This window comes from Oreochromis aureus, linkage group 1, assembly GCF_013358895.1.
Source record: "Oreochromis aureus strain Israel breed Guangdong linkage group 1, ZZ_aureus, whole genome shotgun sequence".
Taxonomy (NCBI): Eukaryota; Metazoa; Chordata; class Actinopteri; order Cichliformes; family Cichlidae; genus Oreochromis; species Oreochromis aureus.
Window position 1 is genome coordinate 4,414,353 of NC_052942.1, and position 122,048 is coordinate 4,536,400.

The following is a 122,048-nucleotide window of genomic DNA, read 5'->3' on the forward strand; positions in this document are numbered from 1 at the left end:
GAGAATGACAGGGAGGCTTCAGTAACGACAGAATAAATCGTAATATTTTCTCTGAATGTGGCACGATTCCGTTTGTACGGCAACTCTACGAACTAACCATTATGAATAAAATAAAGTCCAACGTCAGTAACTTAGCGCGCACACAGCTGTATATAAACTCCCGTCGTGCTAGCTAGCACGCAGTACGAGTTATTGTAAGTGATTGAAAAAGTCAGCACAACGAACATAAACTACACCTAAACTCGGTTTATATCTGATAAATCCGATGAATAGTAATATGTGTGCCTCTTGGCATAGGCACACATAATTAGCACAGTGAAGATGGAGGATGAACATTAACTTTTTTCCACTCGATAAAAGTTAACGTGAGGGTTCCTGATGGTTAGAGACAAATGCAATCGCATGGCAGGATGCTGTAAACAGACCAAACTTCAGTCAGGAGAACAACTGAGATAATCCATCCACAATACGAGGTTAGTCACTAATATACTGCTGCTTGGGCTGGGCTTTAGTTACATCGTAAAAACTGAACTTTATAATGAATACCACCTGGAAGCCTGGTTCATACCTCCTCACTTAAAGACCGGATTACAGCATCGTGCGCATTTTTGTTTTTGATTCAAGCACATATATTGCTTGAGGTTGGTAATTTTTTTTTCGTTTGCTATTTTATTTTAGTTTGTGTAATATTAATTACTGATGTTTGTATGTTTCGTTTATGATGAGTAACCATTACGAAGAAGAAATAAGAAACAGAAGGGACCAATTTCCAATAATATTTTTACATAAATGTTTATTTTCAGTTAGAGATGGACCGATCCGATATTACGTATCGGTATCGGTCCGATACTGACGTAAATTACTGGATCGGATATCGGTGAGAAATTAAAAATGTAATCCGATACATTAAATATAAAAAAAAAACACCTCACAAAACTTGCGACATGGCATAACTCGGCTCATAACCGTAGCACGTCGGAGCAGTGTGCATCACCTGATAGAGCGGCTGTGTGTATTTGTAGCCTCGCTACCAAACCAGCATTTCATCTCCGAGGAAGTTATCCCAGAGAGAAGTAAAGCAAGTGTGTAAGTTCATCTCTGAATGTTTGTAAAGCGTTCCCATGTTAAGCTTAACAACCGATATATGGAGCGACTGCCTCTCGCTCTCTCTCTCCCTCACCTTCCTGCTGCTACTTCAATCGTGAAACTGCTTAATGATCAGCTGATCGCGAGTCCCTCTCTCTTCTTTGTTTTTGGCCCACTTTGCACCAGAAAGAGGAAACCAGCGGCTGAACAACAGCAGCACCTTTAACCTTGATAAGCTGTTGTTAGAATTTATTTAATATTACTTTTACACCAGGATCCTTTTCTCACGTAGCTGACGGCTGGTAACTGTGCAGGGGCGGATCTAGCAAAGTGCAGTCAGGGGGCGATAGGGCATGAACAGGGAAAAGGGGCACAAAGACATACTTTTCTTTCTTATTCTCATTTAAAATGTCTAGCTTTTAATAAATAATTATCTGAATCTTACACCCAAAGTTTTAATCTGATGTAAAATGTATAGAAGTCCATTACTGTATATAGTAACTGTTAAGTCTAATATACCCTAGTAAGCTATAGTACTTTTTCCTTTGGGAAGATACCATCTGTGCAGTCTGCAATTCTGTTGAAGAAAGATGTTGAATCTATTTAATTATTCTTGAAAAATAATTTAATTCTGTGCATTTTTTTCACCCTGCATCAAATTAAAGTTGATTACATCGATTAAGCATCATGAGGTGGAGGGTGGGGGTGGTTCCCTATTTTTTTTTTTGCTGGGAGTTTGCAACCCTATTAGTTAGGTTGCTTAATATTTCTGCTAAGTACTCTTTAAAATACCAGAATAGGGAGGATGGAGTAGGTTTAAGTTTATTAGATTGATCAGTGTTGCTGAACTATAAAATATTTTGGGTGCAGTGTATTTTTTACATACAGGTATAACAGAATAGCTTTAGTGTTGGTGTTTATTTAAACTTGAGTATGAACTTATACAAAATGCAGCAAGATATTAAAAAAACAGTTTTATTGATTAAAAAACGCACTATATCGGATTCATATCGGTATCGGCAGATATCCAAATTTATGATATCGGTATCGGTATCGGACATAAAAAAGTGGTATCGTGCCATCTCTATTTTCAGTACATTTAAGCTTAATGATCTAAGTTTATGCTTATTGATTTGTAGGCCAAAGGTTAAAGTGCATTACGCACTAAATAGTGATGTTTACTTACCTGTAAGTGAAAGGAAAGAACGGAAACTGTCTTGAGATGTTGGTTTAAAACTAACAGAGGATATGCAATATTGTTCTTTTTGTTTCTTTTGTATATATGTAAATATTTCTAAATCATTCACAATGAAGCTGCTGAAGGAGAAGCATCGTGTCTGAGTGGCTATTTATTTATTCCCTTTCCAGGATGTAACATACCTTGTACCCATGTCATCATGCAGTCCAAGAGGCTTAAGACTAAAAAGTAAGACTAAAAAGTTATAAGTTACTGTATAAGTTACAATTGATTTCCATTTGCCTCTAGTCTAAAACACTTTAGCTGAAATTGAATCTTCCTTTCCTTAATCATCTTTTTTTCCCTTTCATCTGCTTCCTTTAGGGGTCACTACAGTGGATCATTGGCCTCCATCTCACCCTATGCCTAGCATTCTCCTCTGACTCACCAGCCCCTTGTATGTCTTCCTTCACAACATCCATGAACCTCCTCTGTGGTCTTCCTCTTTTTCTCCTGCTTGTCAGTTCTACATTCAGAATCTGTTGTCCAGTATATCCACTTTCCCTCCTCTGCATATGTTCAGAACATTTCAACTGTTTCTCTCTAACTTTGTCTCCAAACTGCTCATATCCGTCTGATATACTTTGTTTGTCCATCCTTGTCACTCCCAATAAAAATCGCAACATGAGGAACTCTGCCAATTCCAACTCCGCCTCTTGTCTTTTCATCAGTACGATCATGTCCAAACCACACAGTATAGCAGTGGCACCCTGTTGGTCATCAGCACTGGTGTGGTTCATTCTTGAATGTTTGATTTGGCAGAGATTTTACATCAGACGCCTCTCCTGACGCAACCCTTCCTTGTGGGTTTTTAGCTGAAATGCAATCAGTTTTTTTAATCATTACTTCAAAAGATTTCACATTGTCATTACTACCAGTCCCTATAAAGTGAGCATTTGGGCCACCTTGCAGTTATCAGGAGTAGGTCCATTTGTCTAGTTACTTCAGTACTTTCTGCTTGTAGCAAAGTATCACTGATGTGATACTCCAAGCAGAATACACTTTGGGCAAACTTTCTGTTTTTTGATTGAATCTTTATTTTGAACATGTTAAAAAAGTACAACAACATAGAATTCAAAGAGACAAATAAACAAAGCAAAACAAAAGGAAAACGAGCAACCACAACTACAAATAACTTTCATGTTCAAAAAGGAGCAGGAAGAAGCATAAGCTTATTTAATCCCACCCCTTTTCCACTATGTAGTAATGAATAGACTACAGAAATACCTCCTTGCAATTACATTATATGTTATGTGTATTTTTTTAATTTATTTATTAATTTATTATATATATATATATATATATATATATATATATATATATATATATATATATATATATATACATACATACATATATATATATGTTTCTATCTATCCATACCTACGTATATACACACATATACACATTTTCAATAACCCCAGTAACACCTCAAAGGATACACAACCTACAGATATATATACCCATACCAACATACCGTGCACCCCACACACATGAAAATATTGGACAAGAACACCCTATCAACTCTCTACCTCCTCCCTGTACCCTGTAAAACCATATCCTTAAACCGCTTTTTAAACTGCACCATGCTCGGACATTGCTTTATATCTTCACTTAGTCTGTTCCACAGCTTCACTCCACACACAGAGATGCAAAAACTTTTTAATGTTGTGCGGATACAAGGATGTTTTAAAATTAATTCCCCCCTCAAATTGTATCCCCGATCCCTTTTAGAAAACAGTTTTAGAATATTGTCAGGAAGCAGGTTATTTATTGCTTTATACATAATTTGTGCAGTGAGAAAATGAACCAGATCTGTGAATTTTAGAATTTTTGATTTTAAGAATAGTGGATTTGTATGATCTCTGTAACCAGTTTTATGGATTATCCTTATGGCCCTTTTTTGTAATATAAAGATTGATGATAGCGAACATTAAATGTGCTATATAAATAAATTGGATTTGTATTTGATTTCACTTTACTTCTCATGACTGTGTGTTTTCATTGGGGGAAGACCTACCGGCTTCCACAGAAGAATGGAAAGAAGGCATGGAATATTACAAAAATAAGATCTGCTCAGGACCATCTGGCGCTATTTATAAAGTGTCACCTTCTGCGGACACTCCGAAGAACAAGAAAAAAACCTTGGCTTTGGCTGAGGCTCCTTTGTCCCTAAAGAAATGAACTCAGTTCTGGACCAGCTTCCAGAGATCTCCCTGGTGGCAAGTTGAAGGACTTATCCAAGTGTATTCCACCAGTTGATCCAGGTTGCACTGGAGCAAGTACCACCAGAAGCAGTTAATCTGATTATGTTGCTTAATGATTTACTAAAGATAAGGTTCACTATAGTTAACTTTACCACCAGGGTGAACAATATTTGCGACTCTGTTTGTGTTTGTGGCTGCTATGAACCACCTGTTCCAGGCAGGATGAGCACTGTGAGGGCCAAAAACAGAGGACAGGATAAGACCCCTGCAGACCCTTTAGGGATTATAATTACTTCATCAGTCCAGGGAACACAGTGGATCCTAAGCTTGATGGAAAAGATAGTCACCTGGGCACAGACGCATTTCAAACAAAGGAAAGTCAAGAAACGTGATGATACTGAAAGGAAAGGAAGAGTAAATTCAATTCAGTTCAATTAAAAATTATTTATACAGTGTCAAATCACAACAGTTGCCTCAAGGTGCTTTATGCTGTAAAGTGAAAAGCCTACAATAATACAAAGAACACCGATAAAAACCCCAACAATCATACGACCCCCTATGAGCAAGCGCTTTGGTGACGGTGAACGGTTGGGGTGAGGGGAGGAAGACAGGACAAAAGACACGCTGTGGAAGACAGCCAGAGAAAAATAATCATAATAAATAATGATTAAAGGCAGAGAGGCGTATAGACACAGTGAGTGAGAAAGGCTACTAAATAAGAAATACTCAATGCATCATAGGAAGCCCCCAACAGCCTAGACCTATTGCATCTTAACTAAAAGAGGATTCAGGGTAACTTGATCCAGCCCTAACTATATGGTTAAGCGGAAAGGAAACTTTCAAGCCTAATCTTAAAAGTAAAGAGGCTGTCTGTCTCCCGAATCCAAATTAGAAGCTGGTTTCACAGAAGAGGAGCCTGTCAGTACTCTTCCTGCATCATTTTGGATTAACTGAAGGCTTCTCCGGGAGTTTTTAGGACATCTTGATAATAATGAATTACAGTAGTCCAGCCTAGAAGTGATAACTAACTAGTTTTTCAGCTTCACTCTGAGTCAGAACGTTTCTAATTTTACAGATATTGCACAAATAGTAGTCCTTCGTATTTTTTTAATATGTGCCCTGAAGAACATATTCTGGTCAAAAATGACTGGAGGCCAAGGTAATGTCATAAGCATCTGGTTAGATACAATATTTCTAAGATTTTCAGAGCCGATCCAAATTAAGAAGCAGAAAGTTAGAGGTCATCCAGGTCTTTATGTCTTTAAGAAATAAAGTTTAACTAATTGGTGTGTGTTATCTGGCTTCATGGAAAGATAAGTCCCGCTTACCAATACCATCTGATGTAGAGAAATTCAAAGCCACCAAGGCAAGCTCTGTAAGTATGTTGCAATTGTCTGAGGATGAAAGTCGGAAGGGTCTTGAGTGTAGGTAGTAATTTTGTGTATGTGTGAGGGTGAGCAGAAGGGAGGTGTGAATGGTTGTCTTTCTAATCTGCAGTAGAAGGTGTTAAGGTCATCAACCAGTCAGGGATTCTTCTCAGTGTGGGGTGAATGGACTCCCGTAGCTGGTGAAATGCTGCAGGGCTCCAAACTAAAGCAGGGTTGTGTTGGCTAAGAAGCTGTTTTTTTAGTTTCTCGTTACAGCTCCTCTTAGCTACCCTGATCTCATTGCTCAGCTTGTTTCTGGCCTACTTGTACAGCAGCAGGGCCTGGTCCCTGCTGCTGTAGCCCTCCTCCTTGGACTGGCACAGCTTCCTCAGAGTGAACCATGGTATGTTATTATTATATGTGCAAAAACTCTTAGTCTGCGCGCACAGGTCCTCACAAAAACCCATGTATAACCTCACTGTGTCAGTGAGTTTATTTAGGTCAGTGCGTGCAGCTTCAAAAATACTCCAGTCTGTGCAGTTGAAGCAGGCTTGTAATTTCTCCTTTGATTCATCCACTTCATTACAGTTTTAATGTCAGGCTTAAAACCTTTTCATTTTTTCTGTTCTGCCTGTGATCAGAGAGTCCAAGAGCTGCACAAGGAACAGCATGATAAGCATCCTTTAAAGCAACGTAACAGTGGTATCTTAGCATCCTTGGTGGGATGTGCTGGCTGTATTTTGGAAGTTCGTGGGTGAGGTTTCCTCTGTTAAAATCCCCTAGAATAATAATAAGGTAGTCTGTGTGTTCTTTTCCTCCATGTCTGCAGTGTTGGGGAGTAACGGAATACATGTACCGCCGTTACGTATTCAGAATACAAAATATGAGTAACTGTATTCCGTTACAGTTACCGTTTAAAAAGGTGGTATTCAGAATACAGTTACTTTGTTGAAATAAATGGAATACACGGCGGTACTTCCCTGTTTCATATTGTCGCGGGTCAGGACTGTTTGGGTTTGTTTGACAGCTACGTTCTGTTGTTCCAGGCGGCAGCATTACGGTTGCCATGGTTACAGGGTGACGCGCTCTCTCTCTGCGTGTTTCCTGGGTGAGAGAGCGCTTTTTTGTTGTTGTTGTTGTTGTTGTTGTGCTAAGCTAAAAGGCAGAATGCTACAGGCATGGCCCTAAAGAATGTAGCCTGATGGGCAGTGTAGTCCGTGCTGCAGGGAGAATGGACTACCATACCCGTTATGTGTCTGTGAGCGAGGGAGGGAGAGAAAGGAAGTCCGAGCTGTCACGGAGCAAAAACGGGAGCTGGAAGCATGTAAATATAATAATAACCACTGCAGCCAAGAAGAGTGCCTGACGAGCCCATTTGTAAGTACGCTATTAAGACTCAACTGTACACTGTGTTCGTGTTTTCCTCCGGAAAAAATAAGTTCCGTTGGAGCAGCCTTTCAACGCCTCTCTGTCTCCCGCAAGCAAAGTTGACCCAGACAACAAAGTAAAGCTAGTTTCGGCTACCAGCCCGACATGAACCCGACGTATTAGCCAGAGGTCCCTTTACTACGTTTCGGAGCCGCGGACCTTCAGTAACAGTAATAAATCACAGCAATAGGACATTTACGTAGTTGTAAACAGCATGATAATATATTAAGTATTCCAAAGTATTCAGAATACGTTACTCTCATTGAGTAACGTAACGGAATACGTTACAGAATACATTTTGGGGCATGTATTCAGTATTCTGTAGTGGAATACATTTTAAAAGTAACCTTCCCAACACTGCATGTCTGTTACCTGGTAATGAAGATGGGGAGATTCTCTAGTGGAGTTTATGTATTATTGTAGGCTCTACCTTACAATATAAAGCGCCTTGAGGTGACTGTTGTTGTGAGTTGGTGCTGTATAAATAAAACTGAATTGAACTGAATCATTCATGTGTGGATTACAGTGTACTGACAAATGATGCTAGAGGCTGCAACCCTGCTAACATTTTCTTTGACACCATCCTTGAAAATCCAACAGCAGATCCTTTTTTGGGCCCTTTAATTGATTAATGTGCTTGACCTCATCTCTCACTAATGTTAAAACTGCGGCTAATAATATACATTATTCTGCTGGTCTGGTTACTACTCCAAATATGTTTTTAGGTTACCAAGAAATTAGCAATATAAAATGTGATCTCTAAAAACATCAGTGACTGTCAGGATTACAGAAAAATACTACATTTCATATTTGTCATCACATCACCAGCAATTTTGGGGCATGTGAAAAAAAATATCACTTTGGTTACAACAATTTTAATATTACCATGCCAGCCCTAAAAAATGTAACACTGTGCAGACATAAATCATTATTCTGCTTAGATAAATAGATTTGTGATTTTATGCAAGATTGATGACATATGTGCGAGCCATTTTTTATGTTTTAGTATTTTTAATGGCAGCATGCTTGTTTTGACTGTAATTTGATTGGGACCTTACACCAAATACAAATAAAAGAAAACTTCTTTGATGAAAGCAAAATTGAATTGTCACCTATGAAATGGTGCTCACACAGTTTTATTTATATGTGGTAGGGTGTGTTTTGTGGCTCAGCTGCACGGGAGGGGTGGAGTAGTGGGTTCAGGGGTGGTGTCAGAGGAGGCTGACTTACACAGCTGATCTCCATTGTCTAATCATGCCTTCCCTATGTGAGCAAGTTACTGGGACTTGACAAGAGGACTGTGTGGTGTGGACTGAGCAAGTGGCATAGAGCATGAGCTCGCAAAGGGAGCTCAAGAGCTGTGCACAAAAAGTTGTGAGTTGGGACTTGTCTTCTTGTCATGTGTGGATGGACCCGTGATGGGCACAGCCGCTATGCATCGGGAGCAGGTGGCAGCACATCAGTGACAGCTCAGTACCCCATTAGATCCTGGATGAAACACTCGCTCATCCTATCTTTAATCAAAAGTTACGCTAGTTGTGATGTTTGATCAAACTCAGAAGAGAGGGGTAACAGACAACCATTTGTGGAATTTCCTTCCCAGCTTTTAGTGCTTGAAATTCTTCTGGGTAAGTCTTAGACTGAGCACAAGAGATTAGTTCATTTTCTACTTTGGTTAGTGAAATGTCAGCGCTGTTTGGGTCCAGTTCAGTTGTCTACAAATGGCTCATACTTGCAAGACTCAAAGTGAAGCCAGGTTAGCACAAAAGCTTTTTTTAGTTCTGTCAACCTTGTGCCTACTCCACGTGGTGCTCCATTAGGGCCATGCTGAACCATTTTTTTTTAAGGTTTGATAAAGAATGGATTGTTTGACCCAATAAGAGTGTGTGGCTAGACTTCTGAGAAGAAATTCATCGGGAGACAATGCAAATGAGGCTAATGTTGCTTCAGTCCACAGGAAAACTTTTTTTCTTTTCTTTTTTTTTTTTTTTCTTCTCTTATATAGCGCCAAATCACAACAAAAGTCGCCTCAAGGCGCTTTATATTGTACAATAGAGCGCACAATAATAAATACAGAGAAAAACCCAACAATCATATGACCCCCTATGAGCAAGCACTTTGGCGACAGTGGGAAGGAAAAACTCCCTTTTAACTGGAAGAAACCTCTGGCAGAACCAGGCTCAGGGAGGGGCGGCCATCTGCTGCGACCTGCACAACAAACATAATCATTTTCAGAGGTGAATGCATTTTCAGCTGAAGGAAGGAAAAACAGTACGTTCAGATCCATCCGTGCTTTGTGTTTACATCTTTGTGCGGATTTCTTTTACCTGCTCTTCCTGAGGTTCTGCAGTATTGGGCAAAATACATTTATATTTAGATTCAGGATTTAATCGATATCACATCATTCAAACTAAAATCGGTTATGAATTGGGGAAATCCATTTTTCAAACCTACCACTATAGAAAAGTAAAGCAGTTGCTCTCATTTGGATTTTGCTATGAGTTGAAGTTCCACGCGTCCCTCTTTTCTGTTTTGAAACCAAGACTTCACTTTCAACTGAGCCATCCTATCGCCTTACTGCTCTAGCCCTCGGCATCAGCTAGGACCGCGTGCACCTGGACCAATTATGGTTACTGGAAGATGGAGCCTCATCCAGGTCTGTGAGTAGCCAGTTTCCTCTTCTTGTGCAGCAACTAGTGTTGGGGCAGCGGGAGTTTCGTACCTGCTCTAGAGTTGTGGCAGACAGTGGCTGTGTCCGAATTCAGGGGAAGGATGCTCATAAGGACACTAACTACCTACGTCACAAGGTAGTGGCCTTAGACGGACGGGTAGTCAGGAAGTGAGCGGCTTGGACAGCCCCCTTTTTTTCTCCATAGACACTTTATTGAACAAACAATGAGTATCCAACATAACAGATGGGCTGTGGACAGCCTCCTAGCCTTCAACTCCGCCCTTACTTGCGTGTTTTTCCCGATCGCTAGCACCACAGCACGAAAACTTTAAAATGGACCCAGAAATGTCGCTCCCTTGTTTGGACAATTTTATTTCTCGAGGAGCTAGAAAAACCTTATCGTCGCCGCCCGCACGTTTTGTACCTTAGGCTCATCAGAGACAATCATATCCAGGTAAAATAATTTCCTTTAATCTACACACATTTAGGAATTACTTAGCTAATTACACGGATAATTGAAATATTGCCGGTTGCAGCCAAAAAAGTGTTCGCCTGCCAAAACTGATTTCCAATGTTTCCGAGTGTAATATGTGTAATGTATATTGGTAAATAGACTTCGATGAACATGGTTTACTAAGGGGTTTTATATATACAATAATTACCTGTTGTTCAATTATCTTTATAACTCTGGTTATAATGTAGGTACAATTGATATATTTGTTGCGCTGTCTGCTGTCCTCTTGGCCAGATTACTCTTAAAAAATAAATTTCTAATGTCAATAAGATTTTTTTTTTTAACTGGATGAATAAAGGATATATAAGAGTCACTGCCAAAAACTGATTGCAGCTTCTACCTTGTTACAGGAATGTTGCTGGTGGCTCAGAGTGACGTGATATCACTAATGAGGGACACATTTGACATGTTTCACGTATTATAGACTAACAAGTTATTCATAGCAGGTTAAATACGAGCAATCAGTTTAGGGCAAAAACCGGAAATCAGTTTTTGGCAGACGATCATTTTTTGCCACAACATCGGTCATTCTCACACATGTACTGTATCATATAAAAAATATAAACTAAATATCTTTGAAACGTATAGAATCTAATCTTTTGTTTGTTTGTTTTTTTACATAGCACTTTATCAAACTGTTGTCTGCTATAGAGTTACAAGTATTATACTAATAATATAGCATCCACCATCTCCTGCTTGCATATCTCTGTAAACATCTTAGTGGTGTGGCAGCCGTTGATTGAGCCAGCCCTGCAAACCCTGTGGATGGACGATGCAGTGGACAGTGGGAGGAAGCATCCTGAAGCTCTCTTTGCAGACCACCTGTGTGATTCTCCACTCGCCCACCAGAAAAGACAAACCGCAGGTCTCAGTTGCAGCACCCCATCAATTTCTGATCGTGCTCGGGCAGCTTCAGCAACACTGCCAGAGACTTCCTGTAATCTATTACAGTTGTTCAAGAAACGGTCCACGAACAGGTCACTCAGGTTAATCTTGTGTGAACAACTGAAAATATTGTTTTTCCATCTTTACATACTGTGTATTTGAAATATTCTTGTTTAATTGTTATTGTTATTTACTTTATTGCTATCAAATAAATATCCAAGTAATATTGTTCAAAGTTAGCGTCATGTTCATACGTGTTACAAATGCCTGTAAATCAAATTGAGTTCAGTGACAATTACTGTTTGTTTGAATCAATTTATTAATAACATAAAACCTTTAAACTAATGCAACACATATAACAATGTAACAAATATATTCAAATAAATAAATTTCTCAATACATAACTCATTTGGGAACTAATCTTTCTAGAAGTGAAAACAGTCTGTCCGTCCTCTCCCTGCTCTCCTCTCCTCAGCCTCTCTTTGCTGCCTCATGTCCTCTCTGATGAGGTCTAGCAGCTCATCATCCCTGTCTCTTTTCCTCTTTCTCCCTGTCATAGGTGGCTGAGCTGCTTCGTCATCACTGTCGTTTTGGTCACCCACTGCTGTGCTTGGCCCTGGAGTGTCCTCAGGGAGAGAGGAAATTAGGACAGGAGGCTTAATGGAAGGCATCTGTCCTATCACCTCATCCATGAGGGCAAACCAGGCCCAAGTAGCAGCAGTGGGCTTCCCACTGACCTCCTCTCCTGAGCCTGGATACTTGCAATCCTAAAGGCAGAGGAAATCAAAAATGACAGCAGGCAAATAAAACACCACAACAACTCTTAGTAATTGCACATTTATTAACTTGTGTTCTTGAGAATTATCTTCTTGATAACACACATACATACTTTGTATTCTTTAAAGTTATCTCATGTCTTCTGGCCTGCAAGGGGGTGACTTTCCCCTGCAGGCCCATCCTCTCCAGAATTGTCCTGATCACACACAACAAATAAGAGAAGAAAGGAAACCATGGCAACTATGTTAATCCCTAAGCCCAAAGGTTTTCACAGCAGAACACCAGAGGAACACCGCCTGGACATCACAGGTTCTGTACAGCAGCGGTCCGTGAGTCGTTTGGTACCGGGCCACGAGAGTTAAGGCTCGGTGTGAAATTTATGGTTTTCAGGGTTTTATGTTAACTCGGTTTCCCTGAGTCTTTTCCCTTGTTGTAGTTGTGTGTCTTATTTTGAAAGAAATATTTACACGTTACCATAGCGACCAGAGAGCATTAAGTGGCAGAGAGGAGGATGTTACTGTCAATATTGGCGCATTTTCAGGAGGACACTGCTAATAAAGTTACACAATTACACAGTACATTCACGTTTATTATTATATTTACAAAATACCACAGTTTTTGTCTTGGTCGGATCATTTTATGTGGTTGTATTTATCCGCGATACCTTAAAGGCTCCGTGTCTGACATAAACCGGTCTGTGGCGCAAAAAAGGTTGGGGACCGCTGCTGTACAGCATGAGGGTTAATAGGACCGTACTCATATGAATATGATGTGTACATTGATTTATTCTTGTACATCCACGCCGTAGCGGCCCAATTCTTCACCCCAGTGAAGAGGCGATCGTTTTCTCCTCGTTTTAATCAATTAAGCCGTTTGGTCTTTGTTCCCCACAACATATCACCAATTCGAAAAAATCAAAATTAGCTGTATGTAAGCGGCAATACATGAAAAATCGCGGGACCCCCGATACAAGCTGGTTTATGGTTATTTTAAAGAAAAGAAACATGTCTATGCAGATGCCCAAAGCTTAACAACACAACCGCTATAACAATTTAACTTTTGTACAACCAGATTTTCATATACTTACATTTGAAAGTGTTTTCCTCTCCTGCTTTGACCACCATCGTTATCAGAAACAAATCTCCTCTATGACCCGCAATGAATCCTGGGATATAGTAGGCCATGAAGGATACATCAGACCATCCTTAGAATTCAGGGCAAAGTAGGACGCATTTGTCGCCACATTTTGAGAACTCTTTGAATTCGGACACCCTTCGTCGCGTCGCCGTGACGTCATTGCCTCCAAATATGGCATCGAAGCATCCTTCCTCTGAATTCGGACACAGCTAAGCCTCAAATTCGCAGAAAAGTAGGAGCATTTGTCGCCACATTTTGAGTGCACTTTGAATTCGGACAGTCCTCGTCGTGTAGCTGTGACGTCATTACATCCAAATATGACATTTTAAGCATCCTTCCCCTGAATTCGGACACAGCCACTGTCTGTGAATGTAGTATTGCCCAGTTTTGTTGTTGTCTACCGTGTCTACAGTTTTTTCGGAGTTACTACCGGAGCGGACCTGGAGATTTTCTTTGCTTCTGTACACTCCTTCCCTTTGCTTAGGAATATAATTATGGTCCAGACTAATCTGCATTTCCGAGGCTAACTGTAAATTGTCCCATTTAGGATGTGGTAACAAAACCCTAGCCCTACCTCTACTCCAGTTGCCCATAACTGAATGGTCTTCAGCAACCTGACTCCAAGACTACAGAGCGACTAGAAATACAGAGAGAGATCTACAAAGGGCGATCAAATGTTTAATCTCGTTTTTTGCAGGAATCTTTCAGTTTTAAAGTATATGAAAATCTGTACAGATTTTGTATGATAAAATTATTCAGATATGGGTTAGAAGCGAAGTGACTTCTGAATAATGAAAGACTGAATCTCTAACGAAAGCCACATAACCAATAAGAATTTATTGTCACAAGCACAATTTGTTACACAAAAATTATGGGTCACATTTACACATTTTATACAGATCTAGAACTCAATGTACAATTAACCTACTAACTAAATACCAATAGTTAAATATGCACTCACATTGGACACGATATCATTAAAACCTACACAAAAATGTACTGTGTGAAAGTAACACGAGTCGACATAAAAATCACATTATTTACAACAACATAAAAAACCAAAAAACCCATCAATTTGAGATCTTTAGCAAAAGGATGTTTGAAGGTTCTCCCATCTGTCTGAGACATTATACAATCTGGCATGTAAAAGCTCCCCCACTACAAAGTTTTAGTCAGTCTCTTAATTGTTGAAAAGATTATAAAGTAATAAATTCAAGTAGCGAGAGCTGAAGAACACCGAATACACTAGTTTATACTGCGCTTTGCTAGGACGGTATGGCGGTTTTTCCCTTTTTAAAGCAGGCTGGTGTGATTAGCAGTTAGCTTCATGAAGTGCACTTCAAGCCTTAGCAACTTTCTGCAATGAGATTTTTGTAAAAAATTTTGTTCCATGTATACAGAGGATCCTTCTATGGGCGCATCAAGTTTTCTTTCTAGAGATTACGACATCACTACATATAGGTAATACAATAAGGTTGATGGAGAGAGCGGTTGCAGCATCAACTGGAGGTGAGCGTCTCATCTCCTGCTGCTGTTTGGCAGAGTCGGTAATGATGTGCAAGAGGCCATTTCAGACAGATGGAGGTGGACATCGTCAACCCTTTATGTAACCTATGATTCTGCCATTTGTCCGGCACTGAAAACATTTTCTGTCATGTTAGGTAGTGATACATGGAAGCTATAACAAAACTGAGACAAACAGACCCAGTTAAAGTTACCGCTACGCTGGTGTAGAAACTCTGTCACCATTATACACTGTATAAAAGATGACTACAGGCTGCGGATCTTAAACGCAGAGGCAGAGCAAAGATGCCAGACACTTGCATTTTTTCCCTAATAATCAACAGTCGGAGTGACCACCCTGATGACAAAACAAAGTAAGAATGTGTAGACGTCTAGGGGAAAATGGCTTTCATTTCCCTTGATCTGTCAATTCAGCATAAACACTTCCCCTGTGAGATTCTGGTCTCAGTTAATAATCTCAAGTTATATCAAGCACAACAAGATGCTGATTTTGTAAATTATGGTCCTCACAAGAGTGAAAAAGGGAAGAAAAAATGTGTCCTGGCCAAATAACTTGTGGCTGACAAGTCAACGGGTATGCAGTGTACTCAAAATCAGATTGATGCTTTGCTTATTACTTACGGTTAGAAAAAAGGGAAATGAGAAGAGTGCTTGGACTTTGCTAACCGAGTGTTATCGCAGTCCACTTTTTAGTCTTCCACATGGATGCAGCTAAAGCTTGTGTCAGTAATGACCATTTACACACAAGTCTGTAAGATAGGAAGTATAAAATCTAATATAATAGCAATCACTTCTGACAGGTATACCTGTAATCTGGTTTTGCTAATGCTAACTGCAGAAAGCAGTTTTAGACACTTTTTGAGAGCCAACAAAAAGCAGAGTATTGTTCTTTACGCCTGACAACGAGGCGCCTCTCTGCAGAGATGAGGTATGTGTATGTTCACTGGTACATACTGCAGACCCTGGAGCCTCACCAGCAATGCACTGTACGTTTGTATGTGTGCAAATGACGATGTCCACCCAGACATTCATCGTGACTAACATGGCTGTGTTGGTGATTTAGCTATACAGAAAAACGAGACAGAACATGAGATAAATGCATACATCAGTCCAGTTCTGAGCAGGAGCAAGATGGAGAAAGGCGGATATTACTCAGAGAAGGGTGGGAACATCCCAAGATCAGCAAAGTCCTCGATGTTATAGTTGGCTGTTCCCTGGGTGGGATCTCCAGCCATGGGTAACATGTCCTGCAGAGAGACAGAGGTTAGAGGTGTACAGAGGACACAGCTCTTATCAGACATATTACATATCTGTGTACAATGGTCAGCAGCCAGCAGCTGGAAGGACTGGAGCTGGAAGGCTGACCAACTAAACAGAGTCCAGCAGCAGGACAGTCTCCCTCAGTATTACCTGGAAGACTTCTGTCTGGCTAGGGTTGGGGTGTGTGTGCTGTTCCCCAGTCTGCTGGGAATGATGCTGATTCTGCCACTGGGACCAGACCTCACTGGGGCGACCCTGGAACTGGGCTCCACTTTGACTGCTTTCACCGGACACATCTGAAAACACATTTATTTTTTCGTGAAAACATTTCTGACAGATCCTTTCACGCACAAAGTATTTAATAATGGTAAAGCAGGTACTGACTTATTACAATATTTAATAAACAACTTAAATCCAAGAAGAACTTCTTTGACATCATTTGATCGGGATTTGAAAAAAACGTAAATGACCGTAACTGTAAATGAACCACGGCAGACCTGACGACATTTTTATGCTTTTCAGCATCTTTATTGTTCCGATTGCAGCTTTCCAGCTGCCAGTCAAACACATCACCAACAACAACAAATGACAGGACCCAGTACAGCCTTTTTATGCTGGTGAGGCGTGATTGCGGATGCCGCTCAGGTGCGTCCACCTGCCCTGCAGTGGCAGACCGCGCCCTGTCACACCTAGCAAAGCAGTTTGTGGATGGTTAGCAATGTTGTTATCCTCTATATTAAATAAGTACATACAATATACTTAAACAGATATATAAAAAACCCCAAATAAATCACGTGAATGATCTCAGCTGGCTGTTCGGTTAAAACATCATTGTTTGTTCAAATCCCTTGCTCAGTATAATATAAATATATTTAAAAAACCAAAACCCAACAAACCTAAGCAGGTTAGGTTTGTCTTTTTTGGCCACATGCTAAGAACTCAAAGATGCAATCTTTTCAGATAAAGCCTCATTTTAGTTTTAGTTTTTTCGAAGCACACATTCTTTGTTTAAAGATTTTTCATTTGGCAGATCTAAAAGTTCTATAAAAAAGCCTGACTCAAACACTGTCCCCTAATGGTACGCTGCTGGATGTTGAGAAATGCTGCCATTGCGAGGAGTATTATTGAAACTCGCCAACTATGCTGTTGTGATTTCAACAGAAAAATAAAATAAATGAAATACAATTCTACAAGAAAGCAAAGAGATTTCCAACATGTAGTTAGATTTCGTGTTTTAATCTAAAAACAACACAGTCATCTCAGTCAACAGGACCACACTCTGTTTTAAGCCCTTCCACCACAACCTTATTCTACATGGAGTCTCAGTGCTTGCTTCCCCCCACTACAGGATGAGCAATGCATTTATTTGTATTTTTCTGTATTCTTCTCCATAAGACACAGCTAATGTATTTGTTCAGTTTTTTACTATTCCCCTAGAGCACCATGTTAACAATGTTATAGAAAAAAGACCAACGTAACAATTTTAGATAAATCTTTCAATTCAATTTTATTTATATAAAGTACTCAATTACAACGACAGCTGCCTCAAGGCGCACAAAGCTCCCATTACACCCTAAACAGATGGATTTGACACTAACACTGCTAACTACTGTTGGGTAGTATTAATCAGGGAAGCATGTGTTGCGGTTGCCTCATAGGAAGAAGGTCCTAAGTTCGACTTCACCACCTGGTGGGGACTTTCTGTGTGGAGTTAGGATGTTCTCCCTGTGTTAGTGTGGGTTCTCCGGGTACTCGGGCTTCCTCCCACAGTTCAAAGACATGCAGTTAGTGGGATAGCTTAACTAACCCTGATAAGGATAAACGGAAGAGACTGGATGACTGGATGGTTTAATCATACTGTGACATTAACGGCAGTGGAATTAGAAGGAATGATTGTATTATAGTGGATTTTGAAGAAACATTTGATGTGCAACCTCCAAAAGTTGAATCTGTTCATCTGGACGTAGCGTTTACGTCAAAATACGCTGCGCCAAAAACTGGTCCACCCCAAGGATCGGGTCCCCCGACACAAACAGAGTAACATAGTGTACGCTGTTAAGTGCAGGAGGATTGCCAGGATTTATACATCGGGGAAACCAAACAACCTCTAGCAAAGCGGATGGCACAACACAGAAGAGCAACCTCATCAGGCCAGGACTCCGCAGTTTATTTACACCTACAGGCCAGTGGACACTCTTTCAACGATGAGGATGTACACATCCTGGACAGGGAAGAACGCTGGTTTGAGCGCGGAGTCAAGGAGGCCATTTACGTGAAAAGGGAAAGACCATCTCTGAATCGAGGAGGGGGCCTAAGGGTACATCTTTCGCCATCTTACAACGCTGTGATTGCAGCCATTCCCCAACTCTCTGTGAATGGGACTCATGGCCATTGATCAGTGGTCTTTGATCAGTGGGTTTTGGTCAGTGATTGTTGATCAATGGTCATGGGAATTTGCATAATTATGATTAAGGAACTGACCTCACAGCCCATTGTTCCTTCAGTGGGCTGGTTTCAGTCATTATGCAAATGTACTGTTTATAAGGTTTGGGGAAACCTGCAGTCAGCTGAGACTGAAGAAGTCACTTGGATGAGTGACGAAACGTTTCTCCCACAAAACGCTACATCCAGATGAACAGATTCAACTTTTGGAGATTTACCTTCCTGGATGATTGAGAATGCATCAAGACATTTGATGTGCAACTGAAATCAGGCATTTTCCAGAGAAGCGTGTTGCATCTACCAAAGATGGAAAATTGAGTCGGAGCTAAAAAAGGTAAATTGAATTGTATTCAGTATCTGATGTCAACTCTGAGTAACCTGATGGACAATAACTCTGGTCGAGTATTACCCAACTGCTGTATTTTATGATACATGTGTTAAAAATGTATTTTATTTAAACTTTGTTTACGGCATATTAAACTGATATGGGGATGCTGCATTCAGGTAGAGTATTTTAGTGCACTCTGTGCCTGCATGTGGTGGGGACATTGCAGGACTTGCCTCTGCCCCTTTGGGAGTGTTTAGACCCATTGATAAGGGTCAGACAAAGATAAGTTTAAAACACCAGTTAAACAAACCCATAACAGGATGGATGTGGATACATTAACTGGAGCGCACACAGCAACAGTTTATCATAAATGTCTAACATATATACATCTATAATATATGCAAGACTGACACCGTCACTGACTTCATAACTCAACAGGTGCATGAGGTTAAGACAGTAAACCTTTTCCACTAGTACCTACTTGGAAGGACTCACCACGACTCTACTCTGATCGACTGGTTTTTCATTACAATCCGGTACAACCTAACTGCGTTGTTGTCGTAATGGCAACGCATATGAATGTCCTGCGACATGAATGCTACAAAATCGGTGAAGAGGCAAGAATATACCTGCTGCTCGGTCTGTGGCTTTTCTTCAGACTCGGGGGAACATGGCGTTGTTTTTTGGAGCCATTTTCCTCATGGTCAGGTTTCAAAAACGGTAGTTTAAATTTTAGTGAACAAGACGCCCTCATGACTCATCGAGTGATGCTACTGACCAGGCAATTGGTGGCATGCAGTCTGACGACGTCACATTTTAGTACCTACTCGGATCGCTTGAAACCTTGAGCGAGGTACCTGATACTATGACCTAATGGAAAACCCTGAAGACCATGGCGATCTGAGTGGGTACTAATGGAAAAGGGGCTTAAACATGGATGGTGCATATCTGAGTCTAAAAGGAAAAGGGAGCAACGGGAATGAGTTAATTTGGCAATAGAGAGCACAAAAGATAATCTAATGTCGGTCCATTAAAAGACCATCAAGTGGGAGTTTTGAGCTTGGCATACTTGAGTCTGATGATTTGTACAATAGACATTATGAGTCAGAGCAGCTGGATGTCTGTAACTGGACTGTAACCCTTGTGTTTTCCATGACCCTGTTAGCCAGCTATTAATGTTGTGTGAGATGACCAATCAAATGAAATACTCTGACTGATGTTACAATTGGTTAATAAGGTAAAAGTCAACCTCTGACGACTTTCGGTCCTTGATGTCTAATCTAGAACCTGTCATTTGATGCCATCTTGTAGCTCACAGTTTGGGAAAGTTACTTTTACTGTCCAAACTCTGCCTCTGTGTACACAATTTAAATTGAGCAGTCCTGTTTGGCAGTGGATAAGAAGTTAACATAAGTATAACATTCAGTAACTTTACATGAGTTCTGGTCAAACAGTTACCTACTTATTGTATTCCAGCTGGATAGCTTTTTACATTTTTTTTTTTTAAGAAACTACAATTCAATTCAGAATAAATCTACTAGGCTCTACTTATGAACGCTGTGAACATGATAAGTGTCAAATATGCCCAAGAGTGCCTTTGTCAGTGGAGACTTGAAGCCAAACAGTCATGTTGTAACTGATAGGCCAACCCATTAGTCAAACTGCCTACCTTATGATTTAGACTAGTGTCAGTAAGTCAGTCAGCAACTAATAAGAGTCACTCAGTAAAAATAGTGAAAAAGTGTGCTAACATGACAAAGGAAGAACTGCAGGGCTGCACCAAGGCCTAGTAGGAGATAAAAATGGCTTTATTTAAATTTTAGTATAGTTAAAGAACATTGAGTTGGAACTGGATAAATAATTACAACGGATCCTGTTTAAAATTCTAGAGAAAAGACACAGAAACATGATCCCTGAAATGTTTATAGTTGTAATGTATAATGCCAAAGATTACACTTCCCATCAGCAGCCATCTCACAACATGAAACAATTTTTATTAAAAAAAACAACAACAAAAAAAAAAAACCCCAGTTTATTTCACCTAATCTTCGAAATTCTGTCCCTTAAAGTAGAGTTAAGATTGAAAAACACCAACACGCGCACACAAAGAGAAACATGTCATAACAATGTTTGTTTGTTCAGGACATTTCTATGAAATATTACTAGTACTGCTTGTAAAACGTACTATATGATTATTTTGTTTTGTGCTTCTGTGAAAGTTGGGATGCGATCTTTTTTCAAGGGTATGTGATTCTTGGCTTCCTTTAGGCACAGAGTATGGTTGGAGGATGGATGTTTGGATGTTTTTCATTGTAAAACTGTAAAAATTTGGTAACCACCAAAATGCGATACAATTTAAAGAATTTTATTATTTTAAACTAGACATGAGAATCTATTATCATCCCAGATGACTCAACACAATTATTACCACCTCTGAAGGACCAGCACAACAGCCATGGTGAGAGTAACAGAGCCAAAACCAACAAGCAGCAGGCCCGTGTCATGGTGGCAGACCCACAGAGACCAGCAGTAAACAAGTGCTACTAATGATTGTTTCACAGCTTTACTTATTGAACTTTGGTTTCTTCTCAAAAGATCTTTTGACAAAAGGATCAGTTCTGGTCATCTAAGCTCCAATAAACAGTGTAAATTTGGGCTTAGACAGAAAGGTGAATTAAAGAAAGGCGGTGTGCTTAAACAACTAGAATAAAAGGGAAGATCTTACCTGTTTAAAAGAAATACAAAATAGTAATTTACTGAAAAACTGGTTGATGCATTGGCATATCAAATGTTGTATACTTTAAAGATGCCAGTATATTGCAGACTGCTGTCAGCTGAGTTCTGTTTTCTTAGTCCTCCCAATTTAAAAGCATAATCCTAGCTCTGCTTGCACCTGCTCAATTATAAGTTTAGGAAAATGCATCAATTTGTTGGAAAACATAATTACACATTAATGTGTTTTCAAAGCCTGTCCGCATGTGTCAGGCTTTAATGCAGCTACAATAATAATATTAACAGTTCCACACATTCTTATTAAACACCGCAAACACCACAAAACATCTCAGCATGGAAACAGCTCCGGAAACCAGAACTTCATTGAAACCTTCAGCAAAAAATGATTTCATAGCACTCACAAACAGATGCAGCTCTGCTGTGTTATTCTTCTCACTTTTAAAGTGGCTTGTAAAAATACTGACTGATGTCTATGAATGGTGGTTGGAAAACCATTCATAGACATCAGTCTACTCCTGTTCTGTCTGCTCTGCTTTCCCATCCATGTAATTACTTCGAAACCACGACAGGAAACTGAATCTTAATTGAACTGAATATGGAAACTATAAGCCATGACAACCATTGTTTTTCCTTTAAGTTGGTAATGGTTATCCATTATATATAATATACAGATCTTTTGTAGAATGCATACAACATGATAAGCATTACTTGCAATTGACATGGTAAATGGTAAACAGACTGATTCTTATATTGCGCTTTTCTACTCTCCCGGAGCACTCAAAGTGCTCTATATTCACACCTGTTCACACAAACTTTCTTCTAAGCTTTTAGTGCTTTCTAGCTAACATTCATGTATATTCATACTCCCATGGATGCATCAGATGCAACTTAGTGTTAGTATCTTGCCCAAGGATACTTGGCATGCAGATTGGGGGAGCCGGGGATCGAACAGTAGATGATCTGCTCTACCTCGAGAGCTACAGCTAGATCATGCCAAGCTGAAACTAAAACTACTTGTGGTGTAACTGCATGTAGCCTATAGTGTTTTACACACATACAGTGGTGTGAAACTGTGTTTGCCTCCTTTCTGACTGTATACATGCTGAAAATGGCACCAAGATCTGGATTATTATGTTTGGTTCATTATGGAAATGGTTGTAAAGATTTATGCTTTCTTTTGAAACCTTGAAAGCAACTTTAATGATAGTACTTTCATCTCTATGTGCAAATGTTCCACAAAAAAGGACACAAAGTGGACAACTCCACAAACACACTCACGGTCCAGGACATTGGTGCCAACATCACTTCACACGTCCTATTGGGAGTGGCAAACTATTGGAAACTACATGTGGGATATATCTTTAGCACTGAATAATGGAATAAAAGTCTTTCCTGTGATTACCTCAAACTCTGCCACTCTTAGTACAAATACAGTTATGACACACCTCCCAGAATCTGCTGGCATGTTAGTCTGTGAACACACTTTAATAAGGTTCAGTCACAACAAGCACAAACAAGACTCCTGAGTTTATAACATAAGATCCTGTATCAGAGAAGCTGTCTGACTTTATCATTTGTAAGTATATTAGCTGTCATGAAGAAGCATTACAACCTCTGTAACACACTTTCTTTCTTTAGCAGCTTCCACTATGCAGAGAAGGTTTTTTTCCTTGAAGATGCATATTATTTTCTTTGCTACATAAATCATTATAACTGTTACCTTCAAGTATTTCCACTCCACAGAAATTACACAACTGAACTGTACAGTCAATTCTCTTTTGCATTCTGTTTTTCTAATGCTTTCAATGCTGAAATTAACGTTTTCAGACAACATAATTTTAATAGGAAGAAAAACCTTTTGACCCAGTCTGGGATTAAGTGAAGATTCATACTGTTAGTTAAATACTCAGTGAAATAGTCACTGATCATCACTTAATAACAAGTCAATAATTTGAAGAAAGTAACAATGAACTTTTATGTTGTCTTTTGATAGATGGTGGACTGTGGACAGTAAACTTGCTTGTGTGTAGGGAGGATGAAAATCATGTAACAGTGGCCCGTACCTTTATTTGTACCACATCAAAGGACGTGAACATGCCAGGAAAGACCAAGTTATCTATGCAAACAGAACAAAATGAGAATAAAAGGTAAACAGACGTGCTTACCAAAAGCTGTGCTGCGGTTTGTCAGTCCTGAGTAGGCATTGCCGCTGGGGGAGGAAGTGGCCGGGGAGGACAGCGGACTGTAGGAGGCTGGATCAGTCTGGTAGCTGTGGCCAGAACCAATACCAAAAGGACTGGACTGGGCTTTACTGGACTTTAGAACAAAGACAGTGGTTAAAAACAACCTATTCTAACAGTAATAATAATATTTGCACATCAGGTCATCTTACATATCAAACCAGCATTTTAAGCTCATAGCTCTTTTGCACATAAATCTATTTAACACTTAAATTTTTTTTTTCTCCACTTATTAATGCTATTTGTATTTTATCTATTTGTACATATTAACCGGCATCTGTGTGTGGACAGCAGAGAAAGAATTTCACTGGACAGAGACATGCTTTTTCTTTGCACACATGACAACAAACGCTTTGAATCTTGAAACAAAGCAAACCAGGGTTGTCGGCTTTCTAAAGGGTCAGCTGAATACCGACCCTTTAGAAAGAAAAGAAATTTACTTATTTATCACCAAAGTACTGCATATTCTGATATTTGGGTTTGGTTTAGCTATAACAACTAATTTGGGCACTAATTTCCAGACTGTGCCATATAGCACGTTAGCGTGACGGATAGTGTGTTTTTCCTGCACGACTTTATCAGTCGCTCAGTTGTTGCGGGGGAATTTTTGAACACTCTCCTTTACAGTCTGTCTTCAATTATTTGAAGTTTGGTCCAAAGGTCCAAACACAGCATTTTAATTGGGTTGAGGTCTGAAATTTGAAATTTGAAAGTTTTTTTGGGTCCAGCCACTCTGTTATAAATTGGCTGGTCTGCAGATGTCATTTTCATGCTGCATGACTTCAAGCTTTAGGCTCTCAGACACACTGCCTCACATTTGACTCTGGAAATGTGCTCGACTCAATGACTGCAAGGTGCTACTGTACTTGACCTGCACCTGTCATGACGTCCAATTATGTTGAGGTCATTAGTATACAGGAACTGATTGTTACACTTGCTGCTGATCAGTTAATAATCTGCCTTTGATTAGCAGCACCTGGCAACTATTTATCCTCTTAATTCCGAAGGAAGTAGTGAGAGGGACGTGTTTTTTTTTTTGTTGTTTTTTTTTTATACACACTGCTTCTCCATTTTGCTTTGTGATCATTTTCCTTGAATAGTGCAAAATGGCTCCGCAGCGCCCCCTACAAAATTTCAAAACATCAGCCCCTGCTCTGTGTTTTATGTATGAGTCTGAAACCTGGTAAGCTTACAGAAGATATCAAGATGTACAAAAAAGTCTCATGGAGCAATATCCCAAATCCAACAGGAAGTCAGCCATTTTAAAATTAACGTGTAATTTTGGCGACATTTTCCCATCTTTTCAGGCACCGGAATTGACGAACTCCTCCAAGGGATTTCATTAGATTGGACCGATCTGCAGTGCGTGGCGTCTAAAGACCTTTGTGATGTTAAATTGCGAAGCTTTTTACATTCAGGGAAACGGGGTGGTCATGGTGGGACTTAGAGTTTGAATCACTCGCCAAAAAGCAGTAATCTGCTGTCACTCAAGAACACAATGTCCAATCTCTCCCAAAGGTCGCAGGTGTGATGAGACTCGAGCTGGGAAATGTTTGTTATGCCATTTGACAGTAATGGTTAGAGCGCCACCTGGCGGGATGACTATAATCATGATTGAATGAGATGAAATATTAGCTGGTGGTTAAATGCATGAATTCCATCAATGTGACATCAGATCGGATGTGCTGGTTGTAGGTGTTGGGCATGGCTCGATGCGCCGGGGGTGCGAGGGCCCTCATAACGCTGCTTGCAGCTTTAATTTAATGTTGTAACTGCCCAGCGACAGGAGATGGCAAATAGCTGGTAGTTAAATTTAGAACAAGGGGTCTTTTCACTTATTAGATAATAATTTTGATTGTTTCATTCAACAGTGTTTATCTCTTGTATCATCTGGCTCTGTTTTCTGAGACGCATTTAGAGATGACTGAACAAAGAATTCAATCCAGTGGAATGACCTGACAAGTATGGCAGTGCATCTGGAAGACGGATGAGCCTATTAAGAAACATATGCTGCGTGCAAGTCACTTAGCAAGAATGTGAAACAGAGACACACAAAATGGCAACAAGTCCATCTGTTAACAAGCACCAGAGATTGGAGTCTGGGGTACAGGAGCAGCACAGGCAATCAGGGAAACCATGGAAACAGCTGACTTTATTTTAGGTATTTATTTAACTTGAGAAATAAAGAGTGTGTGTGTGTGTGTGTGTGTGTGTGTGTGTGTGTGTGCGCGCGCGTGCCTTCCATTCTACTGTTACAAACTCCAGGAACCACAAGTATCCATCAGTATAAGAGAGCAGTGTGCTCTATTAGGACAATACGGTACTATGAGGTCTTTAAAGTGAGGACATTCTGCCTGGTTTCTTAGAGGGAGTTCTTAAACTGAGAACGTTGTCTAGTTTAAGGGTTAGTATTTAGTTGTGAGTGTGTGTGTGCATGTCCAAGTGTGTGTTACCTGTCCAGAGAAGGGGGGTCGGTTCCCTGACCACGCTACCTGGCCTGGATTAAGCTGTCTGGAGATCTGAGCTAGATTTTGATTGGCTGAACCTGATGGCTGGATGTCATTCACACCAGGGACATGGATCACAGAAGAACTGCTTACACACACACACACACACACACACACAAATGAAACAAAAAACAGGTAAGTTATACTCCACCTTTCTATGAAGGAACACAGTGAAATTAGAACCAGATGATGTTACCAGTGTTTCCAGTCCAAGCAACATCATGTACCATGAACATGTACCTGAAAGTTTTGCCTGAATGTCCCTGCTGAAAGGGAGAACTCTGGGAGTAGAGCTGCTGTCCTCCAGCTGTAGAGGAGGGAACCATCATCTTCTTATCTCCCGCTTCGCACACACACCATGGACCGAGAACAAAAACAATAGATGATTACACTATGAAGTCATAATAATGGGTTTGCTAAGTATGATGAACCCTCTGCTCACACCTAACCTGTGTTCTGCACTTGCAAACTGTCTGCATGTCATTGCCATGGGGCCCTACATGTATTCAGTTAGTGATGCAGGGGAAAAATAAACAAACACTGTGTCTCAATTTCATGGGTGTGTCCGTCTCCCATTAACAATAGCTTGAGTTTGTCACGCTGAGAGGCCAGTAGCTTTTTCTAGTTGTCTGTGCAGGTGATTTATCACTGTAACAAATAAGCTGTGTCCTACTGACCAGCAACAGAAATGTGGTCCAGTTTGTCTTGTTAAACAGCAGGTGCGTGTGCGTGGATATTAACATCTTTGTGGGGACCTAAAACTTGGAAGTTTACTATCTTTGTGGGGACCAAAATCCCGGTCCCCATGAGTTTGAAGGCATTTTTGAGCCTCAAAATGTGGTTTTAGTGTCAGGGTTACAATTAGGTTAAGGTTAGTTTTAGGGTAAGGGTCAGGGTTAGGCATTCATTTTGGATGGTTAGGGTTAGGATAAGCAGCTAGGGAAAGCATTATGTCAATGAAATGTCCCCACAAGGATATAAATACGTGTGTGTGTGTGTGTGTGTGTGTGTGTGTCATACAGCCGGAGATGCTGGTGTACATCTCAGCAAAACGTGGATCTCTCTCCTGGGAGAACAGGCCTTCTGTCTTGTCGATGTTTTTCCCAGCCTCATGAACTCCACTGCCAACGCTGGCCACAGGTACCTAAGGGTACATTTTCAAGCTTCAGGCATGATTTAACACATATCTCAGGCTGGATGCTGATTGGTTAACATGAAAAAATATATTAAAAAAAACAAAAACAGCAACCTAGACAAAATGAGGACAAGCTGCCAAGTCTTCTCTTATCAAACACTGCAAACATTTTAGAAAAAAAAGAACAACGTCAGCAACCATCTCAGTTTCCCTCATTCCTTTCAATGTGTCGAGCCCCTCAAAATGAAATGCAGTCATGTTTGTCACCTCACAAACAATGGAAACAGGAAGCCACAAATGTCCATGTCACCAGCAGCGAGGCACCTGGTACATGCCCATTAAAGATTATGTAAATCCTCTCATAAAAACCCCCAAAACAGGCAAAAACATCAAAATGTTTCAATAACTGGGTCTAATTACATCAGTTCGAATTCCAAATTCCAAAGAAGAGGGTTACCTGGGAAAGATCATAGGCAGTCAGTCCATCTCTCTGTTGAACCTCTAGCTCTGCCTGCTGCTGTTGTAGCTGCCTGCAAAGCACCACACAAGCACTATAGACACATGTTGTACTTGAATAAATGTAAAGTAATTATTTTACATCAATTCTTAATTTAATATAATAAGTATTGAATGAAAAATAGAAATATTCATATAGAGTATAAAGTACAGGCACAGCCAAAGACTTCATATCAGTATTTTTAAGTTTTTCTGATTTTACGTCGTTGACAAACATATTTCTCCTGAAGACTGAGATCCCTCGACTCAGCATCTTACTCTGTAGAAGAAGACCTACAACATACAGGCGAGTCCACAGGCTGCCAGCAAAATGTTCAGTCAGGCAATGTGTGTGTCAACGCACAGCAGTGCAATTTACTCATAAGTACATTTTGCTGAAGAACATTGTGACTGAGTGATACATGGCAATTTCTTCGTGGCAGAATTCGTTAAATAATGATAGATGGATGCTTCCATTATTCTCTGCTTTATGAAAGGAAAAGAGATAATCCATCCCAAAAATCAGACTTTATGAAAACAATAATCACAATTGACAAGTGACTGGCATGTGTAAAGAAAGTAGGATTATAAAAAGTGCTCTCTAGAGACGTTTATGTTTATCATCATTCAGTTTGCATTAGTTATATCCTCAGGTTAAGGGTTGCTGCACTGCAGCATTATTTGATTTCACTTCAGTCATAGAAAGCCTTAATAAACGCAGGAGTTACACTGGATCATCTCTACAGCAGAAAGAGGAAATATGAGCTGACAAGATGAGTAATAATCATTTCTTTTCACTCGATATGTCAAAAACAGTTTTTTTAAATGATTGTTAATATGTGCAAATAGACATTATTCATTTTCAAAAGAAAATTAGCATGTTTAGAAACGCAATGTTAAAAATCCCTTGTTCTGTTACTCTATAATTAACACCCGTCTCGTTAGTTGTCAGAGACATTATGTCAGAAGGACATTGGTTTTGAGTAACATTGGCTGGTTGAGCATTTATTACATTTATGATAAGACAACATGCTGTCATGAGCTTGATTAATCTTATTTTACCTGTCAGCTCTACACCGAAAAGACAAACTAGTCTGAATATAACTAACAGCAACATGCACTCACTGACCCAGCCTGAGCTTAAATTAGACCAGTGCAAATAAATTAGATGAACAACACCGATCCATTGGTGCCGTTTTTATCTTCAAAAAAGAGAAGGAAGGGGAGTGTCTGGCAACACTGTTAATTCCATTCCTCCAAATTCCTGCACTGACGTAGACTGCCTGCAGAGTCAGCAGTGAAAAAACTAGCTAATAATTACCTAATGAGTCCACTATTTACTAATCTTAACAAAGGACTAGTACAGCAGAACCATACATAGGAGGGCAAAAAACAGACTGCTTGTTACAGTGAAGTGACCCTTAATTTTTTGAAGGAGCCAGACTTTCTTGCAATGTTTATAGTGATGTTGAGCAATAGTTCTCCAGGCTATCTGAATTTCTTTCAAGATTTTTCTTCGGGCAATGGCAGCTTTTTTTCACTCATGTTCAGATCGGACTAACTTTTGCGTATTTATTTCCCCTTTTGTGAATTCAAATTAAGGAATGAATGACAACTTAGAATTTAAAAGTGGTTCTTTGCTAACTTTAGGCTTTGTAACATTTAGCCTGTTGCAAAAACACATCATTTCTTCCCATTTCTTTAGTTGAACATCAAGAAGGTGATTCCCAAAGAGCTACTAGCCAAAAACGTGTCACGTGTCAGCTAGCTATGCAGTGCGTCCTCCGAGAAATTTGAGTAACCTGTTCCAATGTGGGACAACAGAAAAAGTGGCAGGCCTAAAACAGTATGTGAATGTCATGTCCTTAAAGAACAGGAAAATCAAATCCAGCAACAGGACCTTAGAGATGCATGTGGCCTTTCAGCTGATCCATCTACTGTTCACTGAATCATAAATTGTGTCAATGGAAAGGTGACTGTCAAGAAGCCATTCTTGACACTAGAGCCATCAGGAGGGGTCATTTTGACCCCATCTTGCAACAAGATGAGGTCAAAGTTGTATTAGCACCTTTAAAAACCCTCAAGGTTACATTAATAGTAATATCATTTCTTGAAAAAGTTCATTTGTTTAATCTGATTTGACATTGCTATTATATAGCCAGCAACCCGCCCAGTTCTCCACACATTCCTCACACACTCCCTCATTCTGACTCACTCTGATCAGTCTCAAAATTCCACCCGTGATCCATTAGCCCCTGCAGTAATTATTCATGTTTTATCTAACTACATATATTTATTTAGCAATCACATCTAGCTAGTTTTGGCTCCTTTTACACATATTTTGTGTCAAAATATGTGTAAACAATAATTGTTTTCAGGTAACCTGGGATGCTAGTTGTCTTACATTCATTTCTATGGGATCAAAAACGTCCTCTGCGGTTCCACGCATACATGGTCATAATCTTTTTTTCTTTATGCCACCCGTCAGGGAATTAAAATGACCCCTGTAGTGGGTCGTAAACATGGGCGGGGCTCCACAATGGTGCTAGGCATCTTGTCACAATTGATGAATGCAGAAAACTACCACCAGATTTTGATCTACCACGCAACGTCATCAGGCTTAGTGATGGCAGGACCCTGACATGAAGGCCACAGGCCGAAACACACGGGTCAAGTAATAAAGCTCTTCTTTTGCTACCAGTGTTGCTGGAACTTCAAACTCTTTATAGTTCTCCTTTTATCCCCCCACTGTAGCCATTTTGATTGATGGTCTTAATACATTTAAATTATTAGATAAATAGTGGAATACAGAAAGAACCTACTTCACATTAGTGTTGGTGCAGATGATGTACTCTATCTCGTCAGAGTATGGGTTCTGAAAGGTGAAACTGCTGGTTCGGATCAGCATCCACTCCCTGTTTTTCATCCGGAAACGATACATCACTGACAGGACCTGACCCTTCAATTTCACCACCTACAGAAGCAAGACAATCACAAATTAATACAGCATTGACCGTGTTTTATCAGGCAAGTTGGTGACAAGTGTGGCAGAAAATAAAAATAATATGACAACAGCTTCATTTGTGTTTCATCTTAGAACAATTCACTTTAAATTTGCAGTTGAGGGAGTGTGTGGAGTGAGGGAGTGTGAAACATTCAATTAGCCTTCCTGTTATCAAGCATGTAATTATACCATTTTAGCATGCCAGTCTTCACCAGGCCAAGAACAAAAGGGGGAACCTATTTATTCCATTTAAGTGCTGCAAGTTGTCAAGAAAATCAGTTTGATCTGGCAGGAGAATGTTAAAATGTATCATTTGCAGCTGTTTTAAAATGTCATTTAATAATACTGTTTTGAGTTGAGCTGTCATAGTGTAGTCACAGTAGTGCTTTCAGTATGTTCCCAAGTTTTCGTCCTCTGAGGAAATCACTCTGCCTATAGTCTGAATAATGAAAGCTCTCCAATTCTTCTCAATGTGAAATGCATCCAAGTTAACTTTGGGATGGAGGAAGGCCAGAGTAGCACAGGATTTGTTTCCACCCCCAACAGACATTGGGAGGAAAGAGGAGACGAAAACATTTTCATCTTGTAAAATCCAGCCATGAAAAACTCAGTGATATGTTGTTGCTAACTGGGGTGTCTCTATCAAAACAAATGCACCACATCACAAAGTGAAATAAATTACATAACCAAAAACAAATGTACCACATGGCTTTATCAAATGAATGAAATCAATCAATAAACCAGATACTCAAAATCAAATAAAGAAGTTAACAGATATCCCTCCCGCACCGTCCCGTCCCTCCTGCCTTTTTTATTAAGATAAGATGACCTTTATTAGTCCCACACGTGGGAAAATTGGTAAACATTCTCTCCTTCGAGCCGGATTCGAACCAGCGACCTAAGGATGCCTGAGAAACCACTACAGTCCTCCGCTCTACCAACTGAGCTATCAAAGGGAGCACATAGGGCACATAGAGAATTAAACTTTACTTCATGATGTACTTTTGTTTACACTGTGTGATCCAGTATCTCTTTGTCACAAAGCTGATTTTTAAACTTTGGTATGTAAACGCAGAAATAAAGTGGAGTGGTGTCTGCGGTAGAAAATATGGAAAAAGATTTTCTTTGATCTTTGGAGGTGATCGTTATTGATCTTGGAGTCCTCACCCAATAACTTTGAGCAAAAGGCACTTCTACCCCGTACTTCGATCATTTATTGAAGTACGTACATACGTACATCATAAGTACATATACTTATGATTTACCCTTTTATGTTTGCATGGTTTCATACATGAAAGTCACATTATGCAAACTGACAATTCTGTCTGATAACTTTAAGATAATTTGACCACAAAAACACCTGCCCAAATGCACAGTGTCTGAGGAGATACAGTGCAGCTGGTGACTGAGATAACAACACTGTCTGTGTGAGAAGGGAGGGAACAATTAAATTTATCCATTTTGTTCTGCTTATTCGGGGCCGGTTTGTAGGCGCAGGGCCTAAGCAGAGAAGGCCAGACCTCCCTCTCCGTAGCCATCTCTTCTAGCTTGTCTGGGGGAACACCAAGGGGTTAACAGGCCAGCCAAGAGATATAGTCTGTCCTGCATGTCCTGGGTCTCATTTTTGCTGTTTGGCTGGACCACTCCAGTGCGAGCTGGAGGCCAGCACCTGATGAAACCAACAGAACCATATCAACTGCAAAAAACAGAGGTGAGACTGAGACCAACCAAGTGGAAGCCTTTCGCCACTTGGCTATGCCTAGAAATGCTGTCCGTAAAAATTATGAACAGAATTGGTGACAAATGGCAGCTTGGCGGAGTCCAACACCCAGTGGGAATGAGTCCGACTTATTGCTGGGAATGCGGACCAAGCTCTTGCAGAGGTTGCATAAGGGTTGATATACGGCTCATAGCAACGGGCCAGACATACTCCCGAAGCACCTCCCACAGAATACTTTGAGGGACACTGTAAAATGTCTTCTCCAAGTCCACAACATGGAGACTGGTTGGGGGACACTCCCATACAACCTCAAGTACCGAGGAGCTGTTCCAGTGTTAAGCGATTTGGACAAAAAGTGCATTGTCCCTCCCGCATCTGAGGTTTGACTAACAGACAGACTCTACTTCCCAGCACCCAGCCATATACTTTCTCGGAGAGGCTGAGGAGTGTGGTCCCCCTCTAGTTGGAGCACACCCTCCGGTCCCTGTTCTTAAAGATAGGAACCATCACCCTGTTCTGCCAATCCAACGGTACCGCCCCAGATCTCCACAGGACATTGCAGAGGCGTGTCAACCAAGACAGCCCTACAACATGCAGTGCTTTTGGGAACTCAGGGTGAACCTCATCCACTCCATGGGCCCTGCCACCAAGGAGTTGTTTAACTGCCTCAGTGACCTCACCCCTAGTGATGGACAAGTCATCCCCCTCGTCCCCAGATTCTGCTTCCTCTATGGAAGACATGTCAGTGGGATTAAGGAGGTCCACTGCCTGACAATATCCTCAGTTGAGATGTGAAGTCTCCCAATAGGATGGCATAGTCCCCAGGTGGGGGACCCTCAAGCACCCCAATCCGGGACTGCAAGAAGACCGGGTACTCTGAACTGTCATTCAGCACATAAGCACAGGCAGCAGTCAAGGCCCATTCCCCAACCTGAAGGTGCAGGTAAGAAACCCTATTGTCCACCAGGATAAATGCAAACATAAACATACAGGCAGGAAGCCGAGCAGATACCGAGACATGGACCCCAGCCCGCTGCCTCTCATCAAGGGCAACTCCAGACTTGGACAGATTCCAGCCGCTCTCCAGGAGACTCTATCCAGAACCGGGTTCCAGAGTCCAAGCTGTGTGTTGAGGTGAGCCAGACCTTATCTAGCCAGTACCTCTCAACCTAACCAACTAGCTCAGGCTCTTTCCCACTACAGAGGTGACAATTTATGTCCTAATCACTTGTCTCGGTAGCTGGGGATCAGTTCGCCAGGGTCTCCACCATTGCCAAGCACATGGCACACACTGCACAGACTCCTACAGCGCCTCCAGCTAAGGCCTGGCTCCAGGGCAGGGCAGCAGAATTGTTCCCTTGAGTTTTCCACTCATAGTGGTCTTCTGAATCACTCTTTGTCTTGTCCCTCAGCAAGGACCAATTTGCCATGGGAGACCCTGCCAGGGGACAAAAGCCCCCCCCCAACAACATAGCCACTGGTACACGCAATTCTTAGAGGGGCAATTAAGTTTATCACAAAAGATTTTGTACAAGCAGTACAAACTCATAATATAATCATAGTTTGGAAGTTTGCTGAAAATGAAGGATCTTAACCCTGTTGGAGGTATTGTTAGTGGTTTTTCTTAGTATCCAAATCCATGCGTCCAAGCACGTGGAATGTTTCCTCTGCATCCATCCACAAATGCGCGCCATAGTAGAGATCGGTAGTTGGAAAACTTACAGTTTGATGTTTTCTGAATTTATGTGAACTATGCACCAATGGGTTAGGCCTAGAACTCTGTTAGGGGCAAAGGTTTTATTCACCAAGTCAAGTTATGATATTCCACTAGGGTATGTAACCTTTCAGAAAATTAAAGTTAAGCCCCTACATCAGGGGTCACCAACACGGTGCCCGCGAGCACCAGGTCGCCCACAAGGACCACATGAGTCGCCCGCGGGCCTGTTCTAAAAATAGCTCACCATAACAACTTACCAGTAAGCTGCATCAATTTTTATTTTTTCTTGCTATTTTTTTTAATCACAATTGCATTGGTGTTAATTTGTTAGAGATAATATATATATATATATATATATATATATATATATAAAAAATGTTTATTATTAAATATTAGATCAGCGCTAGCTGGTCTCCACGGAAACAGTTGCCATGAAGACCAGCAAAGGCAAAGGTGAGGAGATGAGGAAAACATGGCGGAAAAAAGGAAGAAAACATATAATTTTCACAGTGAGTGGGAGGAAGAGTTCTTTTTTACCACTGTGAAAGATTCATGCGTGTGTCTCATTTGCGGGGCAACTGTGGCAACGGCAAAGCGGCACAACGTGGAGAGACATTTCTGAACGTGTTACACAAGCTATCATGCTAACTACCCAAAGGGCAGCACACTGCGAGCGGAAAAGGCCCGCGAGTTAAAGGCAGGCTTGAGCAAACAGCAGTCTTTTTTCACGAGACCGGTGAAAAACTCCCAAAAAGCAACCGAAGCCTCATTTAGAGCTACACATTTCATGATTAAGAAAAAGAAGGCATTTTTAGACGGGGAGGTTTTCAAAGAAGCAATGATGTTAATTGCAAAAACTGTGCTTAAAGACGAGAAATATGGAAACGATGTAATCTCTACTCTCTCCGATGTCCAGCTGGGGGCAACTACAATTGTTAGAAGAGTGTCGGCTATGTCCGGGAACTTGGCCGATCAGTTGGATCAGGATCTGGCAAAGTGCAGTTGGTTTAGCATCCAGTGTGACGAGTCCGTGGACAGCAGCAGTACAGCACAACTGATGGTCTTTATCCGGATGGTATTTGATGGTTTCTCCACAAAAGAAGAACTTCTGACACTAATGCCGCTAAAGACAACTATGAAGGGAGTTGACATCTATAACGCGGTGAAGGAGTTTTTCGCGAAGAAAAAGGTACCGTTGGAAAAGCTGGTATCAGTGACTACCGACGGGGCTCCTGCTATGATCGGCCGACATACGGGATTCATCGCTCACTGTAAAGGTGACACAGAGTTCCCAAACTTCATGCATTACCACTGCATTATTCACCAGCAGGCGTTATGCGCAAAGGTGATCGGCTTCGAGCACGTCATGACTCCTGTCATGAAGATCATAAACAGCATCCGCTCCAGAGCTAAACAGCACAGAACATTCAATGTGCTATTGGAGGAGCTGTCAGCTGAATATGGTGACCTGCTACTACATACGGAAATCCGATGGCTCAGCAGGGGACGGATTTTGCTTTGTTTTTTGTCACTTTTGGGTGAAATCAAGGAGTTCATGCAATCCAAAGGGGAAGACACATCTCTGCTGGAGGACACTGAGTGGACACTTGACCTTGCATTTTTAACAGACATTACTGGGAAACTGAACCATTTGAACTGTGAGCTGCTGGCAAAGGTAAGACTGTTGCTGACATGATAAGTGCTTTAAATGGATTTAAAGCCCAGATGAGCATTTTCTCTGTGCATTTACAGAGAAAAAAGGTGCTGCACTTTCCCTCTGTGCAGATGGTGCTGAAAGACAATGCTTCTGCATCTGAGACTTTTGACAAAGTTGCAGAAAAGTACACTCAAGTCATAAACCGACTTGGTCAAGAGTTTGAGAACAGGTTTTGTGACCTTGATCAGCTTGAGCCATGTGTATCATTTGTTTCCAATCCCTTCATGAATGTGGACACAACATGCATTGCTGAGCAACTAAGTTCAATGTTCAGCTTGGATGCTGGACAGGTGGAAATCGAAATTGTAACATTGCAAAATGACGTCCACCTCAAAGCCTATCAGGGTGCACCAAACCTTTGGTGCCTTGTTGACACAGAAAGGTACAGTGGTGTATGCACAGCAGCTATGAAGGTTGCCAGCCTGTTTGGTTGAACCTATCTTTGTGAATCAGCCTTTTCTGACATGAACTTCATCAAGAACGAACACAGAACACGCCTCTCTGATGCACATCTGCAAGACTCACTCAGAGTTGCAGTGTCAAGTTATACCCCAGATTACAACACACTGGTGAACAGCATGCAATGCCAGGTTTCCCACTAACAGACAAAGAAAGCCATATTAGATGTTCTCAGTGGCAACATAACAGTGTCATGTCTTAGTTGAATTTAATTATTGAAAAACAAATGTGTTTGTTAAATGTAACATGTGACGATTTGCTTTAAAATGCTGCCAATTTGGTGAAAAGTTCTGTAAAATTTGAAAGTTGATTTTTTGTATGTTACATACATACCAAAATAATGTATGTAACAGTGCATGATTTGTTAAAATTTGTTAGTGGTAAGTGAAAATGTTGTAGAAGTGATCACTTCAAAATGTAAATACTTGCAGAGATCTATAGAAATAAAGCGTTGCATATTGATATTTATCTGTTTCCCACCTTGTTTCCTACTTGCATTCTTTATAATTATGGTGAAAAATAATTAACATAATTAGTGTCTTTACATAGATGAATATCATTAATTATTAATGATAACACATAATTAAGTTAAATTGAGGAAATTTGTTATTTGAGAAGTGTGTGTCAAACTGGTAACCCTTCACATTAATCAGTACCCAAGAAGTAGCTCTCACTTTCAAAAAGGTTGGTGACCCCTGCCCTACATGATCACAATCAGTTTTACTCGTGACTGAGAGAAATTAAAAAGTGGTAGACATAAGCACAGTACACAATCAGTAAACCCAATCATTCAACCATAAAGATGTCTGCTGAGAGACAGCTTATGGAACACTGTGTCTGTAAAAGAGTTGTTGATGTATTTTGTATTTGTGTGTTACTGGATTTCTCTTCCCCCCATTACTTATCTTAGACTGATCAAGCCTGACCTTTCCTGATCAAGTGTTCGCTATTGTACTTGTGACACTGATCAGTAACTAAACACCACAACTGCTGTGTTTCATTGTTTGAGCTAAGCTCAAAGGAAACAGGAACACATGGAAAAATCCACAGCAGATGAAAAAAAACTACCTGTTCGTCTAGGAATAAAACATGTTGGATGACTGATGCTGACCGGAAAGAGCTTCATGAATATGATCAATGGATGGATGAGCCTCTAATGACTGTTTCAAAGTAATATCCAAATTTTCTCTATAAATGTATTCAGCTGTGTTTATATCCTCCCTGCCAGCCCAGTTAATCTGATGTAAAAGCTTCTTCTGCTGATGGTGAATGAGTACAGAAAGATGTAACAGAAGTGTTAAGTTTAAGGAAAAAGCTATAGTGCAGTCTTACCTGCTGAAAACTTTCTCTCAGGTGGCTCTGGTCTTCGGGATGGCAGAACTCCAGAATATCTTTCCCCAGCAGGTCCTGAAGGACAAGACAACAGTCAGTTGCTGGGAGCTTATTCTTGCTTTATCAATTATACCAAATTAATTCGGAGTGTATGCATTTCTTTTCCTGGCAGATATTACAGCTGTAATTATATTTGAATAAAGTGACTAAAATTAGGTTTTTGCAATAAAAGAAAAAATATCAACAACAATATAACAGTTATAACAGAGTTCGATGACCTTCAACAAACAGGATGTGTTTTTGTATCCTAATATAACAAACAGATGACTGAATCATATTTCTTAAGTCAGTCAGGAGAAGCAGTCAATAAAGTCAAATGCTGAATGACCACAGGAATGTGTTTTCACATACAAGTAGAGTTAACAATTGTTTTTCAGTCTGCTTGTGTTCATTCTGAGTTCAGATGATAATAAGAATACAGTGTGACGAATTTTTGGGTTACCTCACCTTTTTTTTTTAACCTCTAGCAGTTCACTACTTACCTTTGTACCATTTCAAGCTATTCATTGGACCTGAACGATTTGAATTGCAATAAATAGTTGAGAAAATTTGGGTGTTTTAAAACTTTTGACCAGTATATATATATTTATATTATTATTTTGCACAAATGTAATGTCACTGATATGCTGCTTAGAGTCAAAGAGAATTGATAAGAAAACTGATAAGGAATTGAACTGATAACTTGATAAATGGAACTGGAATATCTAAATTCTGTTCAATTCCCATCCCTACATATCTGAGATTTTAAAAAATCCTGTAGCCACCTACGCCTTGTATTTCCTGGGACATGTGTGCAAAGGGCTATACGGGCTAGCAAGTCGCCGTGAAATGAACATAAATTCTCTGTCTTCTCCCTTAGTCCAGAACACGACATCTTCTTCCTGTTTGTACTTTTGTAAAACAAGTCTCAAGTGTTGTGCTGGGTCACTCATCAATCATCCATCCATTTATTTTCTTAACCGCTCATCTTCTTCGGTGACATGGCAGGGCTGGAGAATATCCCTGATGTCACTAGGTGAGAAGCAGGGTACATCTTCCAGTCCATCCACAAGGCGAACAAAGACAGACAACTGCGTACGCTTAGATTCATACATAGGCAATCTCCCTAATTTAAAATAATCAATGAACTTAACAAGGATGCCTTTGGACTGTGGGAGGACTGTGAATGAAAGTTAAAATCTAATGGTCACTGTTGGTGACTTACTATGCATTATTTTGCATTATTTTACACTGCATAAAACACATTAACAACATGATAACGCAAACTGTCGTCTTTATAAGTTTTCATGACTTTCATAGTACAAAGTCTGACCTGAGGCTGATAACCAATGACACTGATGCAGCGTGGGTCCACAAAAGTGATGACACCATCAGAGTTGTGACGTGACAGGAACTCTGTAGGAACTGACAGGCCATTCATATCCATTGAGACTGGAGAGCTGGTCACCTGAGGAAGCCACACACACACATTTAACGCCATTTAGGTGTATGAAGAAGAGATTCAAGAAGGTTAATGGGGGGTTATTACACCCTTCTATTTGGTGAGCTGACTGCCAAAAGTGGTAAAGAGAAAAACTGTAAACAATTTGTAGTGTTTCAGTGAAAAAAAACAACAAAATATTTATGATTCAATATCAACCAAAATTTTGAAAAAACACATTGCATAAAAGTTATAAATTGATTTACATGTCACTAAGTGAAATAAGTATTTGATCCAATATAACACAGCCAGGATTCTGGCCCCCAAAGGTTACAATAAATCAACATTGTACAACAATAAATCAATTACAGATACTCCTGATATCAAATTATTATGTATATACATCAAACCTGATCACAGAATTAATTTCTTTTTCAACCTCTGCACCACCATGGGCAAGACCAAAGAGCCGTCAAAGGACGTCAGGGACAATACTGTAGACCTGCACAACCGCTTACAGCCATACCACCCTGAGCACGCCCGAGCTTGTCTGATCTTGGAGGCTAAGCAGGGTCGGGCCTGGTTAGCATTTAGATGGAAGACCGCCTGGGAATTTCAGGTGCTGTAAAGTTGGGGGTGGCTTAGGGGAAAATCCCTGGCTGCTCCAGTCTGCATGCCAAATATCCTCGGGAAAAATATTAACCCAAAGTTGCTCTCCATATGAATGTTCGATAGAAAAAAGCGGATATTTGAATGGGGGAGAAAGTGGCAACTTATTCGTAAATGGAAAAAATATAAAACCAACATCGATCGCCAGTCTAGAGCTCCATGCAAAATCCTGGCGCATGAGGTGAGGATGATTATAAAGGCAAGTGGGACCACATTAGGCCTGCACAATAAATCGAAAATTTATTGTCATCGCGATATCAGCATGTGCGATGGCCCCATCGCAAAACACGGCGTAAACAGCGATAATTGGGTACCTTAAAATGTTTACACACGTGCTTAAAGAATTTACCAATCAAAGAAACCCCTTTACACATTTGACCAGTCGAATAGAGCCCTTCACGGCATTAACCAATCAAATGGATTAGAGGCCCGCCTCCTACGTAGGTGGGGAGCGAACAACGCTGCAGCAACGAGTCAGAGTACGCTACTGACTATGAACTCGTGGCTTAAAAAAAAAAAAAAAAATAGTACCTCGCTTATTTGGAGATACTTTGGATTTGATAAAGACGACGTTCTCCAAACACAGGTACTCTGCAAAACTTGCCGAACACTCGTGGCAACCACCAGAGGAAACACGACTAATCTCCACCATCATCTTCAATACAACAACAGAGAACTGTTTGAAGAGTTCCAGAAAGTTAGGGCTAGCCAAACAAAGGTTGCTAATGTTAAGACAGAGCACAGCAGTCCAACAGCCGTCTCTGTATCAGAGTTTTTCAAGTGGAACTCCTTATGAGAAAACGTCGAAGCGGTACAAAGAAATAACAGAGGCCATTACACATTTTTTGGCTAAAGACATGATGCCTGTAAATACAGTTAGCAGAGAGGGCTTCACCAGTCTGATACATAAAGTGGACCGGAGATACCGAATCCCCTCACGAAACTACTTTTCCCATGTTGCCATTCCACAAATGTACGAAACATGCCGCAAGACCGTCATGTTTGAACTGAGCCAAGCTGAAAACTACGCAATCACTACAGTAAAGTTTCCTCTCCAGTTTTGACTTACATCATAACTACTTGGTGAGTGGTAAAATGATGAACAACTGCATTGAGATAATTTGCAGTATAATTTAATTTATGTTTATTTAAAACTAATTATAGAGACCGGGAAGGAATTCAAGCCTCAGAAAATTTTTTATGGGGGCAATGTTTCAATGTTAAAGTGCACTTTGTTGTTACACTGCTAATACAGCAGCTTTCTTTAAATAAAACTGTTGCAGTAAAACGGAAATTATGTACTCGTTTTTTTGTGGTTTTTTTGCTATTTATTTTATCGCAAGTCATATCGTTATCGCAATATTGATCACAGTTATCACACATCGCAGGTTTTCCTAATATCGTGCAGCCCTAGACCACATTCATTAAGAACACTGTTGACAGAGCCTTCAACTTTCAGACCCCTGTGGAACCAGCTTCCAGTTTAGACTGGAGACAGACACCCTCTCTACTTTTAAGATTAGAATTCAAACTTTCCCTTTTGATAAAGCCTACAGCTAGGGTTGGATCAGGTGACCCTGAATCCCCATGTTGCTGGGGTCTTCCCATGATGCACTGACAAACAAGCTGTGACAGATGGCTGCCCTCCCTGAGTCTGGTTCTGCCAGAGGCTTCTTCTTGTTTTCCTTCCCAACATTACCAAGTGTTGTTCATAGGGGGTCATTTGAATGTTGGGGTTTTCTGTGTCATTGTCAGGTCTTTAACTTAAAACATAAAATGTCTTGAGGGAACTGTTGTGATTTCATGCTATGCAAATAAAATTGGATTGAATCATAATGTTGCAGTGTCTGCAAATTCCCCGGTCTCAAGAAGGCACATGTACAGGCCTGTCTTAAGTTTGCCAGTGAACATCTACATGAGTCAGAGAAGGCTTCGGAGAAAGGGCTGTGGCCAGATGAAAGAAACATCTAGCTCTTTGGCATCAACTTGACCTGCCATGTTTGGAGGACAAGAAATGCTGAGTATGATTCAAAGAACACCATCCCCATAGCCAAACTCTGAGGTGGGAAACATTATGCTTTGGGGTCGTTTTTCTGATAGAGATCTTCATTGCATTAAGGGGCCAATGAACGGGGACATGTACCTTAAAATGCTGGACGAGAAACTCCTTCCCTCAGCCAGAACACTGAAGATGAGTCGTGGGTGGACTTCCAGCATGATAATGACCCAAAACATACTGCCAAGGCAACATAGGAATGGCTAAAGAAGAACCATAATGTCAAGCAGTGGCCTAGCCAGTTTCCAGACCTCAATACTATAGAAAATCTGTGGCGGGAGCTGAAGTTTTGAGCCAGTCATCATCAGCCAATCATGCCTCCCGTATTTTAGGAGGATGCCAGAACCTGGAAGGGAGGTGAACTGGAGGAGCAGAAGCAGACAGTGAGAACGAATGAAACAAGATTGCAGTGAGTGGCTGAAAAGCTGCTCCATAACGAGTAGTGGTATACAAGCATCCTTAAATGAAGTGTCACATTGGTCAGAGCTGAAGTGCAATGGGCCGTATGTCCACAGTGTGCAAACCTGGTGATCAAATACAGGAAACGTCTTACTGCTGGGCTTGCCAACAAAGGTTTCTCCACCAAGTACTTAGTCATGCTTCGTTTGGGGATCAAATACTTCACACAGTGAGATGCAAATCAATTTATAACTTCTATGTAATGTGATTATTCTGACTGATATTCTGTCTCTCTTCATAGCTATTGTTTGATACTAGGGCTGTGCTTAACTAATTGTTACTATTGTCACTAGTCGGTACCAAATCTACTATATGTTTAATCTAATTGTTTTACATTTAATTGATGCCCAGTGTCGGAAAAATGAGAATGCAGATAAAGGCGTCAGAAATGGCTCTCCCTTAGCGATAGGGTGAGGAGCTCAGTCATTCAGGAGGGGCTCAGAGTAGAGTCACTGCTCCTCCACATCGAAAGGAGCCAGTTAAGGCAGGTGCCTCCTGGGTAAGGTGTTCAGACCAGGGAGGTCCTATCGGGAGGGGACCCTGGAGTAGACCCGGGACTCAGTGAAGAGAATATAGCTATCGCATGCCTGGGAACGCCTCGACAATACAATACAATATAATATTTAATACAATGTAAACATCTCCCATAAATGAGGATGCTACAGCAATTCAATGAGAAGTTTAAAATAACCCCTAAAAACAAAATATATATTTCACTGTACATTTTAAGTTATTTGTCTAATCAACATTGTTTGCCTCGTTGAATAAGAAAGACAATTACATATTTCATGGCGCTGGAAATACCTACTCTCGCTCACTGCTTCCCTCTCTGTTTGCTTCTTGTTTTTGTGCCTGAGTAAATGTAAGACATGTACACCTGAAGTCCATCAACTCATCTGCAGGAGTATATCTATCCCAGTTCACTTTACATTGGATCACTCTTCCCACTGCTGAGTTACAAATACTAAAGCTATGCTAACGTACACCTGTGATGAAGCTCTCGGCACACATCTTGCAGTTATTAATTCAACAGATCATTGGAGAATTTTATGCATGCTATACATTTACATAGTCTGCCACTTCCTAAACACTTTACAACAATATCGCTTATAGTGGTAGAATAATCAAGGAGGGAGGAGTCCTATTCATGTTACAATAACTCACTCAAATTAAGTGAGCTTTTCAGAACAAACCATTCTTTCACAAATTTCTAATGGCAGACTCTACAGCTAGGTGCTTGATTTTATACACCTGTGGAACTGAAAACACTGGTATTCAAAGGTTGAGAGATGTCCTGTCCATATGGAATACATAAAAAACAGACAAACACAGCCATTCCTTCCATGTTATCAAAGTGTTTAAATTGTTTGTGTCACCACCAAGGTTATTATCGTTAACTAAAACTAACGAAATAACGAAAACTAGAAGTGAAAAAACATTTTCGTTAATGGAAATAAAAATAAAAACAAAAAAAGGAAAACTAACTAAAACTGTAATGAGTGTTCACAAAACTAACTAAAATAAACTGAATTTATAGCAAAAATGTGTTTAGTTTTCGTTGATGTGTGCGTGTCATACAATAGTCAAGGGTGAAAAAGAAGTTTAGTTTCCAGGTTTTTTTCTTGTCTCATTATGCCAGCAGGTGGCAGTATGTTAGTCGAGTCGTCTGTGTCGCTGCTCCGTCCACGTGCAGAATCATGTCAGGAAAAGTCTGGAGAAAGCGCAAGCTTCCAATTTGGGATTACTTTGAATATGACTGTGTTTTGGATAAAGCAAGAGTCTTGTAGTGGAACGAGACAAATTATGAGGGACATTTCTAAAGGGAAAAATATCCCACAAACCTTAAAGTGCACTTGAAAAGCTCACACAAGAAGGCTAACCTAGCTTACCTTGAGAAGGTAAGGGAGCGCACTCAACCCTCATCCCCAGAAACAGAAGCTAACACCAGGCAAGGCGGCGTGATGCATCCCGGGACAACAGGACTGGGATATCTACATAACTGTGTGAGTCAATTACCTTCAAAAAGTTTATCAATTCACTTGAACCAAAATTACGAACACCCGGTGCTGCAAGAGTTAATAGTCTCATTGCGGCCAAGATATACATTTTATAGTTGCCTGGTATCAATGGTTGTTCATCTGCCCTAATTTATTTATTTAAAGAACCCATAGGTGGGAATGTGAGTTGTCTGTCTCTGCGTGTTAACCCTGTGACAGACAGGCGACCTGTGCAGGGTGCAGGGTATGGTAGCTGGAATAGCAACATACCCAAGGATAAGCAGAAGAGAATGACTGATATGATGAAACTGGGATTTTGTTACACTTTATTGCAAACACAACTAAAACTATAACTGAAACTAATCAAAACTAAACTGAAACTAAGGATTTTCAAAAGAATAAAAACTAAACTAGCAAACAAATGGTAAAAACTAATTAAAACTAATATAAAATTGAAAATCTGAAGTCAAAACTAAATAAAAATAAAAACTAATGAAAATTGCAAAACTATTAAAACCCTGGTCACCACACACCTGCAGTCTTCCAATAGCCACTAGGCAGTACTTTCCAGTCTGACCCGCCTCTGTGTCTTCTTCTGGTATAGTCATACCTAAGCACAAGAGAAAGAAAAAGAGCAAGGTGTGAAACATAATGTGTTTTTTTTGTCAAGTACTGACAGATCCTTCTGTGGGAAGTGTTTGCTCAAGAGAAGAGTTTTTTCAGTGAAACGGATTTGCTCTGAAGGCTTGGAAGTGGTGATATAAGCCCTTTCTGCCAACAGTCATCATGGGAAATGTCAACTCTCTACCAACTTAAAGTGATGTGCTGGAGATATTGGTTGAGACTTAGAAAGTATACTGTGAGTGCAGTCTCATATGTTTTACTGAAACATGGTTATCCCCTCAAACCAAACATGGTTAATTGGATAATCCAAATTGTCACTAGGTGTGAATGTGTGAGTGAATGTGAGCGTGAATGGTTGTCTGTCCCTGTGTGTTGGCCCTGCGACAGACTGGCGACCTGTCCAGGGTGTACCCCGCCTCTCGCCCTATGACAGCTGGGATAGGCTCCAGCGCCCCCCGCGACCCTGGAAAGGATAAGCGGAAGCGAATGGATGGATGGATGGTTGAATCAATGCCCGACTCCAATGTGGATCTAACTGGTTTCATCCTTATACTGTATGGTAATGTCAAAGATTGTCTGCAACTAAACTCACAGTCAGTAAACGGACACCTGATGCTACTGAAGCTCTAAGGGCGCCTGCTCTGAATGCACAGATTGGAATGTGCTAGTGGAAACAGATGAGAACAGTATTGACAATGACAGATAGATTGACATGAACTTCTGTAGACACACAATCATACCCACAAAGACTGTATGCTGTTTCCACAATAACAAACTAGTGACATGAAGGCAATTTTCAACCAGAAAAGGGTAAAGTTTAGAGATGGAGGGGAATCCATGCCATCTCTGGCTTCAACAAAAAGAAAAGACAGCCATTTAAGGAGCTGATGGACTCAACCAGTTCTTCAACAGATTCGACTATATGGTCACACCCAGTCCCACTGCTTCTCTGTTCACTGAAACTATGTCTTCTCCTCCTTGCATTTCTAATATGGATCAGGTACTTCCCCTCTCACACCTGTGCCTCTTTTACATCACAGAGGCATGGGTGACTGGAGCTAGGAAGCCTAGGCTCTGGGAAGGCTGATGGCCCAGGGGGTGTGTGTTCAAGGCTGCTTAAGGACTGTGCTCTCCCCTAACTGTGTCTACTTCTCAACAGGATCTTCAATCTGAGTCGACACTGTGGAAGCATCCTGTATTGTGCCGGTACCAGCGTCCAGTTGAACTGAACGACTACAGATCAGTGGCCCTTACATGGCACATCATGAAATCCTTCCTCATCTGGGGGCATTTGGAGCTGATGTGAGAATTATGTTCTTTGATTTTTTTTAAGTGCTTTTAATACCATCCAACCAAATATGCTCAAAAACAAGCACACACACACGGGACTATATTCCTCTGTTTACAGATTAGCTAAGATAAGATAAGATAAGATAACCTTTATTAGTCCCACACGTGGGAAATTTGTTTTGTCACAGCAGGAAGTGGACAGTGCAAAAGTTGTGAAGGAAAAATTAGAATAAAATAAGATAAGAATAAATACAGTACACAACTGTACAGAATAGAATAAAATAAAATACTATATACAGCAGAATAAAATAGAATAAAATATACAATAAGATAAAAATAGAATACAAATGCTATATACAACTGAGTAAAAATACAACGATGCCATAAAGGATTATTGCACATTAGTATTATTGCACATGTGTGGATGTGTGTGTTAGATCAGTCAAAGTCTTTGTTGTGGAGTCTGACAGCAGTGGGGAGGAAAGACCTGCGAAATCTCTCCATCCCACACCGTGGGTGCCATGATCTCCCACTGAAGGAGCTGCTCAGTGCTGTCACAGTCTCATGCATGGGGTGGGAGATGTTGTCCATCAGGGATGACAGCTTAGCCACCATTCTCCTGTCACTCACCACCTCCACTGGGTCCAGAGGGCATCCTAGAACAGAGCTGGCCCTTCGGATCAGCCTGTTCAGTCTCTTCCTGTCCCCAGCAGAGATGTTGCCGCCCAGCAGACCACACCATAAAAGATGGCTGAGGCCACCACAGAGTCATAGAAGGTCTTCAGGGTGGGCCCTCCACTCCAAAGCGACCTGAGTCTCCGCAGCAGGTACAGCCTGCTCTGCCCTTTCCTGTAGAGGGCGTCTGAGTTATGAGTCCAGTCTAGTTTGCTGTTCAGATGAACACCAAGGTACCTGTAGCTGTCCACAGCCTCGATGTCCATACCTTGGATGTTCAGTGGTTGCAGTGGAGGATGTTTGTGCCTGCGGAAGTCTACCACCAGCTCCTTGGTTTTACTGGCGTTGATCTGGAGGTAGTTCAGCTGGCACCAGTCCACAAAGTCCTGAGTCAGTCCTCTGTACTCCTTGTCGTCCCCATCAGTGATGAGGCCGACTATTGCAGAGTCATCAGAGAACTTCTGCAGGAAGCACTGGGTGGAGTTGTGGGAGAAGTCTGCAGTGTAGATGGTGAAGAGGAACGGAGCCAGAACCGTTCCCTGTGGGGCCCCGTACTGCAGGCGACCCTGTCCGACACACAGCCCTGAGTCCTCACATACTGTGGTCGGTCGGTGAGGTAGTCCAAAATCCAGGTAGTGAGGTGATGGTCCACTCCAGAGTTCTCCAGCTTGTCCTTCAGAACCGAGGGAAGAATAGTGTTGAAGGCACTGGAGAAATCAAAGAACATGATTCTCACAGTGCTCCCAGCGGTCTCCAGGTGAGAGAGGGAGCGATGTAGGAGGTGAATGACGGCATCATCCGCTCCAATGCCAGGTTGGTAGGCAAACTGAAGTGGGTCCAGTGATGAACTCACCAGGAGCCGAAGCTGAGCCAGGACCAACCGCTCCAGGGTCTTCATCAGGTGGGATGTCAGAGCCACCGGCCTGTAGCTGTTGAGGTCCTTGGGGCGTGAAGTCTTTGGCACTGGTACAACACAGGAGGTTTTCCAGAGCTGTGGGACTCTCCCCAGCCTCAGGCTCAGGTTGAAGAGGTGCTCCATCACCCCACACAGTTGGTCCGCGCAGGACCTGACAACCCTCGAGCTGATGCCATCTGGACCCGCTGCCTTCTTGCCATTAATCCTCCTCAGTTCCCTCCTAACCTGGGTGGTTGAGAGAGACAGGCTGGAGCCTTGTGTTGAGTGTGTATTGGATGCTGTTGTTGGGGGTGGGGAGGAGTGAGCAGGGTGAATAGAGGAGGTGTGAAGTGTCTGAGGTGTCAGAGGTGGAACAGCAGCAGTGGGGGTGGGTGAGTCTGCAGCCGATGTTGGAGACTGCCTCATGGCTGAATCAAATCTGTTGAAGAAATGATTCAGTTCATTTGCCCACCTCACATCCCTCCCAGGCAGAGAGTTCTGATGTTTGTGGCCTGAGATGGTTCTGAGGGCCTCCAGACTTCACCAACGTTATTTTGCTGAAGCTGGTTCTCCATCTTCTGCCTGTAGCTGTCCTTCCCATTCGTTATCAGTCCCCTCAACTCTCTCTGCACCCTTTTCAACTCCTCTTTGTCTTTGGATTTGAAGGCCCTCCTCTTCTGCTTGAGGACAGCTTTGATTTCTGGGGTAATCCAAGGTTTGTTGTTGGAGAAACACCGTACAGTCCTGGTAGGTACGGTGTTATCCACACAGAAATTAATATAGTCAGTAATGCATGTAGTAAGGCTGTCGATGTCCTCTCCGTGGTCGTCACAGATCACCTCCCACACAGTGGACTCAAAACAATCCTTAAGAGCCTCCTCGCTCTCCTCCGACCATCTCTGTACTGTGCGGGTGGCTGGTGGCTCCCTGCGCACTAAGGGCTCATACACAGGGACAAGGTGCACCAGGTTGTGATCAGATCTGCCCAGGGGAGGGAGAGCTGATGAACTGTATGTCTCTTGTGCATTGGCATACAGTAAGTCCAGTGTTTTATTGTCTCTGGTTGGGCAGGTCACATACTGGGTGAAGGTGGGCAGCGTGGAGTCCAGTGAGGCATGATTGAAGTCCCCTGATATTACGAGAAGGGCTCTCGGAGATTGTGTTTGCAGTCTGCTAACCACTGAGTGGAGAGAGTCACAGGCTGTATCCGCGTTGGCGAGGGGGACATACGCTGTTATCGCGATAACATGCGAGAATTCCGAGGGCAGGTAGTACGGACGCATGCTAACGGCTAACAGCTCAATGTCTCTGCTGCAGAGTTGTTCTTTTACAGTGATGTGCCCAGAGTTACACCATCTGTCATTCACAAACACTGCCAGTCCCCCTCCTTTCCTCTTACCGCTCTCTCTCGTCCTGTCCGCTCGCAGCAGCTGGAATCCCGGTAGTGTCACGCTCGTGTCCGGAGTTAGCGGTGTTAGCCACGACTCCGTTAGCATCATGATGCTACATTGCCGGTACTCCCTCTGTGACCAGGTTAGCGACGTTAGCTCATCCATCTTATTGGGCAAAGATCTTACATTTCCAATAATTACAGAAGGAAGAGATGGTCGATAACGTCTCCTTCTCGGGCGACGGCGCTCCTTCCCAGCACGACACCCCCGTCTTTTCCTCTTCAGCTCGCTGGGAATGTCGGGTCTGTCCGCTGGCAGTACCACTGCCGGACGCAGCACTAACAGCTGATCCTTACTGTAAACAAAGGATCCCTGCTCTGGGTCCCCAGACACGGGTGAAAAAAGTAGAAAAATACTAAGAAAAACGACCAGAACTAGCACAAAACGGTAGAACATGGTTGCAGAGTCTAATTACTAATACGTTAGTTATAAAAAATTACGAGAAGAAAAAGATAAGAAAAAAAGAAACCCAGAATGAGTAGAGCTGCTGTAACAGGCTGCCGCACACGGGGGGCGCCGGAAGTTGGTAAAGGAAACAGGAAAGCCATAGTTTGTCAGGTTGGGTAACTGTGTTTCACCCACTAAAACCTTTGGTTTTTAATCCTCATACAAAGAGCAGATGAACTACGTCAGACATATAAATTTCCCTTTTTAGTCTTACACACTTATTTTTAAATTTGCTTCCTGAAAATTCAAGCAGTGAAAAGTAATCTACTGGCTGACATCTTCAACCAGTCCATCATTAATCATAAACCCAAAATGCCCAGACTGGATCAAGGAAGCCCTTTCAGCTTTTCTAATGGATGCACTTTGTGATAGCCAGTTATAGACGTTAGCTATAATACCCTGCATCAGCCAACACTACCATTGTTCACTACTATTTTGCTATGTCAGCACATTGTAAATAGTTTCTGATGCTTTAACCCCAATCATAACTAACCAATCATAAAATGACCTTTAAAACATTTTTTTCCATTCCTGCAAACGCCACATGTTTGGATGGACTGAGATGTTTTGACTGAAATCTGTTGAAGTGAAGCCTTTCATGTCACGTCATAATTCCAGTTAAAAGCAGAAGTTAGACCACAAAAAGGCAAAAATAAAGAAGTTAAATCAATTCCTCCTTAATTTTTGCCAGAAGTTTGCAAATTTGGCTTCTATTTAACATCAGCTTAAAACTGACTTCAGTAACCTCCACATTTACTGTTTTGGGCATGACAGATGCATATGATAGTTTTGCTATTGTTTACTTGGACACAGACAGCGCAGCACAATGGTGAGCAGTATGTTCTCAAAGGAAGAGGGTCCTGGGAGAAGCAGTATACAATAAACCTGCCTATTAACTATATGCTTAAATATGCAAGTCTGTATCTAAGACTAATAATGCACTATATAAATGCCATTCCATTCACTGATGAATGAACTTCGTACTGTGGGATGAAGCCAAAATACCTGGAGTAAATGACATCAGAAAATATAAATGCACAGACAGACAAAAATTCAAGACCATTTAAGTTCCAAATAAGACAGTGACTTCATCGTCATCTGTGGCTACATTTCTCAATGTTCAGCCAACATGAAATGCACGCTCCTCAATGTGGAACTGTGCGTGTGTCTGGATTTTTCATAGCGTGTCTCTCTGTTATCCATCTGAAATTTATAAGCGTGTGTATGTCGCTTGATACCCGATGTATTGTGTCCAGAACATTCCAAAGGAATATTTTTAGCACAAGGAAGTGAGACCATATGTCACTGATTGCAAAACACATGTGGAATTATTCCAGTGTGGCCTAAGAACCCTGGGAGGAATTTTGTTGTTTTTATTTGGTGTTGCTCAGTCTCATTGCTCTACTTTATCACATCATCAGTTTAGACACCTGGTTTGAGACCAAGGCAGCATACCACGCACGTGCGTGTTACATTGTAAATACAGGGTTTTTCCCTCATGATAACATACGGTAATACAGCTGTAAGAAATTTGATTTATGAACAAATTTCATATAAATCATATACAGACTTCGACTAACATTTGGGAGAAGCAGAATTGTTTTTAGCATGATTTATTTTTTATTTTTTCTTCCTTCGCCTCTTAAAAATTACCACTGGCTTACAAAAGTTCAAATAAGTGGTAAAAAAAGGGAACTCTCAGATACACAACTTCAATTAAAAAGGTACAATAAAATAGCTGGGTGGACAGTTTATAGTATACTGTAAGAGGCATTTGCTTAAAACTGGGGGTCCAACGAAAGTAGTTCATCTTCAGTTTGTTGAGAATGATTAAAAAAAATGTTTACCAACACTTTACCCAAACGTTTTATATAAAAGATGGACACAGCCATGTTAGCCTTGAGGTGAACTCTTTGACTTTTGCTGTCTTGGTATTTTGAAACTAGATGCAAGAAGTGAAGAAGCAGTGGTTCTCTTTTAATCCTCACTTGGCATCGCACCCAAACCTTCTGGCATCACCAGTGGTAGTTCCCTCATGGTAGGTCCGTAAATGCCATGTACATGTAAAGACCAGTCATCTGAAAGACGTGCACCTCAAAGGTTTTCTGTTTTCAGACTTTATATTATTACATGTTGTGTGTGTGTGTGTCATGTTGAGGAGAAGCCCCTTATTTTTAACCATCAAGCGAGCTTGTGTTTTTGTTTCCCCACTGCTATTAAAGCTTAGCAATATTAACTACGACTATCACTGGATCCTCTCAGGGGAACACTGAGTTTAAAGACAGGTTGACAACATCACTTGCCCAGCTGCAGTTAGCAATCTTGAAAGAGATGGTTAACACTCCTTCTTCATCTTTGGCAGTTTTCAGAGAGCCGGGGTTATATGGTAGGCACTTCAGACAAAGGTCCATCCGAAAACATAATGTACAAAATTAACTTCATGATGTATTCAATAAGGCTTGAAATTAGTGAATGAGGAAGACCATTAACTTATAACAGTAGTGTTTACCACGTTTACACAGTCAGGATACAAAAGACAATTTTCAAATTCACACTTTTACACAGTCCGATTTCATTTGAAACCAGATGACTTGCCCCTTGCTGTCTGTTAGAATGAAGGTTTCGACATGAAGCACTTCATGTTATAAAGGCCAGTTCACACTATGGAGCCCTGCTCTCAAAAACTGACACAGAAGTAACACTGTCTGTAGTGGATTTAAGAAAGAAGTGCTTAAAACAGTGGTTCTTAACCTGGGTTCGGTGAGTCGGTCTCAGGGGTTCGGCAGAGCCTCCACCGCGGAGGTCGCAGAGGTCCAGACACACCCGAATTATCGTGTAAATTTGTGATGACACGCCCCCTTCTGGCCATCACTGGCTGCAGACGATCATGCTACACTGCTTGGCCCATCAGTGCTGCAGGGAATGTAGCGCGCGCAGTAGTCAACATGTGAATGTCGTGGTAGTACTTTGTGTGAATTTTTTTTAACATTTTAATCCATACTAACTATGTCGGGCAAAAGAAGAAAGTGGTCGGACAAATATGTACAATATGGATTCACATGTATCACGGAACGTGATGGGAGTGAGCGTCCTATCTGCATGATTTGCAATGCCAAGTTGAGCAATGCCAAGTTGAGCAACTCCAGTCTCGCACCAGCAAAACTAAAGGAACACTTCTTGAAGACGGAGACGGGGAATACAAGAACACAACACTTGCTGAATTCAAGGTGAAGAGAGCCAGATTCGATGAAAGGCCCACTCTGCCTGCTCTTGGATTTGTACCCGTTAGCAAACCGATCCTCACAGCATCGTACGAAGTTGCTTACCTGATCGCAAAGCAGGGCAAGCCATACACCATTGGTGAAACACTCGTGAAACCAGCTGCGTTAAAGATGGCAAATCTTTTTTTTTTTTTTTTTTTTGTCTGTCCCATTTGGTTCTTAAGCCATCAGAATTGTTGTCTGAAGACCAACAAGGATACCAAATGGATTTATTTTGCCAAATGGATCATCATGGCATTGCCGCATTGGTCCATTTGATCAAACTTTGTTGTTATTATTTATTTTATTTTCAGTTGTTACAGATGGGACAGACATGACGGGGGGATAGGAAAGGGAGAAAGAAAGAGAGGAAGGAAAAGAAAAGCAGAAGGGAAAAGGGACAGTGAGAAAGGGCACTTACAAAGACAAAGAGAAAGAAAAAATCAAAAATCAAAAATCTCCTGGATCACCTGTTGAGAGAAAAAGAAGAAAAGACAAGCAAAAAAAACCAAACAAAAACAAAGCAACATACTAAACACAACACCATCACGTTAATCTAGCTGAGTGTGAACAGCAGTAAATACTAAATATTGAAAGTTGTTGTGCAGCACGCAGGACAGACAGCGCACAATGTGCTTTGAAGTAGCAGCTAAGAAAGGTGTAGTTTATGTCTACGAACAGTGAACACCCGTGTGCACACCTGTGTGGATCAACGCGCTTGTATACAAAAGGTTTCCCCATGTAACGGTCTGCTAGAGGGTGTGGAGGCCCATAGCCCCGCCCCCAGGGCATGAAGCAGGCATGGAGGAGATCCAGGCTCCAGACATCCAGAGGCCCCAGAGTGCGAGAGCCCAAGGAGTACCACCGGAGGGGCATCCGTGCCACCTTCCTGGGAAGGGCTGAGGGGATCCCCAGACGAGGGGGTCACCCAGTAGCCACGGAGCAGAAGCCAGAGGGGGCTGCACCGGCGTGCCCGCCGGCTCTGCCGGCAGCCAGCTGTGCCAGAGTGAACCGAGTTGCAGGCCCGAGGCCGGAGGCCCAAGGGCCCCTTTGCCCGGAAAAGGCCTGACCGAGCGACAGGCACCGGGCCCCGCCAAGTAGCCACGGGAGTGAGCTGGTGCATACCTGAGCGCCCAGCCCGGACACCAAGAACCACCAATGCACCAACCCCTGAGGGCATCAGTTACCAGCAGGGAGTGTGGTGAGGGGAGATAGGCCTCCACACTTGGAGGGCCTGGGAGTACCAGGAGATGGAGTCTAAGACCCGACCTGACATATAGACACAGACAAACAGGCACACACAGACATAAACATGCTTTCCCACCCTCATGCACACATATACAAACACTCAGCACTCACCCAACGTAGGGATAGACATACATAGACATGTACACACAATCATACTCCCCAAACATACTCTATGCCTTGGGTCCAGGTACCCTCGCCCCCAGAGGGGGAAACGGCACCCAGACCCAAGAGATGTGACCCTTTCCCCCGGGGTGGAGGCAAGCAGACCGCCCCAGGCTCCGCAGCAGCAGGGAGGCCAATCGGACAGCCAACACCTCCTCCCAGCCCCCCACCCCGATGGCTAGTAGAGAACGGGGGTGTGTGAAGACCCCATACCTCCCTCCTCCCGCTCATGTGTAGTGTTGCTGCGTGTTGGCAAATCTGATACTCGGAACAGCGGCCGAAGGTAAATTATCCCAAATTCCTCTTTCAAATGACACCGTCAGCGACAGAATAGAAGACACGAGTAAAGACATCTTGGCTCAAGTAGTCACCGATCTGATTTCAAGCCCGGCAAAATTCAGCCTTCAGCTCAATGAGAGCACAGACGTTGCTAATCTAAGCCAGCTTACTGTTTTTGTGCGCTATGTGAAAGATGACATGATAAAAGAAGATTTTTTATTTTGTAAGCCTCTTACAACAACAACTAAGGCAGCCGATGTGAAGAAGCTTGTGGATGACTTCTTCAGAGACAACAATCTTTCATGGGACATGGTTTCTGCAGTTTGTACGGACGGAGCTCCAGTCATGCTGGGAAGAAACTCTGGTTTTGGTGCGCTAGTAAAAGCCGATTCACCACACATCATTGTGACTCATTGTATTTTGCACAGGCATGCACTGGCAACAAAAACCTTGCCTCCAAAAATGGCAGAAGTATTAAAAACTGTGGTGGAATGTGTGAACTATGTGCGAAATAGTGCTCTGAGGCACCGCATCTTCAGTGAGCTGTGTAAAGAAATGGGCTCTGAATTCGAGGTACTTCTGTACCATTCTAATGTTCGGTGGTTATCCCGGGGACAGGTGCTGAATCGTGTTTTTGCCATGCGTGTGGAATTAGCCCTGTTTTTGCAAGAGCACCAACACTGTCATGCAGATTGCTTCAAAGATCCTGAGTTCATTCTCATTTTAGCGTACATGGCTGATATATTCGCAGCTCTCAATCATCTCAATCAGCAGATGCAGGGTGGTGGAGTCAATATCATAGAAGCGGAAGAACACCTGAAGGCTTTTCAAAAAAAGCTAACGTTATGGAAACGACGAACAGAGAACAACAACTTCGCAAACTTCCCCCTTCTGGACAACTGTGTAAGTAAGATGGAAGATGTGTCTGGAATCGGAGATATTTCTGTATCCACGGAACTGAAGCAAACAATTGCAACGCACTTAGATGAGCTTGCAAAGTCTCTCGACAGATATTTCCCTACAAGAGAGTCATATCCAGCATGGGGGAGACAGCCGTTCACGTTTGCTGTTGAGACAGCAGATGTCAATGATGAATACCTTGACGAAATCATTGAAATTCAGCAGAGCCAGGTTCAACAGCAACTCTTCAGAACAACAACGCTCTCAACGTTTTGGTGTCGACAAATGGACAAGTATCCAATTATTGCTAAGAAAGCCCTGGATTTTTTTATACCATTTGTTACAACATATCTTTGCGAGCAATCCTTTTCGACGATGCTGGACATAAAAACAAAGAAAAGGAACAGACTTTTCTGTGAAAATGACATGAGAGTGGCACCTGCCAAGGCTAAGCCACGCATATCTGAACTGGTCTCTCAAAGGCAACAGCAGAAGTCACACTGATTTGCAGGTATGTAATTTGTTTTAAGTTCATGCATTGTGTTGGTTTTGTTCTTTGAACAAGGTGATGTTCATGCACGGCTCATTTTGTGCACCAGTAAAAAAATATAGCTATGTCTTGAATTTGAAAAATTTTTTTTTTTTAATTTTTCACTAAAGAGGGGTTCGGTGAATGCGGATATGAAACTGGTGGGGTTCGGTGAATGCGGATATGAAACTGGTGGGGTTCGGTACCTCCAACAAGGTTAAGAACCACTGGCTTAAAAGTAGAGTTTTTAAAACATGTCTAGTGCCATCTTGTGCCAGTACAGAGCGTGACATCATCGGGTTGATTGGTTGATTGTGGGCAAACTCAGGCAACCAAGGTGCAATCTCCCCAACAATCGAACCAAAGTGGTGAAGTGTCTTTTGATGTTACAGCACATGCTTGAAAACAAGGCCAGACATGAAAGAACATATGATTGCCTTTATGGGGAAGATCTTTGAGGCAGGGCATGCTGAACCAGCCCCACCACCCATTGGTGAACAAGAGTGCTGGTATTTTCCAATCTTTGGAGTTTATTATCTGCGTAAACCAGGCCAAGTACGAGTAGTGCTCGACTCCAGCGCTAAGCATGATGGTGTCTCCCTTAATAACATCCTGCTGAGTGGAACCAACTTAAATACACTTTGGCACTTTCAAACTGACAGTTTTACTTTTTTTGTCTTCCAAGAGGAGAAGCCTTTTACCTGTGGGGGTATTATTTCCACAGTCAAGCACAGCAGCATAAACAGCATATTTAAACTTTTGTGTGAGAAACTTTGATGTGTGAGAAAAAAGGCTGCCATGCTAACGTGTTAGCCCATCTATGTCATTTTCCATTGTAACATTCGAATTTGAGCTAGATGCCTGGAGCAAGTAATCAGTGAAGGTTTGAGGATACGTTTGTGTGTAATGTCCATGATAGATCATAACTCAGTGCTTGATATTTATAAAAGCAAGTCATTCACATCATAAATGTAACATCTTATTTTTTCATTTCTATATTAACAGTTTTACAGTGCTTCTGACAGTAAACATGGATGTTTACTGTGGACCTCTTCTGCTAGCTGCCAAGCAAGAAACCTGCTTTAGGGCAGAATGATCATCTTTTAAATCAAATTACTATTTCCGTCAAGCTTTAAGGTTCCTTTTTTTAATCCTAAGTAAAGATACAAAGTTAAGTTTGATTTAAATATGATTTATTTTCTTTCAGAAGTTGAAAAACAAGTGCCAGTTTAGCTCTGGGATGAGCGGGCCACCATATGCTGAATGGCAGAGAGCGGCCGCCCCAGGTTCAAATCCGACCTGCGGCGCTTTGCCGGAAGTCTTCCCCAAAGCTCAAATGAAAAAAGAAAAAAAAAACCTCAAAAGATTATCTGTATGTCCTCAGAACAAAGTTAAGAAATGTTCTAATTTATACTGAGGAGAACATAAACAAAACTCATATATTCCCTCAGCTGCGGTCCACATATGCTCCAGTGTAATTAATACATAAATAAGGCTCAAATATGGATCTGATGATGGATCTGCAGCTTCACTGCATATTCAGTGTGGTAGTTACATGAGATGCAGCTGTTTGTTCATCTGTCTATCCTCCATCGGTCACTGGGCAAGTGCTATCTAACAGAAATGGTTATGGATTGAGAGTTGGTAATGAGGGTCATTTACTTTAATCAGGTCATTTGTATCTCTGACATTTTTGACTGTGCTTAATGGTTTTACTAACTGGTTTTACTTTGCTGTTTACTAGGCTTACTTTTTGACTGTCTTTTACAACCGACTTTTAAAAGTAGGCTGTTGCCTGTTGTGATATCACCGTTGCTCTTAATTTTTTGCCATTTGGAATTATCCAGTTGAAAATAACTGGAAGTTTAAAGTCTTGAACAGGTAAACAGTGAACAGTGGAAGGATGGAACTGCATCTGTTTGTAAAACACAATCAGTAGTAAGAGCCAGAGGTGGGACCAAGTCATTGTTTTGCAAGTCTCAAGTAAGTCCCAAGTCTTTATCCTCAAGTCACAAGTCAAGTCTCAAGTAAAGTCAAGCAAGTCAGAGTCAAGTCGCAAGTCAAGACAGACAACTTTCAAGTCAAGTCCCAAGTCCGAAACTTTGAATTTCAAGTCCTTTCAAGTCTTTTTTTAACCCTCTGGGGTCCCGGGTATAATTGGCGTTCTTGACTACTTTTGATTTTACTTCTATATTTCACTTTTAAAATATGTTTTTCTTGCCTTGTTTGGTATCATTATTTACAGCACAACCTCAAATATCTGAAATTTGAGTTATTTTTTCATTTTGGTATACTATATTAGCACAGTTGATCTAAATTCAGACAAAAATTCAGAATCCGAGTAGAAAAAAGTTATATTTTTTACATGTTTAACGAATCATTTTCATAACTTGAAATGCAAATAGAAATTGTACATTTCTAAAAATTATGCACAAGTTTTGCAAACAACAAAGTTATATGGTACTATTTACCTAAAAATGCAGCCAAGGCCTCAGGCGTTTTTATATAACCATTTAAATCTATTTACAGAACAATCAGGTGTGCTGCATCAAATAAGAAGGCACACAAATTATTTGTGCCAGTCCAAAAATGTAGTTTGTGTTCAGTATAAGACAGAGGAGAACACCACAGGCCTAAACCCTGCAGGTCTGACAACTGGAGGTGCATCAGTCCAGTTTTCTATGTGGAGACAGCGTTTACACTGGAATCTGCCTTTGACAGCTTTTTTAGATCAAATATGAAATTCAGCAGTCTAACCGACACACAATACAAAACAATAACTACACAACAAACTAACTATAGCCTCCAAACACGCTAAACGTCACTAATGTCTCACATATGAAACTCTCTCTCTCTCTTTCGCTCGCCCGCTTTCCGTCGCGGGTGTCACTCCTAAAACTTCCCTTCTCCCTAAACAACCAAATGTCACATGTTACCTTATCATTTTTTTTGATTGGCTGACATGGTAAACTCTAACACCAATAGGGAAGGGGTGTTTTTCTTTTTTTTCACTCATAAGTGGAGAGCGTATGCTAGGCTGTCTGTAGAAAAGCATGCGTTTTTGTCTAGCATCCCTGTTGAGAATAACCTTTGCAAATAAACAACAGCTAATAATATAAGATCAAAGTATTTTATTTGATGTATTGACATAAATGACAAAAGAAAAAGGCCATGTATAGCAGGACTACTCAGTTACACACTAAGGTGGGCCAGATTTTCTAACCAAAAAAATAATAATTTTCCCTGGCTCAGACATGCAAAAGTTAAACACGACCATACACTAATTGCAAATTAAACACAGTGATTTTGAATTGTGATGTGATGGTAAAATAAATATTTGTCAGTCTAAACTGGGTTAAATCTACGGGGTTAATGATGGGGAGGAGACGGAGAGAGACTGAGTACAGCTACAGAACCCACTTTCTGAAACGGACCCTGCTCACCATTCACCGACAATTCTGAGCTAACAAGTTGCATGTTATTCTTGGATGCGCTTGCAGAACCGGATTTAAAATAGCATGACAAACATATCATACCTGTTAAAGCCAAACAGTATCATCAACGTAGCCCGAAGAACATTTGCTAATAAGATGAAGTTAGCTAAGTCAGCTGCAGTGTTGCCAACTCCTCAGTAAGGAAAATCGCTATTGGTTGTCCTAAAAGTCGCTAGAAGTCGCTAAATGACGTCATCACCTAATTTGCATAATTGGTCATGCTAATATAATTGTAACCTATGTTGTTGGAGAGAGAAATAACATCGTGGAAGAGACATAAAGTGAGTAAAAAACGTCCTAAATGCATTTAGAGTTTATTTAGAACTACAAATTAAATTTCTTTTAGCAATTATTGTTTTTTTTAATGTCACAATTCCAACCCTGCTCCTTTATCTGGGCTTGGACCGGCAAAAATGACCCGAAATAGGCACTCTGGTGGAGTTACTTTGTGTGTGCGTGTTTATAAGTAGTTTTAAACCTTGTGATCCACAAAACAGCATAAGAGTAAAAGAAGAACTGCCTGCGTTACAGCACCCGCTGCTTGTTGAGAGTAAAAGCGATACGCGCTTTCACGTCTTTTTTTAGCGACTTTCTTTAGAAAAAAAGTCGCTAGGGGGTCTGAAAACTCGCTAAATATAGCGACAAAGTCGCTAAGTTGGCAACACTGGTCAGCTGTCTCATCGTAGCAAAAAAAAAAAAAAAAAAAAAAAAAAAAGCACCACCTACCGTTCTTTATGCAACTTCAAATGTCGGACAAAGTTGGAAGTTGTTCCATCTCCGTCTGTGATTCTCTTCTTGCATGTTTTGCATATTGCATTTCGTTTTTTGTTGACTACTTCAGTAGTTTATGTACCGAAAGAAATTACTCTTGGAAGCATTTTTGGCTCGAGCGTTTTTGTTCTTGTTTTTTTCAAATCTGGTTAATTTGATTGGCTGTGCTACAGCCCACGCTCACATACATACGGAGTGTGGTAAGAATGAATGAATGAATAAAGTGAATTAATGGTCCGCACTTTTTATATAATATGTATGTTAAATTTTAGATTTGGGTAAAATATCAAGTCTTTTCAAGTAAACAGGTTCAAGTCCAATTCAAGTCCCAAGTCACTGGTGTAAAAGTCCAAGTCAAGTCACAAGTCTTACAACCTTTTTTCAAGTCAAGTCTAAAGTCATAAAATTAATGACTCGAGTCTGACTCGAGTCCAAGTCATGTGACTCGAGTCCACACCTCTGGTAAGAGCTATAAACTGAAGCTATAAAGTTCCAGTTTCAGTGTAAGTAAATGTTACTACTGAATTCCTTGGACCCTTCTGATCAACAATTTCCTCGTCTTTTGAGCCTCAGTATCTGTTTGTAGGGTTTCATAATAAGTAATGCAATTGCTCATCTCACTCGTGCTCCTAACATACTGCTGTATATGGCCGCAGTAGCCCAAACCTTTGTGGACATGATGCTGATCCTCATGTTTTCATGTATATCGACTTAACCTGAAGTGGCTCTAACTCTGTTCCAACCACAGGATTGCCCCAGTCCTACTCTCATTGTCATTGGCCTTTTGTGTTGTCTGTCAGAACACAGACAGAATGATTTTTACTGACTTTATATGACCTTGTATTGGCCATCGCTCATTTCTATCAAAGAAAATCTGTTTTGCAATAATTAAGTTTAACATTTTGTCACCCAGTCCAGCTGAGCTGTATAGCACATCTTCCTGAGTATACATCATTATGGGTGGCTGTGACTCACCCAGGTAGAGCAGCTTATCTGCTAATTAAAAGGTCGCTTGTTCATTCACCAACAGATGGAACTACCAATCCTGTTTCCAGTCTGCATGCCAAAGTATTCCTGGGCAAGATACTGAACCCTGATCGGCTCCTGATGTGTTCATCAGAGTGTGAATAGGTACATGATATGTTATATAAAGCACTTTGACGGCTAAGCTAAAGTAGAAAAGCACTGCATAAGAACCTTTTACCATTTACAGTGAGAGTGAGTAAGGGAGGTTAAGACACACACGCTTGTTCTTATTGTAAAAACACCCAACTGTCCGCTGGGAAACCCATCAGCCAAAAGACACAGTACAATACCACTCCAGCTGTCAAAGACTTGAGAAGATTTAGTGTTTCCTTTGGACTGTTTTTGAACATGAACTTGATAGGAAAAAAAACTATTTTGTCATAAGACACCAAGAAACTGTTTGAACTCTGTAGATACAGAGATACAACTAGATTTAAGTCTTGATCCAGAGCTCAGCAGAGGCCACATTCACCACCAGATCTCACTTACAAGAACTCTCAGTTTAAGTATGATATGTATGAGTGTGCTCTTGTTTACCTGCAGGGGGCCAGGCTTTGATGTAGCCAGTGCAATGCACCACAGAGTACTGAGCCTCTCCTTCTTTTGAGGGCCCGAGGCCATTCCTGATAAAAAAGGGAAAAAAAACAAAACAAGCATGTTAGCAACACAGACAGCGCTACATTGCTGGTTCATTTTTCCGTTGAAAGAAACAAGTTTTACACTTAAAAATGAATACAACATAATGATGAAATGAGAAGAGAATTGTCTGATATAACTTTTTAGTTCCTTAAAAATGTACCCACAACTCGGAGTACCAGGTTCCTTAGGTGGAAATATGATTATACTGTTGTATTTAAATCTTTACAGGGCTCTAGAGTGCGACCAATTTGGTCGCAAATGCGACCTCTCTGATTGGCCATGGTCCAGTTGAAAGTGCAGGTGGATAGAGGGAGGTGAGTAGCTTGAATAAAGCGATCTCGATTCATTAAATCCTGAATCGACTTTTAAATATAAATGTGTTTTGCCAGAAACGCCAGATTCTCAGATTAAAGCTCACAAAACTATTTCAACAACCACCAAACAGCAAATGAGAGCAGGCACACAAAGACGTAAACACAGACCCGACGCATCAGAATCAGCTTTCTGTTTCTCGGCTTTCTCACCCGACAGCACGTAGACGGACACGCTGTCGGAGCTCAGCGATTCTGATGCGTCGGGTCCGCGCTGTGTTTACGTCTTTTTGCGCTGATTCTGAGCTGCAGATTTTGTCTCTCTCCAGCCAAAATTCACCGAGCCAGCAGCAAAAGAAGCAGCAAACTACGCTTCACATTTGATAAACATCGTCATGAATTCCCTCTGAGTTTTGCTGTTTTGCTTCCACCACGATAAAAATCACACTTCATGCACAGCTCTCTCTCTCTCTCTCTGTACTTCAAGAACAGTTTCCCGTCTCAAATCTCTGTTTTCTGCATTATTCATTGGCTTATTACCCACCAGTCTACCGTTGTTTACAGCGCTGTCGGCCGCTGTCTTTTTCTTTTCTTTTTCTTTTAATTTCTGCTGTTCAATATTGAAGAAATGTAAACTTATTAAAATTATGCAAAATTGCAGAATATTGCAGAATATTTTTAAGGTTATCTGCTATAAAAAGCCAGACCAGAAAAATCTCCTTCATGTTTTTCTGTGTTTTATTCTCAGTTACTTTGACACAAAGGCATCTGCTGTGATGTTCACAATTCTGATGAAGTCTCATGTGTATCAGTGCTGATAAATGATCAGAATTATAATATTTCTGACTGTCTGAGGCTAAATTGAATCGAATCAGGACTTTGAGAACCGGAATCGAATGGATTATAGAAATCAGTGATGATACCCAGCTGTGGGTAATAAGAAACGATGAAAAGAACTATTGATAACTTTTGTGTTAAGTTAAGGCCTGATCCGTCTGAAATTCATAGGCAGTGCTCTGACACTGTGCCATCAATCTTTGAATGCTGAAAAAGCACAGTGTATCCAGAAAACACATTATATGCTGCAATAAATGCACTGCCCAAGTGTCCCCTCTCCCCACTGCCTTTCAGCAGCAGGCAGCAGCAAACAGGTCGTCAGAGGAGCCAAGATGATGATTAAGTTTTCTACAATAACATTTTCTACAATATTGACAAAGCACTTTAAGCACAAGATTGTTAGTTAATAATTTAGAAATGAATATTGTCTGTATGGACTGCAACTTCCCCCCCAAAAAAGTGCACATGTAAAACTCTGGTGTTAAGCGATGCGGTTGAAAAATTTGAGTGCGCCTAACTTTTGTGCCGATGCGCCCATGGCAAAAAGTTAGTCTAGAGCCCTGCTTTAGTACAAGAAGAACTCTAAACCTCTGACTCGGTTAAAATAAAAGTTCCTTTTTAGGAAAATATTTACTGTATAAAGGTTTAGTTGGTAACAGCTACCAAGCTTATGTGTTTATATTCCATTTAACCCCAGAATAATCAGGAGTTACGCCTGGATCACAACCATGGCTGGCATAAAAGTCTTAAACATACCTGTATCGCTTTCTCATGTTAGCCAGGCGGTTTAAGGAGATGTGATCCAGAGGAGCACTGCCACATCTACACACAAACACAGAACACAGAAAAACAGTATTACAGAACTTTGCAACGACTGCAACAGAAAAAAGTGTGCACATCTCGAACTACAGATACCAAAATGAGACAATTACAGAGTACTCACTACTTACAGAGTTGTCAAATAATTCATCCATTGAAACATTTGTATGCCGATCGTTGACTATTTAAAATATTAAGCATTTGTTTAAACTCAGAGAAACAAGTTCCTTCAAATGTAGCTCACTGTGGAGCTGATTCCATGCGTACGTACTTTAGAGCTTTTTTCTCCAACTGAGTGCAAACCCTTGGCACCTTCAACAGGACCAGATTTTGTGAATGCATGTTATAAGATGACATATTGGAAGACAAAAGTCTTTTCTTAGCCTCAAAAGAAAGACAAGAGTCCCTTTGAAAGAAAAATCCGAGTTTCAGTTATAGTTTTTTTTTTTTTTACCAACTGTTTGATGTGAGACTTAAAAGAGAATCATCAGTCAAAATTCTGAAGCATTTATATTTCAATACTAAATCAATCTTCAAACCAAGGAAAATTCAATTAATTTAATTTAGTGTTGGAAACATTGTTTAGCATTGAGAACTAATTTAGAACTGCATAAAGTTTGCTGAACAGTATTAAAGGATTGTTGAAGCTGATGAAGTGCCTGCTGAGGTGTGGAACCAAAAGAATACATCACAGTGTCATCGGCATAAAATTGGAAACTGATACTCCTTGATGGCCCAGAACTGATCCCTGGGGAACACCTTTAACCACACCAAGGAAGCAAGAGGTAATGCCTTCAGCCTTCACACACTGAGTTCTGTTGGAAAGATATTTTTCAAACCACTCAACCACCTGTTCTGTCAGTCCAACACTGATATGTTTTTGCTTTAATAGCACATGAGCTACAGTGTCAAAAGCCTTCCCAAATAATTATTCTGTCACAAGACAAAGCCCATGCAGGCCCACGCCTAAAATCTGCACAATCACACATTAGCACCACAATAAAGAAGGGGGAGGAAAAAAACAAAACAAAACAAAAACAGTGCACAGTAAATGGACTGATTCTTATATAGGGAGTTTTTACTGTCCCTCAAAGCCCTGTATACAATATGCCTTCAGTCCAGTCGTTTTTATGCTCGCCACGTCGCTTGCGTCTCAAGATGATTTTCACATCACATTCTGTGTCACAAGACACAATCTTTGTGATGCATCGGCTGGTCGTGCACATCTTAAATTTTATTTGGTGCGCTGTGCCGCGGCCGATGCAGCTGGGTTGAAAACACAAGCGTACTATCATGCCAGTTTTTACCGCCATTTTAATAGTAATCCTACACAGAAGCTACACTGACACACAAAAAGAGATGTTGCAAACTTGATTTTGTGAAAAGACCCACTTGGCTTTCAGCTTTAACTTCTTCGTATGGCACGATATTGTCTGATTGGTGACACCTATCGTTTAGGAGCGGCTTTATACAGTGCAGCTAATATAGTGCAGTGGATTGACTGCATCTGAGCGATGAAGGTACAGCAGAGAGCAAGAGCGAAGCGACCACTGTGAGGGTATATTAGCAGCTTCAGTCACCTTTTTAGACCTATTCATACAAGCACTTTTTCTATGCTTTCCTAAAGTGTTTTCAAATATCTACACACATTCATACTCCAATGTATCGGAGAGCAACTTTGGGTTAGTATATTGTCCAAGTTAGGGATCGAACCGCCAGCGTCCAATCAGTAGACGACCCACTCTACCACCTGAGCTACAGCAGACATTTTGAACTGAGAGTTCAGCAGCAGCAGAACAGCAACCGCCATATCCAACATGTAAAATCTGTGTTATCTGACAGATGGCATATTTTGCATATTTTGGGGCACACAATATACCACTTTCGGATTACCAATATTTTGCAGGTGGAATTCCTACAATGAAATATTTCTATCGTCATGGTAGTGCCCTTTTCCATCCATATGACCGTCCACATGATTCCTTTTTAACCTTCAGTAGATTCTACTTCCTGCTGTGAAAGGACTATATCTGTCATCTGCAGCAATTTAAGCCTTGACTATGCTTCTCTTGCAGACATGGACAGCTGGAGATGAAAAGTCCAAGCAGTCATTCCTGTTATATCTTTTTCAGTCCACTTGAAGTCTAGGGGGCATGTGTAGTATTGTAATGTAATGTGAATTCTCTGTGGAGATGTTCACTGTCTGACGATGACATCTGACTTATGACCCAAGTGGACCTTAGCAGACTTGTGGATACAGAAAGGCTTCAGAATTCAGTGAGTCTGAGCTATGTGGAGAGGCTTCTGACATTGTGGTTGGTGGACAGCCCATTCCACTAACTAAGCCACAGGCAACTCAAATCACCAAATAAGGGAAAGCGTTTTGAAATTTGGACATAATGAAGATGACACTACTACCATTTAATAACTAAATTGATATTTGCCTCAAAGGTGTTGCAAATGTGTAAGATATGATCCACAAGTGTAAACTAAGATTTGTGTAAGTATTTATTCAGCTTTGGATGGAAAATGGTTAGTAAAATAGTTTTACGTGTGGTCAGATTGCTTCATATTTGTGTGTGGATTGAAGCACACACTCAGTCTTTAAAAGTTACCCACAAATTATTGTACACATTTGTAAAGTTTATGCTTGTAGATCATCTTGCACACATTTGCAACACTTCTGCAGCAAATTTCTCTCCATAGGTTAGTTTTGCGGATGAACATTACATAAACAAGACTCAATCTAATAAAGGCTCCACAGAAATGTTAGCCTGGTGATCATGCTGTGTTCTCCTTTAGTGCTGTTTCTGCATGTGTCACAGAGGGGATGCATTTCAGTGTTTTCAGCATGCTGTTTGAATTATGAAGAGCCAGAATAGCAACAGGAAAAAAGTCATCTCGACAGATTTCTGAGAATATAACACACCGAGTTTCGTGCAACTCTCAGGCCTTTGTGACAGATCCAGACCAAACAAGCTAAGAGCACACTCTGGCAATAACAAAAACAGAATGTTAGGGAAAAAATGGAAAAGGTGAGGGTTTTTTTAAGTTAAACACAAGCTTTTCCAAGCTCTCAAAGGAGTCAGTGCTGCTTTCATGTAATTTCTGCCAAAGGGTAATGAGGGCTGTGGGGCAAACCGAGTCATATCCTGACAGGGAACAGAGAGAAAAAGACAAATTTAGAAAGAAACTGGATTTGCAAAGGGTCTGAAGCGATGGAGTGGAGAGAATATACACAGAGGGAAATTCTAATGATCTGTGAAGTATACAGAACATCAGCCACCTGGTAAGAAAACTCTCTGAGGCAACATTTCTAGTAATATTACTTAAGGATAAAAAGGCATATAGCTTGAGGATATGTGGTGTGAAAAAGGTTATGGCTCTCAATTTAAAAATCAGGTACGAGTCATATATTGGATTTTTCTGGTGTGGCAGAAAATTAGAAGCCTGGTGAGTGCACACTTTCACAGCTGACTATGTACAAATCTAATGTTACAGAATAAGAATCAACAAGTCACCACTCTGTAACACTTTATCGACAAAATACACACACACTTCGAAGACTTGATTTAAACCCACTGTATCCTAGTCTTAGTAAAGTCAGTATATGTAAACCATGTAAAGATGTCATGCTTTTGAATCACTGCAATGCACCTTGGTTCATCATGCCTTATTAGCGCATTGTCTTTGTTCTATTAGCAAATCCCTATATTAATGCCCCACAGTGAATCACTACCTTATCGTGATAGAGAGGTTTTGTCTGTCCCAGGGATCCCAGGGGGCTATGTTGTCATTTGAATTGATCCTGGGTGAGGGACCAGACAAAGAGGGATTCGGAAAACCCCTATGAATGTAAAATCCAGGGAACAGTTCACCCATCCTGGGATAGAGTTACCAGGGTCCTGCCCTGGAGCTAGGCCTGGGGAGTTTGACCCGAAGGAGAGTGCCTGGTGGCCATGCCTTAGCCGATGGGGCACAGCCAGGCATAGCCCGAAGAAGCGACATGAGCCCACCCTCCTATAAGCCCACCACCTGCAAGAGGCACCGTAGGCAGACTAGCATTCAATTCAATTCAATTCAATTCAATTCAATTTTATTTATATAGCGCCAAATCACAACAAAAGTCGCCTCAAGGCGCTTTATATTGTACAGTAGATCGCACAATAATAAATACAGAGAAAAACCCAACAATCATATGACCCCCTATGAGCAAGCACTTTGGCGACAGTGGGAAGGAAAAACTCCCTTTTAACAGGAAGAAACCTCCGGCAGAACCAGGCTCAGGGAGGGGCGGGGCCATCTGCTGCGACCGGTTGGGATGAAAGAAGGAAAACAGGATAAAGACATGCTGTGGAAGAGAGACAGAGATTAATAACAGATATGATTCGATGCAGAGAGGTCTATTAACACATAGTGAGTGAGAAAGGTGACTGGAAGGGAAAAACTCAATGCATCATGGGAATCCCCGGCAGCCTCCGTCTATTGCAGCATAACTAAGGGAGGATTCAGGGTCACCTGGTCCAGCCCTAACTATATGCTTTACCAAAAAGGAAAGTTTTAAGCCTAATCTTGAAAGTAGAGATAGTGTCTGTCTCCCGAATCCAAACTGGAAGCTGGTTCCACAGAAGAGGGGCCTGAAAACTGAAGGCTCTGCCTCCCATTCTACTTTTAAATACTCTAGGAACAACAAGTAGGCCTGCAGAGCGAGAGCAAAGTGCTCTAATAGGGTGATATGGTACTACAAGGTCATTAAGATAAGATGGGACTTGATTATTTAAGACCTTGTATGTGAGGAGCAGGACTTTGAATTCAATTCTGGATTTAACAGGAAGCCAGTGAAGGGAAGCCAAAACAGGAGAAATATGCTCTCTCTTTCTAGTCCCTGTCAGTACCCTTGCTGCAGCATTTTGGATCAGCTGAAGGCTTTTCAGCGAGTTTTTAGGACATCCTGATAATAAAGAATATCCTGATCCTATCCTATTCAGCAGGAGACTAGTGACATTAAGTGGACCATGTTCAGCACATGAAGCTTCACTGAGCTGTGTCAGAAATGTGGCTGGTGCCTGTCGTTGTGGTAACCCTAAAACCAGATGGTGCACACTGGAGATGGAGGGCACTATCAGGCTGAAGGAGGAGTCCTATCAGGGTTGTGGGACTTTGGAGGCAGCCGATCAGTACTGGCAGGCCAAGCGGTACATGGCCCAGGCAATGGCTGAAGCAAAAATTTGGGTGTGGGAGGAGTTCAGAGAGGCCAACAGAAAAAAACTTTTGGACTGCCAATCTGTCAAGTTACTCTGTATACTGTGGCTGGAGCGTTGCTTACTTCAACTAAGCATATTGTCAGGTGGTGGAAAGAATACTTGAAGGACCTCCTTCATCCTATACCGTTTTCCGTAGAGGAAGCAGAGTCTGGGAACAAGGGGGACGAGTCGTCCTTCACTAGGGGGTGAGATCACTGAGGCAGTTAAACAACTCCTTGGTGGCAGAGCCCCTGGGGTGGATGAAGACGCATGGGAGTTTGCCCAACCAGTCTATGTCTGTTTTGTTAACTTGGAGAAGGCATTCAACTACCTTCCTCTGAGGATTCTGTGGGTGGTGCTTCGGGAGTACGGGAAGCCTGAGCCATTGCTAGGAGCCATTCGGTCCTCATACAACCGTTGCAAGAGTTTGGACCACAGACAATAAGTCAGACTCATTGCCCGTGGGTGTTGGACGGCCCTTTGTCACCAATTCTGTTCATTATTCTTATAGACAGAATTTCTGTCTATATTTGAAAATCAAGCAGCTTCTAGATGAGAAACACCATTTGCATGAAGTCTACCTGAGCAACTCCAAGTCCAATGCAACGAAATAAAACCATAAAATATCATTTGCCGGACTGTTCAACTGGAATTGCACCAGATGCATGACAAAAGGTCAATAAATAAAGCTCACAAGATCAAGGGTTTACACTGACAGGCATGACATGTGAACAGACTCCTGATTTTTAATGGCCAGTATCCATCAAAAGTGGTCATCAAAAGGAGCAGTGGTGGCACTAACTAAAAGACGGGATGCCAAGATGAGGTGCCATAGTTGAAGATGTTAAGGTTTTCAGTGGGAGTGAATAGGATGGACAACATAAGACATTAGTATATCGGAGGGACATCTTTGATTGAGTAGTTTGGAGACAAAATTAGAGAGGGAAGGTTGGGATAGTTTGGACATATGCAGAGGAGGGATAGTAAATCTACTGGACAAAGAAGACTGAATATGAAGCTGCCAGGCAGGAAAAAAGGGGAAGATCACAGAGAAGATTCATGGATGTACTGAAAGAGGACATGCAGACGGCTGGTGTGACAGAAGATGATGCTAAAAATGGGGTGAGATTGCGGCAGATGATCAGCTGTAGTGACCCCTAAAAGGAGTCAGTGGAAGAAGTGCTGGAATTCTCCAAAACTATAAAATTTAACATTTTAAGTAAATGAGGCCATTACTGACAGTCAGTGTAGCTAGGCTGTTCCTACAGCTATGATTTTTTTTTTAGCAGTCTTTCACTACCTGGTGATTAAAAGGTGAATTATTATTGTAGAGTCTTTACCTTTCAATATTAAAGTACCTTGAGGCAACTCTTGTTGCGATTTGGTACTATATAAATAAAATATAATTGAATCAACACATCATTCATTAATTAAATAATTAATTAATGATTATTAATCAAAAAACTGTAAAAATTATTGATAATAAGCCATTCCTATTTGAACAAATACACATTTTTGAGGTTTGACCATTAAAAGAAAATACCACTATTTTATTCACATAGTATTACATGAGACCTGGAGATCTCACATTGAACTGCTGTTGGCAGATCCAAATTTAGCACCTCTACAGATCACTCGTCGCATCCTTGAAAGTTTGCTACCTCCGGCAGCAGATGTTGTAAAAGGGCTGGGCTCAAACACAATTCCATCCATCTATTTAAAAGTGTTGGATTCTGCTTTTGCCACAGTACAAGATGGAGAGGAGTTGTTTGCTCAATTCCTGAATACATTACAGGATCCAGGTGAGAAACCCTCTGCTTTTTTGCAACGTTTACAACTCACATTAAACACTGATGAAAAGAGGTGGTATCTTGTCTTCAGACTTCAACAAACATTTACTCAAGCAGTTTTGTCGAGGATACTGGGATAGCGATATCATAAACAAATTACAGTTGGAGAACTTGAGGAGTGATCCCCCATGTTTTGCAGAGCTCCTCCTACTGCTTCGAACTGAGGAGGGTAGACAGCTGGCTAAGGAGAATCTCATGAAGAAGCACCTGACTGCATCCAAGCCTCGTGCCGCTGTTCACTCTCAGAGCACGTGCTTGTAGCCATTCAGACACCAAGGCTATTAATGAACTGAAGCAACAGATGCAGAAACTGCAGAGTCAAATGGCTGCTCTTCTCTCACAGAAATCTCAATTCTCCAAGCCAGCACCACCTCAACTCAGATCAGCACAACCAAGACCCAGCAGTAGTGCAAACAGTTCCCGGCCTAGAGCAGGCTACTGCTTTAAATGTGGAGAGGATGGGCATATGTCAGCAGGATGCGCCAACCCTCCGAACCCAACACTGGTTCTGAAAAAGAAAAAACAACTTGAAAAAAGACAGCAGGCTTGGGACAGCAATAACAAATCATCAAACTAGAGGCAGTCTCTGTGGAGGGACAGACGGAGGCTGCAGTTAACCCATGTCCCAGTTACAAGCAAAATGGGCATTCCATCACATTGCCTAAAGGACTCATTGGAACCAGAAGTACAGCACAAGTCACGATTGGAGGGACTGTATTCAACTGCCTGTTAGACACTGGGTCTCAGGTAACCACCATCTCTCACTCCTTCCACCATGATTATCTTTCTGACCAAGAGATACAACCTCTGAAAAATCTTCTGGAGATAGAAGGAGCGAATGGCCAAGCTGTTCCATACCTTGGTTATGTGGAGATGAATGTCACTTTCCCTCCCGACTTCTTGGGTTCCACCACAGCTGTTGATACACTTGCCCTGGTAGTTCCTGATGTCCAATCAGCTCAACAGCCATCAATACTGATTGGTACAAACACTCTGGACTTGGCATATGAGAAAACATTCTCAGACCAACAACACTCCTTTCCAGCCCCACATGGATGCAGAACGGTGCTGAAAATTCTTGGGCAACAATACAGACTGGCCAATAGTAGTCATCACGGAATCATCAAGCTGCACACTGACGGACCACAGACCATCCCAGCTGGAAAAACGGTTGCCTTGGAGGGGTTAATTTTTGGACGCTGCCTCCAGGCCGAGAAGGCTGTGTTGGTGGAACATCCGACTTCGTCGCCTCTGCCAGGTGGCTTAATGGTCCCGTCTTGTGTCATGGATTTCCCTTCTCACCAGCCATACCACTTACCTGTGGTAATCTGCAACCAGTCTGATCATGATGTAACCCTCCCAGCCAAAGCCATCATTGCAGAGATCAGTGCCATTCAGTCCATTCAGTGTCAAGAAAGGAGTCATGACAGTATGCCTCCTAACCCTGTAACTTCTGGATTCAACTTCAAGTTTGGTAACTCCCCCTTAACACCGGTATGGAAGAGTCGTATTACTGAGAAGTTAAACACCCTCCATGATGTCTTTGCCAAACACGATCTTGACTTTGGGAAAACCGACAAAGTGAAACATCAGATCAAGCTCTCTGACCCTACTCCCTTCAAACAGCGCCCAAGACCAATCCATCCTCAAGATCTGGATGCTGTGCGCCAACACCTGAAGGAGCTGGTTGACTCTGGGGTCATCAGAGAGTCAGACTCACCCTTTGCGTCACCCATTGTCGTGGTGTGAAAGAAGAATGGGAGTGTGCGGCTCTGCATTGATTACCGGAAACTAAATCTGCAGACCATCAAAGACGCATATGCATTGCCAAAGTTGGAGGATACTTTTACAGCTCTCTCTGGATCAGAATGGTTTTCAGTCCTTGACCTTAAATCTGGTTATTATCAGATTGAAATGGAGGAGGCAGACAAGAGCAAAACAGCATTTGTATGTCCACTTGGATTCTATGAGTTCAACAGAATGCCCCAGGGAGTCACAAATGCACCCAGTACCTTCCAACGACTAATGGAAAAGTGCATGGGAGAAATGAACTTGAAAGAAGTCTTGGTCTTCATTGACGACTTGATTATTTTTGCACCAACACTTGAAGAGCATGAGAGGAGACTACTGAAAGTCCTTCACCGTCTGAAGGAATTTGGACTCAAGCTCTCAGTTGAAAAGTGCATGTTCTTCCAGAAATCCGTAAAATACCTGGGGCATGTTGTGTCAAAAGACGGTGTGCGGACAGATCCAGATAAAATCGAGACACTTAAGTCCTGGCCGGTTCCAAAGAATCTTAAAGAACTCCGCTCTTTCCTGGGTTTCGCAGGATATTACCGCAGGTTCATCCAAGGCTACTCCAACATCGTCAAACCTTTGCATGACCTTACTGCTGGATATCCTCCATCACAGCGGAAACTCAGAGCCACCATCAAGCGAGACCAATATTTGGATCCTAAGGAACCACTTGCCAGTCGCTGGACTCCTGCATATCAACAAGCCTTTGACACCATTATCAAAAAACTCACCACAGCACCAGTACTTGCTTTCGCCGATCCCCAGAAGCCTTACCTTCTCCATACAGATGCTAGTTCTACCGGGCTAGGAGCTATTCTGTACCAGGACAAACAAGGACAAAACCAGGTGATTGCCTATGCAAGTCGCAGTCTGTCGAGGTGTGAGTCAAAATATCCCGCTCACAAACTGGAATTTCTGGCTCTCAAGTGGGCTGTTACGGAGAAGTTTCATGACTATCTCTACGGCACCAACTTCACTGTCATTACTGACAGCAACCCACTCACCTATCCTATCTACTTACCTCTGCTAAATTAGATGCCACCAGTTACCGTTGGCTCTCTGCTCTTTCCACATTTTCATTCAAAATCATGTACAGACCTGGTAAGCAAAATCTAGATGCTGATGCTCTCTCTCGCAGGCCACATGGAGAACTCTCCAATGACCAAATGTCCCAAAAGGAGAGGGAGAGAATTCTCCGATTTGCCCAACATCATCTGGATCAGTCTTCCTCAATTTCCATTGATCAGCACACGGTCAAAGCCATTTGTGACCGTCAGCTCGTTTATAGCATGGCGGAAAAGACGTCCACCACCGCACTCATCCAGTCCCTAACTGCCCATGCCGACAGTTTGCCTGACAGCTTCGTCAACAACACTCAGTTTGCATCTTCTGTTGTTTCTCAGCTGACAAACGCTGAAATCGCTGAGAGACAGAGGGAAGACCAGACCCTGAGGCATGTCATATTGCTGCTAGAGACTGGGCAAAGTCCACCTCCCATCTTGTGGGATGAACTCCCAGAACTGCCCCTTCTACTCCGAGACCAACATCGCCTGGAGCTCCAAAACGCCATTCTCGTGAGAAGGAGGCAAGTTGGGGACCAGCTCTACTACCAGCTAGTGTTACCTCAGAAATTCCAGGCTAAAGTACTGTCAGAACTGCATGACAAGATGGGTCATTTGGGCATCGAGCGTACACTCGACCTCGTCCGTCGAAGATTCTACTGGCCGAAAATGGCCAATGATGTGTCGAATAAAGTGAAGACGTGAGAGATGCACCAAGCGGAAAGCTTTAGCCGAAAGAGCAGCACCCCTGGTGAACATTCGAACTTATCGACCTCTGGAACTGGTTTGCATGGACTTTTTATCACTGGAACCTGACAGGAGCAGAACCAAAGACATCCTTGTAATAACAGATCACTTTACCAAGTACGCTGTCGCTGTCCCCACTCCAAACCAAAAAGCAAAGACTGTTGCCAAATGTCTCTGGGGCAATTTCCTGGTTCATTATGGTATCCCAGAAAAGCTCCATAGTGATCAAGGACCAGACTTTGAGTCACGCACAATAAAAGAACTCTGCAAAATGGCTGGGATTCACAAAATCAGAACTACACCATACCATCCACAAGGTAATCCAGTCGAGCGTTTTAACAGAACGCTCCTGAATATGCTCGGAACACTCACCACTGAAGAGAAAACTCACTGGAAAGATTTTGTTAAGCCCTTGGTCCACGCATACAACTGCACCCGGAGTGATGTTACTGGCTACTCACCCTATGAGCTCATGTTTGGTCGACAACCTCACCTCCCGATTGACCTGGTCTTTGGACTGCCTGTGGACGACAATCAGCCCACTCATTCACAGTATGTCCAGAACCTGAAGTTAAATCTAGAAAAGAGCTACAAAATTGCCATTGGAAATGCAGAGAAGCTCATGGGAAGGAACAAGAGCCGTTTTGACCAGCATATAACCCCCTCTGAACTGGACGTTGGTGACAGGGTGCTGGTACGTAATGTGAAACTCCGAGGCAAACACAAAATTGCAGACAAATGGGAACCAGACATCTATGTGGTGGTAAAAAGAGCAGACAATCTTCCAGTGTACACTCTCCGACCAGAGAACAAATCAAACCGATTCGTACTCTACACAGAGATCTCCTCTTACCATGTGGATTCTTGCCGCATTCCAATAGAACCAACCGAACAACTGTAAAACCAACCAGGAAGCAGTCAATCAACCTTTCTGATGAGGACTGTACACAACCCCAGTCAGAAGATGAGGATGACATGATACCGCATCAATGGTATGATCCTGTCTCAGAGCCTTTGCAATTCACCACTGTCCGCAATCTGCCAAAACCTTCATCCACCATTCCAGTCACTGAAACTTTACCATCTGATACGCCATTCTGTGAACCTGCTACGCTCCCTTTGCCTCCTGTTGAGCCAGCAGGGAGCGAGACCCCTGACTCGGAAACCCCTGTCGAGGAGGAAGCTCCTGATACTGTGGAATCAGAGGAGAGTCTGTCCTCTGCTGAACCTACCAATGTTGAATTGCCGACTGAGCCCAGTATGTCCTCTGCTGCTGATCTACCATCTAACTCTGACACCTCCAGCTTTGAACTAGAACCTCTGAGAACATCAACTCGGACCAGGAAACCACCAGACCGGATGCAATACTCTAAGCTTGGTCAGCCCATCTTGAAGAGTATTCAGGCACTAGTCCATGGCTTAACCACTGCCTTTACTCATGCACTGGAGGATGAAGAGGACCATCTACTTACTGCCACTGAACAACCTGTCATCCGGAACCAGCCACCATGTACAGGGACGTACATGAGATCGAGGGGGGAACCTGTAACCCATATCAACTACACCCTGTCACATGACCCACGTCAGCTGATTTGAGGTCCCTCTCCTGATTGGCTCCTTCCACGTTGCGGCAACTCTGAAAACCGGCTGTGGAGGGATACTTCCGGGTTCGACTCCTGATGTGGCTGTAAGCTTATGGCGTTTAGAATGGCGTTGGAAAACAAAGCGTTTTCTCCCCTCAATTCATCTATAAACTCATTTCACCTCAGCGGTAAGTGTCCTTAATATCTACCAAAAACAACCTTTTAGTTGTCAGTAACCAGTCGATCATTTTCGCGATTAAAAAATGCCTTTGTTCGGCAGCGTTCCCACCGCGAGCAGAACTCCGGTTCAAAAACCGCTGTTTTTGAACACTTTTATTTACTTAAGTACTTTAATGGGCTTACTTTGAAACAAAGTGCAATTGAATGATTATTGTTATGTGTTGCTTTGAATTCGGCTATGCTGTCTGTTAGACAGTTGTTTTTCTTTATTGTTGTTTTTGCATTTGTTTGTAGCGAACGCTACTGGAATGTATAGATTAAGCTACGTAGCCAAGATGATTATTAATTTAACTGTTGTACATTTGTTGATGATAATGATGATGATTCATGTTGCATAGAGTTGCAGAAAAATGTATTTGTTTACCGGTAAACTGAATCGAACTTGATGTGCTAATGGACATTTTTCTGACCTACAGGTCAGGTTTTTTTTCCCCCCTTTGAATTGATGATCTTCATATTGAAGTGGCGAGCCGGTAGGACCATTCTTTGTTTTTTTCCCCTCTTTTCCCCCACTTTGCCGTCTTTGGATTACGGACATATTTCCCCATTGTATGAAGCTGGACCCTAAGGAGGAATACCTTAAAAGTGAACTTTAAAAAGAAAAGGACCAAAAAGGACTCTTAACAAAAAGACTCTTGCACAGAAAATCACAGCAATTGATTTATTATTTAATTGTGGGCATTTATTTATGTTGTATTATTTTGTTCCATTTCCCCCATTTATTCAATATATTTTTGGTGCAAGATATTGCAGTCTTTGGTCTCGTCATTCACACCATCTAGGCTCCATAAAGAACTATTTCTTCTGCGCGTCAGTCAGTAAACCCATCCATTGCAATAACACTAGCCCTTAAATAACTTTGCGTTACAACTACACCTCCTTTGAGGTGTCTCACATTACATTTAGACAAACTGTGCTGTCACTGAATAGCTTACCAGTGGTAATAAAGCAGTGCTCTACTCTGCCCACATTTATGTAAAAATCTCAAAACAATGACAGATCCCCAACCATTTCTGTGACCACTTAAACTTCACACCAGAAATAAGTTATGTGATCTGCTCTGGAGCTAGATTTACATTTTATATTTTTAGTTAATAGATATCCATTAACATCCACTGTCCCTGTTTAAATTAGATGTCATTGTCAGTGTTACCTTTTTATAGCTCCTAACACAGTAGGAAGGCTGTTGTGGTTGCAGGATAAGTGACTGTACTCTGCACTTAAATGGCTGCTATTGTCTGGACTAACGCTGCAGTGATTAGAGGGAGGCATAGAGAACATCATTATAACCAGGCTTCCATTTCCTTTCGTCAGCATACCATACAATCTCAATAGATATTACACTGAACTTAAGTCTCAATCTTGGTCTCACCACTGCCCTATAGGTCTAAGATGACCCATTTTTAAAGGGATCCAGGGGCAACGCAGCAAAGACTAAAACAGCAAAGTAGAAAAAACAAAGACGCTCCCTTCCTGTTACAATACATCAAACGCTGCTAAGAATCACTGTAACCCATTTCATCTGTGCTTGCTTGCATTTCAACAGATTTCAGTCAGCTGACATGCAAGCTCAAGTTGAAAGCAATCAAAGAGCAGATTTGGCCTTACATCAGACTACATTGCTTTCCCCAAACACTTTAACATTACCCAAATAAATGACTGATGCAGTGATTACTAAAAAGTACACTTGAAAAATGACATTTCCATGGATCACATTTGCATTATATATTTAAACAATCTGACAAATAAAACTGATCTGAAATTAAACCCAGAGAAACTAGTAAAATAAAAATTCATGATCACACTAACATCCAAGCTAAACATTCCACAATCTACTCCATAAAAGTGCATATGAAGCTTAACCCATTCGTTACTATAATATCATTTTGAATGGTTGTCCGTCTTTGTCTTATGTGCTGTGTAATATAACTTTGAGTTCGCTGCACTGTTCTAGTGCAGTCATTCCCAAAGTGTGGGCTGGGGCACTCTGGAGGGCCACAAAGGTAGTAGCAGAAATTTACTAAGTATGTATATTTGGCTGGGCCCATGGGAATTTTTGGTTTTTAGGTAGCCCACAGCACTCTTGACTTTTGGCTGCTCTAAAGGAACAAAATCAAAACCCCCCCTCCCCAAAAAAACAACTTGATCACACACACCTCATTCGGCATATGAACGAGCGTCGGGAGCCCATGCACATTCTCATGGAGGACTGTTGTCCTTCCTTCTTCACCGTTCCCGTCTTCAGGTCCAGAATTCGCCCTGTTAGCACACAAACAACATATTTAATAATAATATTACACATGTATAGTCTACAACAACACTGCCATGGTCCTGGGTCTTTTGCCCAGTGTTTTGTGTTCTTTGGTCTTTTACGTTCGGTCGAGCCCTGCTTTGTTTTTTATTTTGAAATCAGCTTTAAAGTTGTTTGGAAGTAATTTCTTGTCTCGCAAGTCCTGCATCTGGGTGCTAATCCTGAATGCCACACACTGTTTAATGACAGAAAAATCAAGTGGACATGTATTTTTATGAGTGGCAGCAGGCGGATCTTTTTCTATTGAAGAGAACTTTAGAAGTGATGGCTCCGCTCAAAATAGGAACACAGTGAAGCTAAGGTGTACTTGTGTACTTTTGCTTTGATAGCAGCAGTGAGTACTGGCTCATCCTTTATCACATTGAAAAGAACATCTGTTTACTGATTTTCACTTTGCTAATAAACCAAACAAATGGCATTCGATCAATTTCTGGGGAGTAGATCCATGCAGGATCTTGAGATCAGAATATATTCAGAGTACAATGTTTGTTTTATCAATATCAATACTGCCATTTTAGCAATATCCAATCAGTCTGTGCTGTATCTAGAATGACACAGTTTTAATAAAGCTACAGTAAAAAGCCTAATTAATCGTCCTGTGACTAACATCAAACCACTTGTGTGATCTAAGTGCACATTAAATCCCTCAACCAATTCCATTCACTAGCATTGAGACGGGGATGAAACGAGAGACATTCGAATTGAAGGCTTGAAAAGACAGCTGATTACGGAGACTGCCAGAAAAAAGCAACTTCACTGACCTCTCAGAAATGCGGTGAATTCTGTAATCTTAGTATCCAGAAACCATGAAGCTGACTGGATATTTACACTAGGGGTGGGCGTTATATATTTAATATACTCAATGTATCGTGAGTTTTTCCACATATGACGGCTTTATCGTGTCTGTATATAATTCACTGAGTTTTTTCCCCCTTCCACATGCAGCAAATGCATCATTAATTATGATGGAATTTTTAAGATTACACAAGCTGTTCAAGAGTTACGGTAGTTTAAAGAAACATTGGACAAACATGTTGCCAGTGACAGGTTAGTGGGTTACCACAAAGAAAAAGATAATTTTTTATTTCACAATTTTTATATATGTTATAAACACAAAAGAGTGCCTTTTTTATTTCGGTTGTTTTATTTTGTCTCGTGAATTCTTGCTTGATGTACTTTTTTGGTGCTATGATTTTTTGTTTCTTAAAGGTGTTGACCATAGAAAGTCACTTGTGAAAAACCTCTGAGTGCAGCTGATGGGTAAAATAAAACATTTCAATACATTCAGACTTTTTTTATTCAAAGTAGAAAAACATAATGAAGGGTCAATTTGAATGAGTATAGCAGTGCAATTTTAGGCACTAAGTGGTTGAAAATAATAATTTTTGGAGGTTATGTAAACATATTGTGATATAGCCAAAAAATATTGTGATATTAGATTTTTTACTTCACACACAAACTTAATGATCCATACAGAGGAAAGAAGGTTAAGCACCATAGTAAATGTGGACCAACTAACTCATCACAAAAGAACCCAACAACGTCTAAGTTAAGGAGCAGACCAGAGGTTCAGCTATCATAAGGTACAACGCAGCTTCATACTGCTTTATACTGTAAGGTATTATATTAGATACACAAATAACCAGCTGATCCCCTGTGAGCAGCACCACATACAACAAACAGGACAAACTAAAAACTACAGGAGCAGTTGTAGTTCAGGAAGGAGTGCAGGAAGTTTGCTTTGGTCCCTGGGCCAGATGTTACAGGGTGAGAGGCAGGGTACACCAAAGACAGTCCGTCACAGGGCTAACACAGAGGCAGACCATCACTCACATTCACACCTACAGTCAGTTTAGAACCATCAAGTAACCCAAGCCTCTGCCATCCAGACATGGAGCGAACATGCAAACTCCACACACAAAGGGCCCAGGAGCTTCTTCCTGTGAAGCAACAGTGCTAACCTTCAAACACCACACTGCCAACAGCATTTTGAGAATCATAAAACCAAAGATGGTACTTGTCTCTTAAATCCAAGCTGGGAGCTGTTTCCACAAGCCTGACAGCCGAAGGCTCTGCCTTCTAGTTTACTTTTAAAAACTCTAGTAAGGAAAACAAGTCAGACTGAACTCTAAGTGCTCTACCGTGATAATATGAGCATGTGAGCCCTTTATCCTTCTGACATCCTCTAGGATGCCAGCGTTATAGGTCAACTGAAGGATTTTCAGGGAGCTTTTAGACTAAATGCATAGACTAGTATTTCAGCATCATTCAGAGACAAATGTTTGTATGTTAGAAATACTGACAAGTACTAGTTAAAGGACATACCCTCATTAAAAATGACTAGTATGTGGTTCTGGGGACTTCCACAAAGTGTACTGTGCTAAACATCTGCGATAAAATATGAATAGAAAAATAGCATTAATATTTTTGTGTGCCAAAATAAAAAAAAAAAGATGTGAACTGTACTGCGTCCTTCTCACCAAAAATAATCAATGGATTACTCATTCTTTCTGCAATGAGCTATAGACGCCAGCAACTTCTTTGGAAGAGTCACTGTTTTGGTCTACTGGGAGCTGACTGATATTGTTCAGTCCTTCCACATCAACAAACTGGAAAACCATGCAGCCACGCACACGATGAGGAGGAGAAGAAGAGGAGTTCCTCTGAATTAAACTTAACCCAGTGACTTCAAAGGCTGTGCATGTGCTCGTGTACATGTGCATTCTGGTGTGTTTTCATCTGCCAAAGCTCGACACGGGGATTACTGGGTTACGTGGATTACACAGTGCTGCTGGGTGCTTAGTGTTCAGAGGCGCTCTGGAGTCAATGCACAGACCAACAGGCACACATAAATTCTGAGGCTACGTGGTGATCCAGACTACAGTCTGCAGAAGGTTGTTTAAGAAAACAATGCTGCCCTCGAGTGAGCTATCCAAGTATTGCAGAGGTTTTCAGATTTCAAATGTTATTCTCAGTCTTTCAGCTTTAAATACATCATATGTATGCAGCAAAAATTATAATGTAACACAAAATATAATAAAGATTAACAGCAAATTACAACAATACTTACACAATAAAATACTTCTGTATACCAGATTTAAACCAGACCTAAATCTTAATAATAGTTTAATCAGAGTTCCATTTCTAAATGCAAAATTAAAATGCCTTTGACAAAATTTCCACCCTAATCTTAAATGACTTCTCCTTTTCTCCCCATTTTGATTCTTCCTCTGTGTCTAATTTTACAATAATGACACTCAGTTCTGCAAGGTGGCAAATTAGTGGTATTGGTAGATTGAAGAAAGCTGCACATGTTCCACATAGCAAGAACCCACCTGTGATTTCCCTGGGTGATAGTGACCCCAAACTGTGGAGCTTCACAAATAAATGTCAGCACCATCTAAACCAAAACATAGCTGGCTGTAGGACGGTTTCAATTGGACCTGAAGCTTAAATGGAGGTACGAATCACCACATTTAGTCAAAAATGTCAGAACAAAATGAGAGGGAAACCCAAATGTTTGTGACTCAAGCCTTATGCCGCTAGGTTGAGATGATCAGCTGGCCAGATCAACCATTTCTGTCATACTGTGTTATGATGAATCCAGTTTATGAAGTACACATCAACAAATCTTTTTAGAACAAGAGCTAACCCTTCAAACTGTGTGATGAATATCAGAGTGTTACTTATTTTAAAAGATAAGCGTAGTGCAGTCTGAAGGGGGGTGTTTATGTGTAACAGGTGGTTATAAAGATCATTTTACAAAACAATAATGATCAAAAGTAGAACACGTCAAGCTGAAAGAATTATTTGTGACGATCCTTTCTCTACCTGTCATGGAGTTTTCTGAAGTGCTGAGCTGTTCCCTCAATTTGTCCACATCATCAGGGTGGACCTGCTCGTACAGAGTGCTGCCAAACCACTCAGACTGGGGCTGGTTCAGCACTGGTGTCACTGAGTCCGAAACATAGATGACCCGACCTGTCTCTGCAGCAACCACAAACAGGAAGCCATCCGCCGCCTCCAAGATCAGGTGCTTTAGTTCCTACAGGGAAAGAAAGGTTTATAAACCAAGAAGCACAACCAAATATACAAACACAAATCAAGTACATTTCAACAAATACACAGTGAAAATGTGTTCAACTCAAATTAAGATGCAGTTAAAGTGTAAGTAAATGTTAATAAAGCAAATGTACATTTAAGTAGATATAAATGTTTATAAGAAGATGGAAACTCTTCATTAACTTAAATTAATTACAACTCTGGTAATGTTGAAGAAATATGGTTTCAGTCACAATGCTACTCAAAAGAAGAGTGTTACTTTAAGCTATAGTCATTGATATCTGGTAGCATGGCTCTGTCCTGCTGCTCCATCTGTATATATGGCCGGAGGCAGGGAGAACAGCAGCAAGGGGATGACTGTCAATAGATACAATATTAAAGTCAGAAACAGCATGAAGGAGCTGCTCTTTTCTAGCTTGCACTTGGAATCTCTCAGGCTTCTTGCATTTCTTCTTCCTGATGTTGCCATCTCTTAATATAGGTGTATTTATAATTACGACCATCTTCCTCTGCTTCTGTATCCATCTGGTTAGCCATCACCAGTTTGTTTATCTGTATCTGGAAGTGCCACAGGATCTTAACTTGGTCATCCTCAACCACCCTAGGGGTGTATCCCATTTTGACCTCAGGACTTCCAGGCCATACTCAGTGCAGATGTTTCTATATACTATGCTGGCCACTTGGTTATGCCGTTCTATGTATGCCCTGCCTGCTAGCATCTAGTGCCCTGCTCTTATGTGCTACACGGATATCGAATGGAGCAATCTTGTTGATCATTTGGCGGAGGGGCGTTCAGGCCTATGCACAGAGAGAGCATCTCCTTGGTAAATCCCACACTTCATGCCGACTTTTGGTTTAAAGTTGGCCTCTGGTGTTGTTGGCCACATTCCCATTGAATTTCTAATGAAGTGTCCTTAGTTATGGAACGCCAGGACTGCCATAATGAATTAATTAAATACACCATTAAATAATTAATAAAATGTGGCAATAATTAATTAATATCGGAAATAATTAATTACATAAATATTTATGACACATGTAATTAATTATTGACATATTTAATTAATTAATAACACATTTAAATAATTATTGACAGTTTTAACTAATTATTTAATGATATATTTATATAATTCATTTTGGCACTTTTGTCCCCTTCATCTCTCTCCTTGAAATTATTTTATCTGTCAGCCTTACCCATCAAACTAAGTGGGCGGGGTTAACGCTGCCCATGCAGCTTCTCTAACATTTGATTGGTTGCCGTGCAAAGTAAGTCAAGACAGGTCGATCCTAGATAATCGATTGCTTGTGTGGACTTGGGGCAGCCAGGTATCCCAGAATGAATTCTAAATCACAGGCAGCAATGGTGGTGTAAAGTTTTAAAATACCCCAGTTTTTTTTGTCACCAGCTACACTTTTAACAGTGTTTTAGCCGCAAATGTAGTGGCCTAATCGTCACATGTCTGGTCAGGTTGTCAACATAGAACATGTTTACAAAAGTGCTCAGATGTTTTCAGAGATGTCACTAGCTCTGCTAACAGTCAGCTGACAGAGTGTACCGAGCTCACAGCCCCGGTGTTCCAGCTTAACTGTTTTTGTTTTTTTTTTTTGGGGGGGGGGGTTACGTTAACCGGTTTGTTTACATATTCCACTCTCCGTGTTCCACATGTTGCATTCGCAGATTCTCCTTTTCACCGAACGATCGTCTCTTTCCGCCTGGTCTTCTGTCTCTCGAGCTGACATTTTCCTCAGGACACCAGCGATCAGCTCAACAGGCCCTCAGTTTACCTGCATGCATCCTCCACCTCCTCACCTATCAACTGTTTAACACCTGCTGCTAATTCAAGAAACACGCCCACGTTACCTGGTGATAGTCACAGTTTAACTGGGCAGCCAGTGCTCGATATAACGCAATGTCGGCGCATTTTTCTGCACAAGATAAGTAAATATAGTTTTTTTTCCCGAGCGCAAAGCTGCTGGAGCTTGTTTCCCTACAGAGCATTTTATAAGCGAACCAGCTTTATCAGCGGCTGATGTCCAATCACCGGCACACAGCTTTGAAACCTCACCTGAGTTTTAGCTCTCAGTGGTTAAACACTCGACTTAATTCGCTCGGGTCACGTTTACGTTGCTGTTTTATTTACAACTGAGCAAATCAGTTTGGCTGAGGTTAAAGTTACGTTTCATAACTGCATAGTTTTACTGAAGTTTAATGGTTCACTGTGTTAGACTGAACCATTCGCTTTTCTTTATTTGGTGTGTTTTGGATTTAACAGTGAATTTTGAGATTAAACTGACTTTTAAAATGTTTTATACAAAGAGGAAAGAGAAGGCACATTTCCACCGAGAGGAGCAGAGTTAGCAACAGCGTGTTCATCATGAAGACTGCAACCTGGACAGAAATATTACATCATCTGTTTTTTAAATAGTTATTCAACTGTATTCTAAGCACCAGCTGTCTGTTAGAATTTTTAGAGTTTACTTAACTAAAAATAAATGAGATTAACATATAATTTGTGTGATATTTTTTTTGTTTGTTTCTTTTTTTTCCTCTTTTTCGGTCATGTTATGTTTAACTGTCAAAGGGTTGTTACAAACTATGAAACACATCGTGCAGACTTCTGGATGTTAGAAGAAAACTAATACTGCTCATGAATGAGACTAAAGGCAGGAAGGTGTCCTTTAAAACTAAACATGTTAATAGGACCCCCCTATTTATATCATAGTTTATGACATAGCACGTGTATTTCAGTAATAGCCTTATTTCAGTGTAGTGGTGAACAGTCACACAGCTCACATGGGCGTTATCTGTGATACTCCTTAACTATAATTTATCCAAGTTAACTTTAGTTAACCATTCAGACAGTTCTTTTGCAATGACAAACATAAACAGCTGTGCCAGCTGTTTAAATTACAGCTGATTATGCAGTAACCATGGTAACCACGGACTCTGAGCGGCTGGATTGACGCAGGTCAGACAACAATTTTACATATATGATCTTAAAACAGGACACAGCCACTATACGTGCTGGCCTCGAATCAAATGTGAACGCAGACCGAGTCTATGTTTGACGTTTGCTTTCTGCCTCTCAAACATTTAAACAGCAGCGAGTCTGCAGCTGAGGGAAAACAAACTCAAATTGTCAGAAGAGGTTTGCTCGTTTCTTGCGTGTATTAATTTGGTGATTTATTAAATGTATAAATGCGTTTATACACAGGTCACGCTGAATACTGAACAAAAACCCAAAGATCGGCTGTTAATCGAATTTATTTGCTCTCTCTCCTCCTTAAACATGTTTTTAATGTTAGTTATAATTCAGAATTGGCGACTGAAACACGTATGACACATAAGAACATCAGGAAATAAAAACTCGATAAATATAACCTCAGTAAATGAAGTAAGTGTACTGCTGGTTATGGCAGCTGTGTACCGGGGCCTGCGCTTTGTCGGTGGTAATAAAAGCTCGAATGCTTGCGAGGCGAGCGGGTCTATCCCACGCTTTGCTGTGAGACTGGGCTGGGCAGACATCTCCAAAATCATCGAAGCAAAGAGGCTCTATCTTGACAAACCGACCAGACATCTGAAGATTAAACCACTACATTCTCGGCTAAAAAAATATTAAAACGGTATTTGGTGACACACAAACAGGGTTTTTCCAAAGTTCAGTTCTGTTAGTTTCAACATGCCGGTTGTTGTGTGCTAAAAACAATGGCCACCAGGCCAAAGCAATGGTTTTGACTCGATCAGCGTTAACCCCACCCCCTGAGTTTGATGGGTGAGGTTGACAGTTAAAATTATTTCATGGTGAGACCTGAAGGAGTCAACTGTGCCAAAATGAATTAATTAAATACACCATTAAATAATTAGTTAAATGTGTCAATAATTAATTAATTAAATGTGTAAAAAAATTATTTAATTAATTATTTCCAATTTTAATTTATTATTGCCACATTTAATTAATTATTTATTTATTTCACATTTTAATTAATTATTGCCACATTTAAATAATTATTTAATGGTGTATTTAATTAATTCATTATGGCAGTCCTGGCGTTCCATACTTGGTGTCCTTTTGGTCTTGTATAGTTTTATGCATTCCAGGATCCATGCATGAGGTACTGAGTCATTGCCTTTCTTGTAGTCAATTCAGGCAGTGCACAGGTTGGTTAGTCTGGTCTTAAACTCTTGAGTGTAATAGGGAATTCCGACAGCACTCTATTGTTATCTCTTGTCTTCTCAACATGTTTCTGGTTTGCAAGATTTATGAATCTTGAAGCCGGTGCAAGGAGCTGTGACTGCACAGCGGTTGGTGCCTCTTGTGATGGTAATTGCCATGAAGCTGAAGAGATGTCCTGTCCTGTTTTTGTTTTTTTTTTGAGTACTGGGAACGAATTAGATTTTACAGCGTGCAGATTTTTGGTCACAATGGTCACAAATTTAAAGAAGTGCAGTTTAAGGACCTCTTTTAACAAAAGTGGTCTTTGTTTCACGCTAGAAGACATACAGTATATTGTCAAAAGCATTTGCTTGTCTCCTTTAACATAGATATGAACTTGAGTGACATCCCATTCTTAATCCTGTCAGTCCATCCTTCGTAGCTAAAACAGCTTTCCACAAGGTTTAAGTGCCTGTTTATGGGAATTTTTGTCCCTTCTTCCAGAAGCACTTTTGTGAGGTCAGACACTGACATTGGCCAGTCAAGTTCTTCCACACCAAACTCGCTCATCCATGTCTTTATGGATCTTGCTTTGTGCACGGGTGCACACTAATGTTGGAACAGCAAGGGGCCATTCCCAAACTTTTCCTACTAATTTGGGAGCATGAAATTGTCTAAAATGTCTTGTTATCTTGAAGCATTACGATTTCCATTCACTAGAACACAAAAACAGCCCCACACCATGATCCCCTCTCCACCAAACTTTACACTTAGCACAGTGTAGTCAGACAAGTACTGTTCTCCCAGCAACTCGTCCATCTGATTGCCAGACAGGGAAGGATGATTCATCACTCCAGAGAATACGTATTACTGCTCTAGAGACAATTGGCAGCATGTTTTACACTCCTGCATTCGACACTTTGCATTGCGTTTTGTGATGTAATGCTTGGTTTCAGCTGCTTGGCCATGGAAACCCAATCTACAAAGCTCACTCTTCTTCTCTATGCTAATCTGAAGACCATGTGAGGTTTGGAGGTCTGTAATGATTAACTCTGTAAAAAGTTGAGGACCTCTGTGCACCATTCACATCAGCATCCACTGACCCCATTCTGTTTTTTTATTTGGCCAACCACATCCTTGCTGTTGTTCCCAGTCATTCCCACTTCCGTATAATACCACTAACAGTTGACTGTTGAATATTTTGTAGTGATGAAATTTCACAACTCAAAAAAAGACATTAATAAAAAAAAACATTTTTTCTATGCCACTTTCAATACCACTGCCATCCATCTTTTTACTGTGAGCAGCTAGAGCTCTGCTCCTCTGACAGTACAGTACCTGCTCCGTGAGAAAGGAGGGCTTATAGGCGCCATCAGTAGATGTGTTGCCGGTCCCCCTCATGGATTTCATATGGGAAACAGCCATACGCAGGATGGTCAGCTTATCGGGTTTTCGAGCTAAAGCACTGCAGGTGGGGACCATGTCCGATAGCTCAGTGATGTATTGGGTCATTTTGTTGCGCCGGCGTCTCTCAATCTCACTGTGGTTCTCTCTAAAACAGAGAAAAGATCAGTTAGAGGCTTTGAAGATGCAAGTTAGGAACCCCTTGCAGCCTTGGGCTGTATCTTATCAGGATGTTTTGGAACTTTAGATGAATGACTGTACAATTTGATCTCAAAGATACCCTTTGCTGTCAAATTATTATTCTTTATTTTAACAATTCTGTGTTTAAATATTCATCTAAGAAGAAAGCAGTGACAATAACACAGGGCACAAACAGTTAAGGATTTTAGTGGCTCCTCCCAGTATTGTTAAGTACTCTATTTGTGAAAACACCTATTTGTCTTAATCCTAGACATAATCCCCTGCACCCTGACCATTATTATACAAATAGACACAAGTCTAAAACGGCCAGATTAGCTAGTCCAATTTTATTTGGGGAAGCCCCAAAAACAACCAATGAATCTTTAAGTTGTTTGTGCTCCATCAAGCAGAATGTAACGAGGTTACGCTGCAGACTTTACAGATTTACCAGCAGAGAAAAGTTTTTTAAAAATCCATCATATCAGTATGGATATACATAAAAATCATGCTTGAGTCAAGTTGGTAGTTTTTATTGACACCTCATAGATTCTCATAAAACTCACCATTCTCTGAAATATTTGGAATGCAGTCAGAAAATTTTGGGTAAAAATTGAAAAATAAATGGATAAAATAAGATACAGGATAAGTGCACAATACCAAAATAAAACATACCAAGCCCTGCATAAGCTCAGCATACAAGGGAAGCTCTCAGCTTCGCTTACATCTGTCCCACATGTTGGATTCCATGGGAATCCAAGTATGAATAAAAACATCCTGGAAATCTTGTTAGATATAACAGTAAAAGTATAACCACGGAGTACAACTAAGGCTCTGTGGCTTCAGATTATAGTTATATTTTATATTTATGGTTTGGGTACACTCATGAAAAGCAAACAAAACACACAGTGAAGCCAAATCTTAATGCGAGTCTGAAAAATACTTAAAGTCCAGTTCTTGCTCATCTCTGTTATGTAGCAGAAATGTCGACCACACTTTGAAACACCCTGTGAGAGGAGATAAGACCTGCAGAATAAACCTAATGATACTTGAATTTGCTTCTTATTACTTACGATTATTTTTGATTATTTTAATTTTGTAAGAATTCATTACTGATATTACTTTTCATGTCCACCCCCCCCCCCCCAATTCCAGTTTCTAACTTTACCTTTTTGTTTTTAAGTTTGTTTGGTTCCCTTTTGTTTGTCTAACAAAGACCTTTTTGTTCTACACATGACTGTGTAAACAATCCCAAAGCCCTGGCCACAGGATATAATGCTAAAAAAGAGACTTTAGTGTTGCCATTTTGGATGTGGTGCTCTGATTACCTTGCAGTATAAAAATGTGTCTAACTGCTGGAATACGACCTGGTTTTAAAAAAACAAAACATAAAAGCTACAAACTGAGTGGGTATTATTAACTCTTTTATAACTGTTGAAAAAATGTCTATGCTCGCCTCTCTCATACTAAAGCACCTCTTTTGGTATTTTGTGTGTTTAACAAACTCAATGCTTTCAATTTTATTTTTAGCCATCTTTTTTTGGGAACATGTTGTGAGCATTTCTAACAACACGGAAATTTTTTTTTGTTGTTAGGATCAAAGTAAGTGTCTGTTGATCCCTGAATCAACGGAAAATCCTCTTTATGCCCAGCTGGCTAAGCCTACCTGGCATATCTCTCCTTATCCCCACCAGAATTCTGATCATCATCATCATACCTACAGAAAAGAGAGGACACAGCATGTAACACTCTTGACAAACATGTAGATACAGGAAAAGTATCAAGCGGGAGCTTCACTATCCATATTCAACTGCCATGCAATACTTCAATACATATTTATGATTTATGATGGATGCGACTAAGTCTGATGAAGATCATGTACAAAACTGGACAACAAGATAGCAATGGTTTCTCAGGTCATGTGTATTTTTAGGATTGTCACTTCATTCAGCACTGACTAGCAGTAACTCACAACCACTACTACTGCCGTCTCAAGGCACCAACGAACTGAGAAAACCAGTTACACAGGAGGGTGTTTGCCTCCTTTTTATAATTAAATTAACAATCAAAATATCAATTTTTTCAATTGTTTAATAAATTAAGTTAGTTTAACAATCCACTTCAAGAATATGTTACAGCATGATAAAATACACATAAAACCCAAGCATTCAAATGTCATCTAGTGTCAAATTCTACATGAGGTAAGAAAATTTTTCACTAGACTGAGGACATCTTGATTGCCCACTAATGCTAAAGGTTTACTAGAATTTAGAACAATCAAACAATAGCTCACAGCTAACAAGCAAGTTGCAAAAAAAACCCCACAAAACCCACTAGTGAATATTGTTTCTATGATTAAATTAAGTACACAATATCTGTAAAAATCTTTTTAAGTTAAGTTGTTCAAATTCCAACAAAAAACAAAGAAAAATTAAATAATTAAACTGGTGAATCTGCACTGTCCAACCTTAATATGAATGTGGTATGTGACGTCTTTGCTTGAGAGCTCGTATTTTGTTTGTAAAGACATGTCACCTCAATCCGTGAGGTTTCATCAGTTCTTAAAACAAATGTTAGAGAGTATTTAACCCCTAGTAGGGGATATTACCCGACTGAGAACCTTTCACACTGTGCCTGTATATAGGGGAGTGTTATTGCTTATCTCTCTAACCTACAGTTCTGGTGTTATAGTCTAAAATAGTACCATCTCACCCCACCCACCATCCCCCCTTAAAAAATAAAAATGACTTCCTTCTTTCAGTTCTTTTTTTCAGTTGATTCTTTTGTGTCACAAAATAAGATGCAAGGTGAATGAAAGCTGTTGTATATGGGAGAAAGCAATGATGAATATGCTGGAATGGAAACAGCAGATGTACAATGTGCATATGCAGCAGCACATCCTTTCATGGTATGCCTTTCTCAATCCACATAGATCAGACATGAAATGGGTCCATGAAAATGCAGTTCCTTGTGTAGCCAGCAGAGAGCAGCTCCTCCTCTCCATTGTCACTGTTCAACTTAACAGGCTGTCAGCTCTAAATAGCATTGACTGCTATATTTCAAAACTATCCTACACACTCACACATTACATTGTATGAAAAGGAACAAAGGAAAGACAAGCTGAAATGAAAGGAAATTGTGAGAGGACACTTAAGATGCAGTGACAGAGGAAGACTTGAGTCCCCTTTAAGTAAAAGAAAAAAAGTCACAATGTGTCCACATCAGTTACAAACAGGGTATCTGGAGGGTTATCAAAACATAACGCAATTTTTTTTAGAACTCTTTAATGATACCTTAAGTTAAGGGACCAATTTAAACCAACATAACTCCTACTTGGTTCCAAGTAAGCATTAACAATTTATTGTACCTGCCGATACCCTGAAACAAAAAACTGTGTGGTTTTCATGAACTATGTACTAAACAATTTCAGACAGTATGTGTGCCATCTACTATGAATGTTCTCACCTTGAAAATTTGCTAGGCCCCTCTCCATCTTCATCATCAAAGTCCATTCTGAGAAACAACAACAGGAAAGAGAATTACCACTTCTATCAATAGGAGATCTGGAAACACACTCTCATCATTAAATTTAGTGTGTTTTTTAATAAAAATTAAAAATATTACATAAACATATCAGAACATAGCCACAAGCTATGTTTGGCTGACAAATTACAAGCAATTCGTAATTCGCAGGAAGAGGTAGAATAGCTCCTTAGTCACTGGTAGAATACCTACCAATGGTTGGACAAAGCTGAACTCAAAGACAGCGGATGGTAACGAAGAGAAGGAAATGTAGTCAGAAATGAGTGGACTGAACTACCAGAAGGCAACATTGTAGACATTGAGGACAGCTACAAGTACCTAGGAATCCCACAGGCAAATGAGAACCACAAAGAGGACGCTAAGAAAGCTGTAACCACCAAGTACCTGCAAAGAGTCAGGCAAGTCCTGAGGAGTCAGCTGAAAGGTAAGAACAAAATCTGGGCTATCAACACCTAGGCCCTGCCTGTGATCAGGTACCCTGCTCCCGCTCCCTTCTCCCTTCACTTGTGAACAAGAACCCAAGATACTTGAACTCCTCCACTTGGGGCAAGAATTTGTCTCTGAGCCGGAATGGACACTCTACCCTTTTCTGGCTGAGGACCATGGCCTGAGACGTGGAGGTGCCGATTCTCATTCCCACCGCTTGACACTCGGCTGCGAACCATTCCGATGCGAGCTGTAGGCCATCACCTGATGAAGCCAACAGAACCACATCATCTGTGAAAAGCAGTGTTGAGATTCTGAGACCACCGAAGTGAAACCCTTCCACGGGGGTCAGCAGCTTCAGCAATGGAGATGCTGAACTCAGGTGCGGACTCAATGTCCCCAGTCTCCCTCGGAATGCTGTTGAAGCTCTGCCGGAGGTGTGAATTGAAGATCTAACGGGCCGGGGCCTCTGCTAGGTGTTTCCAGCGCACCCTCACTATACGTTTAGGTGCGCCAGTATCCTCCCCCGCTACCTGATTCAACACAAAACCAGGTGGTGATCAGTTGACAGCTCTGCCCCTCTCTTCACCCGAGTGTCCAGAACATTACGCCACAGGTCTGGTGATTGATGATCGAGTTTATAATCATATCACCAGGCCTATGGCTGGGGGTGTCTTGGTGCCCCGTGCACTTATGGAAACCCTTATGTTCGAATACGGTGTTCATTATGGACAAATTGTGGTTTGCAAAGAAGTCCAATAACAACACATTGCTCAGGTTCAGATCCAGGGGACCATTCCTCCCAATCATGCCCCTCCAGGTCTCACTGTCGTTGCCCAGATGAGTGTTGTTGTCCTACTGGGAGACTTCAGAGTCCCCAGGCGGAGCACCCTCAAGCACCCCACCCAGGAACCGCAAGAAGGCTGGGTACTCTAAAATGTGGTTCAGTGCATAAGTGCAGGCAACAGTCAGGACCTGTTTCCCCGACCAAAGGTGCAGGGAACAAAACCTCTCATCCACTGGGAGAAACCCCAACATACAGGCAGCAAGTTGAGGGGATAGTACGATCCCACCCCAGCCCGGTACCTCTCACCAAGGGCAACTCCAGACTGTGTTTTATTAGTTTGTGTCTTAGCACTAAATTAGCTAACGCAGCAGTCCCCAACCTTTTTTGCGCTACAGACCGGTTTATGTCCGACAATATTTTCACAGACTGGTTTTTAAGGAGTTGCGGATAAATACAACAAAATAAATACTGGTACCAAAAAAAAAAGATTTATTCATAACACACGGGAAAAGACCCAGGGAAACCAAGTTAACAATAAAAAAAATTTGTTTTAAAAATGACGATAAAAACCGGAAAAAAAAAACCCCCTGAAAACCAAATCTCCAAAAGTTGAATCTGTTCATCTGGACGTAGCGTTTTGTGGGAGAAACGTTTCGTCACTCATCCAGGTGACTTCTTCAGTCTCAGCTGACTGCAGGTTTCCCCAAACCTTATAAACAGTACATTTGCATAATGACTGAAACCAGCCCACTGAAGGAACAATGGGCTGTGAGGTCAGTTCCTTAATCATAATTATGCAAATTCCCATGACCATTGATCAACAATCACTGACCAAAACCCACTGATCAAAGAACACTGATCAATGGCCATGAGTACCATTCACAGAGAGTTGGGGAATGGCTGCAATCACAGCGTTGTAAGATGGCGAAAGATGTACCCTTAGGCCCCCTCCTCGATTCAGAGATGGTCTTTCCCTCTTCACGTAAATGGCCTCCTTGACTCCGCGCTCAAACCAGCGTTCCTCCCTCAAAACGCTACGTCCAGATGAACAGATTCAACTTTTGGAGATTTACTTTCCTGGATGATTGAGAATGCATCAAGACCTGAAAACCATAAGTTTCACACTCAAGCCTCAACTAATGCGGTCCGGAACCAGTTAACGTGTTTCTGTACATTACGCCTGTAAAGTTTATGAATGCAGCTTGCTAACCAACTTTTCTTTTATATAAGGGAGCATGACGGCAGCTTAAACGCTAATGTTAAAGCTTCCAAATGTGTAGTCCAAAACCAATGAGTGACAGCATTACTGCTAAAACAGTTATTAATAACTTATAACTATAAACTATCTGGCAAGTGCAGTTTTTAGAAACCTGGTAGAAAACCCAGTGCTGTCCAGGTAAAGGGTATCTAGACTTTCCTTAGTGCCCATTCCCAATGAAAAAACAAGTTTTCTTTCTAATTGCTGTTAAGAAAACTTGCTGGACAATTAAAACTGTTATGCACACTGTCTGCAGGCAACAGAGAAAATTTTTAGCTGTTCGTTACCTTGACATCATTTTGAAACCACACAAACACGTGAACACGTTCACATACACTCTGAGCTGAGCACATACAGCAGGAACACCATAGACAGTAGTAAACTGTATCGCAAACTTGTACCATACCTTACTCTCTACATTGCCTGTGCATGGGTTAAGTGCACTGTTAAGTGTAAACTGACCAACTAATGTACAGCAAACAGAAATATACAAATCAAATCTAGAGCAATCAATGTGTATTCGAAATCATTCTTTTAATTCTGTGACTTCCATTCTAATGCAGTCTGCCTTCAATATGAGATGTGGTTCCATTCTAAATAAATTCTTTTTAAAGTTCTCCATTTAAACTAAAAAACTGAAATAACAGACAAATTCAAAAAACTTATTTCCGCTTTCATTTTTCATTTGCCACTAGAATATTTTTCATATAAAGAGGTGAGAAAATATCCTCGCACATTTTATCACTCACAGAAACTGTGAATGATAGAACAGTATTAACAGTATACAGTTACTTTTTCAGTTAATACTGTTAATGAATCACAACTCGATGGAAGGGAGGATCATTGTTGGCTTTTTCCTGCAGAGAGAACAGCTGGACCTCACAAATAGTATCTTGTGCGCGGAAACAATTCTTATAAATGAGTCTTCTAAACAATATGCTTTCAAAGTTTGAGACACCAAAAATAAGTTCTAGTTTTTCATTTAAACCTTGATTGTCTTTCTGGTATTGAGATTGTGGGATGCAACTACGTGAGTACCCATGCTTAGAAAAATCAGTAATTATTATCAATAGACACAATGTGTTGATAATTACTATTGATAATGGTAAAATGCTGGACTACTCCATTTTTCCATTATCAATAGCAATGAATCTTGCTGCATCAACAGAACAAGAATCAGTTCCATGTCCCACAGTGGAACCCAACTCCATTGAGCAGTTTGCAATTAGAAAGTGGTGAGTTTATTGCAGCCAGTCGTCTAGCCATGAACTGTGTAATCATACTGCTGTGATGAACTAGAAATACCAACGTATTAAATCTTACATGGTTTCAACAAGGATGAGAGAGTCTTAGCATTGTTCCCAGAAGTGTTAGAAATCGCTCTTTGATGGTGTACTCATTGCCCAAATACAGACATGTAGGTGCAGATAAATGTAAAAGCAGAAGACAACAAGAACATTTGGCTTGTCAATACACTTATGCTGCAGTATTGAGGACACTGTGAGTCCTAAACCTCAATACAATTACACTGATTGCATTTACTAGTTCAGAATACAGTAAATTTAACACTAATAGAATTTAAAGGAATGATGACCAGACAAAGCTTTTTGGATCCTTTAACATCCTTTTTTTAAAGCTTTGCCACAGAACAGATTTTTTTCGGGATTAATTTCCACAGCATATCAGCAGTAAAGACACTCACCCTCCTGATCTCCTCTTGCCCCCACGACCTGGGACGGCTCCACCCATCCTCACCGGTCCAGATCCCACAGCTCCTGGCATTGAAACTGTCCCTGGCAACTCACTGCCCATTTCTGGAAGATATAACAGAGGGAGGACTAACTATGATTTTAATCTTAAAGCAATATAATTTGCAGATGTGTGTGGTGAGCTGTAAAACTGTTTCGATGCTTGTGTGTCCTCTGTGAGTGTCACCAGGGTCTGTATGTGTTTTCTTCATTGGTTAATATAAACTGTAATTTGCAAATGTGCATTTGAAGTACTGTAAGATGTGTCAAATATTCTAAACTACTCGCATGTATGTTTACATTGCTTTTATGTTACAGTGCTGTTAAAAAAATATTTGTCACACTTTCAGATTATCAAACGTTTTTAGACAAAGATAACTCATTTAAATGTTATCTTTGTCTGTCCTCGCCTCTGTCAGTGCGCCCCAGGGCAGCTGTGGCTACAGTGTAGCTTGCCATCACCAGTGTGTGAATGGGTGAATGACTGAATGTAGTGTAAAGCGCTTTGGGGTCCTTAAGGACTAAGTAAAGCGCTATACAAATGCAGGCCATTTACCATTTAAATACAAAATGTGGTTTTTAAATGATGATTTAATTTATCAAATTGCTGGCAAGGGTGGCAGCAAATACTTTTTCACAGCACTGTACCTATTTAAATAGTACCATAACAGCCAAGACAGCAAAGTTGATGAAAAGCAGCCCAATTAAAGTTCCTGACATTCATGCAAAAATGACACAGAGGCTTTTTACCTTTACCTACTATCATCAAAACATGCCATGATGGAATTCAATTTTTCAATTCAATTCAATTTTATTTATATAGCGCCAAACACAACAACAGTCGCCTGAAGGTGCTTGGAATGACCTCGGCAAGAATGTTATTCTATCCCTCAGAGCTCAGCAGACTTGGAGAGTCAATATCAGTGCACTATGAAGACTTGTGGTGGCGCATGGGAGTACATCAACTTATTAAGTGTGCCTATGCCAAGAGGCACACTTATTACTATTCGTCTGATTTATTAAGTGTGCCTATGCCAAGAGGCACACTTATTACTATTCGTCAGATTTATCCTACTTATTATTATTCCTCAGTTTCCACCTGAAATTTTGCAGCGTAACTCACCCCGCAGTTTTGAGACAAGGTTCACATATGTTAAATCATTTTGTGCGGCTGGATCTGGAATGGTGTGCTATGACTTTTGGTGTTTATGACTTTTATAGTTTTTTAAATATTAATATTTTAGTGAAAATCTTCCCGCGCTTATCTGCCCCACAGTTTTGAGACAAGGGTTACATGTGTTAGATCATTTTCTGCGGCTGGAGCTGGACTAGTATGCTATGACTTTTGGTGTTCATGACTTTTATGGTTTTTTAAATATTTAGATTTTAGTGCAAATTTAGGGCCATTTCTAGGCCCGTGAGAAAGATTCATCTTTTGGCCCCATAGAAACAGACTTCATTTGTGGTGTGTTGGCTCTCTCTAGTGGTATACCGGGAATAGTACGGCCGAAAGGGTGTATGCTTGTATATATCTATATATCTCTATATCTCTATATCTCTCTCTCTCTATATATCTCTCTCTCTCTCTATATATATACATATATATATAGATATAGATATATATAGATATACACACACACACACACACACACACACACACACACATATATATACATACATACATACATATATAACACATATATGCCTAAAACATTAAGCTCCATTTGCATTATTATACACTGGTACTATTACTGTGCATTATATTTCATACACTAAACGACAAAATTAAAAACTGCATTTTTTTTATATGCTTCAGAGTGGTACATGTTCCCTTTGGTGGAACTCTCTTAAAGAGAGTCAGTGAGAAGTCTGGAACTCAACCAGTATGCAACTTCAGAAAGTCAGAAACAAAAAAGCCCTGGGGTTTAATCCATTAATGAGCCTTTGGGGAGACTAAAGGAAATGCTGCCTACTTTCTCCTTTTCAATCACTGCACACCCTTAACCAAGGTTGTTTCTATTCCCGCTCTTCAGTCACGCTTTATTTCTGACCTCCGTAGTTTTTTTCCCTAGCGACAAAGTTTTACAAACAGCCCTCAAAAAGAAGAATTATTACACACTCAAAATACCACTATACGCGTCTTTCAAGTTTCTTTACTGGAGTTAGTAAACTAATTCAACAGTGAATCCATTCATTAATTATTTGAGTGCAGCTAGCTAAATAACAAAAAAACAAATGCTGCTAAAGACACATACAGTGAAAGTGGAAATCCTATATCCTTAGTTTTAACCTAAAACTCATTGTTGCACCCAGGGGCAGCACAAAAGTGACCCCGCTTAAACTCATTTTTAGTTTTAGCCCCCTTGATTTCCCCCGAGTTATCATTTCTGTCACTAGTTAGCTAACATTAACTAATGGAAGTCTATTAGACGCAACAAACCAACCAACCCGGTAACGTAGAAGATGGCGCTGAACATGTTTTTACAACTTTAATTTTAAGCACTTAAAAAAAAAAAAAAAATACAGCACCTAAAAGTTACAACTATGTCAGTTTCGTAGTGTTTCATGTCTCCTTTAAATGTCATGATTAAAATGTTGAACACCGTCAGTGTTTCTCTATACCTCTACGATCATTCCTCATGATGAATTATCACTTATTATCATGTAGAAGTCAAAGGCCAAAATGTAAAAGACTTTATTTTAAAGGTAACATTATCTGTATTCACAAACTATGTTTATTGAGCATGTGTCTAAATCGAACCCAAATGATATAGCCTGTACAGTTACACAGGGCTTGTTTGCAATAGTGACTTGACTATGAAATAGTAACCTCTTGTTTCGAAAAATACAGTTCGTCACAATCATACATTAATGCTGGCATGTGTTGGCTGATAATGTAAGTAGAAACGTGCAGAACCCTTAAAAATATATGCCTCAAGTCACTAAGTTTCACTGCTGTATAAATGGGCAGTTAGTTGTTTAGTCCCTGTGTGTAAATATGATTTTTGGGGACCTTTTCTGTAACTTAAATAAATATTCCCAACCGCTTAACCAAGGCGAAGCTGGGATCGGCTTGAGCATCCCACAACCCTAATCTAGACAAGCTAGTCTGATAGTGAATGGATGAATCTAATATAAGTAGTGGAAAAAGCTCAAATTTCTCCATAGTACAACATGACATGTTTAAATGTTTCTCTACAGTCTTGGAGGGATATTCTGATCTGCTGTTATATACTGGTATATAGTGCTCAATATGTAACAATATGATCTTGATGATTCTGACTCAGCCGCTTACATACTCTCAGCACTACCTGTAGCAGAGGATGGAAGGTAAATAAATAAAAACTCCATTATTTTCCCGTTTCAAAATAAAAAATCCTCTTAAAAATGACATCCTTGGCACAGGGCTATGGAGTCAGAACTTAACATAGCGCCTGTTATGATTTAAATAAAATACCTGGCTCAATAACTTTCACATGTCCACGGCAGAACTCGGAAGTGTGGCTATGAAACAAACTTTACTTGGAAGGTTTATGAATTGAATAAATCAAAATCAACTGACCTTAGTACAGGTGTATAACAACTTTCTGTTTTTTAATCACTCAGTTAATGGAAAATGATTTCAGCAATAAATAAGACTAGTTTAATTGAAAATGAACAAGTCAACAAGGCTAAAGATCTGACCAAGGAAAGTCTGCTACATTCTAGCAATTATTCTTCTGTGAGCTGCAGTTTAATTTATGGCCTGATTTTTTTTGTCCTCTCAAAACACACAAACCTCATCAGATCATTTCACTTCTCGTGTTTCTCAGGCTCTTACACCAAATGGGTCTGAGCCACAGAATCATGGGAATAATCCTGCAGTGACCAGCCCCTCCCACATCCTTGCTATCTGGTCTGAGGCCAATGTACCTGACTCTACTGCCATCCCAGGGAAACTGTAAGGCTGATTTTTTTCCTGACTGTGCTTAATGACACACAGAGCCCTCACTGCCTGGGAGCCTTATATTCAAAATCGTTGGTCCAGTATATCCACTCTCCCTCATCTGCATGTCCCTCTGATTTACTCAATTCTAATCTTGTCCATCCTGCTCACTCCCAATGAAAACTTCATCTTCAGTTCTGCATCCTGTCATTTTGTCAGTGCCCCCCCCTCTTCAAACCATACACCATCATTCTTGCTTCTATCCTTCTGTCAGAAATGACTCCTGAAATTCCTCCACCATGCCTGCTCACACTTCTTCACCTTTTTTTCCTGCAGTTTTTGTCTGCTGACAGTGCCCTTTCATTGTCTGACAGGACTGTTCATTTTTCATTCTAATTGCACCTCACTTCAACACTCTGTATGCAGCAAAGGTACTAATAACCAGTCAGCTCTTTATTTATATTCCCTTTTCATTTACACTGTCAATGAAGTGACGCAAAGCATTAAGGCTGACCCGTTTCTTCAAGAGAGTCTCTGTCCTCCGCACAGGAATAATTACTTTGCCGCAGTACTTTTTCGGATTACGTCAACTTGAATTCATTTAAGCTACAGTGACATATTATCTGTGACAAGAAAAAAATTCTTAAGGGTGCTGCACACTCACGACCACCTTTGATCATAGGACGTTTGCACAGATCGCCTGAGAAGAGGCAACGTTTCTCCCAACAGTCGCTGTCTCACTTGGACTGACTGCAGTCAATATCAGAGACTGTTGAAGGTTTGCAAATAATTTCTGTCTAACTAATAAATGTAAACAGATTGCAGAGTCCGTGTCAGTGATCACAAATAGAGAGAACTCAACTCTATTTGTGCCAGCTGAGTTGAGTCCTGGCTATTTTCTTGTATCACAGGAAAACTGCTGAGGCCAAATGGACTTTTTAAATGGGAATTCCTACCTATATAGACGGCAACAAATATGTGATTTTCAATGATTTACCACAGTTAATTACTGTATTATCAAAAACAGATTGCTTGTAATTGACTGCTTGACCCTATTTAATCTCAGACTGTGGAGTGCTCTCTTCTAGGATGACAGTCACAGAGCTTGAAATCTTTGGTTTGATGCTGATGAAATAGATTCTAACCCTTCAGCAGCATACTGAAGACTTGCTGAATGAATTCCAGTGAGTACTGAAGCTGCTGTATAACTTTATCATCACTTCGTGGTTGTTTTCCCTTTGAAATGCCATCAAAATTCAACTAATTCAATCTATTTAGTAGTATATACTTTCTTTCTTTACCAAGTATTAATGTAGCAAACAGGTAGAACTTCCCATACAACTTATTTAGTAAACTGGCAAAATGAGGACAATGTATTAGCATTGTAGTGAAATTTTTAGGACTGATTCAAGCAGCTAACTTCTATTAATGCTGATGGTTAACATTTGGTACTGCAGTTGTGTCCGTCTGCATATCTACAAGTATTTGGCAACAGAAAGCTTGTTGAGAGGGGTTTTTAACCAACTTCCATGCATGCTGCAACTGCCTGTTGCTTGACATGGGCCAAAAGCTGACTGGTGAACGGTGGAGTTCACCAAGAATGGGAGAAAGATTTAAAAAAAATACCAAAGATCAAAATAGCATCATGAAAAGTGACACTGGCTACAGTGGGCACTTTTCATTGTTTTTAGCATTTTGTTTCAGTTCGGTTCTTTGTATCTTATAACTTCTCCGTGCCTGGCTAAGGACCGACAACAGCACAGGCAACAGTAGCCCACAAAAGGTTGTGCATCATATTTCTGACACCTGATGTTCTCTGCATCAGTTGTCACATGGACACTCCGTAAGTGTCCACGCACCGCCAACGCGCTACCGCCGCTGAACCGTAATTTCCACTCGACTCTGCAGCATGTTTGTGGTTTTTAAAAGTTTAGATATATGGATTCAGCTTACTTGTTTTCACCGTGGCTTGACGCCGGCTTGCAGTTACCTTTCAGTTACTTGTTTATTTACCCCAAACCAAACCAAGAGGAAATCCCAAAGTGCAGGGGCAGACTTTTAAATAGCATTCCGCTTTGTCCAAGCGCCCCGGAACATATTTATCGGCTTTCTGTGCAATAAAGAAACAACAGGCACGAAACTGAGATACACGAATAAGGCAAATGCCGATGTGAGACTGCTCCCCTTTCATAAAAACAAGCATTTAAATATCTTAGAGGCAACACAGAGCATATAAGGGGCAATGGGGTACGGCAACAATATGCAAAATAACCTTTTGTATCACTGAGAGAGGAAAGCAACGGGCTGGACAGACGAATCCATACAGCTAGCAGTTCTACGGGACACGAATCGGAGCAAAAGTATGACAACAAATGGGCATAACCCCATAAAATCACACAGCAACCACGTCATTTCGACAGAAGTTGGCTGCAAACCTGGGAAGAAAAGCCTCGCGGTGGTGTGAATGTCGGCTTGGTGGGGGAAGGGATATGGATGCTGGAGCCAGGCTACGGCGGCCTGTCGGAGCTTCGACCTTCTTCAGCAACAGTCGAAATAAAACCCGGCTGTATTTTCTCCATTACTGTCGTGAACATATCCTATTTTATTTCTCCACCAGCACACTATAACTGCTCACTTACCGGACGGGTTGACCGCAGCCGGGGTTGCCATGTTTCCTCGGCGGAGAAAAATAACAAAACGGCGGCGATGCAGATGACGCACAATACGGCTCGAAAGCCCCCGTGAGAGACTCTCTCCTCCGCGGGATTAGCACGCGAGACTCGGTCTAGCCACCAACTACACATCCGCTAAAGCAGGGGAAAATAATGTGGACTCAAGCAGCTAACAAAGCCTGTCTATATAAATGTATATATATAGAGAGAGAGAGAGAGAGAGAGACGGATAGATTTAAAAATATATATATGACGTATCTTTAATGGAAAAAAAGTGGTTTTAATAAAATTCAAGATGTCTGAATGGTAACACCGCGAGATTTTCGACTTGCTTGAATAAATTAATGTTATACAGTGTAGCAGCTAGTGTACGTAATCCATGGTGCTTTGAAAGCAAGCATCAGTGTTTTTTAGTGGGCTTGTTTGTTGGGACGGTTGGAAGAATACATGTCCACCTTCTACGATTGTTCGCTGCTCTTCCTCTTGGCACCGAGCCTTGCAGTTGTGGACTTCTTGCAAGGCTCTTCTCGGTCAATTGATCGTCAGTTGTTAACCTTTGCATTTGTTCTGCCTTAAAATATTATCTCCCATTAAGTATTATTGTAGTATCCGTATCACTGCAGGGTCCTGACTGATGTTCGCGCTATATAATAAAAACTGAACTGAGTTTAATTCCTCATTCTCTTGTACCTTTTTTATATTAAATCAATCAATTTTGGCAAAATCTGAAACAGTTAAGACACAAGTAGGTCTTATTTCCCCTTATTAAAAACTCTACGCACAGGATAATGCAATCTTCGACATCTAAAAAGATTTCACGCTTATTAGTGATAATAATTAAGAAAAAGACCACCAACACACACACACACACACACACATAGAGGAAACTGGATAGGATAAGCTGTTCATGTTAAGATTTACCTGTAATTGATTTTGTCAACATTCACGTTATTTTCATCTATTAAATTACATTAGATTAAATGATTTCATCAGTAAATAATTAAGTTGAGACGATATTTTATTGTGTGAATGACAGAAGTTGGACAAAGTAAACACCTCAGTCTCCGCAGATCCTCTGATACTATTATGATCTTCAGTCCCTACTTATTTCACAGCTTCTTATCTTAAATGTAAAATATATTAGGAAGGAGTGGTAACATTTCTGTTTTTAAGAAAGTTGATTTAACAGTTTAACTTAACAACAACTTCTTTTCTGTAATACTAACACAGCAAAATAAATTACTACAGTAATCTTTTAGGTGAAAATAAAAATAATATGAAAAGCATATGGATAGTAATCAATAATATTGTAAATAAAGGTACTAAAGGATTGGAGTATTCAAAAAACTTCCAAATACAAAATACAATAATCAGTGACATAAAACAAATTGCAAATGATTTTAATGATTTTTACTCGCTGTGGGTCCTGGCTTGGCTAAAATTCATAATATTTGGGAATCGCACATATTCTACCATACTGACATTCATGCAAATTTGATGTCTTTAAGTGTTTTTGCTGTTGTTTTTTTAGCAATATTTACAAGTTTGAAATAAACTGTTCGATTCTATTCTAGGGTCAGAATTTGACGTAATTGACATAAAAGCATGGATACAGCCTGCCTTATAACAGTTCAGGCTGATGATTTTGATGTAATGGTGCAAGGGATATTTTCTTGGCACACTTTGCACATCCAATTTAGCAATTTTCAATTTAATATAAACACCACCTCCTACCCAAGTGCTAATGCTGACCATCATGTCTATCCCAGAGAGTTCCCATCTTTTGGCTGTTTCCAGCAGGAGAAGGTGGCGTAAGATCAAAAAGCTCAGATGATTGGATTCTTGAACCTGTCAATGAATTGGCTGTACTCAGATGTCCTCCACAGTCCCTGGTCAATCCAAGACAGTCTGGGATATTGTAGAAGGAGAAAATCATGTGAATGTGTAGCTGACAATTCTGAAGGAAGTGTGTAATGCCAGAGTTTGGATACACAACTCTTAATGGATAAGGTGATGTTTTGTTTGCATCTTTTCATTGCTGATCAAAAGAAAAATATAGATTCAGACAAACCTCCCCAGTTCATTTAAAGCAGGTTTAACTTTTAGCCTGATTAATGCCTTTAATAATACATCCCCTTTTTGAAGTGTAAATGCACATCATCAAATGGCGTAATTTCTTTAACCAGTGAAAACATTCTATCAGTTGTAGCATATGACACCAGAGCTTTTGTTGGCAGTTCAACAAATACAGTGCCATAAATACTTGCTGCATCTGTTTGGTGGACACACATGCAGCTGCACACTGAGAGTGGAGCAGTGGAGCAGTGGTAGGGTTGTGTGCTGCACTCTGCTATGCTATGCTTATAAGACTCAGATGCAGAGCGGAGATGCAGCAGCCACCAGTAACTCTTTCCCCCTGCTCTCTGTCCATCTGCCCCCAACATCATCTTTTCCTCTGCCCTCCCTTTGTACTTCCTTTCCATTAACCTGTCATCCTTCCTTGTCTCCTCATCCACTCCTCTGTCCCATTCCCCTGACTCTGTCATAGCAGCTCCTCAGTGCAGAGCAGAGCCGTCCTACCTTCAGCAGCTGCAGGATGTGAGGAAAAGCAGGTAAGAAACCCCAACTGTTGTCAGTGCTGTATTTGAACAGCACTGTGTGAGATGTTTTTTGTAGAAATTAAGGAGGCAGTGGATTGTAATTGTAGACTAGACTAGAACAGATGGGACAAATAGAGAACAGGGGTGTGTGTGTGTGTGTGTGTGTGTGTGTGTGTGTGTGTGTGTGTGTGTGTGCACCAGCATAGTGTGTATGTCCAAAGAGATTAGGTTAAGTTTGCCTATGCATTTGTCATTTCTGATGAAGTGTGGAATAAGAGAAATACTTAGACAAGTACTCTGGTTAAACTCAAAACTAACCCTTAATTAAGTTTGCATGCAGAAGTCCATAGAGGGAAACAAACACCAAAATCCAAGCTTCTTCAGAGAGAATACATGAGTGGAGGTCAAAAAACATTCTGCAAAAGAATGGTGCATATCTGAAATTAAACATTTACACTGATTGATCTTGAAAGGTCCATTTGTCCTCCTTCACCTGGCTCAAACTATAAATGGCCCTTTTCTTCTCATAAATTTTCCCGTGTTACTGGCTATTTCCTTTCCAAAATGTTGAAAACTGTACACTGTCCTTTTGTAAGTGTTCGAGAATCCATCACCTCTCTGCGTAAACTCTGTTTCCTTCCTGTATCTCTACAGATTTGAAAGTTGACTGCTGTTGATGTTGCGCTGCAGATAGCCTGTTCACACTCCTTGTTTCTGTTCAAAATAAAACTGTGATTTCTGATTTGGCTGTTTCATGACTTAAACTACCAGTCAAAAGGTTGGACACACCTTCTCCTTTAATGGTTTTTCTTTATTTTTACTACTTTCTACATTGTCGAAAGATAAATGCCACACAGAGTTCCAGTAGCAGACACATCTCTACATCAACAGTTCAGAGGAGACTGCGCGAATCAGGCAGGCCTTTATGGTAGCTGCTAAGAAACCACGACTAAGGAAAAGCAACACGCAAAAGAGATTTGTTTGAGCCAAGAAACACGAGGAATGGACATTAGACCAGTGGAAATCTGTGCTTTGGTCTGACGAGTCCAAATTTGAGATCTTGGGTTCCACTTGCCGTGTCATTGTGCGACACAGAAAAGATGAACGGATGGTCTACATGCATGGTTCCCACCGTGAAGCATGGAGGAGGAGGTGTGATGGTGTGGGGTTGCTTTGCTGCTGACACTGTTGGGGATTTATTCAAAATTGCAGGCACACTGAACAAGCATGGCTACCACAGCATCCTGCAGCAACATGCCATCACATCCAGTTTGCGTTTAGCTGGACCATCATTTACTCTTTAACAGGACAATGACCCCAAACACACCTCCATGCTGTGTAAGGGCTATTTGACCAAAAAGGAGAGTGATGGAGTGCTGTGCCAGAATGCCTGGCCTCCACAGTCAGCAGACCTAAACCCAGTCGATGGTTTGGGATGAGATGGACCGCAGAGTGAAGCCAAAAGGGCCAATCTCTGGGAACTCCTTCAAGACTGTTGGAAAACCATTTCAGGTGATGACCTCATGAAGCTTTTCAAGAGAATGCCAAGCGTGTGCAAAGCAGTAATGAAAGCAAAGGTTGGCTACTTTGAAGAATCTAAAATATAAATCATGTTTTGAGTTATTTCACATTTTTTTGTTTATTTTTGTTTATTCATAGTTTTGATGCCTTCACTGAGAGTCTACATTATAAATAGTCGTGAAAATAAAGAAAAAAAAATTTAATGGGAAGGTGTGTCCAAACTTTTAACTGGTAGTGTACATCTCCAGGTTCAGATAAAAATGGGAGCTTGTCCAGGTTTGGTTTGGTTTTTGGTGGATGCACTAGGTGTTCAAAATAAGGTGTTTGTTTTCCATCAGAGATTAGATGTTTGGATGCCTTGAGAACAATGACTGGCGTTTGCTTAGATGAGCTTTAGTCGTGTTTTCCCATTTGGGTTGCATCGTTTCTCTTTCCCACATTCTGGTCATGTTGTGGTGTCATGGTTAGTGACAGTTGCCTCTGGACAATTCTACATGTGCACAGGAATTTGTGGGGTTGCCAGCTTGTAGGTTGCTTTACAAACCTACTGGTGTAAAAGGCACATAAGACTAGGGGTGTAATGTTAGTTGTGGTTAGGCAGATAGTGGAAAACTCTAGTGGTTTTGCTCTCTTTGGTGTTTTGTGTCATCCTATACCATGGCCTCAATCACGGCTTTTGTTGGCTCTCCTTCTTGGATCTTGTTAGAAAATATACCAAAGAACAGCTGTTGAAAATAGCTCGACACTATGGACTGACATTAAGGCTACCAGTGTGTCTGTAACTGACCTTGTGCTGGCCCATGTGTGGATTACCTCTGGCAAACCTGGTCTGGGCCACCAAAGGGCCGTCATTCTTTGCGGTATGTGGGCCATGTGTAAGTTGTGTGCAGCCACGGGCCAGTTGCAGACACACTGGTGGTCCTGTGCTGGCCCAGAACAGTTTCAGCTCTGGCCCCAGATGTCAGCCTAATGTGTACCTTAATCAAGCCATGTAATAACAACATGTCCCGGAACATAATAGTGCAAAAGGAACATGACGAAACTCAGACAGCGACTGGAGTGATTCTTACATAGCACTTTTCTACTCTCACAGATTACTCAAAGTGCTCTATACAACATGCCACATTCACCCAATCACACACTTTCTCTAAACAGAGTGCTTCCTAGCTACATTCATACACATTCACACTCTTGACACGCAGACTGGAAGAGCCAGGGATCGAACCACTAACCTTCCGATCAGTAGGTGACCTGCTCTTCCGCCTGAGATACAGCTAGCCAGTGATAAACATGAGTAAACCCTCACTAGGTTTTGGATAAAGTGTACACTCACAAACCTGTCAAACCTGCCTTTGAAACAGCTACCAGAGCGGTATAGTATTGCAACATGGCATTTGGGTCTTCTAACTAAAATAGGAGAATAGGAACCTAAATAGTGCCATCATTGCCAGACCTGGCCCACATCTGGTTGACATACACCCTGCCATGACACCAGTCAGTCAGAAGTGCCGGCTTGATGACGGATCCAGGCCGGACCTGTTTTCTATGAACCTGGGCCACATAAACCAAACTATAATCAGGCCAGATATGGCATGCCATCACATAAACAGTGCCATCTACGCCAGGCCTGGCCCATATCTGGATGACATACCACTTACCATGCCAGAAGTCAGCCAACAGTGCCGGCTTGACACCAGATCCGGGCCAGACCCGTCTGCTATGTGGGATAGTGTATGTCCTCCTGTGCTCGTCATCGGTTCATCTGTTTGTCATGCCCAGTGCTCCCCTGCTCTTTGTTTCCTCATGCTTTCAGGTATTCAGGTTTCTAGTTTCTTGTTTTCAGTTCAGGCTCGTGTAAAGTTTTAGTTCTCCCAGTTTAGGTTCTGTTAGTTCCATGCCAGCCGTTGCCTGTTTTTGTTAGAATATCACCTACTGGAAATAAAAGCTCACTCGCATCAAAGCCAGTGCCTGCATTTGGGTCCTTCTCGTATAACTCCACACGCCTGCTGCCACAGCCGTGACAGGACCCCAGGTTAGTTTGTCTTCCAGTTATCACCCATAGACTAACCGCCAAACCGAACAAGTCAACCAGGAGCTGGAGATGGTGCTTCGTTGAGATGCTGGCTCCCAACTTCATTGAGCCTTTTGAAATCATGGTTAACCTTGTCTCTGCTCAGCTGAAACTCCCATGAAACGTGCGCATACACAATGTTTTCAATGTCTCTCAGCTCAAACCTTGTGGCACATAGCTCCTGTTCCCCACCCCGATCTCCACACCTGCCTTCATCACTCACCTGCTGCTCATCACCTATGATACCTCGGCTACTACTTAAGGTCTCGGCAGAGTGTTGTTCTTCACTGGATCGTTGTACTTACCTCCATCAGTGCAGCCCCAGCTCTCTCTGTGATATCTCTAGTCTTCTATCGCCTTCTGTTTTTTTTTCTCCTAACAATCATTTCCCTCTCTCTATAAAGACCTTCCTGAACCCACACTTGTTTTCCCTGTGGACCCTGTTTGGATGAGCGTGAGTGGGTTTAGCGTGGATTGGATCGAGTGCTTGTGAGACACTGTCTGAGTGAAGAGGAGTGTGGACATGTTACACTGCCCTGGACCCTTTCCTGAATGCCCTAGAACCCTTCCCTTCTTCAACTGTACATATGTGTACAGCTCATCTGGTGTCGCTGCAAATAAATTCCCTGCACTAGATTAAATCCTGCATTTGAGTCCTGCCAGACCAATCATACGGAGCTTTGTAATTTAGCATAATTTCTAAGTTTAAATTTCTTCAGTATTGAACAGCAGACATTAGGCTTTCTTGTTGGAGGTCATTTAAAAAAAGAATAAATAAACAGTGGTGGACAGCATTGTACACAACAGTAGACTGGTACATCATAAACAAGCGAATAATGCAGAAAATAGAGATTTTTGATGGTAAACTGGTCTTAGGAAGTACACTGGGAGAGAGCTGTGCAGGAAGGGCAATTTTTTCATGGTGGAAGGAAAACAGCAAAAGTAAAAGGGAATTGATGACAAGTCATGACACACAAATAAAGAATTTACCATGGTGTCATGGTACTGTTAATAACAGAGAATATATGCTTTACAGCAGCGGTCCCCAACCCCCAGGAGTCATTTGGTACCGGACCGCGAGAGTTGAGGCTCGGGTGTGAAATTTATGGTTTTCAGGGTTTTTATCGGTTTTTAGCGTTATTTTTTTAAATCATTTTTACCATTAACTGGGTTTCCCTGGGTCTTTTCCTGTGTGTCATGAATAAATCTTCTTTTTTCTTTTTTGATACTAGTACTGGTTATTAAGGGGATGGGGGGTTGGGGGGTTAGGATATGATGTTCAAAAAGCTTTTAGTGAATCCAGTGTTCCGAGTTTTTATAGCCTGAGTAGGCAAGTGTGTTTTTGTAACACTTTAACTGAGCTGTGAACTGTGGAGGGCCAGGAGTGCCAAAATAAATGAATTAAATATGCCATAAAGTAATTAATTATATGTTTAATTAATTAATTAAATTATTCCGGAGAGTAATTAACACCACCCAAAAAATCAGTGGCTGCCCTCCGCCACTCCTGGAGGTCATTGCCAGATCCTCCTGTCTCAGAAAAATCAGGGCCATCACAGGTGACCCCTTGCACCCCGCCCACCATCTCTTTGACCTGCTGTCCTCTGGTCTGCTCCTCAAATCAATCAGGTCCCACACCTCCAGGCTCACTAACAGCTTCTTCCTCTGGGCCATTCAGACTGTTAATAAACACTATCACCCCACACCACACCCCTACCCACCCACTTCACCAATCTGAGGTATGGTCTGAGTCACTCAAGCCACTCACATACGGACTCTATACTCAGACCAAGTCCTTTTGCACTTATTCCAAGCACTTTGCTCTCCATTTTGTGCCTTTCTCTTGTTTTGTATATATTCACAGCGGTGTGGAACACCCATAATTTCGTTGTACATGTAAACAGGAAACATAATGAGACGCAGACATGATAACACGAGCTTGACAACATAGGACACGCAGACTTGAAACATGAGAGATTAAGACCTGCAGAGTTAACATGACGAACCGACGAGAAACACGCACACTATAAATACATACAAAGGGAAAAGGAAACTGGAGACATGGACATAACTATGTACAAAAAGAACATGATGACTGGGGGAAAATACACATAATAGATGGAATGGGTTACAAGGGGAGGGGACAAGTAAGCAAGAGGAGGAGACGGTGGACAAAGACATTACTGAAACACATGAAGGGGCGAGGGAGACCTAAATGCAGGGGTGAAGGCACAAGGGGAATCTAATAAACAAAGAACTAGAACTGGGAAATTTAGGAGCTTAAGATGACTAAATGAACTTAAACATAATCCATAAACATGTGTGCTCCTTTTTTCTTCTTCTTTTTGTCATGGTCCTGAGCAGCTGGTGAGTCCAGCTCAGCATTTCTAATAAGAATTTCTTTTTATACATTTAATGAATATATTTTAATATTGAAACCTGTGCAGCCTTCTATTTAATTTGCTTAAATATTCCATCTTTATATTTCCTAGGGGTGAAATTCCCCTAGGTGGCAGGTCGCAACTTACTTAATGACAACCCCCCTGAGCACATTGCCAGTAGCAAGCAGAGATGGGCAGTAACGCGTTACTTGTAACGCGTTACTGTAATCTGATTACTTTTTTCAAGTAACGAGTAATGTAAGGGATTACTATTGCAAAAACGGTAATTAGATTACCGTTACTTTTCACGTAGGAACGCTGCGTTACTGCGTTACTAAAACCGTGATTTTTGCGAGAATGTCTCATGACAGTGACGTAAGCGAGTGCGACGTTCGTGACAACAGCTGTGTGCAGATCATAATATATCAAGTGCAGAGAGAGTATGAGCATGCAGCGTTCAAAGCGTGGAAGTACTGACCTTATTTTGAGTTTGATTCCATAAAAGTGACAAAAACATTAGTGTCCGTTGTGCGTGGAAGAAAACTTCTTTTACAGCGAAAAAACCCTAAACTTCCAAGCAAGCACCGAGTGCGCCACGACTGTAATGGGAAATTCACAGAGAAACTCATGGATTCTTCCACTGACCGCTGCGGCACACCTGCACCAGGGTAAACCTCCGCCTAACCCAGTCCTGCTTTACAGGTGAAAATAGAGCAACAGGACCGCTAGTCTTTGATTTTATTTATTTTCTGCTGTGTTTTACTTTCATCTATTTGAAAGAGTGAGTGTAAACACAAAAAAATATTTTATTTTATATGCTGGAATGTGCAGAAAATAGGTTTAATTGTTAAACAAATTTCTTCCAGTCAGAGAATGTTGCATATAATTAAGTAATTGCTTGATGCATAATGTTAAAAGATTTAAAGTTTAAGTTTTAAAAGAGACGTTTCCATTTGATTACATTTTGTATGATGGATTATGCAGAAAAAAGTAGAATTGGGCTGAAAGATCTATCGCTTTATCACCTATTCAGGTTGTAAATCGTCTTTTTAAAAAGTAACTAAGTAACTAAGTAATTGATTACTTTTGAAAATAAGTAATCAGTAAAGTAACGGGATTACTTTTTTGGGGAAGTAATCAGTAATTAGTAACTGATTACTTTTTTCAAGTAACTTGACCAACACTGGTAGCAAGACCTCAGGTTAAGTAGTTTTGAGACAAAGTTAAAGAGGCAAGGTTGAGATGGTTTGCAAATGTATAGAAGGGATAAGGTATATGAGGAAAACCGCAGAGAAGACTCATGGATGTAGTGAAAGAGAAGATGCAAATGGTTGCTATGGCGGTGTGTGTTTTGTGACTCAGCTGCAGGGGAGGTGTGGTGCAGTGGGTTCAGGTGGCAGTACCAGGGGAGGCTGGCCAGCACAGCTGGTGGTCATCATTAAGTCATGCCGCCACTTTTTCAGTAGCACCAGTCAGAAACTAGAAGAGAGAGGAAAGGAGCTGGAAGTGGACAGCTGCAGAGAGCAGACATGATAGAGCAACTGTCTATGTGGAACACCTGCAGCTGCTGCTATTTAGGATTATGTGGGATATGAGCTAGCTGGCGATAACAGCCTGGAAAGGCAATTCTGTAAATTGTGTTGTTCTGGCCAAGAATAACACTGAGTCATGTTACAGTTGGTGTGACAGAAGTGAATGCTGGGATAAGTACATGTTGAGATGAGATGGAGGCAAAAGATCCACTGTGGTGACCTCTAAAGGGAGTAGCTGAAAGAAATCTCTAAAATACTTCAATACAATTAAAACTACAATTAAAAATCATTAACTAAGTAGCGACTGAAATAATTACAAATGCAAGTGGGGAATATAAACTTTCGCAGGAAGGTGGATGGCTTCTCTGAGTAAGGAGCTCAATCATTCGAGGTGGACTAAGACTAGAGGCAATGCTCCTCAATATTGAAGAGAACCAGCTGAGGAGGTCCAGGCATCTCACTGGGATGCCTCCATGTGCCACCTGGGTGAGGTGCTCTGGGGATGTCCTACTCTGAGGAGGGCATAGACCAAGGACACACTGGAGAGATTACATCTTTCTGGGCTGGCCTGGAAATCCCTCTGTGTTCCCCTGGATGAGCTGCAGTAGGTGGCTTGGGACAAGGAGGTCTGGGTTTCTCTGCTTAGCTTGCTGCCTCCGTGACCCGGCCCTGGATAAGTCACAAAATTGTACAAGTTATTGATACTGCTCAAAAAATGTAAAAACACCTTTTAATCAGAGTATAGCATCGAGTCAATGAACTTCAGGGATATTAATCTGGTTAGTTAAGTAGCAGAGGGGATTGTTGATCAGTTTTAGCTACTTTGGTGTTAACAAACTTCACAACAGGTGCACTAGAGAGGCAATAATGAGACAACCCCCAAAACAGGAATGGTTTTACATGTGGAGGCTACTAACATTGTTGCCCTCCTTATCTTCTCTGGGTGTTTTTCACTATTTGCATTTAGTTAGGGTCAGTGTCACAACTGGTAGCTTTAAGGCCATACTTGGACCCTACAGAGGTTGCACAGATAGTCCAGCTCCTCCAGGATTGCACATCAATACGTGGCATTGTCAGCTTTGCTGTGTCTTCCAGCACAGTCTCTAGAATTACTGAAGGTTATTTTAACATCCATGTAGATACTGACATCCTCAACATGGCATTTAATTTATAATTAGATTAAGTTGGGTTCTCTCAAAATGTAAAAGAACCCTCCTTCAAGATTTTCAAACTCTAGATCTATTCCTTAATCCTTTGTGCAGTTGTGGAAGAAGCTCAGTCCACGTTTTTTAGATTTTACAGCACTGACAGGAAGAGGTAGCAGACAGCGCCTCCTTCTAGAGTGGGTGATGGGTGTATCTTGGCGGTAGCCAACTAGGTGTTGTCTCCACAGTCAGCCTGGTATATTGTGGGTCAGCAGAGCAGTTACTCCATTACAGTGTGGTACCTGGATCTTGCGGGATCCCTTTGTGCCAGTCTTGTGTCTTTCAGACTGATAGCTCCTCTGCTTCTTAGGGTTGGCCTTCATTTCTGGCAAGGTGCTGACCTGGTGGGCATGTGAATGTACTTAAAGTATTGGACCGCACCGTCTCCCCATGTGCTGTTTTACATATGGAATATGTAAATGAGTGGACAGATAGTCTTCATGTGATAAAGAGATAGATAGCATGCTGTTATTTTGCAACCTTGGTTCTCTGAGTGAGAAACTCTCTCGCCACCTTTAAGGACACTTGGAAACACGTTCCAAAGAAACTATCAGTGATTTCATGTCTGCACAGCTGTTTTATAGTTAAGCTGTGAGGTGTGGCAGTAGTGTCTTCAAGAATTTTATACATCCTGACTAATGGGGGGTCATTCTCCCGTACATATGGAATATGTAACAGAGCAGAAAGATAGTCTCACTAAGAGAACCGAGGTTACACAGTAACCATACGTATCCTGGTTTCTCAGTTCCATTTTGCACCTTGTGTGAGTTTTTGGTTGTTCTGTACTTTTGTGTTTACAAGTTACAGCAATAAAGCTGCTGTGTTAGTTGATTTTTTTGGTCTCCAAGTCCTGCATTTGGGTCCTGTCTAGAATTCATTTTAAAATCCTTTTGTTCACTAATAAATGCCCTGTCGTGGTGCTGGGTCGGTGACCCAGCGTTTTGAGTTTGGTTCTGATTTGATGTTTGATTTTTTCATTGTTATCTCTATTAGTGTTTAGGTTTCGTTTTCAGGGTTTCTAGGTTTTAGGCTTTTTTCCTGCCTCCTCTGTTTAGTGCCTAGTTATCCCTGTCCGGGTGCTCTCTCTGTGCTCTGTTTCGTGTCCCCGAGTCTGTGTCTGTAAGTTTAGTCTGTGGATTTCCTGTTTTACTTTGAAGGTCTGTGTCTCTTGTCTCATCATGTTAATTAGGATCAGCTGTGCCTCCCTCCTGTTTGCCATTCCCTGTTTCCCTCTGTGTGTCATGGTCCCCGTGTCTCGCCGGCTGACTCCGTGTCAGGCGATATGTTTTTTTTTTTGTTTGTTTGGTTTTTTTGATCATTTTATTTTAAATTTCCAAAATATAATACAGAAACAAAAACAGCCCCCCCCCCCCAAAAAAAAGGCTCGGTTGCGTTACAGGAAAAACAGTTAATTCAAACAGACTTGCACTTCATGATATATATACATATACATATACATACATACACATACATATTTTGTTTTTGCTCTTTCTCTCTCTCTCCCTCTCCGCTCTCGCTCTCTCTCTCTCCCTTTTCGCCGTGGCGGCGCTCATTTCGGGCTTCCGCCGCTGGCCCACGCACCTGCTCTCATCACCACACCTGTTGCTGATTCCAGCGGATTGTGGCACTACTTAAGATGGCGGGCCTGCGCTAGTTTTTGCTGGATCGTTGAGCTATCAGCATCATCCCTGAACTTCTTTTATTTGGACGGACGAACGAGAGGAGCAGCTGTGGAGAGGAATTGGACTTTGTAAAGAGAGACTGGAGCTTTCCTTCCAACCCCTGTTTCCCCACGAACCCTGGATTCCCGGACCCCTTTTCCCCAGCACTTTGTATATATTCACTTGGTATTTTTTCTGCATTGTAAATAAACGCACTGTTTTTGCCCAAGGAATACCTGGCCTGCGCCTGAATCCGTTTGAAGAACCTTGTCAGAATGATCCAGCCAACATGGACTCAGCAGGACAGGACCCCGTGGGCCAGGCTCTGGCCGCCCAGGAAGCCAGTCTGGCCCGTCATGAACAGATGCTCATCCAGCTGTGGAACGACATCGCCGCATTAACTCAGGCCGTTGCCCAGTTAATACCGCTCGAAGGAAATGTGCAGCCAGGAAATGTGCAGCCAGGAAGCCCTCAGGTGGCTAACCCCGTTCCCCAGGCGGTGTCAGCCGCCACAGCGACTGTTAGCCCGCCTCGGGCCGTTCCACCCCGGGATGGACCCCTGCCCACGCCTGAACCATTCTCGGGTGAGTCCAAAAAATGCGCTGGTTTCCTGGCTCAGTGTTCTTTAATTTTCTGTGAGCAGCAGCGTTTTCACAATAATAATGGGGCAAAAATCACCTGTTTCGTTCAAATTTTGAGAGGCCATGTGCTAAAATGGGCCCAAGTTGTGCTAAGCTCAGACCTCGGCATTTCCTATACTGACTTTCTCACTAAGTTTAAAAGTGTGTTTAATCAAGGTACCGGGGCTGAGGCCACAGCTCTGCGTCTCCTAAACTTCAAACAAGGTAAGCGGAGCATGTCCAACTATGCCACTGACTTTTGGATTCTGGCTGAGGAGACGGGATGGAGCCAGGAGGCGCTAAGGAGCGCTTTGTTATATAACATCCGTGAGGAATTGAAGGATGAATTCATTATGTGTGATCTACCTGCCTCTTTTAATGATTTAATGTCACTGTGCATTAAGGTGGATGAACGGCTGCGGTCCCGCTGGTCGCAGCAGAACTACAACCCCCATGAGTCAGCAGGATTTTCGGGCGCCGGTGCCATGGCTGAATCAGGCTCCTCCCAGGCACACGAGGGCGCGGACGGGGAGGAGCCTGTGCAGTTACAGCTGCGGTGCACCAGTGCAGGATTTTGGCCTGTGAGTGCCTCTATTGCAGCCGCAAGGGACATGTCGTAGCCACCTGCCCATCGCGGGCAAAAGGTCGCGCACGCCATCGAGGGTAGGAGTACTGGTGGGCGAGCTAAGCCAAGGAAAAGCTCCTCCCCGTTTAATGCTACCAGCTAAGGTCTCCAGTCGTTCTGAGAATCATTCCTTGTCTGATTTAATTGACTCAGGAGCGGAACAAAACTTCATTGACTCTGAGTTAGCTCGTCAGTTCGGCTTACAATTGGATCCCTTGCCTCATGCTCTGCGCGTTACGGCCATATCGGGGCAACGCCTCCGAGACATCACACTTGTCACTGAACCGGTAGTGCTCCCTCTCTCAGGCAACCATTCAGAGGAGATCTGTTCTTTGGTGTTTAAAGCTACTCAGAACCCATTAGTTCTTGGCCACCCCTGGCTGCAACAGCACAACCCTCATATCAATTGGCTAAAGGGATGCATCACTGGGTGGGGGAGGAGTGCCATATGACCTGCCTCAAGGCCGCCTTTTCTCCAGGCACGGAAACACCCTGATCTGGGGAACTGAAACTTGCTGACTTATCCAATGTTCCCTCCGTTTATCATGACCTCGCTGAGGTGTTTCCAAATTCTCGAGCTCAGTCACTACCCCCGCATAGGCCTTATGACTGTGCCATTGATCTGCTCCCCGGAGCTCCATTACCCACCAGCCGTCTATATAGGATCTCGCTTCCAGAAAGAGAAGCTATGGAGAAATATATCACCGAATCCCTTGCCGCTGGTCTCATTCGCGCCTCTACCTCACCAGTCGCAGCTGGCTTCTTTTGAAAAGAAAGATAAAACTCTCCGGCCATGCATAGACTATCGTGGACTAAATAACATCACTGTCAAGAATAAGTACCCGCTGCCTCTCCTCACATCCACCTTTGAACTCCTTCAGGGGGCGACTGTTTTCACTAAATTAGATCTGCGAAATGCCTACTATTTGGTTCGGATCCGTGAAGGGGACGAATGGAAGACCACTTTCAACACACACCTCGGGCACTTTGAATACTTAGTCATGCCATTCGGTCTCACCAATGCCCCAGCGGTTTTCCAAGCCTTAGTGAATGACGTGCTCAGAGACTTCATTAACCAGTTTGTTTTTGTCTACCTAGATGACATCCTGATTTTTTCCAAGACTCAGTCCAAACATGAGAACCTTGTCAGGCAGGTTCTACAACGTCTTCCTGAGAACCGGTTATTTGTCAAGAGAGAGAAGTGTGAGTTTCACGTCCCCACTGTCGCTTTTCTGGGCTACATAATCAACCAGGGAGACCTCCGTCCGGACCCAGTGAAAGTAAAAGCCATGGTGGAGTGGCCGGAACCACCTAATCTGCTACAGCTGCAGCGATTCCTCGGATTTGCCAACTTCTACAGACGGTTTATCCGGGATTTCAGCCGAGTTGCTTTGCCTCTGACACAATTAACCTCTCCCAAACTTCCTTTTCAGTGGAACGACGTAGCACAATTAGCCTTTCAGGAACTCAAGAAACGGTTTACCTCAGCTCCCATCCTGATCCAACCCGACCTCACACAACCATTCGTGGTTGAGGTTGATGCCTCCGACTCAGGTGTTGGGGCGGTCTTAGCACAACAGAGGGAAGGTAAGCTCCATCCCTGTGCCTTCTTCTCTCGCCGTCTTTCCCCAGCAGAGAGAAACTATGATGTCGGAGACTGGGAACTGCTGGCGATCAAACTCGCTTTGGAAGAATGGCAGCACTGGTTGGAGGGCACAGCTCAACCCTTTGTCGTCTGGATAGATCACAAAACCTGGCTTGCCTACAATCCACCAAGAGACTCAATGCCCGACAGGCCAGGTGGGCCTTCTTTTTGACCCGTTTCCATTTTACCATCTCTTACAGACCTGGTTCACAGAATGTTAAACCTGACACCCTGTCCCGTCGGTTCTCTGTCTCAGAGGAGACGACTGAGCCTGCTCCCATTCTCCCTGCTACCTGCGTTGTGGGTGCCATCTCCTGGGAAATCTAGACAGCCATTCGGGAAGCCCAGGAAGCAGAACCAGATCCGGGCAGTGGACCGGCCCGGCGGCTCTTCTTTCCCCAGTCGGTGAGGGCTCAGGTTCTGCATTGGGCTCACACTGCCAGCTTCACTTGCCACCCTGGAGTACATCGCACTATCAAGTTCCTCCAACGATCCTTCTGGTGGACTTCGCTGACCCAAGATGATCGGGAGTACGTTTCCGCTTGCACAGTCTGCGCCGGGAGTAATCTGTCCCATCAGCTGCCCACCGGACAGCTCAATCCTCTGTCAACTCCCTCCATGCCTTGAGACCACATAGCCCTGGATTTTGTGACTGGACTGCCTCCCTCAGCAGGTAACACTGTGACACTTACCATCATTTACTGGTTTTCCAAGGCTGCTCACTTTGTAGCGCTCCCAAGCTTCCCACGGCTCTCTCCCTCCACGTTTTCCACCTTCATGGGATCCCGGAAGACATCATTTCGGACCTCAATTCATTTCCCGTGTCTGGACGGAGTTCTGGACCTCTGTGGGGGGTAAGGTCAGTATAACCTCTGGATATCATCCTCAGAGCAATGGCCAGTGTGAGCGAGCCAACCAGGAACTCCAGGCTATGCTACGATGCGTCGCATCCACCAACCAAGCCATCTGGAGTGAAGAGGTGCCCTGGATTGAGTATGCCCACAATAGCCTGACTTCCTCTGCCACTGGCCGGTCCCCTTTCGAGGCCTCTCTAGGTTTTCAGCCACCTCTCTTTCCCTCCGTTGAAGGTGAGCATTCTGTGCCTTCGGTTTAAGCCCATCTATGCAGGTGTTGTCGGGTGTGGCGGGCCACTCAGGCAGCGTTGCTGCGCACCAGGGACCACAACAAACAAATCGCAAATCGTTGCCGCACACCAGCACCTGAGTACACTGTGGGACAAAAGGTATGGCTTTGTTCCCCTCAGGAACGAGTCCAAGAAGCTCACTCCTAACTTCATTGGCCCGTTTGAGATCTCTGCTCTGGTGAACCCAGTCTCTGTGAAACTCAAACTGCCACGCAATATGAGGATACACAATGTGTTTCATGTCTCTCAAATCAAACCTGTCCAGTGTAGTCCTCTGTGCCCTCCTTCCAGGCCCCCTCCTCCCACCCGGCTCGTGGATGGTTTGCCCGCTTATTCCATCATGCTCATTATGGACTCTCGCCGCTGTGGGTGCGGTTGCCAGTACTTGGTGGACTGGGAAGGGTATGGCATTGAGGAACGTTCCTGGGTCCCGGGTGCCGCCATCCTGGACAAGTGCATGCTGTGGGAATTCCACCGGTCTCATCCTGGTAAGCCTGGTGGGTCCCCGGGAGGCTCCCGTTGAGGGGTGGGGGGACTGTCATGGTCCCCGTGTCTCGCCAGCTGACTCCGTGTCAGGCGATATGTTTTTATGTGTGCCTATGCCAAGAGGCACACATATTACTATTCCTCGGATTTATTATTATTATTATTATGTGTGCCTATGCCAAGAGGCACACATATTACTATTCCTCGGATTTATTATTATTATGTGTGCCTATGCCAAAGGGCACACATATTACTATTCGTCGGATTTATTATTCTTATTATGTGTGCCTATGCCAAGAGGCACACATATTACTATTCCTCGGATTTATTATTATGTGTGCCTATGACAAGAGGCACACATATTACTATTCGTCGGATTTATTATTATTATTGTGTGGATGCCCTAAAAGGGCTTCCACACTATTGAGTTCCTGTTTCTCTTTATTCTTTATTGTGTGGATGCCCTCAAAGGGCTTCCACACTATTGAGTTCCTGTTTCTCTTTATTGTGTGGATGCCCTAAAAGGGCTTCCACACTATTGAGTTCCTGTTTCTCTTTATTCTTTATTGTGTGGATGCTGGAGGCATCCACACTATTGAGTTCCTGTTTCTCTTTATTGTGTGGATGCTGGAGGCATCCACACTATTGAGTTCCTGTTTCTCTTTATTCTTTATTGTGTGGATGCCCTAAAAGGGCTTCCACACTATTGAGTTCCTGTTTCTCTTTATTCTTTATTATTCCTCTAGTTGCTTCCGTACACTTTTTGGCACTTAACTACTTTCTCAGTTTTCAGCCGATTTTCTCAGTTCAAACTCTATACTGTTCTGCTCTTTCTGCTAATGATGGCTATGACTTTTGGTGTTTATTACTGTTATACTTTTAAAATATTACACTTTTTTCCTTTAATTTGTCCCATTGAAATGAATGGAAAACTTCCACAATTCTGCTAAAACTTGCTTGTTTTTGAAACTTAACTACTTTGTCATACTTTCACCTAGAAACTCCATTCAAACTTTAAAATGTTCTCAGATTATTGGGCTATTCCTGTCTGATTCAGCTTTTTCAGATCTTCTACCGTTTTAATTTTATACCTCTTTAAGTTTTCAGTTGCAAAATTGTGATTTTCAGAAAATACATGCGTTGTTATGGTTGCTATGCAATTAACTCAGAGTGTGCACTCGTCCTTTCTGAATTTTCTCTTCATGTCTGAACAACTTCTTGCTACTCGCTCAATTTCCACTCAAACCCCACAAATTATACATCAAAACGTAGGTATTTATGCTGGCTTTCAGAAAATGTCACTATCATTGTTGTGGGACTTATAGATTT

The 122,048-nt window shown here is 41.5% G+C and overlaps 1 protein-coding gene, 1 long non-coding RNA gene, 1 other non-coding gene and 1 pseudogene across 7 annotated transcripts; 2 read left to right on the top strand and 2 right to left on the bottom strand.

The window, feature by feature from the left end:
- Positions 1–531: 531 nt before the first annotated feature.
- Positions 532–2,941, top strand: LOC120441201. The gene is made up of 3 exons (XR_005613878.1): positions 532–641; positions 2,455–2,512; positions 2,648–2,941. It is a non-coding gene; the product is annotated as an uncharacterized LOC120441201 (long non-coding RNA).
- Positions 2,942–14,121: 11,180 nt separating this feature from the next.
- Positions 14,122–103,867, bottom strand: arnt2 (aryl-hydrocarbon receptor nuclear translocator 2). Of its 5 annotated transcripts, none has more exons than XM_039597929.1 (20): positions 103,196–103,867; positions 96,586–96,697; positions 92,335–92,382; positions 90,536–90,586; positions 88,627–88,840; positions 82,904–83,117; positions 78,918–79,020; positions 64,178–64,243; positions 62,172–62,257; positions 45,117–45,193; positions 39,295–39,429; positions 37,923–37,997; positions 30,796–30,947; positions 27,936–28,008; positions 27,364–27,487; positions 26,584–26,686; positions 26,290–26,428; positions 23,762–23,912; positions 16,244–16,389; positions 14,122–16,080 (listed from the first exon to the last, which is right to left on the bottom strand). In XM_039597929.1, the coding sequence occupies exons 1-20, from the start codon at positions 103,224–103,226 to the stop codon at positions 15,982–15,984; spliced, it is 2,199 nt and encodes a 732-aa protein (XP_039453863.1). In that variant the 5' UTR covers positions 103,227–103,867; the 3' UTR covers positions 14,122–15,981. The 5 variants fall into 5 exon arrangements, with proteins under 5 accessions (XP_039453863.1, XP_039453899.1, XP_039453974.1 ...); XM_039597965.1 differs by lacking the exon at positions 103,196–103,867 and adding an exon at positions 102,992–103,176; XM_039598040.1 differs by lacking the exon at positions 103,196–103,867 and adding an exon at positions 102,829–102,850.
- Positions 31,848–31,933, bottom strand: trnay-gua. Its single transcript is given in 2 exon segments — positions 31,848–31,883; positions 31,897–31,933. It is a non-coding gene; the product is annotated as a tRNA-Tyr (tRNA).
- LOC116332885 lies at positions 39,915–40,033 on the top strand (annotated as a pseudogene).
- Positions 103,868–122,048: the final 18,181 nt, after the last annotated feature.

What these genes read in the sequence shown, in the direction of transcription:
- arnt2 (XM_039597929.1), bottom strand. Translation starts at nt 103,226, where the DNA reads ATGGCAACCCCGGCTGCGGTCAACCCGTCCG. An exon ending in TGCACCAACACTAATGTGAA is followed by an intron (nt 28,009 to 30,795) that starts GTAGGTTCTTTC and finishes GGTGCTTTGCAG; the next exon opens with GCAGCTACAACAGCAGCAGG. An exon ending in AAACCGCAGCACAGCTTTTG is followed by an intron (nt 16,390 to 23,761) that starts GTAAGCACGTCT and finishes ATGTGTTTTCAG; the next exon opens with ATGTGTCCGGTGAAAGCAGT.